This window comes from Eumetopias jubatus, unplaced genomic scaffold (assembly GCF_037043125.1).
Source record: "Eumetopias jubatus isolate StellerSeaLion01/CBP00866 unplaced genomic scaffold, mEumJub1_p1.0 scaffold_14, whole genome shotgun sequence".
NCBI classification, from domain to species: Eukaryota; Metazoa; Chordata; class Mammalia; order Carnivora; family Otariidae; genus Eumetopias; species Eumetopias jubatus.
Window position 1 is genome coordinate 56,366,071 of NW_028274820.1, and position 144,179 is coordinate 56,510,249.

Genomic DNA, 144,179 nt, shown 5'->3' on the forward strand with positions numbered 1-144,179 from the left:
TTCAGGAATTAGGATGATTTGAGGCTTCACTGAAGTCCCTGTGTATGTGTGTAGGGGGGTGAGTGTATCTTCAATTCACTTTTACTTCTCTGGTGGAGCTTTTTGGGGTCTGGAACCCAAGAATGGGAACCCAAGCTCTCTCCCATGACTTGGCAGGCACTAGTATTTAAGTTTTATCTTCCTCTCCTCCCAGAGGTAGTAAAAACACTGTTTGTCCCGTTAAGTGCTTCTTCTAGAATCAGCCAACAACTCCAGGTAAGAAGTGGCCCTAATGGGATTGCCTTTCTAGATTTTTATATTTTAAAAAGATTATTTTCAGATTATCTAGTTGCCCATGGACATTTTGATGTTAACTACATAGTTTGCCATTACTGAAAGTGGAATTCCTCCTCTACCTTATTTCTTACACTATAAAATAAGCTCCTTAAATGCAACATTTTGAGGAAAATCATGATGGTGAATAGGGTGTTTAGCATTGCATATAGAAGCACAGCATATAGGGAAGGCAAATCTAAATCCAGATTCACATTGCCCATTCTATGAGGAAAAATAGCTGCCTCTTCATGAAAAAAGAGATTTAATATCATCAACCTGATACTAACCAAGTATTTGCTCACCTTAGGGCATGACATGTAAGGGTTGGTCCCTCCTGCTTACAGACTGGGCTCTTAGCAGTGGCAGTAATCAGGGTAGCCTTGATGAAAGGAGGGCCGGATTTTTGAAGTCCATGTATAGCCCCAATCTTTCTAAGATAGCCAATTTGTTCATAAGTTGGTTGAACAAGAACTGGGATATCAGAAAAAGATCTGCCAACATCTTCAGAATCAACTTGACCATCTGATTATTTAGCATCTCCTTTACAATAGGGCCTTTGTTCGGTATTTATGTGGAAAACAATTATTCTTACAATCTAAGACAACTCTGAGAAGTCCAACTATATATTTCACTCCCAAATTTTATCATTACTCTTCCTAGCTTACTACTTCCATGTCCTTCACAAACTATGAGTCATAAGATGGTGTAGACCTAGAAATCTCACCTTCTGTGCAAAGCAGACAAGAAATACTGCTTAGATTTATTCTCACCGTAAAGAGTTCCTTTCCTTACTGCCCTCCATACCATCACTGAGTTATAGTACCACTGTCTACTTCTAGCTAGTACCAGCATAGTCGGCAGTACTGCTTGTACCACCAGCCTCAATTTTTTCCTCCTCAGTGAACTGGGAAATATAGCATTCTCTCCTATTATAAATATAGTTCATGAGTTTGCTTACTTGCTCATTTGTTTTCTCCTTTCAGACACCCTGCCTCATTAAATTCAACTTGATGGATGTAAATGGATATTTAAACAAGATTCTACACTAGAGTAAAATTGAAACAGAAGAGGAAGTGGTGACATGTTGTTTCTCAGGGTTATATTTTAGGAGATTTGGAGAAAATGTTAGTAAAAATTATAACATGGGGAGCAAGATAGAAGTAGAAGCATCTCAGCTAAATAAAGAGAGTAACAGTTTTAAGATAAATGTACTGCAAAGCCTCATTAGGCAGTAGTGGACCTGGGATACAAAAATTAAATATAATTTGTAGCTTCTATAAAAGGAAGCAAATGAAACAAGAAGTGAGGATTTATTGTGTTGAAGTTAGGTCTTTCCTACTTTATTTTCTGAAGAGTATAGATATCACTCATGTACACCATAGATACACAGAAAGGAATATGATAGAAGAAAAAAAAATTTCAAATGCTAGCCCAGAAAATCTTCATGCTATTCATTACTTTGAGTAAAACAAAACAAAACAAACCATGATGTATCATAATTTGCTTCTCAAAAAACTTTTATGCAGATACACTTTAAAGAACAAAAGTAGTCAGGTTTTACAACTTTCACCTTTATCTCTGTGTGGATGTACACTGGAGTCAAAGGAGTTTCCCTGACTTCTCTTGAATGGAAGAGGAACATCACAGATCTATTTGCCACCCATTTCCTGGATTGGATTCACATTCTTTTTAGTAAAATAAATCTTTATTTACTCTATGTAATAGGTATTATACTAAACTAACACACAGGGCAATCATCTAGTGTGGAAGAGAGTGTGGAAAGATAATCACAATATATTGTGATGTGGATTATGTTAGAGCACTTATCAAGTAGGAACCAAGTGTGATATTGGCGTCAAGAAGCTTCAGAAGAAATCTTTGAAATTTTCAGTAGAACCATAAGAAGTCACTAAGAGACATTATCAATATGCTCTATTTATAATATTGACTTACAATCTTTGAATAGGGAGAGAGAAACAGACCTGAAACCATCAGTGTCAATATGACTTAGGTAAGACTTTAGCTCACCTGTGTCAATATGATTTAGTTGTTTATTCCAGGAAATCTTTGCCTAGGAAAGATAGGATTGTAAACAAAGCAAACAAAAAAACAAACAGAAACAGTCTCTAATTTTTTTGTTTGCATAAAGAAATTCTGATAGGATGGAGACAATAATTTGCTTACCTGGGCATACAGCTCGTTTATCAAACAATAGTTTGTCAAGACTCTTCAAGGCCCTTGCTTGCTGTGTCCATGAATCCTAAACCATTTCATTAACTTAGTCAAATCTGATCAGTTTCCTCTCTTGACAGATAAGCTTTAAACCATTTGAGCATAGATCCCAAACTTCTAATATCTAATTTTCTGGATCTGAGACACAGCTAAGCACATCAAGGGAGTGCACTCTCCTACTGCAGTAAGTTTTCATAGTTAGTTTTGCTTTATTTGCTTTATTGTTTTATTAATATTAACTAAATATTAACATATTTAGTTTTGCTTTATTTATTAACTTTGCTTTATTAAAGTTTGTCCTTTCTGAAACAACCTAAGTGTCCATTGATGGATGAATGGATAAAGAAAATGTATACAGTTGACTCTTGAACAATGCAAGGGTTAGGGGTAGTGACCCGCCATGCAGTTGAAAATCCACATATCACTTTTGAATTCCCCCAAATTTAGCCTATTGTGGGCTACAGTCTTACTGATACCATAAACAGTCAATTAACACATAGTTTGTATGTTATATGTATTATGTGCTGTATTCTTACAACAAAATAAGCTAGAGAAAAGAAAATATTAAGGAAGTCATAAGGAAGAAAAATACATTTACAGTACTATATTTATGGACAAAAGTCTGCATATAGTAGACCCATTCAGTTCAAACCTGTGTTGTTCAAGGGTCAATCAACTGTGGTCAACAATGGAATATTATCCAGCCATAAAAAGAAGGACTCTTGCCATTTGCAGTAACATGGATGGACCATGAGGATATTATGCTAGGTGAAATTAAGTCAGACGATGCGGATGAGAGAGAGTGGGCAAAGTGGGTAAAGGGGGTCAGAAGTTACAAACTTCCAGTTATAAAAGAAATAAGGCCTGAGGATGTAATGCACAGCATGATGACTATACTTAATAGTACTCTACTGCATATTTGGAAGTTGCTAACAGAGTAAATCTTAAGAGTTCTTATCACAAGAGAAGAAAAATATTGTAACTATGTATGGTGATGGATGTTAACTAGACTCGTGATGACCATCTCTCAATATACACAAGTATTTAATCATTATGTTACAGACGAAACTAATATAACATATGTCAATTATACCTCAATTATTTTTTAAAAAGAAGTCTGTCTTTTCTAACTACAAACTACTACCAGACACACAAAAATAATCAACTCATTGCTATCAGCTACGAGGCCAAATATTAAGTTCATATGAGAATTAACTGAGGAACTTGTAAGAAATATAGGTTTCCATGTTTCATGCTTCACAGTGATTCTGATTTAGGGGGATTGGCACAAGGTCCAGGAATCTCTATTTTAAAAAGTACCAGTTTTTTTCCTAATGCAGGCTATATTTAGATCATGCTTAGAAAAATAATGCTTTTGGGGCGTGGCAAGGTGGCAGAGGAGTAGGAGACCTAGATTTCGTCTGGTCTCAGGAATTCAGCTGAATAGGGATCAAACCATTCTGAACACCTACGAACTCAATAGGAGATCGAAGAGGAGAGTAGCAACAACTCTCTGAACAGAGAAGCGACCACTTACTGGAAGGTAGGACGTGCGGAGAAGTGAATCCGAGGTGATATTTGGGAGGAGAGATGGCGGGGGAGGGGGCCTCCATCGGCCGCTTCTGGCAAGTGATAGAGCCGCGGAGCACAAAATCGGAACCTTTAGAAGTCGGCTCCGCTGAGGGACGTCGCTCCAGTGGCTAAGCGGGAGGTGGAACCCTCACGGGACATTGTGGTCTCAGGACCCTCGGGGTCACAGAAAGACCGGGGGTGCCTGAGTGCGGCAGAGCTCCCAGGTATCGGAGCGGGGAAGCCGGCTGCAGAGACAGAGCGGAGGCGCGGGCTCTCAGCTCGGGGTTGCCATAAACTGTGATCCGCGGTCCACTCAGGCCACTGCCCCTCCAGCAGGGACCCAAAAAGTGGCAGAGCCGGGGAGACTCCCCTTCCTCCCCCGGGAGGAGCAGCACGGGAGCGCACCGCGGGGATCTGCTGGGTTTGGAGACTCCACATGGGGTCGGGTGCCAGAGATAGAAACGCTCAGTCACAGGCCTGGTGAACACGGAGTGCGGCCGGAGACCAGGGACATGGGTGTGACTGGCTGCTTTTCTCTGGGGGCGCACTGAGGAGCAGAGCCCCGAGTTCTTGCCTCCTCTGGGGCGGAGATTGGGAGGCTGCCATTTTCACTGTCATCCTCCAAAGCTGTACGGAAAGCTTGCAGGGAACAAAAGCTCCTGAGAGCAAATCCGAGCAGCTTGCTTAGCCGGACCGACAAGGGCAGGGCAATTCCGCCTCCGGCAAAGACATTTGGGAACCACAGCAACAGGCCCCTCCCCCAGAAGATCAGCAGGAACAGCCAGCAAGCCAAGACCAAGTTTACCGATCAAGGAGAATGGGAGACCTCCAGCGCTAGGGGAATACTGCACATAGAATTCATGGCTTTTTTTTTACCATGATTCATTAGTTTTTCAAAGTTAATTTTTTTAACTGTTTTTTTAATTTCTCTTTTTCCCTTTTTCAACCAACATCTTATCAATCCTTTTAAAAAAACATTTTTTATTTTTAATTTTTAGAGTCATATTTTATCCCTTCATAGTAGTTACCCTTATTTTTGGCATATATATATAAGTTGTTCTCTCTTTAAAATTTTGAGATACAGTTTCTTCTAACAGATCAAAATATACCCTAAATCACTAGTGTATGGCTTTGTTCTAGTCTCCTGCCTGATCACATTCTCTCCCTTTTTTTTTATCTTCTTCTTTCTTTTTTCAAACAACTTCTTATTGTATCAATTCCTTTTATAAAATCTTTTATAATTTTCATCTTTACAGTCATATTCCATCCCTTCATCGTATCAACCCTTATTTTGTACATATATAAGTCTTTCTTCCTTTAAAATTCTAGGAGGAACTTTTTTCTAACAGACCAAAATACGCCCAAAATCTAGTGTGCGGCACTGATCTATGCACTAGCCTGATCATATTTGATCATATTCGGCTTTTTTTGTATTGTTCTGTTTTTGTTTTTAATCTTTTTCTTTTTGTTTTTTCTTTCCTCTTTCTTTTTTCTTTCTTTCCCTTTCTTTTCCCCTGGTTTCAGGTCTTTTCTGATTTGTATACAGTATATTTGCGGGGGACGTTGTTAACTGTTAGCATTTTGTTCTCTCATTCATCCATTCTCCTCTGGACAAAATGACAAGACGAAAAACATCACCTCAGCAAAAAGAACAAGAGATACTACCGTCAGCCAGGGACCTACTCAATACGGACATTAGTACGATGTCAGACCTAGAGTTCAGAATCATGACTTTAAAGATACTAGCTGGGCTTGAAAAAAGCGTGGAAGTTATTAGAGAAACCCTTTCTGGAGAAATAAAAGAACTAAAATCTAACCAAGTCGAAATCAAAAAGGCTATTGATGAGGTGCAATCAAAAACGGGGGCACTAACTGCTAGGATAAATGAGGCAGAAGAGAGAATCAGCGATATAGAAGACCAAATGATGGACAATAAAGAGTCTGAGAAAAAGAGAGAGAAACAACTACAGGATCACGAGGGCAGAATTCGAGAGATAAGTGATACGATAAGATGAAACAACATTAGAATAATTGGGATCCCAGAAGAAGAAGAAAGAGAGAGAGGAGCAGAAGGTATATTGGAGCAAATAATAGCAGAGAACTTCCCTAATGTGAGGAAGGAAACAGGCATCAAAATCCAGGAGGCACAGAGAACCCCTCTCAAAATCAATAAAAATAGGTCAACACCCCGACATCTAACAGTAAAACTTACGAGTCTCAGAGACAAAGAGAAAATCCTGAAAGCAGCTCGGGAGAAGAGATATGTAACCTACAATGGTAGAAATATTAGATTGGCAACAGACCTATCCACAGAGACCTGGCAGGCCAGAAAGGACTGGCATGATATCTTCAGAGCACTAAACGAGAAAAATATGCAGCCAAGAATACTATATCCAGCTAGGCTCTCATTGAAAATTGAAGGAGAGATAAAAAGCTTCCAGGACAAACAAAAAATTAAGGAATTTGCAAACATGAAACCAGCCCTCCAAGAAATATTGAAAGGGGTCCTCTAAACAAAGAGAAAGACTAAAAGCAGCACAGATCAGAAAGGAACAGAGACAATATACAGTAACAGTCACCTTACAGGCAATACAATGGCACTAAATTCATACCTTTCAATAGTTACCCTGAATGTAAATGGGCTCAATGCCCCAATCAAAAGACACAGGCTATCAGATTGGATTAAAAAACAAGACCCATCGATATGCTGTCTGCAAGAGACTCATTTTAGACCCAAAGACACCCCCAGATTGAAAGTGAGGGGGTGGAAAACCATTTACCATGCTAATGGACACCAAAAGAAAGCTGGGGTGGCAATCCTTATATCAGACAAATTAGATTTTAAAACAAAGACTGTAATAAGAGATGAGGAAGGACACTATATCCTACTTAAAGGGCCTATCCAACAAGAAGATCTAACAATTGTAAATATCTATGCCCCTAACATGGGAGCAGCCAATTATATAAGCCAATTAATAACAAAAGCGAAGATACACACTGACAGCAATACAATAATAGTGGGGGACTTTAACACCCCCCTGACTGAAATGGACAGATCATCTAAGCAAAAGATCAACAAGGAAATAAAGACTTTAAATGACACACTGGACCAAATGGACTTCACAGACATATTCAGAACATTCCACCCCAAAGCAGTGGAATACACATTCTTCTCTAGTGCCCACGGAACATTCTCCAGAATAGATCACATCCTAGGTCACAATCAGGTCTCAACCGGTACCAAAAGACTGAGATTATTCCCTGCATATTTTCAGACCACAATGCTTTGAAACTAGAACTCAATCACAAGAGGAAAGTTGGAAAGAACTCAAATACATGGAGGCTAAAGAGCATCCTACTAAGGAATGAATGGGTCAACCAGGAAATTAAAGAAGAATTTAAAAAATTCATGGAAACCAATGAAAATGAAAACACAACTGTTCAAAATCTTTGGGATTCAGCAAAGGCAGCCTGCGAGGAAAGTATATAGCAATACAAGCCTTTCTCAAGACATAAGAAAGGTCTCAAATACACAACCTAACCCTACACCTAAAGGAGCTGGAGAAAGAACAGCAAATAAAGCCTAAACCCAGCAGGAGAAGAGAAATAATAAAGATTAGGGCAGAAATCAATGAACTAGAAACCAAAAGGACAGTAGAACAGATCAACGAAAGTAGGAGCTGGTTCTTTGAAAGAATTAACAAGATTGATAAACCCCTAGCCAGACTGATCAAAAAGAAAAGAGAAATGACCCAAATCAACAAAATCATGAATGAAAGAGGAGAGATCACAACCAACACCAAAGAAATACAAACAATTATAAGAACATATTATGAGCAACTCTATGCCAGCATATTAGATAACCTGGAAGAAATGGGTGCATTCCAGGAGATGTATCAACTACCAAAATTGAACCAGGAAGAAATAGAAAACCTGAACAGACCTATAACCACTAAGGAAATTGAAGCAGTCATCAAAAATCTCCCAACAAACAAAAGCCCAGGGCCAGATGGCTTCCCAGGGGAATTCTATCAGACATTTAAAGAAGAATTAATACCTATTCTCCTGAAACTGTTCCAAAAAATAGAAATGGAAGGAAACCTTCCAAACTCATTTTATGAGGCCACCATTACCTTGATCCCAAAACCAGACAAAGACCCATCAAAAAGGAGAATTACAGACCAATATCCTTGATGAACAAGGATGCAAAAATTCTCACCAAAATACTAGCCAATAGGGTCCAACAGTACATTAAAAGGGTTATTCACCATAACCAAGTGGGATTTATCCCTGGGCTGCAAGGCTGGTTCAACATCTGCAAATCAATCAACGTGATACAATACATTAACAAAAGAAGGAACAAGAATCATATGATCCTCTCAATAGATGCAGAAAAAGCACTTGACAAAGTACAGCATCCTTTCTTGATCAAAAGTCTTCAGAGTATAGGGATAGAGGGTACCTACCTCAATATCATAAAAGCCATCTATGAAAAACCTACAGCGAATATCATTCTCAATGGGGAGAAGCTGAGAGCTTTTCCCCTAAGGTCAGGAACGCGGCAGGGATGTCCACTATCACCACTGCTATTCAACATAGTATTAGAAGTCCTAGCCACAGCAATCAGACAACAAAAAGAAATCAAAGGCATCCAAATCGGCAAGGAGGAAGTCAAACTCTCACTCTTTGCAGATGATATGATACTGTATGTGGAAAAACCAAAAGACTCCACCCCAAAACTGCTAGAACTCATACAGGAATTCAGTAAAGTAGCAGGATATAAAATCAATGCACAGAAATCAGTGGCATTCCTATACACCAACAACAAGACAGAAGAGAGAGAAATTAAGGAGTCAATCCCATTTACAATTGCACCCAAAACCATAAGATACCTAGGAATAAATCTAACCAAAGAGGCAAAGGATCTGTACTCAGAAAACTATAAAATACTCATGAAAGAAATTGAGGAAGATGCAAAGAAATGGAAAAATGTTCCATGCTCATGGACTGGAAGAACAAATATTGTGTAGATGTCAATGCTACCTAGAGCAATCTACACATTCAATGTAATCCCCATCAAAATACCATCCACTTTTTTCAAAGAAATGGAACAAATAATCCTAAAATTTGTATGGAACCAGAAGAGACCCCGAATAGCCAGAGGAATGTTGAAAAAGAAAAGAAAAGCTGGCAGCATCACAATTCCGGACTTCCAGCTCTATTATGAAGCTGTCATCATCAAGACAGTATGGTACTGGCACAAAAACAGACACATAGATCAATGGAACAGAATAGAGAGCCCAGAAACGGACCCTCAACTCTATGGTCAACTAATCTTTGACAAAGCAGGAAAGAATGTCCAATGGAAAAAAGACCGTCTCTTCAACAAATGGTGTTGGGAAAATTGGACAGCCACATGCAGAAGAATGAAACTGGACCATTTCCTTACACCACACACAAAAATAGACTCCAAATGGTTGAAAGACCTAAACGTGAGACAGGAGTCCATCAAAATCCTAAAGGAGAACACAGGTAGCAACCTCTTCAACCTCAGCCACAGCAACTTCTTCCTAGAAACATCACCAAAGGCAAGGGAAGCAAGGGCAAAAATGAACTATTGGGATTTCATCAAGATAAAAAGCTTTTGCACAGCAAAAGAAACAGTCCACAAAACCAAAAGACAACCGACAGAATGGGAGAAGATATTTGCAAATGACATATCAGATAAAGGGCTAGTATCCAAAATCTATAAAGAACTTATCAAACTCAACACCCAAAGAACAAATAATCCAGTCAAGAAATGGGCAGAAGACATGAACAGACATTTTTCCAAAGAAGACATCCAAATGGTCAACAGACACATGAAAAACTGCTCAACATCGCTCGGCATCAGGGAAATCCAAATCAAAACTTCAATGAGATACCACCTCACACCAGTCAGAATGGCTAAAATTAACAAGTCAGGAAACAACAGATGTTGGTGGGGATGTGGAGAAAGGGGAACCCTCTTACACTGTTGGTGGGAATGCAAGCTGGTGCGGCCACTCTGGAAAACACTATGGAGGTTCCTCAAACAGTTGAAAATAGAGGTACCATACGATCCAGCAATTGCACTACTGGGTATTTACCACAAAGATACAAATGTAGGGATCCGAAGGGGTACGTGCACCCCAATGTTTATAGCAGCAATGTCCACAATAGCCAAACTGCGGAAAGAGCCAAGATGTCCATCAACAGATGAATGGATAAAGAAGAAGTGGTATATATACACAATGGAATATTATGCAGCCATCAAAAGGAATGAGATCTTGCCATTTGCAACGACGTGGATGGAACTGGAGGGTGTTATGCTGAGTGAAATAAGTCAATCAGAGAAAGACATGTATTATACGACCTCACTGATATGAGGAATTCTTAATCTCAGGAAACAAACTGAGGGTTGCTGGAGTGGTGGGGGGTGGGAGGGATGGGGTGGCTGGGTGATAGACATTGGGTAGGGTACATGCTATGGTGAGTGCTGTGAATTGTGCAAGACTGTTGAATCACAGATCTGTACTTCTGAAACAAATAATGCAAGATATGTTAAGAAAAAAGAAAAAGAAGAAGATAGCAGGAGGGGAAGAATGAAGGGGAGTAAGTTGGAGGGGGAGATGAACCATGAGAGACGATGGACTCTGAAAAAGAAACTGAGGGTTCTAGAGGGGAGGAGTGTAGGGGGATGCGTTAGCCTGGTGATGGGTATTAAGGAGGGCACATTCTGCGTGGAGCACTGGGTGTTATGCACAAACAATGAATCATGGAACACTACATCAAGAACTAATGATGTAATGTATGGTGATTAACATAACAATAAGAAAATTAAAAAAAAAAGAAAAGAAGGGCCATATGCACCCCAATACTCACAGTAGCCAAACTGTGGAAAGAGCCGAGATGCCCTTAACAGATGAATGGATAAAGATGTGGTTCATATATACAATGGAATATTACTCAGCCATCAGAAAGGATGAATACCCAACTTTTACATCCACATGGATGGGACTGGAGGAGATTATGCTAAGTGAAATAAGTCAGGCAGGGAAAGTCAATTATCGAAAGGTTTCACTTATTTGTGGAACATAAGGAATAGCAGGGAGGACAGTAGGAGAAGGAAGAGAAAAATGAAGGTAAATCAGAGGGAAAGTTGAACCATGAGAGACTACGGACTCTGAGAAACAAACTGAGGGTGTTAGAGGGGAGGGCGGTGGGGGGATGGGTTAGCCCGGTGATGGGTATTAAGGAGGGCACGTACTGCATGGAGCACTGGGTGTTATACAAAAACAATGAAGTGTGGATCACTACATCAAAAACTAATGATGTATTGTATGGTGACTAACATAACATAATAAAATAAAATTAAAAAAAAAAAGAAAAATAATGCTTTCCTCCCTGCAAAGCAGCAAACATATGTTTGTGTACATGTATATATTATATATTATACATATACACACATGTATTATATACATATTATATATATGTATATATGTTATATATATATACACACTATATACACATATAGAAACATATCATGTAAAAATAATACCCATATTAAATGTTCCGCACACTTCTTATGGAAATGGGATCATACACATACATATATATATATATATATATATGACATGATTTTTTCAGGGAACATTATATTATATAATCTTTCTGAATCATCACATACAGATCTGCATTATTTTTAATAGCTACATCATATTGACGATATGCATGTACCATAATTTATCCAGGCCTCATTAATAGTCATTTAGATTGCCTTTTTTTTTTTGCTATTATAAGCAATGCTGCAATGAATACCTTCACACATTTACGCTAAAATATCTGTAGAATATAAAGAATGGAATAGACATAGAAGAGTAGGATTGCTAGGTCAGAGGGTATGTGCTCTTTAAAATTTGATAGATCTTGCTGAATTGCTCACCAACTTAGTTACACTAATTGTCCTGTCAATTATCTCGGAGACTAATGTTTTCCAACGCATATACGATACTAGTATCAATTTTTTTCATCTTTATCTATCTGGCAGGTAAAAAAATAAATAAAATCTTAATTTGCTTTTTTGTCATGTCTTTAATAGAATAACCAGCATTCAGTGTACCACTGAAACACAATTATCTAAAGTTCTACAAAACATATAATTTACTTTTGGAAAACTTTTATTTTTACACTGAAACTTAACTCTATCACCTTTAAGACAGATGGGATGGATGAATTTCAAATATATGTCCACTATGTAGTATCTAGTAGTACCTCCTTTTACCAAGTAATATAAAAGTAAAGTGAGAGTCATAAGATGTGTGTTCAAGCCCTGGCTTTGCCACCCAGCAGCTAGGTGACCTTGGGCAAGTTGCCTGCCCCCAGAGCTTCAGTTTCCTCTTTTGTAAAATGGGGATTCTACTCATTTGATAGAATTGTTTTGAAAATTAAATGAGACTATAATTTTCACTACATATATTAGCTATGTATAACCACCACCACCACAATAACAATGCACGGAAAATTAGCAAATGACTAGAATTGTTTGTAAAAGCCTTTCTTAATAATTACAAAATAATTATGTTGGTATTACCATAGTCAGATTCTATGAGGTGAGTCAACCATTTATTGGGATTACTAAAGTCACTACAAGAGTGTGTATTTCATAAGGCTAACATGCTCACAAAATCACTGTTGTGGTTCTCTATGAATACTCTTCTAATAGTAGTTCAGAAAATATTTCCCAAATTACTTATTAGCTCCTTAGATAAAATGGAATTATCCAAATACACAATCAACTACACACCAGGAATTTCTTTTCAAGTTCCTAAGAGGATCTTGTTTCTAAGCACACACAGTAAAGCAATTCAAGTTATGCCACAGAGATTTCCTAGAGTAATATATTAATATATTGGAGCTGCTATCCTTCATTCTTTCCCAAAACTAATATCAACCTTACACACTCATTCCTTAAATGTCTCAATACCCACTGTGCAAAAAGTCCTATGCTAAGAACTAGGGGTATAAAATCTCTGCACTCAAAAGATAAAGACTCATATTAAAGATAAAAGGGCAAAGCATTGTTATCTAAATTTGCCTGTGCTTCTACTATGATAAATAATGCGTCAATGGCTCATGACCCATGGAGCTCATTTTCTTTTGAATGGACACCAATGGACCTATTACACTTCCTATCCCTGGGCCAGGTAAAACAAAGCCAGAAATGAGATGTCATTGTCCTATGGCTTACTCCCAAAAGTTCTCAATGGCTCAACTCACCTAAGTCTTCTGCCTTTACTTTCTTCCTCCACATCATGACTTTTGCAAAAATTTGTGATGATTTTTTTAATGAGTAAAATGATCTGGAAAAAATATTTTTTCAGTTTTTATTTCAATAAAACAAGAGGCAACACTGTTGTATAAAGTATTGCATATGGACAACATTTACACAAAGATACAAAACTTCAAAAAACTAAACTCCAGTTTATTTCCATAGCCTTAAAAAGGTAGAGAGCACATAAAAATATGCAAAGTCATAGTTTATTCTTAGGAATGTAAACTCTAGGAATACAATTAGAAACAAGTATATTTACTATGAAAAGATTAGTATCACTACATGATTAGGAGATAAGAGGTACACAAAAAAACTCCACATAAGAGGAAGCAAAGGTATGCAAAATAAGATCTTGAGTTTACTAATAGAAACTTCATGTCAAGACACAGGTACTCTAGAAATCTACTATAAAAAACAACAAAAACATCTTCCAAAATGTTCACTGCTAGTCTCTTTAGATATGCACAAATTACAAAGTACAGAAGACAATGTATTTAAGTTCTGATAAAGAATTTAACAAATTAAACAAATGTGAATAATTCAAAGTATTAAGTATAATTTTACTAAGCAACTAATCTAAAAGTATAAATTCATGCTAATTAAAGAAATAGAGAGTTTTCATTTTTCACCCAAAGATTGGGAATACACTATTATACATTAATTTCTATCTACAATGCTAATTTATGTACCCATCAAATTATTCTTCTTTTTAATGGCTTTTTTAAAAACATTTTTTTCAGTCACATTATTTACCATAAAGATTCCTTGATGTGCTTCCCTTTAATAAAGTGTAAATTTATTGTGCCTATAAACTCAAATGTTAAACAGCCTTATTTTAAATATTTGTTTAAAATTATGTTTCAGAGTACATTTTTTTCTCTATAATTTAAATGTAAAGGTTTTAACATCTTAATTTTATTCTTCCAAAATCGGCAAAACCCCTTAGAACTCAGATCATTTTTATCTATTTTGGTTTAAAAAATATATTTCCCTTTAATTCAACTTTTTGTTTTTATGTGAATAATGTTTGCTAAGCAGTTGCTTCATAATTGAAAAGGGCAATGAAATATTGCTTATTCAAAGCAAACTGTGTCATCATTTAAGGACTGAGGATTTCTAACCTTCAAGTCTACAGACCTGCCTTAAAAAGTTCCATGGTGGTATACAAGGGGTTCCGGGGTGCTTACTTGTCCTGGGTCCTCTTGAAAGGTCTACTTTGTTTCTCTCCCCCACTTCATTCCAAAGGCAAATGCTGGGACCCAGCTTCATTAGAATACCTCAGGTAGTTGGGTATTTGAAGAGTGAGAGGTTGGGTAATTTCAAGAACCTCTAATGGCTTAAAATGTGGAATGGAACTACAATTTCTGTTCAGATGCTTTGAAGTATGGGGTACAAGGACCCATTTTGGGTGGAATCCTTCTTGTGGTAAAGGGTATTATTCTGGATATGTAGGAGATCTGTGACCAAATGGCTACATCAGGATCTTCATGAGAAAACAACCTACAAACGTGACTCCAACTCAATATGGAGAGATGAGTGGGAAGAGAGCAATAGGGATCATTGTAATTGCTACCAAAGTTAGCATTATCCAATATTTATAACTGCTATAAAAATTTTCAAATGTATAATCCTTATTTGAAACAGTATCAAAGGTACTATAAATAATTTTACTGTTAACATAACTTCACACCCCAGAAAATCAACTGGTGCAAATTATTTGAAGCATAAATTCAGATCCACTCCACTGAGTAAGTCTTCAGAGTTTTTAAAAGAATAGACACATGCAGATTTGTTGTGCATTGTATAAAAGGATGGTACCCCTTTTATACCTAAAATTGTAGGCATCCATAGCTCTGATTCTGTTTATAGTTAACAAGAAAAACACAAAATATTATATTTTTATTGTAAAAATGAAAAATCATTAAAAATTTAGAAGTAGAGGATCTAATAAGTGTTACAGACACTATTAAAAATTCATTAGCTGTTAAAAACAATGAAGATTATAATATTTATTATCTAACATATTTGATCTAGGGTTGTGAGATCACTAAGAATTCTAAATACTAGGTAAGTAATTTGTTTGTACTTTAATACTCTCTTCTCAAACTTTAATGTGCGTAAAAATCACTTGAGGATCTTGTTAAAATGCAGATTACGATTCAGTAGATCAACGGTGGCTCTGAAGTTCTACATTTTTAACAAGATGCCTAGTGATGCCAATGCAATATACTGGTCCTCAGACTATAGGAGTAGCAATGATCTAGGATAATACCAAAATGAAGATCCATTATAGCAGTTGATGATTAAAATCTGATCTCTCATTTGTGTCACCTGTTTCCTCAAACTTTTTCTACAAGTTTCCTAAGCACCTTAACTTGCTTAAAAAGCCAATCTTCTAAAGTAGTTCTTAAGACTATTAATACTGTTAGTAGCTACATGCCTAGGGGAAATTCTTTGTTAAAGAATTACAAAAAGACAATAGGAAATTCACAGTGACATTTTAAAATATTTTAAATTGTACACAGGATTCCTGTTAAATTAATACAATATCAACTTTCACTGTCTGGTTGTCTCTTTTTTTTTTTTCCTGCTACAATTTATGTCAATAGATCTTATTCCATTTCTATTACTGGAACTAAAAAACTCAAATTCACTTATATTAAAAACCATATTCTAGTCAGAGTTAATGAATGAAAACTAGTTTGTGTTTTTTGAAGAATTAGATTTAAAATGGTAGCCAAAGCAGTTTTGTAAAAATTGCATTCATAGTGTATGCTTTAGCACTCCTCAGGACATACAAATTTCTCACATTTGAGCTCTGCATAAGCAGGCACAAAAGGAAAACTAACATGTTCTGTGTGACCACAGCTAGGGACTGCAAATAAGGAAGCCACTGTGTAATAACAGTGAATGAGACAAAGAGGGAACGGCTCCCTAGGCCTTCCTTCCCAGTCAACTTACTCTTATCCTCAGTCTTGCTTTCTCTCTCTCCCTCTGAATTATTAGTTAAATATACTTGATTTACAGGGAACCTCAACCATAGCCAAATCAACTACCACTAGCAAACACCAAACTTTTACATCTATCTAGAGGCCACATAGTTCTCCATAGCTACAAACAAGTTTGTTTAGCTTCTGCCATATTGCCTTTTTCATTTTTATTTTTTTGGTTGGGGGCAACTACATTGATTATTCTATCATTACAAGAATATTTAAATTAGGCCTGTTCACAAAAAAAATGAATTTTTTTCACATTTTATAATTCTAAATTTAAGAACACAAACATAAATGACCTAAATTAGTTAATGTATAAATGTCCTTTGTCCATATTTCTCTATATTTTCTTTCATGACATTTTATAGATGAAAAATTTACCTAATATCCTTCATTTGCCGACAAACAATTCAGTATTATATGGTTGACACTGGTATCTTGAGAGCTGTGTTGCACAATTTACAATGATTTCCAGGAAGTCTTCGATGATGTGTGCTTTGAATTATGAGAAACCAAACTACCTAGGGTTTCCAAAGTCAAGCAGCAGCGTAAATGACCTTCATAGCCTATTACATTTTAGGAACTAAAGGGGATTTTCACTTGCTAAATCCAGAGCAAATACTTCAAAACAACACATCTACTAGCAATCTGATTTTTGATATAAAAATGTTCCAAAGACAACAACAGAAATTCCTCTACCCACCCCTGGAATTATAGAATAGTCTAGGTACTGAGTTAGTAGGCATTTTCCAGTGTTTTATATCAACAATTTCACTAATCTCAAGGATAATCTGATTACAAACATTTTTATCAGACACTTTTCATACACATCATTTTTGTTTTCTCACGTGGCTGTTTTTCAGACTGCCATGCTGCATGTCAGCTGGAGACTTCCCGGAGCTGCACCTCTGCCTCCTTCTTTCAGAAACAGTTCCCATACATGGAGATTCCCTTTGACTCTGAAGGCCAAACATACAACTACCAAAGTAGGAGTTATTAAAAAATAAGAACTCACAACCTCTCATGAGATGTAACCAATCTGATCAGACAACCTGACAAAATGTATTGTTACACTGACAATCTTAGGGCAACAGAAACAAATAAGAAAGAAAAAAAGACTAAAATCAAGGGAGAAAATACATCCAAGAAATAACAAAACCATATTTCAACTTACTGCAACCTACATATTATTCCCTTCATAAAGTCAAGGTAGCCTTCAGAATTTAAGACATCAGGGCTCCTGTCTGGAATAGGGATGAGACAGACCCTGGGCACTGTCATAAAGAAGCAAAGTCGTCTCTCTAGATTTGCTGGTTAGGTGAGAAAACTATTACAAATTAATCTGTGGACAGAGTAATGCTAATACTAGGAGGTCTCTGCTGACCTGATTGATGCTTCATTGGAAGTTCAGTCCTTTCAGAAACGTAAATAAGCTTTTCTTCTTGGAGACTACAAGCAGAAAACCTATTGGCATCTGTCCCAGGCCCACAGCCAACAGCAGATGATGGGTTATGTGGGACTGTGACACCACTGACTTGTTCAAAGGATTTACTAAACACAGTTGCGGCAGTCTTAGCCAAACCATGGCTACAAGGTTTAGGCAGAGATTGGCTGGTAGTTAACGTCAGTCTCTTCAAAGAGAGAAGCTCAAGATTCTCACTCTGGGCTCTTTGAGTTTGTTTTCGGGCAAAGTGATCTTTGCAAGACTCCCCTGTAGTTTCTTTTTCTTTTCCTCCAGTTTTACTTCCGGCTGACCGTCTCTGAGTCTTTCCTACACTTGTCTTGTTACTAGAATTGTTACTACTGTTTGATAAACCGGACTGGCTGGTACTAGACGCAGCCCTGGAATAAAATCCCTCGTCAACTTCAGATATCTCCATCAGTTCTTCTTGACCTGTTAATTCTGCATTTCCTAAACAAAGAAATAATAAAGACTAATTAATATGAAGTATTTTAAATAATTCTTGTTTCATGGTTAATAGCAAATCAGTGATACTTTAAACTTTAGCACAATTACATAAAGCAACAGATTATAGACCAAAATCAAAGGATAAATCAAAAGTCTATAAAATAGAAAAATAGTTCATTGTAACTAAATAAGAGTAATTTAGAGTGTATTAAACAAAAAGCATGCCATAAACCAGCCCCCCCGACCCGTGTTTTTAGAAAGAATTCTCTTACTATTCATGCAAAAGATCAGAAATAATTAGGAAAAATACCACACAGAAAAACTATGGGTAAAACTCTCCCCCAGTAGCAAAGCAGTATAAAATCAAAGATCTTACCAAGTAACTTTAAAGAAAAATGATATTAAGATATTTTAAAGATTTTTTTAAAGGTTGCATTCTACGTTCTAGATTATTTTACTTAGATTAAAAAAAAAGACTATAACACGAGCTCAAACTTGTTAAAATTCTATATACTTTATCCTTCAAATCCAAAGATGGCAAAAATACAAAGATAAAAAAATAATTTCAGATCTCAAAACATAAGCAGAAAATTATTTTGGAAGTAATTTTCTGCCTTAGTTTTCATAACAATTTACTCAGAGAAAATACAGGTATGACCATTCCAAAGAGCATTAGATCATTGAGAAATTGTGGTGCATAATTCATGCATTTTGATTATTAGATGACATGCAAAATTTTTGTGACTGTGCAACTGTTGCTTAAGACATGCAGCAGTGGCCCTTTGCCATGAGATACCTTGGAGGGCAGCTAGAAAGTGCCCTGCTAAAACTGCACTCTGCCAGGTGAGTTTATTCCATCCTCCATCATTTTTCTTACAGATTTTTGCCTCCTGATCTCTGGCAAGCCTTTGCTCTCAGTTCTAGGATCTGTGGCTGTTTCCTGCACACCCTGTATATGCTGAGCATCAATCTCTCCTAGTGTTCTGCCTTTTTCCCCATTCCCGGTTCTCTCTCCGGCCACATTTGTGACACTAATCTCAGGAATGACAAGGATGCCCAATTCAGTAGTATCATTACTGTTGTCAGGTTGCTCTAGAATTGAAGATGATAAGACAAAATGATGGCTGAAAACAAAACAAAACAAAAATGCAAAACAAGAAAAACAAAAGATCCAAAACAAAAACTGGATGACTGAATGTTATGAATTAAGCCAAATATCTGCACTGTAGTAATTTCCATAATTTACATCACTCTGACAGCACTGGAGACAGTAGGGTGGTATTCTTTAATTTTAAATGACAATGAAAAAACTCACAGAGCATCAATTCATGTTCTGCATTTTTTCACACACATATTTGACACGGACCATGAAACAGAAATTTTTTTTACCAATCAAAATAGAATTTCTATTGTTTTTTAAGATAACACTGTGACCATTTGAACTTAGGTCAAGCCTTGGGCAAATGTTCCAGGATGTACAGCCAAAACTCTAGCTTTTGTCAACATTAGGAACCAAGACACTTAAGAATTCCCCTTGCACACTTAAAATTCTATTTTTTTATTAGATTACACTGAGGTTGACTTAATGAAGTATGATATTGGGGAAATGATTATTCACTCATAATATCACGGTTAGTACTGCTGCAAGTACAGTTTTTGTCTCACACACCAATCACTGTGTGTATTAGTAAATATTAATGCAGCTGTGACACAATTAAATAGTCTATTCCTTCAGATTCAAACTCATACCATAAATTTAGGCCAGCTTATAACAACAGTTCATTACTAAACTGGAGAAAAATAAAAATGGACCTGGAAAAACAACTTGGCTGTTGGTCCTTTATTCTGAAAGCAGCTATTATAATCAAAATAAAGGAATGAAACTCCTAACTAGTTAATACTTGTAGCTATTTTATTCTGTATCTTAAATCACAAAGCATGGTTTTATTTAAAATTGACAAGGAAATATCTGTAATAATGGGAAAAAAAACATGAATATATCTACCATGGGTCAATAATGAAAATTAAAGTTCAAAACAACATAAGACTATGTAAAACAGTATATATCTTAAAAAATGTAGAACACAAATCTGCTTGCGAGATATTACCTACTACTTTCAAATGTTTCTCATGATAGGATTATCAAGCTCTCACTCATGGTGCTAAGCATGTGAATAGGTAGTAAAAGAAAGAGGCCAGAGCCACATACTCCTAAGGGCTTCCCAAGCTTCGCTACACATTGGTATCACCTGGGAATCTTTAAGAACTACTGATAACCTGGCTCTCACCCTAGACATTCTGATTTAATTAGTATGAGGTATGACCTAGACATCGGGACTTTTAAAAGCTCCCAGTGACTAATGTGTTGCAAAGTTTGGGAGCCACTGCTCTATTCGAATTCTTTCAAATTTTGGAAAACTTTAATTAAAGCAAAAATCATGAATGCCCTGGGTACTCCATACCCAGCAGCAAAATGCACTTCAGGAGGCCCCCAAAGCTTCATGTTGCCCTGGGCTGGTGGGTCAATGTGTTGGCCTAATAATTTCCCATTTACTTAGTGTTTCATAAACCTTTGGCTGAAGGTTCTTTATATGAAACGTTTACTTCCTAAACAGGCCAAAGGATGTTGGTGAGGTAGTATCACCTCTAATAGAGGTTTAATGAGATTAAAAAGTTCCAAAAAGCCTATGTCCCCTTGCTAATAGCTATCTTCAAAGTGAGGGCAAGTAAATATCTAACGGAGATGAATGCCAGAGGCCACTGGAACTAAGAGTAAAATCACCACAGCATTGTTGGGTGACAAGCAAGACTTGTCCGTTTACCTCACAGAAGCAGTTTCACAAAAGATCTACTAAAGGGACCATCTAGTGCAAAAAAAATTATAAGCTGTGTAATTTATCCAGACATAACAAAGCCAATGAACATAAAAGATAAGCATAGGTGGCCTAATAGAATAGAAAACAACACTACTTACACTGAATGGTACTAAACAGTTTTTTTAAAGCGTTCGTATATATTCTTCAATTATATTCTCTGAAGTAGGCAATTTGACTCCCATTTACAGACAAGGAAACTGAAGTTCAGAAAGAGCTACCAACTATTCAGTGGGTGGGCTAAACAGCAAAATCTTTTTACTTCAAATGTCCATTCTAACGTATTACAAAGTCTAACTCTTCAATTCATTAAAGTCCTTTGAGTTAAATATACTCTGACATCCTTCAATTAGGTTTAACTTATTTGCTTAGATTCCTGGTCTTTTCATAGAAAGCAAATTTATTTTGGCTGAATAGAGAGCAAGAGCAGATAAAAGTCTCCAAGAAAACCTAAATAGGTCAATAACTCTCAAGGTTAGTTTTTTTACTTTTTTAAATTGGGTTTAGTTTTAAACAGACACTAGTGAAAATTACTAATTTAAAATGGTGCTGCAATGATGAAAATTTTGCAAGAAAAACTAGAAAATGACAAGAGGAATAATATATAAAGCAGCACTAGACAATGGGATTTGCCAGTCACATGTACTGGGATACTAGTCAAGATCTGCAGCCCCCAAAACAATGATACTAAATATTTTTTAAATTATAAAAATAAATGGCAAGTAGAAAAATGAGATTATGTGTTTTTCCACAAGCACAATTATTTTTTAAGATTTTTTATTTATTTATTTGACAGAGAGAGAGAGAGAGCGAGAGAGGGAACACAAGCAGGGGGAGTGGGAGAGGGAGAAGCAGGCTTCCTGCTGAGCAGGGAGCCCGATGTGGGGCTCGATCCCAGGACCCTGGGATCATGACCTGAGCTGAAGGCAGACGCTTAACGACTGAGCCACCCAGGCGCCCCCCAACAAGCACAAATTTTTGACTAATTTATGTATGTTATCACTCTCAAAAATGGTAAAAATGGCAAATTTTTAAGCTATTAAGGTAAATTTATAAAAAGAAAAGCATGTGATTCTGTATAGAGCTAGAAAGAACAAATATAATTCGCAGGAAAATTACAGAATAAAGGTAACTATATAACTCAAACATCTGTTACATGATCTTGGTCGCTATTATTTCTCCAACTTCTTCCCTGATATGTGACCCAATCTTCCCACACACACCTTCTACTGGTCTTACTATTCCCTAGGCCTGGAATACTCTTCCCGACATAGCTACCTACATGGCTCACATCCTTACTTCTTTCAGGTTTTTTTTCTCAAAAATTTCCTTCTCAGTGAAACCCTCTCTGGTCATCCCATCAAGTTTCAATATCCTCCATATTTCATAAACTCTTTTCCCTACCTTGTTTCTTCTTAGCACTTAATCACTCTCTAAACTACAGTTATTTCTCTATCTTGTCCACTAGATGTAAGTTCCACAAGGGCAGGGATTTTCTGGTCATTCTTGCATACCTAATATCTGAAAAAGTAGTTTGTATATAGTAGGTGCCCAATAAAAAATTTGTCTGATAAATTAAATGAATTTCCTGTTACATGGTAAAATTATTAAAATAAGTGAAGATGAGAAAACATGGAGAAGACATGAGAAAGGTAATCTGGGAATGTGTTACTTGACTAGGTAAAAAGGAAAAAATAATATACAGCTTATGCTAATAATAATTTTTAGATGGCAGAGAAAATAAAGTGTCTTTGTTTTAGAAAAGCAAAGTAGCCACCTCTAAATGCAGGTTTAGTAAAATGCTTAATAATGCCCTATATATATATATATATATATATACATATATATATGTATATATATATATATATATTTAAATCTACAGTTCTTTTATTATGCTATCCTCTGGATAACATAGCTAAGGAGAAAAAGTTCATCTTTCTTTAAGAAAATTATAGAGGAGATGTTGTAAGGGAATATAAATGTATAAGAAAATAGAATCTGTTCAAAAGCCTTGAACTTAAATCTATGCAAAAGGTGTCATGGTTGTTCTACACCTATAAAAACAATACTTACATTTGACTTCAAATAATTCGAAAAGTTCAAAAAAGATCCAAAGAGAAACGTCTCAGAGAATATTTTATTTGTATGACCTCTATAAACAGGTAACCTCTCCACACAGAGAAATTAGGAGAGTTAAAGAATACTTTTTTAATAGACATTTCCAAATTGTTTCTCAAAGGCACTCAAATCATTTCTCCCTATAAAATTTCTTCTGGCTTTGAGAAAAAGAAAAAAAGGTAAAACAAATTGCAAATATCATTAAAACTGATCATGAAAAGTTGTGATTTCCCTCATATGTAATTTTATAATCCCAAATATCTACTCCGTTACATCACTTATGAAACTCCTTATTCTAGCTATAGCTTTTTTTTTCCTTTTATGGCAACCTTATTTACTAAAAGTGAAACTTAATAAAGGAATAATTTATTTATTCATAGAATTTACACAGCTCTGAAAGACTACGTGGTAAATCGTTATGATATAAGGCACTTACAAATTCCTTTGTGAAATTAATAAAATAAGACAAAGCTTTAAAAAAATTAATCTAATCCTTAAATGTCTGCATCATACAATTTTGACATTATGAAAAGTATTTTAGAGTAAACTCTAAAAGAAAAGAAAGTGAAACACATTCTTTTACAATTTATAAGATATAAATATTTAAAATGTCATAATATATCTGAACAACTTAATACCTTTTAATCCAGTTTATGTTTATAATTTATCCTATTCAGTGGAATAAAAATGCTATATATATTCATTAAGCTATTCATTGCAGTGTTATCTATAATAGCAAAAAGTTAGAAACAAATTATTTGGCATATTAAGGAAATGGTTAAGTAAACAATGGAATATCAACTCAATGTGGTACTATGTAGCCTTTAAAACAACTGGTCTTACTAGGAGAACTTAGGAAAATGTTTGACAACATTAACTGAACAAAAATAAAACATCAAAAAATTTTAAATAGAGCACAACTATGAAAAATACATACACATATGGGAAAAACCTGTAAAATGATAATTCTTTAAGTACTGTGATTATAAGTGAATATCCCTCTACCCAGTTTACTATTATGTTGTTACACTGTTTTTCAAAAAAAGCAGGAATGAGTTGCTCAGTCTAGATTATAAATTTCTTTATCATTCACTCACTCACTCATGCATTCAACTCCTATTTATTGAGCCCCTATTATATGCCAGACAGTGTTTTAGGTGCTGGGGATACAATGGCCAACCAGACAGACAAAGACCCTGCCCTCACAGAGTTTACACTGCAGTATGGGAATTAAGGAAACAACAGAAGTTTAGATAGTGGAAAATGCAACGAAGGAAATAAGTATAATGGGAAAGAGTAAGAAGCGTGGTAAGGGAGAAAGTCTACTTTAGATGGGTGGTCTGGGGAGACCTCTTTGAGGAAGGGACATTTGAGCTGCGATCTGAATGACGATAACACACAATGATGTGGAAGAAGACAGTTCAAGCTGTCACCTTCTCATCATTCAAATTTCAGCTCAATTATCTCAAATTGCTAGGACAAAGCCCCTAAAATGGAAATGGCTCAGTGTGTTGAAGGGTTAGAAGGAAAGGTGAGAGAGGTCTTCAAGTGGGGTCAAAGTGATAGGCAAGATATCATATCATTAGGGCACTTATGCCGAAGTACAGAGCTTGGCTTTTGTTCTGATTGCAAGGGACAGCCAATGACAGGTACACAGATAAACTGTGTGTATTTTATTAGCATTTCTTATTAACAGAAATCCTATTTGTGTAACACAAAATACTGAGCATGAAGTGTGTCCTAAGTCAGAAAAAAAAAAACAGCAGCACTGTAACAATCTACAGCCTGGGCCAGTAATTTGCAAGGTAGATCAGAGGAAATCAAAGCTGGATTAGAAACCCAAAGAAAGGACCCCCAAGTTAAAGGGCTGCACTCTGAGCAAGGACTTTAACAAACCCTTAGTAAGACTTAGAAATACAAGTCCTGAAGCCAGAAGTAGACTTTCCAGGTAAGAAAACAGCAGCTTGGGGCACAAAGAAAAACACAATACAGACTAGAGTGTTTTATTTATAAAACATACTGGTTAGGAGCTATTCCCAGTTTCCTTAAGTCAAGATCAGTCACCTTTAGCTTTTGTTGTGTATGTAAAAAAATGATACAGTTCTTATTGAGGTGGATTCAGTCACTCTCAACAACTTCTTTTGTCACCTTTATTAAAGTCTCAAGTTAAAAAAAAAATCCCTTTGAGATTTGCAACATATGGATACTGCTGGACCTGGTGAATCCTTCATGATGATTAAAGATCCTCACAGTCAGACCAAAAACAGCTTATTACAAAACTATCTACAAAAGCTTATTTCTTCTGTGTGCAACATGTAACAAATGCTCCTACAAAGGTGGTGGTTGGGGAGCAGGGGGAAGGGTAGTGCTCAATGATAGGTAACAATAAATAATAAATAATAAATTCCTTAACCATAGCAAAAAACTCTTCTTTAATGTAAGATCTCTTTTATAAAAAAATGTATAACACAATAATTTATAAATGTTTTTGCCTCATAAGATCAATAATCTGAAATATTTTGCTTCTCTATGTAGAAAAGTATTTTACTTTATTTTACCTAGAAATAAACTAAGTTTGTTTTGTTTTGTTTTCTTCTAAAGTTGGCTAAGCCAAGATTCTAAGACTTTCCTCTTTAATTTAATGTTTATATGTATCAGTTGGACAATGTGATATTTTAGTGCTGGTTAATATGTCCTTTTTCTTTGAGTCATCTAATATTTCCTATTTTATTTTGTCTTCCATGAGTATAAAGTTCCATATCAAGAGTGCTAGGTAAAACTCATGCAATGCTAACTTTGGTCAGAAGGAAATGCTTATTTTTGGTCCAAATGTTTTACCATCTATATTGGGAAAGGAAAATTTGTTCCTCAAATAGCATTTTAAAATCTTAAAATAATGGAGCTTCTCAAAATGATACTAAAAACATTTAAACCTTTTTATAAAACTGCCAGATATTTTTTCTAAATTTCCTTAACAAGTAAGACAACTTTTAAAATAAAAACATAAGTATTATGCATTTCTATTTGCAGATGTGAAATTCTAACAGCCAATTCTTAAAAGTTTGCCACACTTGAGTTTAAAATTATGATTTCTGTGTTTTTCAAAATGCTTTTACAACTATTAGCAATTTTGTTTCTCAACTAACACTTTTCTCATAAAGTCATAAAATCAGATTCACAAAATAAATGTTCCATCTCAAGACTTATGACATTCATCTGCAGAATCTAGGAAAAGACTACCTTATGTGTTTTGAAATATTTACATATAATTATTTTCTAAAATATTAACTGAAATACACCTCATAATCAGATTTGTTCAAAAGAAAGTTAGTAATATTGTTTCATCAATATGTTATTATGTAATATAAATTTATTAACATTTTCTAAATCAATAACCAAATCAATAATCAATGATTTCTAAATCAATAAATTATTTTCCAACATGAACTGCATCTTTTACTGTTGATTTTCTTTTCTTATCTAATAAGTTAGTATTAAACCACTTAAGCAAATTAAAATAAATCATATTTTTCATCGTTTTTAAAATAACATAATCACAGGTCTCTTTGAACTTTGTTGTAATCATTTAAATTTATTTAAATATCACGGCATCCTTTAAATAGAAACTTAATGCTGAAAATGCAATAAAATTGCTATAACAACATGAAACTTCACTTTCTTTAGTTTATGTAAACTATTTTATTTGATTTTTCCCTTAAACATTTCATGTAATTAATTGAATACTCTAAAATTCTCAGGGTACTTATTTTGTATTGAGTTGAAGACTTAAAAATGTGTAGCTCTTAATTTTAGTTTTTTTTTTACTACTTAAAACATTGTACTCTTGGATCCCCTAAGTCAAAGTATTGAAATATAATGTTATAAAAATAAACCATTTAACAATGCCAGGACCAAAAGTAGGGCAAAATTCAAAGGATCTAGTTTATAAATGTTGTTCTTATTATTGATACCTACTCGTTGCAAACAGTTGTAACAATAATAAGTGAGAAATACAAATTCAATCTATTCTATTTTCATGTTAATTTGGGATTGAGAGGTATTAAACAGGTATTAAAACAACCTTCTAAAAAATCCTGATTGTAATGGTAATATAAATGTCAGATTAGGGTACTACACTTCAGGGCTACAAAAATTACCAAAAAATTACTAATTGATTGTTACTATTATAGAACACATTCATATTTTTGTGTCTGATACTAACTTAAACTAAATGTTTATCTCAAATTGAGAAAATCCAAACTATACATTTCAAAAACAGTGTTTTATGAAAAAGCTCAATCACAGAATCATTCAAATAGCAAGCTAGCTAATGAAAGCTTATCAAGAATACAATTACGGTGTAGCTAATAAAACAAATTAAATAGTTCTTTTTTTTTGAAGATTTTATTTATTTTTCATGAAAGAGAGAGAGAGAGAGAGGCAGAGAGAGAAGCAGACTCCCAAGGAGCAGGGAGCCTGACGCGGGACTCGATCCCAGGACTCTGGGATCATGACCTGAGCCGAAGGCAGACGCTTAACCATCTGAGCCACCCAGGCGCCCAGACAAATTAAATAGTTCTTAATGAGTTAACAATCAGCCTTTATGTAATAAATACTTTAAAGCATACCAAATGCTTTCACTTACTTGCCTCATTATCTCACAAATAAATGCGCAGGTAGAAAGAATGGTAGGCAGTAATAAAGAATTGGGATTTCACTAGATAAGCATTTTATTAGATAACGAGTTGGCAAAAATTATAAGCCTTCATTATTTGCAACCATAACTTAATTAGGGGATTTTACAGAACAAAGGAGTGGTATTTCAAGTATTTTAAAAGAAAGGAGAAAAGTTGGTTACCTTGTTCCAAGTATAGGTAATTTTTTTTTAAAAGTAGAGGAAGAATGAGTCATAATAGTGGTAGTGGTGGGGAGACAAAAAAAAAATAGCAATTAAATTTGCTCTGGAAGAGGAGAGGGAATGGAAAAAGTACAAGGAGATAAATAAGTATAGACTGCATAACAGAACCTTGAAGTGGTAGACAATCGTTCAAGGATTTAAGAAAAAGGGCTATAGCTGAAATGGTAGATGATTAAGATAGCTTTTAGAAGTAACATTTAAGAATGACTATAGAACTGAGGCATAATTGTAGAGAAATATTTTGTTTTCCTTTTAGCTATTTCTGTTTATTTTTAATAGAATTGCATTTTTGTTATTAATTTTAAAAATTAACAAATTATCTCATTATTTTATCTTCTTTTCCTTATTGGAATTTTCATTTTGATTCTTGCTATGGTCATAATCTACTCATTCCTCCCTTACCGTAATGGTTTTTAAACGTTTATTCTATTATTATCCTTTCCTAGTTGCATTTTACCTTCAAATTATGACTTCTAAATACCCCTCAATCTCTAGGTGGTCTGAAAATCTAGGTTTAAAAAATATGCAATAAGTGAAACACGGTATGCTTAAACGAATTAGCAACATATAAATAAAACTACTAATTCTGAAATTATGACCCTTAAAAGTCAAAAGCAGCAGTTCTACATTGTAATTTCATTTTCCATTTGTATTGGCATGGAATCATAAAGTCATTAAACTTTTCTCAGAAATTTATACACAAAGTTTAAAAAGTTTGAAAACACACCATTAAGTTAAGCCATGTCAGTACAATATTAAGATAATCAAGTGAGAAGTGGGGAAAATTGGGCAAAAATACTAATTGTCAAACATGTCTCTAAATTAGTATCTCAGTAGAAACCAACTTTTCTTTAAAAGCCACCCTCTTTAGTTGATATGAGGATACATTGTCTGGTCAAAATTAAAATTACAGGGCCTTACAAATGTAACTCTCTGGTGCAGAGTGCTGATAGTGGAGGAAGATATATGTGTGTATTGGGGGGAGAGGGCAGAGGGTATATGGGTATTGTACTTTCCATTCAGTTTTGCTGTGAGCCTAAAACTGCTCTAAAAAATAAAGTCTACTATTATTATCATATAATAAATACAGGGCCAAGCAATTAAACTGGTCAAAATATAATCCTAGAAGTTTGGGTTGTTATTCAATAGTAATAAGACCATGGCAAGGACTATATGTTCTGACATGAGTGGAAGTGTTAAAGCTATTAGTTTTTTACCTTCCAAAAGAATACTTTCTATTAAAATATAAACTTTGGATAATCCTTGACTTAAAAGAATGGCAGATCTGTGATACATTCTAGAGGAGCTCGGAAAAAAATTTTAATGTAAGAAATAAAAAGTGTTCCAAATTAGTTTTAAAATCACTAAAATATCAACTGGCTTTTGCTGTAAAGATAAGTTTTTTCTGCTACAAATAAAAGAATATATGTGATTAATTGTTCCAATTCAATGTATTTGTTAGCATGGGTAATTTTGGGTGATTCCGATATGCAAACATACTAATATGTTCATATGGTTTAATTATCTATATTCTTTAATAATAAAAAGAAATAGAAAGAAAATAAACAAAAAAAGTTGTGCTTGGCTGCTTCCATGGGAGAGCCTCTTTTACTCCTCTCCCTCTTCTCCCCAGATAGGCTAGAAAAAGGAGAAAAAAGGAGACAGGCAATAAATAGACATAAATATGGAAGCAACCTAAATGTCTATCATGGATGGATGAAGAAAATGTGCCATTTATACAATGAAATATTATGCTGCCATAAAAAAGAAGGAAATCCTGTCATTTGCAGTAACATGGATGACCTTGAGTGCATTATGCTACGAGAAATGAATCAGAGTAAGACAAATACCATATGATTTCACTTATATGTAGAACACAAACAAACAAACCAAGCTCATAGATACAGACAACAGGGGCAGGGGTTGGGGGCAGGGTGTGGTGAGCAAAATGGGTGAAGATAGTCAACAGGTATAAACCTCCAGTTATAAAATAAGTAAGTCCTGGGGATGTTAGGATATAAGGTGATTATAGTTAATAATACTATGCTGTATATTTGAAAGTTGCTAAGAGAGTAGATCTTAAAAGTTCTCATCACAAAAAAAATGTATAACTATGTGTGGCAATGGATGTTAACTAGACTTGGTAGACTCTAGAGTAGTAATCATTTTGCAGTATATACATATATTAAAACATTATGTTGTACACCCAAAACTAATATAATGTATGTCAATTATATCTCAATTTTTAAAAAAGACATAAATACAAGAAAAAGAAAAGAAAAAGGAGAGAGACCCAAGGAAAGAAAAAAGGACCAATAGCTTTCTTCTTTCCTGGCAACTGGCAATAACAAAGAAAGAGACAAGGGGAAAAAAGGAATATTCCTTAAAGCTCATGTTTCCTGTCCCTTTCCTTCCCCAGCTCTCATTATCACTGTCTTAAAGTTGCATATTCCGATGGGTTAGCCCGGTGATGGGTATTAAAGAGGGCACGTTCTGCGTGGAGCACTGGATTTTATGCACAATGAATCATGGAACACTACATCAAAAACTAATGATGTAATGTATGGTGATTAACATAACAATAAAAAAATTGCATATTCCACGTTCCTACTGTGTGATACAGTTCAGCATCTGGGAAGAAATCCTTCCTCCTGGGAGGGTTGGTGTACTAAGGGAGTGGTAAGGATATAGGTGGAACAGGAAACAATGTAGAGGTTCATCAAATCAAGAAACAGTTTTCACACAGTCATAAACTAAACCTACATCCTATGCTTCAGAAACATTATGGAATGAAAGGCTTTTGTGGGTCACCCTGGAATCTACAAACCCTTTAACATGGTTTCTGCAAAAATTAATGTATAAATAAATTAAATTTTGTTAAAATTTATATAATATATAAATGGAATAAATATCATTTATATATAAACAAATTTAAAAATCCATTATAACCTGAGAATTGTCTATATATTTAACAGCTATCACGAAGTTACCTATCTTCCCCACAAGAAGCCAGTGTTGGTTAGAGAGCTCAGAATAAATAAGGTGTTCAAAGTAGGAATCAGCATCACAAAGATGGAAAATTCCATCTTAATTCAAATTACCTTAATTCAACAGGACAGGTAACAGTGAAAAATACTGCTCTGGTTAGGAAAACCAAGACTACCGTAAAAAGGGAGAATGTAACCTACCTGTGGAGATAAATAAGTATCTTAGAGTAGGAGTATTTTGGTCATTGGGTAAAGGGAATTCACACTGTGGAAGAGTAGTAAACAAGATAAGCCACATTCTGTGTCTGTTCCCTGAACCTGACTTGCTTTTTTATAGTTCATTCTCTTCTAAATCCTCATCTGTGATTTTTTTTGTCACCATAGAGTTGCCCAAGTGTTAGAGTTTTGAAGGGTGGAATGAGTGTAAGGGGATAGGTGAGGAAGACTACTTTAATGAGGCTACAGCCTTAAGACACAGGAGCAATCCCTCAAGTGGTAGCCAAAATGGAATCTGGAAGATATGTAAGAATCTAATAGATACAACATATTCAAGTAGTCTTCACTCTTATTTTGGTAATTTACTCCTATAAAATATTCTTAGAAAATTGCTTCTATTTTACTGCAGGGTAAACATCTTGTTCTGTTAAATGCATGCATGGACACATACACACACCTCTTTCTCACACACACATGCCCAAATACAATCAAATTTCAATATTTCACATTTTTAACTGCAGAACCTCTATATTTTTTTCTAATTCCCCATACATTCACCTAAGGAGCAAGAAGGGAATGTGGAAAAGGAATTCATTCTTGCATTTTCTGTATGAGTTTGGGAGCAATTACGGCCACAGTGACCTATATGATCTGGTTCACTGCCTTTGTGCCTCTTTTCACCTCTTAATGCCAAAACAGAAAACTGATCTCTAGGATGCCACCATACTAATTAAATGACTTTTGACCTATAATCTAGTCCCATTCAGTAGCATAATTTTCACTGAAGAAACTAAAGTATGTTTAGACTCTGTATGTTTTAAATCATTGCATCATTTGCCTTGCCAATGGCAAACATTACTACCTCTTTTATGCCTTCCTAAAGAAATTTCAAGAATTGTCACACTTCATTAAAAAATAAAATGACTGAAAATGATCATTGGTTAAGTTGGAATTTCCTATCATCATTCCATTGTGACATACTATTTCTTAGAATTCCCAAGTAGGAACAATGTTCTCATCATCAACTTTCTCTTTCACCATGAATATTCTCACTTTTGCACTTTCTCTGCAGAGACCACAGAGACAACTGAAACCAAATATACCAAAAGGAGCTACATTTTCAACACAGTTTACAGGAAAAAGAGAGTAATATATGTGTTTGCTTGGGGCAAAGAAGTGGTTTTTTGCTTCTTGTCCTATAAGTGATTACCTTCTGAGGGAGGTGATAATAATCTTACACTGACTCTTGCCACTACAATAACACTTGCAGGTAGGAGGGGAGTTATAAAAAGAATAAGAAATTAAATTAAAATAATAAATTATAAGAAAGGGAGAGAAGTAGGAAAGCATTGAGAAGGCCATGATAAATAAAATTAATTTCCTGTGGAATTTTTCAGTAATAAAATGAAGCAGTCAAGGAAGAATATTAAAACAAACAGTCCTGGAAGAAAATTAACATCCAGGAAATAGGCCTAGCTAGAGTTGCCATCAATTCAATACAATGGCATTCTTGACCAGGAAGTACAAAAGAAAATGTCAAAGTCCCTATTAGTTGTTCTACTTCAGTATGCAAGTTTACTTGCCAAATAGTTAGCTGAGAAATAAGAAACACTAAAGAATATTTGCAAATAGTTTTGAATAGAAACCCATGTATGAATAATTTTAACATGCATTTTCCTACTCTCCTATTCTATTGAAATAAAATTTAAAAACCAATACAATGTTTAAATAAATTTTCATTCATATATGTAACATAAGGGGCTATATTTGCCTTACTGCTTATCACTTGTGGATAATAATTTAGGAATTAAAGGTGATTCAACAGCTCTTTCTTCCATGCTACCGCAATGTTATTTACTAAATTAGAAGGTATAGCACTGTAGGTAAAGACAAAATATGATAGAATCAATAATCCTCTAATTTGAAGACTTTTTTATTTCTTACCATGTCTTTTCCACCTATGACCTCTTATTGACATGCTGGTTACTGCATTTCTTGATATTCTAGAGGAAGTTGGTGTGATTTCAACTTGAATACACCTTGTACCCTCCTTACTAGATTTCATGGCACCATGAGGCAATGAAGCCTTTATGGCATTAGCAACCTAAGGAAAAAAAATATGGTTTAAGATGGGTATTAACAGATGTGTTACACCCTTACATAAAAGAAAATGCCAAATTTTAACAGGTTTTTAAGAAGAATACTTTTCCAAGGTATTTCATAGGATGATATATAAATCTTCTAGAATAAGGAGTAAGAGCTCAAAAGGAAACTATAGTTAACATGTAAATGATGAAATTTAAAATTCCAAAATATTGAACTTATGTTTCCAAATGCCTAATGTTAATTAATAAATGCAGCTCTAGCATGTTAAGAAGAACATTCTTATAAGTTTAAAAGACTATTAACTGGTACCTAAGAAGTTAACTTAATGAAATTCTCAAATTATCTACACCTTTTCAAGCATAAAATTTTTCTAGTATAACAGAAGCATGAATCACTGAGTTTAATGACACTAATGCACTATGAATGACTACTTCTCAATTTATAGTTTTAAATTGAGAAATTTTATTACATAAACAAGTGAGGCACCTACCAGCAATGGCTCTGGATATAATTCTAGCTGAGCTCTGTATATAATGTCATCCAAAGCTTTTTGAGCTAGATCCCATTCTCCATTATAACTGTAAAATTAAATAAAGTATAATTATTTTCAATTAATTCTATATATTTGAACAAAATACAATGAGAAACTGTTTACTGAGTATAGATCACATTAGCATTTCACCCTCCTTAAAAACATATTTTTATATCTTTGAATTCCTTTCAATTGTGTCTGAAAGCCTATTAACAGCAAAGAAAATTCTATAGATATATATTTCTTCTCTAAAGAACATGTCTATTTATAGACCAGATATCAAAAAAGTGAGGCAATTTCAAAGCATTTTACACTTTCAAAGCAAGTCAGAGCATAATAAATTATATACCTTAGAATAATGTTCAGAACACTTTATGGTCAAATTATTCTGTAACTCCCACAGTTTTTAATGAGAATTAACAACTACTGTGGCTTACAGTATCTTAAGTAGTTACATCTTTGCATTCTGACAGTCATTTAGAAGTGTACATGATATATGTTGCAAATATCCGAGACATATTGGGGGGAAAGGTGTGTATGCATATTAATTTTCAAAGATAAGGCCAAACTCTAAAAACGAGGTAAATGATAAAAATGCACAGAGAAATAAAGTCTTGGTCATCTGCCAACAAAAATAAAGAATAGAATTATATCGAGAGTGCAAATGAGTCCTAAGAAATGGAAAGAGCATTGCTCCCACCCTAAAAACAAAGTCAGATAATCTATAAAATCATAGCTTTCCATTAATCCAGCAAAGAACTAAAATCACAAGGCAGCCAAGTAGCTTGAAACCTAAGGGCAGACAGATGTCTCTCTAAAGAGAGACAGACCACAATGCAAGCAGGTAAGAAGACTTCAGTTAAGCTTTTAAACTGCTAAAAGCCCAGTATGGACCAGCATGAGTGTATAGAATCTCTAGGAGCAGATACAAAGGGGAGCTCACACCCACTTACAAGCTCTTTTCCACAAACCTCCTCTAGGCACTCATAAGAAAAACTGGGGGCAAGGCGAGGGACCAGAGAAAGCTCCTCTTGGTAGTTCGGGCCTGAAGGAGAAGAGCAGCCACCTGAGCAAGAAAGGCCTGATGATCCAGCCAGACCTTTTTCTCATGTGAAGTTTTAAAGCCTTTGGGGAAAGAGCAGCAAACCCTCTCACCCCAAGGGCAGAGGTGAAGACTGACTGTGGCTGTGAGGGAAAGAAAAAGAAAAAAAAACACCTCTACCAGTGGGAAAGGATCAGGAAACTCCTATGTTGAGACCACTAGAGGTCTCTTACCACAGGAGGAAAGACAGGACCACTAAAAAGCTACCCTCTTCCCCCAACCCCAGATACAGGGACATAGGTCCTGCTTATAACTGATGCTGGACCAGGACAACAGAGAACACCACTCCCCGCCAAGCCCCTACACAGGCCAATACACATTCAGAAATAAGCAACAGCACTCTATTGCTGAAGGAGGGGAAAAGAACATGTAGAAAGACTGTTTCTTTGGTGCAGGCACACAGGGAAAGCTAAAAGCAGAGAAGGGAACAAGAATATTGAGAAAAACCCTCCAGCAATCCAGCTCACACCCTAACTGCCAGGTATCATGAGAGGAATCTGAAGTAGGTGGTACCATGAAGGTAACCATAGCAACCACAAAATCCAACCTCAGCTCACTCCTGCCTATAATAACTCCACTAGAAGCCTAGAAGAAAAGAGGAGTGCCATTTCCAGGCATAAATAATATTTACTTCAGCCACTACTGTTCTATCCATGAACAAAATGATAATCACTCAAATTTTACAAGGCACACAAAACAAGAAGAAAACAACCCACTGTCAAGAGACAAAGAACAATAGAACCAAATTCAGAAATGATTCAGATTTTATAGTTATCAGGGAAATTAAACTAATTATGATTAAAATATTAAAAGCTCTAGTGGAAAAGATGGAAAACATGTATGAACAGATGGTGATTTCAGCAGAGAGATGGGAACCATAAGAAAGAGTCAAATGAACAGACTAGAAATAAAACACAGTAACAGAAATGAAGAACCCTGTCAGTGGGCTCATTAATAGACTCAACATCATTAAGAAAAGAATGAATGAATGTGAAGATAGGTCAACAGAAATTACTAAACCTGAAACACAAAGCAATCAAGACAGAAAATAGAACAGATCAGAGCATCCAAGAGCTGCGGGACAATATTAATGGTCTAACATGAGGGTCAACAAATTTTTTTCTTTAAGGGCTAGGTAATAAATATTTTAGGCTTGTGGGCCATACAATCTCTATTGCAACTACTCATCTCTGTCACTGTAGCACAAAATCAGCCATAGGCAATATGTAAACAGGTGTAAGTGTATATTAATAAAACTTTTAAGAAAATAGGCAGCAAAAAAAAAAAAGAAAAGAAAATAGGCAGCAGACCATATTTAGTCCAAAGATTATAAATTCTACCTTCAGTCAAGACGCTTATAATCTACTAAGAAAAATTAAGGTATCAAATGAATATAATGCAAAGTATAATAAGATATGTGTAGTAGAAGATAGGGTTCAAAGAAAAATACTAGTATCTAAGGCATTAAATAAGACTGAGCATTAATATTAGAAATTAATAATTAATAATAAGCTACTTGTGAGCAAAAAGGCTCTAAGATGTTTTTCAAGAGTTAAAATTTCTGGAAATGGAAAAAGTTCTTCACCGGGGGAAAAAAACTATTTGGAAATTACAGCAAAAAAAAAAAAAGAGTAATGAAGAAAGAAACTGTGAGTATATGTGGGTGTTGCTAATTTTCATTCTGTCCTTGAGTTAAAGAAAGATAAAATGTTTTAGTTGATTACAAATTCTTCAGAACATTAAGAGATATATTTTAAGTAATAAAACTATTAGCAAGATCTAGATTCATATTCAGGGGGCCTGGGTGGCTGAGTCAGTTAAATGTCTGACTCTGGCTTAGGTCATGATCTCAGGGTCCCGGAATCAAGCCCTGTGTCAGGCTCCCTGCTCAACAAGGAGTCTGCTTGTCCCTCTCCCGCTACCCCTCCCCCTGCTTACACTCTCTGTCACTCTTTCAAATGAATAAATAAAATATTTTTAAAAAAATCTTGATTCATATTCTTTCACAAAAATATGCTGATTGTCTATCCAACAAGTTTATAATATAATAACAATAAAACAACAGATTATGATATTTCAAAGAGATCGAAGATTTACTTTGTATATTAAATAAACTTACAAGGCAAAATAAATCCCTGTTAACATTTGCACCATGAATCCTGAAGAAACTGGTATCCTGCTACTTATACCTTTGTATTTTCTTACATGTTGTCGGGGATAGCCACAAACACAGAGTCTAGAAAAAACAAAATAAATATATTTGTAAAATTGGTAAAAATTTAGGTAATTTAGTTTTTACATTTATAAGCCAATAATGTACTAGGTATGCTCTCATACAAACCTAACAGCTATGAAACACAGAATCTTTCCGAACAGAACATTTGCCTGTAACATTTTCCTGAGTAAGTGAAACTGGGGGAAAAATGTATAAAGCTAGAGGTATACTATTATATGGTAAGTGAACCAGATTCTCAGAGTTGCTTCACTAATTTCAGTCAATTCAATAATAATTTTTAGTTACCATAAAACCCATTATATGAAACTTGGTATTATTTATCATAAATAGATCTATGATATGATCTTCTATTGCTGACAAAGTTCTTGACACAAATTGCAGGCTCCAAGAAAATACTCTAAAATTAGACTCAAGTCCCATATAATACATCATAATAAATTTCAGATAGATTGAAATTTTTAATGTTAAAAAGAAATAAAACATAAGCAAATCATTACATATTCTTTGCAAGTTTAAACATGACATCAAAAGTAGAATCCTAAAGAAAGACCAATAGATCTTACTAATTTTTTTAAAAGAAACTACCATGAACACAACTGAAATTCAAAGTATTTATTACAGTGAAGGATACTTAAGGAGTACTAACGTTAAGGTGTATTTACTATAGTAAATAGGAAGCCACCTAAAAGTCCAACAAAGAGGACGAATTATATAAATAATTCAGGGAATACTATGAAACAATTAAACATGATGTTTAAATGGCAGGGAGAGAAAAACTGTACAGAATAAAGCATGAAACCCACTCCCATTTTGTAATAAACAAATAGGTGAATGTTGTTCGTCACAACAAAAAGATCATATACAAAGTCATAAAGTGAGATTATAGACTTATTTTCTTCCTTATATATATTTTCTAAATTTTCTATGATCAACATGCACTGCTTTTAAAAAAATAAGTTTCTAATTTTAGTAAAACTGGGAAAAAGTTGTTTTCTCATAATGTGTTGTGGTTGACAGAATAAACTTTCACTTAATATAGTACTAGTCAATAGACTGAGTCTAAGCCTTCATTTAAACATACAAGTATACCACAGACCATTTCAAAAAAAGACCCTTGAGAATATCATTAATTCAAAGTAACTTTAAAGCAAAAATAAAAATTCATTTCATATTGAGAAGATCTTAGAACTCTTTAGAACCAAGAGTAAAAGGGAGCAGGGATATTTATGGACTGAATATTTGTGTTTCCCCCCAAGTTCATATGCTGAAGCCGTAATACGATGATATTTGGTGGTGGGACCCTCGGTTTAAATAAGGTCACAAGGATGGGATCCTCCATGGTGGGTTTAGTGCCCTTATTCAAAGAGGAAGAGAGACCAGAACTCACTCTCTGCCATGTGAAGGACGTAGGAGGAAGGCAGTTTCCTGCAAGCCAGGAGGAGGGCCTTCACCAGGAATCGAATCTGCTGGTTACCTGACCTTAGATTGCTCAGCCAGAAGTGTGAGAAATAAACATCTATTGTTTAAGCTACCTAGCCTATGGTATTTTATTACAGCAGCCTGAGATGACTAAAATAAACACTGAAAAAAAAATTAACTGTATATGAAATAAAACCAACTTGAATTTTGTTTGATATTACAAATACTTATATCCAAAATAGACTAGAAACTCCTCTTATTATCTAAAAAAGGAAACTCAGAAAAATTTTTATTTTCTTACACCATATATACATTTATGATAGAGATGGTAGTAAATAACAGAGAACCAATATATAAAAGATAGGATTTTTTCAATTAATTCATTTATTCATTCAGTAAATATTTTTAAAGATTTATAATGTATCAGACACTAGGAATATAGATGAAAGATGTAGTTCCCTCAGGGATGCACAATCTAATCATGGAGACTACAGTAAACAAGTATCTGCAATGAATAAGTTACAGAGGTAGCAAAGGGAGAGAGTGGTAAACTCTAGTGGAAGAAGTAGATGGTCAGAGAAGGCTTCCTGGTGAAAATATAGGAATGGGAAAAACCAGAGAAGGATAAAACAGCATGACACCAAGGAGACTGGGACAATAATCGTAGGATAGAACGCTCGGACACTAGAAAATAACAGAGAAGCTAACTAGGGGTCAGATTATGGAGTATCTTATAACTTGCAAGGTTTTATAATGCAGGCAATGGAAAGCAACTGAATGTTTTTGTTTTGTTGTTTTAACAAGGGAGTGACATGATCAGATTGGTCTTTTGATAATATCACTCGGGCTACATCGGAACAGTGTACTGAAACTGGAGGGGAGGGAGATGAAGTAATTGTGGGGAGAACTAAAGAAGTAGCTGTGGGGAGGAGGAAGTCCTACCTGGGAAGTATAATCATGGGGTGAGACTGAAGAAACAAGAGGAGTGTATAATTATTACCACATTTAGTTTGGATAGCTGGCTGGATGGTAGTGGTATTAAATGAACTTGGACAAATAAGACACACTGTTTTGGAAGACACTAAGTTTCTGATATGTTGATTTGTTTGCCATGACCTCTCCCCTGGCCACCAATGTCTTCTATTAATAGTACCTCCACCCCTCTTACCTTTAGGAAATAGTCTTCTCCTATGTCGTCAAGTATAATCATGTGATTGTGCTATAAATAAAATAACAAAATTACCTGTGACAAGAGGTCAATACCCTAACATCTACTTTTCCCTTCTTCCATTTAATAACATATATAAGGTACCTCTTCTCCACTCTCCCCAACCAATTTTAACTAGAACAATGGCTACCTACTAGAGATCACATTTCCTGGCCTTCCTTGCATCTAAGGGTGACCATGTAACTAGTTCTGGACACCAGTCTGCTAGCTGTAACTGCTGGCTTAAAAGCCGTTGCATGCCTTCCACTCTCTCTTTCCCCCTGCTTGTAGGATATGGAAAGCAGATTAAAAATAGTGATCCAGGGGCACGTGGGTGGCTCAGATGGTTAAGCATCTGCCTTCGGCCCAGGTCATGATCCCAGGGTCCTGGGATTAAGCCCCACATTGGGCTCCTGGCTCAGTGGGGAGCCTGTTTCTCCCTCTCCCTCCGCCTCTCTCCCTGCTCATGCTCTCTCTCTCTCTCTGTATCTCTTTGTCTCAAATGAATAAATAAAATCTTTTTAAAAAAAATAGTGATCCATCACCATACAGACAAGGGTACCATCCTAGGGAATGGGAGAATCTCAACAAAGAAGGAGCCTGAACACCTTAGAAACAGAGCCAATCTACCCCCAGACCATCTACCAGCTTGGATTTTTATGTGAAAGAAAAAGAAATGTCATTTAAATTACCATTATTTATCTTTAAGAGCCAAACCAATATTTAAACCAATATTTAAGTACTCTTCCAATAACACTAACAAACATGACCCCAGAGGGGTTTGTAGAAGCCTCAGCCTGGCAACATCAAAGTGTCTTTGCTGCCTGGTTTTTCACAGTAAAACTGGGAAAGGGGTTCTTTCTTCTGAGTTCATTAAAGGTAGATAATGTAAGTTTTAGGCCGCTTGTCGTCACTGTTCTTATCACACGGCGGAAACCTACCTACAGAAAAAAGTACAATGCCAACAGATGAAGAAGATGAGATGAGAGTTGGGAAAGAACATCCAGATAACAATTGAGCTTTTGGATCTAGTTGTTACTGGGGCCAGTGCCATCCCTGCTCTTCCCAGGTAAAAAGAGCCAAAAAAATTTCCCTTTGGTATAATCTGGTTTTATGTAGATATCAGTTAGTTGCAGCAGAAAGAGTTCTAACTTTTACAAGGTGTCTGTGGGACATCTTGATAGAGATGGCTACTGGATCAGATATATGGGTTTAGAAATCAGGAAATAAGTATAGGATTCAGGATAGAGGATATGGACAGAAAAATAAGTTATTGCTGTTAGTACACAATTTTTTTTAAATCCAACTTTGCCATAGATCTAAAATTGTCAATCAACTTTTAAATTTACTTTAGGTAAGAACTAGAGAGACAATTCTCTCAAACACCAGCACACTTGCCAGATTCACAAGGGAAATAAGGTTCCAGGTTCCCTGATTTTCTCTACTAGCTACCCATAAGGAAATAAACAGTCATCTGTTAGAGGCTGTACTAAAACCTTTATTCAGAAATGCAAAGGATTAGTCTTAGTCCTTCAGACTGCTATAACAAAATACAACAAACGGGGTGGCCCCCTCTTTAGGGTTATAGACTTTCCGTTGTATCCCCAGTGGCAGAAGGAACAAGGGAAATTTGTGGCATCTCTTGGCTATGAGAGCACCTCCTAATACCATCCCAATACCATAATATTAGGCATTAAGATTTCAACATATGGGGCGCCTGGGTGGTTCAGTTGGTTAAGCAACTGCCTTTGGCTCAGGTCATGATCCTGGAGTCCTGGGATCGAGTCCCACATCAGGCTCCCTACTCGGCGGGGAGTCTGCTTCTACCTCTGACCCTCCCCCCTCTCATGCTCTCTCTCTCTTTCTCATTCTCTCTCAAATAAATAAATAAAATCTAAAAAAAAAAGATTTCAACATATGAATTTTGGGGGGACACAAACATTCAGATCATAGCAGTTAGTTTTTGTAACTACTAAAACTTTATATACTTGTGGCAATTGACTGCAGGAATTTTGCATTTATCAATGTAAGACTTTTAAAAAAGCAAAAACTGAATTATTTCCTTTAATCTTAGTTGTACTTAATGGATCATAAATCTGAAGTGGAAGAGATCATCTATTTTTCATTCATTCAACAAATAGTTACTAGGTTTCTACCATATGCCAGGCACTTCTCCAAACTCTGAGGACAGTGCAGTGAACAAAACATCAAAGTTCCAGAACTCGTGAAGTTCCAGCAGTTGACAGACTATATACCCAAATGAACAAACTAGGTAATTATAGTGTTATAAATGCTAAAAGAAAATAAACTGGGGTAAGAAGGTACTACTTTAGAAAGATGGTCATGGAAGGCCTCTCCAAGGAAGTGACATCTGAGCTGAGACCCAAAATAATCTAGTCCTATCCAGCTGCATCATTAACTGATAATAGTACCTCTTGACCCTCTTTTCTCCATTCCTTACAATAACCAAGACTTCTCTGATTTACTCTTCAGTTTTCTGATCTCTCTATTTAAAGACATTCTTTTCTCAGAGATCCTTTATTGAGTTTAAATAAAATGCAGAACAAAATAAGAATATCAATGCCCCATAAATGCCTGACTCCTCTGTTCATCAGAGGAGTATCCTTGAAGTTCTCTATTTTGCTTTACAAATTCAAACATAGGAACTCAACCCTACAAAAGAGCAGTTGAGTGGTTTAAGTCCTATGTCTGTATTAAATTTACCTTTGGTCACATATAGATGTTTCCCAAATTCATAAGCCACATTAAAATAAAAATCCTTTTGGAATGTATATTTTGTAAATACATTTCTGGGAGAAGTTCTAAGTATCAGTTTTTAAGTGAGATAAACTCTCGCCATGATTCTCATTCTCTGTCAAAAGACTGTCTCATTCCCAGCCTAAAAGTAAACTTTTGAGATTTTTGTCAAAATATTTTGAGTTACAAATCACAAAATAATTGGAGGGCACAATTCCAGTGAGGCTAACTGGGGAGAGTATTTATTCACGAATATACCAGAATGTAAACTAGAAAAGAAAATAGGTTAACTATTACCAGATCAACAGACCAGGAAGTAAAAACTAGCTGGAAAAAAGGGGAAAAAATGCTTTTCTAATTTTTAACTTGAGAAATATTTAAAATTTGGTCCAGTTCTACTTCCTATCTATCTAGGTAACAGATATAGATACGAAATAAAACAGAACAATTTCATATCTTCTTCCTTTTCTGCTCTGCTTTTTAAGCAGTGAGGAGAGGGAAGGTAAGGAGAAGTTTAGGTGATCAGAAAATAGGGAAGTAGGAAGAAAAAAGAAAACTGAATAATTGCCTATACAGTAATGGGCACTTTTCTGTTCTCTTGCTTTTGCTTTTTGAAATTAGGAGCTTAATAAAGTCTGAATCTTCTATCACTTTCCTCAAGAGAATACCACACACAGAAATTGTGCTCAAGTTGGAAGATAAGAGATTATTTTAATTGGGTTGTAAAGGATGGAGAAGATTTAGCTAGGCAAAAAAAAAAATTACAAACAAAATAAGAAGAAATGAGAAGTCAACTATAGGTTCTTTCAACAAGGAATGATCTAGTTTGAGATATGCTCTAGAACTGTTGGTAGCAGTAGAAAACAGGCAAGAAAAAAAAAGATGTTATGCATCCATAGTGAACATGTGTGTTCATTATTAGTATATAATATATAATAGCTGTCATTTATTGGATGATGACAAGGTGGCATACACTGTGTTAAGTGTATATATATATATACATATATAATATATTGATATATATTATATGTAATATATAATATAAATATATAGTTTTATCAGTCAGGAGAATTAATCCACAGAATGGCTTAATTGCACAAAGGGTACCTGAATAGACAGATTAGAAGAAATCTGTTTAGGTGGTCAGGAAGGCTGATTTAGTAGTGAGGAAAGGGGCAGGGTTTCACTATAGGTACACAAGAACAAATACACTGATCAAGAATCCATAGTAGTACATATCCATGTCAGTCAACTGGATGACTCACCAGGTAAATAAAATCAAGAAACTCCCTTAGACAATGGGAAAGAATTTAACTTACTAGCTTAGTACAGTTTCATCTTTAAAATTTATATTCCACAACAAAAGGCAAGATAAGCCATCTATTAAATAGCCTTGTATTAAAAGAGAAGTTAACAGTAAAAAAAGAAAATTATTTCCCACAGTTTAGAGAACTTCAGTATACACTAGCAAAGCTTATTTGCAGTATTGGTGGTTATATTTCTTTTAGGAGGGCCATATATAATGTTTACTACTAGCAAAAAAAAAACTTATTGGGCGCCTGGGTGGCTCAGTTGGTTAAGCGACTGCCTTCAGCTCAAGTCATGGTCCTGGAGTCCCGGGATCGAGTCCCGCATCGGGCTCCCTGCTCAGCGGGGAGTCTGCTTCTCTCTCTGACCCTCTTCCCTCTCGTGCTCTCTATCTCTCATTCTCTCTCTCTCAAATAAGTAAATAAAATCTTTAAAAAATAAATAAGAAAATAAAAACTTATTGACTAAAATTCATTCAGTCTAGTTCTTGCTTCTTTTTAGGTCTCTTCTTCAAATAGTCTGTATACACCATATGGGAGGAAAACAGCTATCAAGCTGGCCGTAAGTCTGAATCAGGGAAGCAAAGCTTAAAGCAACCAAACAGATTTTTGCTGAGTAGAATGGATGTGTATGTATGGGTGGAGGGTGGGAAGTGTCCAAGATTGTTTTAACTACTTCCACGATTCATTACAATTGGAAAGTTAAAGAATGAAATACATTTGTCACCCAGTCTAACTCAAATATTCCATGAAATTTTTCTGGTTGTAATTATGTATCCTTTCTCCTAGATGACCTGGTCAATCATTTTGTCATAGTCATCAACAACCAAATCGAGCAGCAAACTAACACAACTGCCATGTGGCCAAAAGGCTGGTTGTTTTAGCCATAAAACAGTGTGATGATTGATTCTACAAGAAAACCTGCACTAGGACTAGTATCATCAGGAAGCTCTTGTTCTTTAACTATCATAACCATTTATAACTTACTTGTCATCACAGTTCTGTAATCAGTTTTCTTTCCATAGATACAGACTAGGCTTTGCTTGATTAGATACAAGTGTTTTCTAATTCTTTTCTATTAGTTTTAAAAATGTACAAAATATCTTAATTAGAATATTTGATAAATGCTTAAGGAAATCAGGAATTAAGAGAAATGAATAACTAGATTTTAAGCCATTGAGAACACAGTAATAGAGAATCAAAAAAAAAAAAAGCAAACTAAAAAAGACATGAATGGGGCGCCTGGGTGGCTCAGTTGTTAAGGGTCTGCCTTCAGCTCAGGTCATGATCCCAGGGTCCTGGGATTGTGCCCCACATCGGGCTCCCTGCTCGGCGGGAAGCCTGCTTCTCCCTCTCCCACTCCCCCTGCTTGTGTTCCCTCTCTCGCTGTCTCTCTCTGTTGAAAAATAAATAAAATCTTTAAAAAAAAAGACATGAATGACAAATTTGAAGGATTTCCTCTTCTATCACCTTCTGTGGCTTAAGAGTTAGCATTACTTAAACAGCTTAAGTCTTTTGAATTACTTAGATCTCTTTCCTCCCTCGTTTTCTTACAGCTGGTGAACATTAAAATTTCTTTTTTTCAATTTTTCCTTGCATAGAATTAATCTAATGTCTCTACTAAAAATCTTCCTTGGCCAAAATCCTATAGCTAGTTTTCAATCTGTATTTCTCTTTGTTTTTAAAACCAGATATTACTTGTGTTTTTGAAGGATAACCCAGTTCCCCTGGTTAGTTAAAACTGGTATATTAGCAACTTTCTATCAAGAATGTGAAAGTAATTATATTAGAGGGCAGTTCATAGGAGTCACACAGGACAGAAACCAGTGACACATGTTCTTTCCTAACTTTTCCATCAGTAGTTTCGTGAAAACATCAACAGTCATTCTTATTTAGGAGGTTGTATTAGAACATCTATCTATATTAAAACATTAGAACTTCAAACGTATTAGAACATTATTCCTGGGTCCTACCATGTAAGACACTGCTTTAGAGTAAAACCTGGGCTTTGTAGTGTGTTTTAAGTTCTACAGGTAAAAGTTGCTGCATCAAGTTACTCCTTAAATAAATGTTTATGAAGGGCTGGTCCTCACACTCATTTTAGTCCATAACAAAGTTTTCACTGGACCATAGTGAAATAAGAAACAAGAAAAGCTGAACATCCCATTTTTAACTTATAAATTGTTGTCCCTCACTTCTACTCCCCCACCACACACCTCTTTTGGTGTTAAAATAGTCTCCCTTTTGTTAAATAATGTTCACGGTATTTTATAATATGATAACTTGACAAATAAAAAGTTGGCAATGTTATGTAGATACCCCACCCACTCTAAATTTTTTGAAATTTTACAGATTTGTGAAATTCAACACTCTGGACACCTCTGCCTTTAAAGGATTTAAAATAAGAAACATGTCAGAAAGATTCAGTAAATGGGAGGGATGGCACATTGGTGTCATCTTCCAAGGTCTAGGAAATATAACTACATTCTAATTCAGGAATCATCTGAAAGATTCTCCACTTCTCTATTTCTCTAACAAGCCTCCTGCCTTGTTACTTCCTTTCTCTCTCTGGTCCTGCATGGTTTTCTATTCTATTAATATCAATTTCTGCTTTTCCCTTTGTTTTGTTTTGATTTAATTTCTAAGTATTGCTCTAGATACCCTCCCTCTTACTAACTTTCCAAAGTTCCATCTTCTAAATAAGTTCCCCAATTCTAAATTATTCTAAAAGCCTCTTAATTCCACTTTCCCCTTATTTACTTGTATTACCAACAGGATTTTCTCTGTCTTCTGTTTTGTTTTCTTTTTTTCAAAGGTAATATGTTCATCATAGAAAATTTAAAGAATGACAAAAGAAATCACACAGGAAAAAAGTGAAAATGAACCATAATTCCACCAATTAGACATAAGTATTATTAATATTCTGGTCATACTCAGTCAATGCTGGAATCATACTATATATACTATCATTAAATACCTGTTTAAATCACAATTTTTAAATGTTTTTATAGTATACCTAGGAGACTATCGTAATTTATTTAAAAACCTCTTGGCTCAATTTTTTTTAACAAGGAGAGTTTAAAAACAGTATCTCTTACTCGTTTCTTGGTACCAAATTAGAGCACAATATAAATAAATAAAAACAAAGTAACAAACAAAATGGAAACCAACCACATGCCAAAAATCAAAAGGTCATAACAATTCCAACCTTTTAATTATACAGTATGATCCTTTTCTGATTAAATATTCCATTGAAATGTTATTCAGCTTTACCCTCTTCATTATGTTTTTTAGAACTGTCATTTATTGGGAGCTTTCTATATGCTGGCTAGGCTGAGCTTCGTATTAACTTCTTGAATGTTTTAAACAAATGATTAAACAAAACAAAAGTAACTTAGATGTGTAACAAACTAGCAATCCTAGATTCATATACTTCAACATTAAAAACATTTGAATTTTTATTTACCTTGAACAAATTTGACACAATGATTGAAGAGAAACACTGGGCATGTAGGTTAAGGCAGCATTGTAACACAACAAAAGGAATGTTAATACTTCAAACCTAAAGACAAACCAAAAGAATATTTACAAATCTTTAGAATTCTAAGAAGTCAACCATAATTAGGCAGGCATTATGGAAAGATATTATGTTATAGAATAGACCCATATAATATAACCATATCAATAACAATACCAAAACTAAAAAGAAAAAAAAAAGACTTCTCAAATCACAGTCATCTGAAAATTATCTTAAAAATTCAATGTTCCAGATAACATCTGAATCGAAGTATAAAGTAACAAATCGTGAAAATGTGTTTTTCTCTTGTATAAAATGACCAAATATTTTTTAAAGCGTTACATACAGCTCATTAAACATTATTTATAAATCTACCAAAATAATTTTTTAAAAAATCAGCATGGTAGGATAATAGGTTATGTCTCCACAGTATACCTATTCTGTGCTGTCAGCATCTCCCTTTGGGGGTGAGGTCCACTGTACACAACTTTTGACAAACCATGCTGGGATAGTGCACTCTCAGTCAGAGCCATGGACCCAATGCTGGAAGGCTAGAGACATTTGAATAAAGAAGAAAAAGCCATTCTATTGAAAATGTGATATTAAGAATATATAAACCACTAAGAACGATTGCCATGAACATCATATATCTTAAAAATATTGTGCCTGTGTACTAAATTTTCTGCTCAAAGATTTAACAATTAATTAAAAACCAAACCACAAGTAGAAATAAAATTAGTTCAACTTCAAAAATTCTACACCAATACTGGATGATGTATGGAATTGTTGAATCACTATATTGTACATACATAACACTGTATGTAAACTATACTGGAATTAAAATAAGAACTTAAAAAAGTTCTACCCCAGAAATACATAATTGCCACATACAAAAATATTAGACTAGTTTTATCCATCAGAAGGAGAGAAAAATATTTCAAAATGAGTATTTTCAATAGAGTTCTTAAACAATCAGATTTTAAAGTTTTATGATTCTGATTTCTCATTTCACTTTGGGAATAGTAAATACCTTGTCTGGTGTTTTATACTTTTTCAGGTCCTAATAAATTCATAAACTTTGGGGGGCCTCAATAACCAGACCCTAATTTATAGCAACTTCAAATCTTAGAACCAAAAAATTTACCTTGATAAAATGTCACTTACTTCATGATATACAGATGGTTTGGATAAAGATGGAATCGTAAAACTCAATACTTTGCTATGTCCCTGTTTGTCAACTATTTCCTATAAAAGCGAAAAAAAATCTTAAAATATTTATTTTTTACACATAAGTTTAAAAGCTAACTATAAACTGTTAGTCTAAAAAAATGACCTGAAAGGAAAGAAATTTTAAAGTCAACTAAAATCATAAACTATGATAATCAATTATCAATTATTTATAAATACCAGGAGTTAACCTTCCTCTTAAAAATATAAGTAACATAGGATAGCTGAAATAGAGATGTGTAGTATCTTAATAATCACTGGTTTTCCTTATGTAAAGAGTTACATTTTCTAAATCAATTAACATAGTTACAAAATATGTCAAGAAAAGGCCCTTAAATTTTTCCTTTTTAAAAAGTATAAACCTTAAATATCTAGAATACCATACTAATCAATACACAAAGAGTAATCAAAACTATCTGTTAAATCAATGGTATGAATTCTGGAGACAGTCCAGATTTTATGAAATTATTAGTGGTACATATCAGACTAGATCTTTTCTCCCAAGCTTTTTGTGAAGATCACTAAAAGACAATTTATAGACAATAGATTTTAAATCTAAAAAATTTAAAATTCAACACTGATATTTTTAGATACCTCTATAAAAGAACAAAAATGGTCTGATTTTCAGTTTTCAACCAATCCAAAAAGGTATATTTACATAATTATATGTATGCCTGTATGGCCTTCAACCTCCATAAAGTTATTTTTTAGGAGAATGTGCTATGTACCATTTGATGTATGAAAAACAAATATTAGCTTTACTAAAATGAAAAGTAGTTGATATTATGTATTCACTTTTGCTGAAAAGGTTATATATTTGCTCTTGGCAAACACCTGTTAACTGCATTAAATACAAACCAAATTGTAAACCCCCAGAAGAAGAGCTTCAATACATCCACTGCTATGCACATTTCTGCTGGCTGAGACTGCAAGGTAGCACCAAATCAATTCTGGAAGAAACTGCAGTGTAAATCGAAGCAACTGCTCTTCTCCACTGCGGTAGAATTCAAAGAGCTGGTGACAGACAGGTTCTAGCAACTGGAAAAAAGACGATGTGTTAATTCAAGGATTAGACTGTATTTGAATGACACTGACATACGAAATAAAAATGGTTTTCCCTGATTGGTAATTACTAAAATATATAAATGTTTTTATTTTTTTGGAAGCAAAACTATTCACTGCTAAGCTATTTAGCAAACCTTTGAAAGTTTACTTCTACTGGAAGGCCAAACAGTTCAAAATAAATGTATTTGGAAGCAACTGTAAACTTTAAAATAATCTATAACTCTAAAGTGGTACTGTTACTTATATCCTATCTTTTTAACTTAGTTAAATAGCTATCTTCCTGATAAAACATGCCAATATATACATGATTACCTACAGGGTTGGAGAAATTGAAATGGGAATCCTAGGTAGTTATCATCACATCACCCTCCTGAGCTTATAATTAGGCAGCATCCAACAGCAATGTGTGTGAAATAGCTGAATAATTACAGCACCCCTAGATCTAGATCCCTATTGTAACCATGATACATTGCCCTTGGATAATCTAAACATTGCTGTCATTTTATTTGAAACAAAATCTGGAGTTATCTGTAACCTTTTCCGCTCCCACCACAGGCCAGTATTACCCAGTTAATAGAGATAACTGTATCTATACCATAGACATTTTTTTTAAATCAGAAAGTTGACATAAGAGACTCTTACATGTAAGTATTATCTTTAAGCATATACAATGATCACACACAAGTCATAAATATGTGAAGAAATTCACAGGGTACTGATTTTTCAAGACATCAGGCTGTTATATTTTCAATGAACTAGAGTTCATTTACTTCACTAACTTAGGCAATAGATTTAAGTCAACTTACTAAACAAATTTTCTACTTCCAGTAATTGTAATGCACAGAAACTAACATACGGTGGATGTTCTGATTTCAAACATGCTAAATATGTAAAGTATACTGGTTATAATTAAAGTCAGTATTATTTACACAAGGTGTAGTGAAAGTTACACTTCAATAAACATTAAGCCAAACTAGGCTTTCCTATTGAAAAGTTATCTAACTTCTGGACGCCTGGGTGACTCAGTTGTTAAGCGTCTGTCTTTGGCTCAGGTCATGATCCTGGGGTCCTAGGATCGAGCCCCGCGTCAGGCTCCCTGCTCTGTGGGAGGCCCGCTTCTTCCTCCCCCACTCCCCCTGCTTGTGTCCCCTCTTCTCGCTGTGTCTCTCTCTGTCAAATAAATAAATAAAATCTTAAAAAAAAAGAAAAAAGAAAAATTATCTAACTTCTGACAGTTAAGGAATATTTTTTTCACTCCCATAATGGTTGTCAGAGAGCAACAGATGTCTACTGTGGCATGGCAAGGGTAACAGGAAAGTGGATGGCTAGAGGCAAAGTAACCCCATTCATAGATAACAAGAGATGTTTTTAAAGTAGGAATTTGGAATAACTGGATTGGGGGTGGTAGGAAAAAAGAAAAACTGGCAGGGAAATGGGTCGGCTTTCAGAGTAGAGTCTTAAAAATTTCTTTGTGGACCAATGTCAGCAATCTTGTATTGTTGTATAACAACCCTAATCTTTAAATACCCGGAAAAACTTTGGTTAAATCAATTGATATAACCTAACAAGTATTTGTGAAATTATGAAATCTTATGTTGAAAATTTATTCAATAGTCTTCATGAAACATAATCAATTTTAATCAAAACACCCTCAACAGGTCTTATAATGAATTTAAAATTCAAAATTAAAAAAAATTAAAAGAGTTTTTGCTTTATGAAAGCCGAACCAAATGAAGACAGCTTCAAAGGGGCGGAGAAATCATTATGTTATGATGAGGTTAGATGAAATTATGCATGTCAAACCAAGAGAGAAATACCAGTATCTGTGCGGTGTTTTACAACTTGCCAAGTACTTTCAAAGTACGTGAACTGTTCAATTCCCACACCATTGTAGGGTAGAATATCATTATCCATACTTCTTACATTAGGAAATTGAGACAAAGAGGCTATCTACTATGGCCAAAATTATGCAGCTCACAGAGGTCAGAACTGGAGCTAACATGTTTTGACTCCTTTACAAACATACCTGAAAAATATCAGAAAAGCAATGAAAAATATATCACGTAGGAAATACAGGCAGTATTTGACTTATCTAACTTGAATATATTTGAGACAAACAATGGAGCATTAGAACATGTTGTGTTACTAGTGTTTGATTTGAATTTTTGTATGTATATTCTCATTGACATAATTTTATTTAGTGGGTAGATTCTACAGTAGTGTTAAGACAGAACTGCTTCTTAAATATATTTTCAGGTATTAAATGGGCTTTTTATGGGTCTAATGAGAACCTAATCATCATGTACCTTCTTTCCATTCTAAAATACATTCTGGATTCTAAAACAAGTAAGTTACAAATAAACTTTTACAAAAATCCATTTGTACATAAGAAGTTTTTATCCTAAGAGAGAAATGTGACATAAAATTGCCTTTGAATGACTAAAGCAGGGATAGAAGTTGGGGAAGAGTTAAGTTTGCATAAATTTACAAGAAAATCTTGCAAGTTAATTTTTTTACATTGAACTTTACTGAGGAACATAGATAGGAAAAAGATACAGAAAAGTTGGAAGGACACCACTATTCAGGTGCCCGTACCCACTGAATGATCTCTCCATACTCTGCGCTCCCTATGCCTAGAACACCAAAGAGACTTTATGTGGCTCTTTCACAAAACAGCTGGTTTCATAACACACTTGAGCTCTGTTAGCCTCTAATCATATGCCTGTCTTAAAGTTACAGTCAATTAAAAGGACAAGTCAAGCAAACTGCATTGTAACCATAAACTGCCTCTACAATTTCTCGATCATACCACACATTTTCTATTTCAGGGTCTTGGCATTTACTATTCCCTCTCCTGGAAAACTCTTGCCCTTAGTTTTATTTTTCCCCCTAATTCATTCAGAGATGATTCAACCAATACCTTCTGAATCTCAATACATACTCCCCCTACTCTACTTTATTTTTGTTCATAGTTTTATCACCAACCAACACTGTATTACACATTTAGGTATTTGCTTAATGTCTATCTCACCTACCACAATACAAGTTCTAATCCAGAAGATCAATAATTTAGTCTATTTTGTTCACTGCTACATTTCTAAGTGATTTCTGGCACCTTGTATGGGTTCAATAAATGCTTATTAAATGAAATAAACTGAATAATGAAAAAGTACTATTAATAAAATCCAAATAACAAATTTGCCGAACTTCAAGTAACACCCAAACCATGTCCCAAATTTCAAAAATGCCAAAAGACAATGGATAATAGCAACATTTTAGGAATATCACCAAATTAAGATACAAAATATTCTAAAGAGAAAAAGGAGGGTTATGATATTAAAGTATTTACACAGTTATATTTTAGAAGCACTTCTAAATATATCTTTTAAGATTGAGTTGTGCTTTTTTTTTTAAGATTTTTATTTATTTATTTGGCAGAGAGAAAGACAGCGAGAGGGGGAACACAAGCAGGGGGAGTGGGAGAGGGAGAAGCAGGCTTCCTGGCTGAGCAGGGACCCCAATGCGGGGCTCGATCCCAGAATCCTGGGATCATGACCTGAGCCGAAGGCAGACACTTAACGACTGAGCCACCCAGGCGCCCCAAGATTGAGTTGTGTTTTAAGAATACAGAATACACAGTGTCTTTAACACATGAATCAAGCTAAAAACATAAAACAAACTTACATGCAAAACTTCCTAAACTAGTGCTTCTAAAAGTGTGGTCCATGGACCAAAGACTATCCACAAATGTTACCAGTGCCCAACAATGTAAATACAGAAATTGGAAACATTTAGAAACATTTACAGCAACTTGATATTGCTGCAACATCCAAGTGGGTAATCAGCAGACTTACTTAACAGGATATAGTACAGATCAGTTAAGGGTTATCAAATTCATGTGGTACTTCACATATGATGTGATTTGCACGTTCATCATGTGCATTAAGTACACATATTGGTCTGTGACACACTGAAATTTTTTAAAAAACTGGTCCTTCACCACAAATACTTTGAGAAATACTGTTCTGAACCATGAGAGCTGTATTCACTTTGAATAAAAGAAATGCTATAAACCAAACTAGTCTATCAGAAATTTACCTTACAAACTATATCCAAAGTAGGCTGGTTAAAACACCCTTCATCACAGGATAATTTTTAAGACTTGCAAAATACTAAATACTAAACAGTAAATGAGAAACAAGATTTAATTTGTTTAAAAAAATAAAGCATATACCTATACTTATTCTATTTGGTGAAATAATTCTCAAACATGGAAAACTTTAAAATACCTTCCACCCAAATACTTTAAAAACTAACACCCTTCAAGAAAACAAGCTTCCTACACATACTATACAAATTAAAAAGTTTTGGAGTGTAGGAAGGGAGAAGCAAAATATGATTGTTTTATTCAGTTATTCCAGGTAAAGTTTTGGGCTTATCAATTTCATCCCTAGTCTTTTCTTCAGCCTGTAAAAATCATGATGCACTTTATAGCATAATCAGTAGAAGCTGGGTTTTTCTGGAACCCCTTCCCAAAGAGGTTAAATACTCAAATAACAATAGACTATAGGTTTGAGAGCTTCATCCAAAAGGCACAAAGATCTACATAGGACCGGACTCAGGGTATAAGTTATTTTACCACCAAATAATAACATTAGTGGTGTTAGAGCTGCCATGTGATCTACCAAACTCAGATACCAAAAAAACTACACACCTCATATCGCGCTCCGCTCTACTCCACCCACCTCTTTCCATTCTCAACAGCTCCCTCCTAGGCTATTGTCCTAGCATCTGTTGCTTTCAATTTTTCCATTCTCCAATCTATTCTCCACATAGCCAACTTCCTGAAACAATAATCTGATCAAGTTATGCCTTCAGTGCAAAAAAGAGTCTAACCTGCTTATGATGGAATTCAAGGCTCACCATGGTTACAGCCTAAACCAATGTTTGCAGCTTCATTTCAGTACCAGTCTTATTCTCTTGTTAACTATTGCATTAGCCTATTTGCTTTTTTCCAAATGCCATGCCTTTTATTTTCCACACTATTTCCAATCCTTTTCTATTTCTACTATGAATGGTGGGGTTTGTAAACACCAGAATCTGGAGTATAGATTATGTTATCACCTTCAAACTAAATTTTCTTCCTAAAAAAAAAAAAAAAGGAGATGGGGGCAAGAGAAAAGAAGTAAGGAAAGAGAAACACCAGCTGGACCAAACTACTTGCCATTCCTTAAATGTTTTGCATTTTCTCAGGCCTCCACATACTAACCCAACTATTTGCAATGTCTTTTCACCTTGCATACCTGGAATTGTGCATATCCATCTAGGCATTAGCTTGAATGCATGTATTTACTTATTTTCTCTCCCTTTCTCCTTGCAGGATAAAGACCATGTGTTACTTATCTTTGAATTTCTATTGCCTAGCATTGAAGCTGGCTCATAATGAGCAAACAAATATTTGTTGAATCAATCAATACATATAATGGTCCTGACTTTGTAGGTTACCTCTAACAAGATAGATAGATAAACAGACAGACAAACAGATAGAATTAAGAGGAGGACCATGTTCAGAGATGGCTTTTAGAATATGGTAATAATTCTATTTCTTGGCCTAGGAGATGGTATAATGAAGTTCATTTTATTATAGTTCTTTTTTTCACTCTACCATTTTTTGAACATACAGTATTCTACTCTTACCCCCCACCCATTTCTCAAATGTAATCAGATAAACAATCCATAATATATATTAAAGTTCTTTAAACATATAGTTTTTCTTAGTCTTTTATATATATATTATATTTCACAATAAAAAATTAAAAATCAATCAACTGAATGCTACTAGCATAATAAACTGTAAGAGTACTTACCTCACTTTGTGGCTCCTGGATAACTTTATACAGAGATGAGACTAAAGAACTCTTGTCTTTCAAATTTGTGGCATAATTTGATAAAGATGTTTCTGGTAGTGTCTAAACAAATTTTAAAAAAAAGATTTTACTTTTATAAAATGTCCTGAGTAAGCAAACCCATAAATAGAGAGTAGATCAGTTGTTGCCAGAGATTAGGGGGAGGGGGAATTGTGAGTGACTAATAGGTATGGAGTTTCTTTCTGGTGTGATGGAATTAGGTGCTGGTATTAGTTGCACAACATTGTGGCTATACCAAAACCCACTATATTTTCCCTCTAAAACAATGAATTTTATGTCATGTGAATTATATCTCAACAAAAAATATATTTAATTTTCTTATCATCAACAGGGATATAAATTAACATTAACATTTCATCTTTCAGGTTAGAAATAGGATACAAAACATGTGTAAAGCCAGATATATATTTTTTGTAGCATTATATGTTACAAATCTCATTAATGGTATTGATCCTATTTCTTAATAAACATGTTGTATAAGGATCAAATAACATTTCAAACCTTAAAGCCACAGTCATCTATCAAAGTAACTCCTGAGTTACATATAGTGACTATTAAGTTAGGAATTGGGGGCAAATTTTAGACTTCTCAGAAGTGGAGAAAAAGAGAGCCACACTACCAACAAACTAGTTTTCCTAATGCCACTTAAAATATGGACAACTAATTACAGCTTGCCAGCACCATCCATTCAGAAAAGACACAATGACCAGAGAGGAATGGGAAGAGATAAAACTCCAGTCAGACAGTTTTGGGTAAAAGTAGTAGGGAAATCTGAAAAAAAAAAAAACCAAAAACAAAACACTTCATTATAACAAATGATAAAAACATACCCTTCTAGAGTATATCCCTTCCTTAGTATCTGTCTCCAAGTCATTATTTTTTCTCATGCAAATTACTTCAATCAATCAACAAATATTAACCCTGCAGTATATATAATGTCTCAAGATATTGCTAACAGTCATTCCAAGAGATACACTATTTCTTACATGTCACATCTCCTAGGATTTTATAATTTAAAACAGTTATGGTTAATGTACATAGGTGTACATGTGCATAAACAGACACAGAAAATTAAACAACATAAATGTTTATACTAAGGATATATTATTTATTTTTACTTTACCATGAGCTCCTTAAGGGCAAGAACTATCTTATCATCTCTCCATCCATGGCACTCAGCATAAGGCCTCATACTCAAACCTTTGCTGAAGGGATTTATTAGAGATGGACAGAATAAGAAATAAACACTGCCACTGTTTATACTTCAGTAGATTCTTTAAAAATAGGTCACATTTCATCCTAAGATATATAATTGAATAGATTCTTTTTTTAAGTCAATAAGATAGTTTCATTTACCAGAATGGTAAGTAAATGTGAACTATCTGGAAAACTTCTACCATTCTCCAGAGTAAAAAAAAGTTTCACTGCAACTGCTTACTAAAGAGGAGATTAGGGCATTTTTCAATATTTCAAAAGCATGTAACAAAAGATCTCCAGGCAACATTTCATTTCCGTTATTTGATCAAGAATAACCTAAGACTAGGGGAATTTATATAAAAGGGAATAATGGTCAAATAAACAACAGATTTTTAACTCCCTGAATGGAAATGAACCTGACTTATATATAAAATACACTATTACGTGTGTGTGTGTGTCTAACAATAAAATTTAAAACTAAGTGAATTGAAATATAAATCTTAAAAAAATGATTAGTGAATAGAAAGATTATTATAATATTACATATACCATCTACGCTAAAACCGTAACATTCATTAAAAATATGAATTACAGGGGCGCCTGGGTGGCTCAGTCGGTTAAGCGTCTGCCTTCAGCTCAGGTCATGATCCCAGGGGCCTGGGATGGAGACCCGCGATGGGCTCCCTGCTCAGCGGGAAGCCTGCTTCTCCCTTTCCTCCCCGCTCGTGCTCTCTCTTACTATCTCTGTTTCTCTCTCTCTCACATAAATAAATAAAATCTTTTTTAAAATGTGAATTACAATTTTCAGTTTATGTACCAATTAACCTTCATGAGGTGAAATATATTCTGTGAAACAGCCTGAAGGCAAAAAAATAGCTCTTCTCTGAAAATACCCTGGGCCTAGGACACTATGCTGCTAAATTTGAGGACGGGTCTTCTAAAAATTAGTGCAGAATTCTGTCATTATTTCATTTTGTAAATGTGGGAAAAGCCACTTTTGTCTGTAGAAGGGGAGAAAATATAATTGCTGTGTTTATGAACAGTGCTTTGAAAAACTTAAGATCTGGGCACCTGGGTGGCTCAGTTGGTTAAGCGACTGCCTCCAGCTCAGGTCATGATCCTGGAGTCCTGGGATCGAGTCCCGCATCGGGCTCCCTGCTCAGCAGGGAGTCTGCTTCTCCCTCTGACCCTCCGCCCCTCCGCCCCTCATGCTCTCTCTCTCTATCTCATTCTCTCTCTCAAATAAATAAATAAAATCTTTAAAAAAATGAAAAACTTAAGATCTAACAGAGCCTCATGGATTTAAATACTATTATCAGCAAACCTTTACATTTTCTTGCGCTGTACTAGTTCAAAGGCACTGGCCTTCTTAAATACCAGCTAAGCTTTCTAACTTCAGAAGGCAGAACTGGAGGGGCGCCTGGGTGGCTCCGTTGGTTTAGCGACTGCCTTCGGCTCAGGTCATGATCCTGGAGTCCCAGGATCGAGTCCCACATCGGGCTCCCTGCTTGGCAGGGAGTCTGCTTCTCCCTCTGGCCCTCCCCCCTCTCATGCTCTCTCTCTCTCTCTCTCATTCTCTCTCTCTAATAAATAAATAAAATCTTAAAAAAAAAAGAAGGCAGAACTGGAGACAATAATAATAATAATAATAATACTAGGAAATTAGTCTTGGCAAAATTTGAAGAAGGCAGATGCTTCATACTAAAGTATCATTTGGCAGATGGTTTTTTAAAAATGTAAGGAGGTGATATGGATTGGGTAGAAGAGAATTAATGAAGACAGACGGATGGAGAACCGATAAATAAAACAACTCTATTCAATATTATACACAGATTAGATTTTAAGATTCAGTGATTACCAGAAAATTGAAAAAATTAGGAGTCTAGAAATCTGCTAGATAAATCTACACAAAACATTAAGAAAAAACACAATACAATCTGAAAGATAATACTTTACAAATACATCTTTGAAAAGATAGAAACTGAGGGGTGCCTGGGTGTCTCAGTTGGGGTTGAACAGCCAGCTCTTGGTTTCAGCTCATGTCATGATCTCAGGGTCCTGGAATTGAGCCCCTTGTCCAGCTCTGCACACCCGCAGAGTCTGCTTAAGAAATTCTCTCTCTCCCTCTCCCCTTCCCTCCCCTCTGCCCCTCCCCCACTCATGCACATGGGTGCGCTCTCTCTCTCTCTCAAATGAATAAATAAATAAAATCTAGGCGCACCTGGGTGGCTCAGTTGGTTGAGCATCTGACTCTTGGTTTCGGCTCAGGTCATGATCTCAGGGTCCTGGGGTCTAGCCCCCATTGGGCTCCCTGCTCAGGGAGGAGTCTGTTTCTCCTTCTCTCCCCCTACCCCTCCCCCCACTCATGCTCACTTTCTAACATAAATAAATAAATCTTGAAAAAGATCTTGAAAAAAAAGATAGAAACCAAACTATTAATGAAATCTTAAAATAATGAAGTCTCAAGTCTAATCACTTTGTTGGTATATGAGGGCCCACAGCTAGAGTAGATATGAATAGTTCTTCCAAAGGCAAAAAAAAAAAAAATTTGTACACAACAAATTGTGTTGTCTTTGTGCATTTGTGAGCATGGTGAATGAAGTTATAGGGTTGGGAGTTCAGACAGCAACCACGGAACAATGTAGAACTAAAATCATCTTCACAGACCACCCACTTCACTCTTTCTGATGAGGATATTGAAACCTAAAAAAGTTAATGTGATTTTTCCAGCATCATAAAACCACCTAGCAGAATAATTATGATTATATCAAAGGGTTTCTGAGTCCCTATGTGCTTGAACTACTTTGTCAATCTGATGATCTTATAGCCTTAATAGCACCATGGTTATCAAATTAAACAACCAAACAGAGGCTTCCCCCACCCTCTTCTCTCCCTCAATCTCTCTCTCTATATATATTGTGTATATCCAAACTTCCTTTCTTAATTATTTTAGCCAAAACATATAACATCACAAATCATTTCAAAAGACAAGATACTCTAATTTTAAAAATAAAATTTTAATTTTTATTCCATGTTTTTAAAATTAAAATTAAAATTTTAAAAGTACTTAAAAGATATGTTCTCAAGCACTTTTCTACTTTCTATTACCTTTAATATGCTGCTGATTTTGCCTGATAAGCTTAATCTCTTTATCAAACATAAACAGAGCTGAATTGAATTCAACACATATTAACACAATTCTGAATAACACTCAAAATAATTTTCAGGAACATTTACCAAATTAAACAAGGAATAGAAAATATCTTCTCTTTGCTATAATGTAGACTTAACAATAATTTAAAACATTCATTATATTAAATTGATTAAAAATTGGGCAAATTTAGGGGGTGATGGATGGCCTGGTCAATTAAGCATCTGCCTTTGGCTCAGGTCATGATCCGAGGGTCCTGGGATCAAGCCTCAGGATGGGCTTCCTGCTCTCAGGAAGCCTGCTTTTTCCTCTCCCTTTGCTCTTCCCCCCAGCACATGCTCTCTCTCAAATAAATAAAATCTTAAAAAAAAAAAAGGAAGAAAATTGGGTAAATTTAATCTTGGGGGGCTAGAACAAAATTAAATTATTTTTTAATTCATGTGGCCCAGGATTTCACTCCCCTTCTCCCAATGGAAAAGTTTCCTTATCCTTGATTTAATCTTATAAAAATTTTGATAAAATAGTGCTACCCACATAATATATGTTATATTGCTAAAATATTATTTAGATAATACTTTATTCACATCCTAGTTTCTTTTAGTGGAAGATGGCATTTAGAAAACAAGATCTGGGTGCATGGTGTACTCATTACTACCAGGGTGTCATTGTTCCTCAGCCCTCCCAGTGAATAAAGCTGGGAAATATATGGATGCATTTATGTATGGTTTTACATGTATAACTTAATCAGATACATATTTAAATCCATGAGTTCATACTGATTCTTTCAATTCTAATGAACACCTTAGCATTCTTTCTTGCTTTCCTCATTCCATGTTTCTAATTCCTTTCTCAGACAGAGAGAAACCTAACTCCCATTATCATCCTCCATGTATTTACTTATTTACTCAAAGTAGCCAACCTACCAATGTAACCACTCTAGTTGAGTCTTCTGCATGTCACCTCTGCAACCCTCTGCCCAACTACCCACTTCCTCAAACACTAGGGCATATTTTTGCCCATACTACTTACTGCACTGACCCCTTACCCTTCACTGCTACACTTGCTAGGGTGCTACATATCCAAGCCAGGAGAGAAAGGGAATAAACAGGAAGGTAAGGGAATCAGTCATGATTTTCAATTATTTGCCTTAATAGTTGACCCTTCCCCCATCCATTAACATGCCCCCTTTCCACAACTCCCATACTAAAAAATGGCTAACTGGCTGGCTATATTTGTTTTTGTAAATTTTATTTCACTATTAAACATAACAATGCCCTAGAAGTAGTACTCAACTCTTAAACTAGACAATTTCCATCAACCTGTCAAAAAAATCATGATGGGGCACCTGAGTGGCTCAAATGGTTAAGTGTCTGCCTTCGGCTCAGGTCATGATCCCAGGGTCCTGGGATCGAGTCCCATGTCCGGCTCCTTGCTCAGAGGGGAGTCTACTTCTCCCTCTGCTCCTCTCCCCTTTTGTGCTCTCTCTCTCTCAAATAAATAAATATTTTTTTTTTAAAAATCATGGTAGAATGAACCATGTTAAACATTCCTGAAGCAAAAAAAAAGCTTAAAAACACCTTGAACACTTACAAAAACAACATATGCAGAATGTTTAATCAAATTATTAAAATATGTAGAAGGCACTATATACAGTATACTTTTATAAAATTCTATATCACTTTATGATGCCTTAGAGGATCTGGAGAAGGATACTCAACTCATGACTATAATAACTGACAAAGTGAAAATCTGCCCAGCCATTTGTCAGGATGAGATAATAATGACTGATAAGGCCAGCTGCAAAATTAACAGGAAACACTGCTTCTCTCAAGGACACACTGCAGCTGAAGTTTCATAACAACCTTCCTTTTTGAGTGACTAACTGTATTCTTACTCACTGAGAAGTCTTGTTATCTAAAATCATAGATATCAAAAACTTGGCTGTATAAACATATAACAGTAAGAATGAAACATCCCACTCTTGCCTGGAGGATCTAAGTCACCTTGAAACAGAGAAGCAGGCTTGATTTCCAACCAAGGTGCAGAGCCAGAGCTTCAGATAAGGGGTTTCTGAGCACAACATTCCACATAGATGTTAACTTTGTAGTTTCCAAGACAACATGACCCTGGGTCCACTTTGAAGTCCACACCAGATTTTGACTCCATTACACATAGCTCTGCTTTGTTTTGAGCCCCATAAAAATACTGCTTCATTTAAATTTCATCTAAACTTCACCTTTCCTCCAAATCTTATAATTTTATCTTTTCCTTTGTTTGGTGCCTGTTGTGTAGTCTCCCTCTTTGAAACAAGCCAATAAGTCTGACTTTGTCAGACTATACATTTGTCCCTGAAAGTTGTGGGCTGATTAGGCTGGACAAAAAAGTGACAGTTGCAGCCCAAACCCTTCACTCCTATGGCTCATGATCATGAAGTTCACATAATGATGTGTAACAAGACCTAGAGGATAAGGAGAAGGTAATTAACTGGTTAAAGAATACAATTTTAGGGGTCCCTGGCTGGCTCAGTTGGTTAAGGGTTCAACTCTTGATATTAGCTCAGTCATGATCTCAGGGTTGTAAAATAGAACTCCCTGTCAGGCTCTGCACTGGGCATGGAGCCTGCTTAAAGTTCTCTCTCTCTTTCCCTTTCCCTCTGCAACCTCCTGCAAAAAAAGAAGATGATTTTAGCCATTATAGAGAAAAGTTCACAAGAAAAGAAAGCCAGTTAAAGAAGGATCCATTGGTAGAAAGGTGGGCAAATATCTTCCCATCTTCTCCCATTGTTGATCATACCCATTCCCATTGCCCTCCAAATTGGGAGAAACATTTCAACACAATCTTTGATGGCTGGAGAGGGTAACATTAACATTCAGAAAATTTAACCATTCTTTGTGGGGTTGCTATGAAAAGGAGAAAACAAACTCTTTTAACCACTTGGGAGAAAAAAGGAATTTATTTCCTGGAAAGAATTACTATGTGTAAATAATTCCTTATTAAGATTTATTGGAATATATTTCTGCTTCCATAGATACTTAGCCTTTCAGTCATAAAAAAACAAAAATTATAAAATTATAGTAAAATAAAATTTTAAAAAGAGCCACTGGGATTTAAACCCCAAGCAAAACTTCTTTGGAATATAATTATTATAGTAAAACAGTAAATATTACCTTAAACTCTGACAACCATTCCTCCACAGCCCCTTTCTCTGAAGTGAACATCATTCCACATCTGTTCTAGACCTTCAACCTGAAAGTTAACATAGGAAAATGTTAAAATTTTGAATACATTTTATAGTCAGATTACTATGAATAGAACTAATCCTATAAAATTTAGTTACTTCTTATTTGTGAAATTAAAGCAGTTTCAAACATGAATTACTAGGCTTATTTCAAAACATTGTGCACAAACAAACACTCAAAAGCAAGAATTTTAATAAAAGTATAAATATCATAACATAGTGAAATTGGCTCTGCAATTTTCATTCAGCTTTTAGGACTGCCAGCTGCAAAACCTACTGAACACTTTCCCCTAGTTTCAATGAAATAATTCCAAAATATCATGCATCACAAGAAAATCGCAGAAAACATTTTAAAACTGTAAAAATATAAAAAGACATGCTACAAAATTGACTTTTAGAAAGCATTTAAGAATTCAATTTGCTTACATTTTGATTCTTTACAATCTATTTAGACAAGGCACTTGGTTCTCTGAAAGCTTAATACTTATAAAGAGTGAAAATGATAATATTCAAGATAATGATAATATTCAACAATAGTTATTCAGAAGACTGGGATTTAGTTAAGTAAAAATAAGAAAAGAAAGGAAGCTAAAGAAAATGCAAAACAAATTTATCTCAAGCAAAATTTTTTGTGAACGTACAATGTAGTTTTCTTCACTCATCTGTATGAGAGGAGACCTAAAAACTGTTTCTTGAAGGAAAACCTTAGCTCTATCTGAATTTACTAACCTCTAACTCAGGCACAAATCCTGCATTAGGCATCAGTATTATAGTGTAGTAGAAAGAGAGGCATAATTGCCAGAAACAGAATCCTGATTCTATTACTTATTTGTAATATAACCTTGGGCAACTTATTTACCTTACCTTTTTCATCTGTGAAATACAGATAGTCACCACACCTACTTTCAGGGGGTTATTGTGAGGATTAAATTAAAAAATGCAAATAAAAGCACTTATTACAGTAAGTTTTAATACTATGCATTATTATTGAAGAATATCAACTCATATAGCCTCTGCTCAGCTGACTATCAAAGCGTACAGATATGCCTTAATGAACAACACAGGTTCTTGCCAAAGAATATACTCTAAAGTTTCTATTGTCTAATTCCCATTAAAAACATGGTTAAAAAAATGAAGAAAAAAATAAAACAATGGTTAAGAAAAATATGTGTATACACACACATAGTCATTCATTCATTAAGAATTGAGAGATATGGTGTTATTTTTTTAGAATAGAAAATAGCCCATTTATTTTTTAATCCAAATTTTATCCTTGAGTCAATTCAAACCATCAAAAACCACATATGTGTACCATACTACTGATTTTATAGAACTGTCCATTCAAATAAACTGGGCTTTGGAACTGTGTCCCAAACGTTACTGAAAATCCTGCTAGATCACGTTACCACCTTTAGAATCCAAAAGAAGAGAAAATTCCCATCTTCAGTTTTCACCACCAGGAAAAACCTCTCCTTTAGAGTAACTGGTTTTCTTTTACATGTGGATACTGTGACTCTCGTAACTGATTCTCTTTGCTTTGATTCTAATAAAATGGGAGTCACAGTTTCTGCCCTAACTCTATACACAAAAAAGCAGGTCTGAATTAATCCTTTTTCTTGTTTCATATTATACTTATTCTTATTTTCTTTCTGCCTGGATCTACTTTAAAAAATTTTTATTTTATTTATTTATTTATTTATTTATTTATTTGAGAGAGAGAGAGCATGAGTTGGCAGGGAAGGGGGTGGTAAAGGCAGAGGAAGGGGGAGAGGGACAAACAGACTCCTAGGCCGAGTGGAGCCTGATGCGAGGCTCGATCCCAGGACCCTGAGATCATGACCTGAGCCAAAGTCAGGCACTTAACCAACTGAGCCACCCAGGTGCCCCTGGATCTACTTATGTTTATCTTGTTGTATTATACTTATTTGTGAGGCAAAATGAAGCAAAGTAAATATAAATGCAAATAAGAGTTTCTTTTTTTAACGTATCCATTTTTTATCTAGTAGGACAAAAAATTATCACAAATAAAACCATGCTACATCAAATTACAGAGAATTGGGAGAGGTAACATTTTTTACAAAAATTCAAAATAATTCCCTAGTAAAATTAAGACTAATTTTTAAAAGGTTAAAAGGAATCAAGAGGGATTTGCAAAGGATCAAGAATAGTCAAAGCAATCAAGAACAGCAGAGCTACAGGACTTGAACTTCTAAATATCAAGATTTACTACAAAACTTACCAAACATCATAGTAGTTAAGCCAGTGTGGTATTAATCATAAGGGCCAAAAAAAAAAAAAACAATGAAACGGAGTAGCCAGAAACAGACTTACAGATATATTAGTCACCTGATTTATGATAAAAGTAACACTGTAATTCAATAGGGAAAGAACAGTCTTTTTTTTAAATAATTTTTATTGTTATGTTAATCACCATACATTACATCATTAGTTTTTGATGTAGTGTTCCATGATTCATTGTTTGTGCATAACACCCAGTGCTCCACGCAGAATGTGCCCTCTTTAATACCCATCACCAGGCTAACCCATCCCCCCACCCCCTCCCCTCTAGAACCCTCAGTTTGTTTTTCAGAGTCTTTCGTCTCTAATGGTTCGTCTCCCCCTCCGACTTACTCCCCTTCATTCTTCCCCTATCTTCTGGGAAAGAACAGTCTTTAAATTAAATGAGGCTAAGTCAATGGACAGAGACTGGGGTGGAAGGTGGGGAAAGAACCATGACCTACTAGTTCACACCATGTGCAAAAATCAGTTCCATGGATCCATATATTTAAGTGAAAAAGGTAAAACATAAAGCATTTGGAAGAAAACCTAAGAGAATACCTTCATAACCTTGGAGTATGCAAAGGTTTCTAAAACAAGAGGCACAAAAGCACTAATCATAAGACAGTTAAAAAAATAAATTGGACTTCATTAAAAGTAAGAACTTCTATCTGCCAACAGATGAATGGATAAAGAAAATGTAGCACACAACAGATTGCCCCTCCGGACTTGCCGGCTGCGGGAGCAGAAAGCCTGGGCGGGCATTGCCAAGGGTCCCAAATAAGCCCCGGTGCTCACACACCGACCCCGAACCTGCCGGGAGAGATCTAAGTTGCACTAAGGTGAATGCAGTGAACAGACTGAGCAACTGTCTGGACGCGAGCTTCCGACTGTCAAGCGAAGAGGCAGCTCCCTCCTGCAACAGCCAAGCGGACCCCACCCTGGGAGCCGGGGCCCAGGTCCATCTGCTGACCGGGCTCTGGCAGAAGTGGCTGGCAGGTCGACTGGGTCAAAACAAATAGACACAGCTCTCCAGGCTGGTAAGTGTTTTAAGCAAGTGAGCCCACTCAGCTGAAGAGAGAAGCAACCAGCTACCTTCAGTGTCAGCAGTATTTCTGCAGGAAAACAGAGAAAATCATGAAGTACCTCTGAATTTGCTGTAACACCGTCATAATGCTCATCACGAAATGATCAGAATATGTGGCCATTTTAAGTACTGCCAATCCCGAAGGTCGCGTCTGGCTGAATTATACTTGATTTTGATGCAGACAGGCGGAAGGCACTGTTCCTAACCAGACACATCATTTCCAAAGGCCGGCAGACCCTACATAGCACTTTGAAGACCAAGGGACTGTGGTGGATTACCAATCCCTCCTTCGGAATGACTGCAGCTCTCTTCCCAGAGACCTCCCAAACCAGTTCAACCTCTCCCACCTCCTCAAACGAGATTACTGACACTTCGTTGCCGAACTGCCTTTGCTTTTGGACAACATTGTTCAGAGGTGGCCACCATTTCCTTACCCCTTCCTCAAAATCATCGAGTACAAAGCCACTTTCAACGAAATGTCCGTCTTGACTCTCCCTTGTGGAGAGACTTCTCAGGTTCCACAGGATATTTCCCTGGCTTCAGCAAGCTGAATAAGCAGGGTTTTGGCTCCAGGGGCATTCGTGCTAGTTTCTGGCTGCTATGAACTGACAGTTTGAAGGAGTGAACACGGAGGGCTGGAGTGAGCAAGACTCACGTGCAGGTGTTTGCTTGGTTGGTGCAGGTGTGTGTCAGTGCTTTTCTTTGGCTACTGACTATGTTTCCCCCCAAGATATTTTATCCATGTAGCAAATATTGAGTATCTACTCTGTGCCAGGTGCTGGGGATATCACCATAACAGTATATTTCTGGTCACTGCCATCAAAACATTGAGTGGGCCAGGTAGACAATGAAATAACAGTGGGGTCCGAGTTACGCGAGAGGAAGTACTGGTTACTGTGGGAACGAGTAACAACTGCTTCTGGGATTTAGATATTTAGAAACAGTTAGCACATCAGGGCCACTAGAGATTATCTAGTTTAAGTCAGATCAGAGAGGAAGTTTCACTTACTCCCTTCAAACGAGAGATCTGGGCGAACTGCCCCAGATCCTTAAGTGTCGCCGTCACAGGTGGGCTACGCCCCCGGCCCGCTGCGCGGCTCTCCCGAGCTCAACATGTCAGCGCAGGAGGATCGCTCTGGTTACAGCTCCTCGGAGAGAAGAACAGTGAATGTCCTTCATCTATAATATAAAGCTAGTTTGTGTCACTTACATGATTTTATATAGAAATTCTCCATGGCTCTGACTGAAACAGGAAAAAAATCCTTCAATTTTTCCAGTTAGTCTGGAAAGACAAATTGAGAAGTATTCCTATCCTTAGGCACTTGAAGGCAGCAGTATTCTCTAACACGAATGGACACCAACAAGCAGCTCTCAGGCAGGATCAGTGTTAGTGAGGGGCGCCTGGGTGGCTCAGTCATTAAGCATCTGCCTTCCGCTCAGGTCATGATCCCAGGGTCCTGGGATCCAGCCCCGAATCGGGCTCCCTGCTCAGCGGGAAGCCTGCTTCTCCCTCTCCCTCTCCCCCTGCTTGTGTTCCCTCTCTCGCTGTGTCTCTCTCTGTCAAATAAATAAATAAAATCTTTAAAAAAAAAAAAAAAGAAAATGTAGCACACAACAGAATATTATTCAGCCTTAAAAAGAAGGCAATTCTGCCATTTGTGACAACATGGATGAACCTAGAGGATATTATGCTAAGTGAGACAAGCCAGACACAGAAAGACAAATACTGCAAGATCTCACTTATATGTAGAATCTAAAAGAGTCAAACTCATAGTTAACAGAGGATAAAGGGATGGTTTCCAGGGGCTGGGAGGTAGGGGCAATGGGGAGATGTTAGTCAAAAGGCATAAACTTTCAGTCATAAGATGAATAAGTTCTGGAGATCTAATGTAAATACAGCATGGTAACTACAGTTGAAAACATATACTTGAAATTTGCTGAGAGAGTAGATCTTAAGTGTTCTCACCACACTCACACACAAAGATAACTATGTAAGGTGATGAATATATTAATGAGCTTGATTGTGGCATATCAAACCATCATTTATACCTTAAATATATACAACTTATATTTGTCAATCATACCTCAATAAAGCTGGGGGGAGGGGGAGGAAGAACTTTCGTTCATCAAAAGTTACCATTAAAAGAATGAAAAGGCAAAGCCACAGAGTCAGAAAAGATATTTGCATTTCATATATCTGACAAGAGCTTCATATCCAAAACGTATACAGAACTCATAAATGAGTAAGAAAAAGGCAGACAATCCCAATAGGAAAAACAAGCATATCACTTACCCAAATGGAAACCTAACATATGAAAGGCGTTCAACATTGTTAGTCAATTAAAACCCACAATTAAATACCACACACACACACACACACACACACACTTGCAAGTGTGGCTAGAATGAATGGCAAATAATACCAAGCATTGAAAAAGGTACGGAGCAAACGGAATATTCATACATGCTGGTGTGGATATAAACTGGTACAATATCTTGGAAAATGCTTTGGCAATATCTTCTAAACTGGAACACATTCATGTGCCATAGACCCAGCAATTCCACCCATAAAAAATATACCATACAGAAAAGTGGATATATGCTTTCTGAAAGATGTGCTTAAGAATTTCCATGGTAGCAGGTTTTGTAAATAGTTAAAAAGTAGAAACAAAGCAAATGTTCATCAAGAGTAGAATGGATAAATTATGGTACACTGTACATGGAGTTCTATACAACAATGACAATAAACTATAATTATATCAATATCACAATGTTGGGGAAAAGGAGGCAGAAAAAGAGTACATACTCTATAATTATATTTGCATACACTTCAATAACAGGCAAAATTAATAAATTGTGTTGAAAGTTAGGATAATGGTTGCCCTTGAGGGAGTTACTTTTTGGGTTCTAGTATTATTCTGCTTCTTGATGTAGGGGCCGGTTACACAGGTGTGTTCATTTGGTGAAAATTCACCAAACTCCACACTGATTTGTAAATTTTTCTGTGCGTATATTATACAATAGTAACACCAGACAGCCCCAGGGCTCTTATCTTCGACTTTACAGAGATCATATGGGAGCCCTCAATTGCATAGCTGAGTTAATCTGAATACTCACTTGTTTAGCATGCGTTCAAGCTCAAGTAAAATTGTCCCTGCCCATACCTCTTTGCCTTCTTCTGCAGAGCTCAAAAGAAAGGCTTAAAAATACCTCCCTACCCTTGAAACTTTCACAGCCTCACCACCACTATCTGCTTCAGGTCTACCAAGACCAAAGTCATCATTCCCTTCATCTCTGATCCTTGTTTATTTCGGGCACCACAAGAAACTACAGCTCCAGGCTACACTTAGCCCTCACACACTAATCTTCATAACTCTTACACACTCTCTGTTTTACCCTCATCTCCTATCCCATCCAAATTCTGGAAGGAGGTTTTTTCACTGTGCCTTCTGAAACTGACAATCTGTTAGCAGCAAAATCCTCTATGTCCTCAACAATTCTTTGAATGTCTTTTTCCTCTCGTTCTAATATGAAACCCAGTTCTTCTCTGAAGACAGTTTTCCCTGTGATCTTCTCACAGTGACTGCTTTTCCTCACATAGCCCCGGAAGAAACCACTGAGCCTGGAGGTAAAGTGTCCTCCTTCCTCCTTATTATCATTTCAAATCATTCTTCCTCTCTCTTTTCAAACCATCCACCCAACGTTGCTTTGAAACTCATGTAGCTGTCATCTATCAATCAAATCCCCCACCACTTCCTCTTCATTTCTAAATGAGTTTAGCTCTGGCTCACTGTCCCTCTTTCAAACTACTCCTATTTAAATTCCTGGTGATTGGGGTACCTGGGTGGCACAGTTGTTTAAGCATCCAACTCCTGGTTTGGCTGGGGTCATGATCTCAGGGGCGTGAAATTGAGCCCCGAGTCAGGCTCTGCGCTCAGCGAGGAGTCTGCTTGAGTTTCTCATTCCTTCTCCCTCTGCCTCTCCTGCTTGTGCTCTCTTTCTTTCTCTCATAAATAAATAAATGAATAAATAAATAAACAGTAATTTAAATTCTTGGTGGTTATTTTCTCACACCCTGAATTCTTAATTCCTAAAAATCTCTTCCAACCACATTGTCTTCTTCCCTGCTTCAGTTAGTCAATCCTATGATCATGACCTAGACCAGCACTTGGTCAGGGCCATTTTACACTTTAAGATATTAAACCAACCTGAAAGAACATGCAATGGCCAAAGCCGAAACAACTTGAGCAACATAACAAATAATGTAGTACTGAATTATTACCCAAAATATAAAATAAACATACATGAGTCCACATTGAAATAAATAAACAAATAAACAAACAAAATTTAGAGAGCAAGAGACAAGTCTTCCTCTCAGAAGAATTCCAAATGATATATCCAGGAGGAGTTTAGTCTCTGCCTCCCTATTGAGAATGGGTTGGACCTAGTGATTTGTTTCCAAAGAACAGAGTATGGAAAGGGGAAAATAGTAACTTTATAGTGGAGAAATCTGGCAAACACTGACTTGATCAAGATTCACCTCACCTGTGATGTCATGTGAATATCATGTACCCCTGATATGATATGATGAGAAGGGCACTTTACCCCTGTGGTATTCTTTCCAAAAACCTATAAACCCAGTATAATAATGAGAAAACATTAGAGAAACATTTGAGGGATGTTCTACAAAATATCTGATCTGTACTCCTCAAGAATAACAAGGTCATAAAAAAACAGAAAAAGACTGTGAGACTCTTATAGATCAGAGAGACTAAGGTGACATGACAACTGAATACAATATGGTATCCTGGATCAGATCCTAGAAGTAAAAGGACAGCAATGAAAAAACTAGTGAGATCCTAATAAAGTCTGAAATTTAGTTAATAGCAATGTAATTAGTAATGACAAACGCACAATCCTAAAATGACATTAAGAGAAACTGAACCTGGATGTGGGATATATGGGGATACTCTTGTACTATGTTTGCAATTTTTCTATAAATCTAAAATTGTTCATAAAATTATTTTCAAAAATTATTGAGGCTCTGAAACAGCTTTTTATTTATGCAGGTTAATATCTATTGATATTTACTATATTCAAAAATAAAACAGAAATTTTTAAAACATAAGAACTTATAAGCATATATCCCATTAGTCATCATGTAGCCTCTGGAAAGCACCACTGTATACTCATTAATGGGAGTGAAAAAGACAAATTAAAGTCCTAATATTATTATGAAAATAGTTTTAAACTTGTAGACTACATGAAAGGATCTTAGGGACCCCCAAAGGTCCCCATATGATACTTTGAGGAACCACTGCTCTAGCCCTTGTCATTACTCCTGCTGACTCTGACCTCTTCTATCTTTTCAACACATCTTTTTAGGCACTCAGACCCCAAAACCTTTTGACCATACCAGGACCAATGTCACTTCCCAATATTCTCCTTTCTCTCCTTGCCCATTTCAAATTCCTTAGTCAATTCTAATCACCATTTTGAATATACTCCCTCAACTACTTTCCCCTTGTTTTATTCCTTTGGCAAAAATACAACCCTGGTAAAATCCAACTCTTCACCTGGTGCATGTCAGCAACCATGCAGCTGAACAAAGTGGAAAAAACAACTAAAACAACACTTAAAAGTTATGACCAAGAACCTTAAGTAGACCCTTAATGTTGCCTGGCAATCATGCAGTTCCCCTACAGGCTATTCACTTTCCCAGTCTCCTACTTAATTGTTTCATACACTCTACCTAATACTTAAAATTCTAAAACCTTCTTCCCATTCTTACTCTCAGCTGACAATCTCAATTCCTACCTCACTGAACAATCAGAAGACAACTTCCACAAATTCCCAAATTTCTACCTACCTAAAAGCATCTGTACCTTTACACTCCATCTTCCCTTCTGTTAACTACAAATGAATTGTCCATGATCCTATCAGAGGCCAATCCTTTGAATAAGGCATTACAACCATCCTCTCTTGCCTACCTAACAAAATCACTTTAACAAGCCTCCTCTCCCTAAATTTCTCCCTCTCTACCTCATTTCCTCTTCAGCTATTTTCACATCTCTGTTCTTGTCTTACATTAAAACTCCTCAAAAGAGTTGTATGCTTGTTTCTAATTCCTACCTGCCCTTACAATTTTTTTTAGCTTTTAAAACAATCAACTTTGAGGTATAATTTATATACAATAAAATGTATACATTTTAAGTGTTCAGTTCTATGTAGCCATCCTTTCCAGTTAACCCTCCAACCCCTTATTCCAGGCAACTACTGGTTTGATTTCTATCACTATAGATTACTTCGGTGTGCACAAGAGCTTCAAACAAATGGAATAATATACTATGAACATGTGTTTCTGGCTTCATCTTCTCAGCACGTTTTTGAGATTTATTCATGCTGTTGAGTGTATCAATAGCTTGTTCTTTCTTATTGCTAACTTGTATGAACATACCACAAAATTTTACCTATTTACTTATTGATGGACATACGGATTACTTCCAGTTTGGGGTTATTATGAATCAAGCTGCTATAAACATTCATGTGGCAGACTGTATTCTCTGAAGATAACCACAACATAATCTCCTTACAAGAAAACTTGGACACACCTTTCATCAAGAAGTGGAATCAATGTAACCTCCCTTTGAATGTAAGTAAGCTTGGTACTATGGCTAGGTCATACCAGGTGATACAATTTGCACCTGATTCTCTGGGGACCATTTCTTGAAACCTATCCACTGTATTATGAAAATGCCCAAGGACTAACATGAAAAGCCACATGTAGGTGTTCTCCACTGACAATCTTACTGAGTCCCAGCTAACAGTCAGCATCAACCAGCAGACTTAAGAGTGAGCAAGTCTTCAGATAATTCCAGCCCCCAGTCATCCCTAGCCTTTGGGCCCTCTCACTTAAGGCCACAGACATTGAGGAAAAGAGACAAGTCATCTTCATCTGTCTTTTCTCAAATTCTTAACTATAGAATCCATGAGCATGATAAAATGGCGTTATTTATGTTACTAAATTTGCAATAGTTATACAGCAATAGTAACCGGAACAATTTGTGTACAAATCTTGTGGGCACATTTTTATTTATGGTAAAACACCTATGAGTAGAACTGCTAGGTCATATAATAACAATGTTTTATCTTTATATACGTATACACAACAACACCAACAGCCAACTGTACCAAACTAAAAATTGGCTCTACCATTTTATACTTTCAGCAACAATCTATAAGATTTTCAATACCTCTAACCTTCCTCAATATTTGGTTTTATTTATTTTTTTTTAAGATTTTATTTATTTATTTGAGAGAGAATGAGAGAGAGCACGAGAGGGAAGAGGGTCAGAGGGAGAAACAGACTCCCTGCTGAGCAGGGAGCCCGATGCGGGACTCGATCCCAGGACTCCAGGATCATGACCTGAGCCGAAGGCAGGCGCTTAACCAACTGAGCCACCCAGGCGCCCTCAATATTTGGTTTTAAAATTTTAACCGTTCTAGTGAGTATGCAGTAGTATTTCATGGTTTCAGTATACAGTTCTAGGATGACTAATGTTGAATATCTTTTCATGTACCTATTGGCCATTCATTTATCTTCTTTTGTGAAGTGTTTTTACAGGTTGTTGGCCCTTTGTTAATCGGGTTATAATGTCTTATTGAGTTTTAAGTGTTCTTAATAGATAATGAATTCATATTTATTTTGCAAATATTTTCTCCTGGTTTGTGACTTGCCTTTTAATTTTCTTTTTTTAAAAAGATTTTATTTATTTGACAGCGAGAGAGACAGTGAGAGAGGGAACACAAGCAGGGGGAGTGGGAGAGGGAGAAGCAGGCCTCCCACTGAGCATGGAGCCTGATTCAGGGCTCGATCCCAGGACCCGGGGATCATGACCTGAGTCAAAGGCAGACGCTTAACAACTGAGCCACTCAGGCGCTGCTAATTTTCTGAATGGTATTTTTTAAATAGCAGAAGGTTTTAATTATAACAAAGTCCAATTTGTCATTTTTTTCTTTCATGGTTAGTATTTTCTGTGTCCTATCTAAAACATCATTCCTACTCAAAGAATTCAATTTCTTTAATAGATGTAGAGCTATTTAAAATTTTCTATTTCTTTTTGTGTAAGTTTTGGTGAGTTGGGGACAAACACTTTGTATGTGTTGCTAGAATTCAGTGCAGGAGAAAAATGTGTATCATCCTATGCGACCACCAGGACGGAGGACTTTGAAAAGCTTATGCCTGGTTTCCTTCTGACTCTAATATCTAGCTGATACATCTTTTCCCCTTTACTGACAGCTTTATATACTTTCACTGTAATAGAGCACAGCAGGTATAACTGCTTCTGAGTCCTGTGAGTTCCAGTGAATCATCTAACATGTGGGTGCCATGGAACATCTGAAATAGGTTCCTATCAACATTTCTTTATTTTTGGTTTTCAGCAGTTTAGCTATGATAAGACTATGTGTGTTTTTCTTTTTTTTTAAGATTTTATTTATTTATATGTGAGAGAGATAGCAAGAGTGAGAGAGAGCACAAGCAGAGGGAGAGGCAGAGGGAGCAGACTCCCCATTGAGCCCAACTGGGGACTTGATCCCAGGACCCTGGGATCATGACCTGAGCTGCAGGTGGACACTTAACTGACTGAGCCACCCAGACGCCCCCTTATGTGTGTTTTTCTTTAAATTTATCCTGCTTGGGGCTAGCTGAGTTCCTTAGATCAGTAAATTGATGTTTTTGATCAAATTTGAGAAAATCCCATCTATTATATCTTCAAATATGCTTCCTATCATTGTCACTCTCCTCTTCTTGGGCTCCAATTACACATATGTAAGACTGATATTTGTCCACTGATCCTAGAGGCTCTGTTCATTTTCCTTCAATGTTTTTTTTCTGTGTTTCTTAGATTGGATAATTTCTACCGATGTATACTCTTTATTCTGCTATCTCCAATCCGCTGTTAAGTTCATACAGGAAATTTTTTCTTTTCCTTTTTTCTTTTCCTTTCTTCTTTCTTTTCTTTCTTTCTTTCTTTCTTTCTTTCTTTCTTTCTTTCTTTCTTTCTTTCTTTCCTTTCTTTCTTTCTTTCTTTCTTTTTCTCTTTTTTAAAGAAAGGCAGACTGCCACATGCAGCACCTCATTTGGATGTGTCTGGAGTCTTGGAAACTTGACTACCCTATGTTCTCCTACAAATGGACCTTGAGAGCTTATTTGGAGGTTCTAGCAGGGGAGCTTAGCTACTCGTATACCCTTGACAGAATGGTCTTCCACTATCGGCGAAGGTCGTCCTCTTCGACAGAGCACATGGCTTTGTGAGGGATGCACATGGAGCAGTGAGGGAGAAAGAGGACACTGCCTAGCCCGCCAGATCAGCCAAATCAAGCCTAGTAATCAATAGGGTGACAGATGTCACAACCAGAGCACCCTCACATTCATACAAGGAATTTTTCATGTATTTATCTACCCCTCAGACCTAGATTTCCATTTTGTTTTCTTTTTCACTTTCCATTTTTTTCTGACCTTCCCTATCTATTAATTCATTAAGGTCTTATTTTCCTTTAACTCTTTAAACATTATTTTAATTTTTGAGCATATTTATAATAGCTGCTTTAAAACCTTTCTCTGCTAAGTCCAATTTATGAACCATCTTGGAGTTGATATCTATTGACTGTTCATTTTTCCCGAGTTTCATTTTCCTTCTCCTTTGCATGACTATGAACTTTGATTATAAACTGGACATTATGGATGATACATTATAGAGATTCTGGTTTCTGTTATAATCCTCTAAAGAGTGTTGCCTTTTGTTCTAGTAATCAATTCAATTACTGGCTGATCACTCAGAATTAGTGTACGCTGACATAGACATGGGGGTCAGTAAAAGTTTCCCTAAGTAACTGACAACTTCAGCTGAGATTTAACTAAGTATGAGTTAACTAGGATGAGAAGGTGTGGTGTGGTGTGTAGTGTGCTAGGCAAACTGAATCTTGTAGGGAAAGGCCCTAGAGAATGAATCACTGGGCTTGTTCAAAAAAAAGAAAGAAATACATGTGGCTAGAGTACAGAGAGTGAGGGGACACCCAAATGTCCCAGATAAGGGCTACTTCCTTATTCTGGAATGAGAGACATGTAGACAAAGCAACAACTAATCAATAATCACCTACAGGTAACATAGGCAAGAAATAAACCGTTGCTGGAGAGATTTAATGGGCAGTCTCTTTTTGCTACATAGGGGAATAACAGACCAAGCAGAGATTGTACTGTTTTTGTTTTGTTTTGTTTTTTTAAAGATTTATTTGAGAGAGAGAGAGAACAAGCACAAGCAGGGGTTGCCTCAGAAGGAGAGGGAAAAGCAGGCTCCCCCTGAAGAGGGAACCCAATGTGGGGCTGGATCCCAGGACCCTGGGATCATGACCTGAGCCAAAGGCACATGCTTAACCGACTGAGCCAACCAGGTGCCCCTGTACTGTGTTTTAAGAGCAGGAATTAAATCTGGTTTTGCCCACATTCTATTCTCAGCACCTAATCCAGTACCTATCAGATAGGAGATATTCCAGAAAGATCTCTTAAGTTAATAAATGGCCCCTATTTACATACACTGCAAACTCTTTTTAAAAACAAATCTATCGTATTTTATACATATTTTATAGCTAATGTCAATATAATAAAGCTGACACATATTAGTTAAGCAAGTTTAACAAGTTTTCAAAATTGCTCAGATTTCTTGACTCCAACCTGAACCAAAAATTTGAAAGCTTATTCCAAAATGCATAATTATAGATTTTTACTTTATTCTCTACAAAGAAGTGGCAAGTGTTAAAGAAGAGAATCAGTAATTTTAAAAAAAAGTCAATAACCACTAATGAAAAGTAATTAAGCTGGGTTCTTTTTATTTATTTTTATTTATTTTTAAAGATTTTATTTATTTGAGAGAGAGAGAGAGCAAGCACAAGCAGGGGGAGGGGCAGAGGGAGAGGGAGAAGCAGGCTCCTCCCTGAGCAGGGAGCCTGATGCTGGACTTGATACCAGGACCCTGGGATCATGACCTGAGCCAAAGGCAGACACTTAACCGACTGAGCCACCCAGATGCCCAGCTGAGTTTTTTTTAAAGATTTATTTATTTATTTATTTGAGAGAGAGAGCACATCTGGGGCCGGGGGAAGGGGCAAAGAGAGAGACAGAGTTAAGCAGATTGCGCTGAGTGCAGAGCCCCTCATGGGGCTCAATCTCATGACCCTGAGACCACGACTTGAGCCAAAACTAAGAGTCCCCCACTCAACTGACTGTGCCACCCAGGCGCCCCAAGCTAGGTTCAATTAAATCCTAATCGTATCTGCCTTACCTGCTATTCTTATCTATTTACCCTCCTTTCAATATAGAAGATATTGATAAAATATCCTTCAAATTCCACTCTACCATATCATACCTACCTCTTCAACATCCACAAAAGGGTATCATCCAGGTGATATCTGAATTAATACAAAGAAAACTGACATTGATCTCACCAAAATGAGAGGTGAATACAATAAAAACTAGGGACTCAAGAAAGGATTACACTAAAACTTAGAGATCTTCAAATTAGGGTAATAATCTCTACCTCTTTCTTTTTTTTAAAGATTTTATTTTTATTTATTTGTCAGAGAGAGAGGGAGCACAAGAGGTGAGCAAGGAGCCTGATGCAGGACTCGATCCCAGGACTGTGGGATCATGACCTGAGCTGAAGGCAGACGCTTAACCGACTGAGCCACCCAGGCATCCCAATAATTTCTACCTCTTTCTTTCAATTCCTCTGTTGCTGTCATATTCTAAACCAAATTATTTAGAAGAAAATACTTTCTATAGCTAATACCTGCACACAACCACGAAGACTATTTTTCTATGAGCTTATCATGGCTTGTTCCCTTAGAAGGTCAGGGAATTAGGATAATTTTTAAAACTTCTTATTTTGAAATACTCATAGATTTATAGGAAATTGCAAAATAGTACAGAAATAATGTCACCAAAAATGGAGGAGTAGAGAATTTCAGAGCTCTATCTCTTCATAAAAACAACTAATACACTGCCAAAAACTGTCAAATCAACTCTTGTAGAACTCTCTAATCTAGTCAAAAACCTGTAAGACTGGGGAAAGATTGGTGAAGAAGGAAGCTGCTGCACTGTGGTAAGCAAGCACTGGGACATTTTAAATTGCTCATCTTCAATCCCAAACTTCTCAGATCAGCAGTGGCAATGAAGACAGAGAAGCCTGAATTCTTGGTACAGGTTGCTAGTGACACAGAAAGCAATAGAGATCTTACTCTCAAAGAACTATAACAGCTTCAACCTGTCTGGTGGCTCCTTAAAAGACTGGTGCAAAGGGTTGCCTTTGTTTTGCCCAATATATGGTGATATGTCCTGGGCTAGGGCAGCTTCCTAGGTGGCATATGATGGAAGCATTTAAAGGCAAAAGCGTTGGGCCACAGCAGCCTGGAACTAGGGATAACAGTCAGGACAAGCAACAGCCAGACTGAAAAGCCTGGGAAGGGGGGGCACCTGATAGTGTGTGCTCTCTCTCTGTCTCTCTCTCAAATAAATAAATAAAATCTTAAAAAAAAAAAAGCCTGGGAAGGAAGCTGTTGGGAATGGAGATATGTATATATAAAAGTATATTTATATAAAAGTATATATATAAGTGTATTTATTTATAAAAATAAATATAAAAGCTAAAACTATAAAGTTCTTGGAAGAAAACATTGGGGTTAATTTTCATTATCTTGTTTTTTGGCAATAATTTATATATGACATTAAAAGTAAGAGCAACCAAAGAAAAGAATAGACTTCATCAAGATTTAAAATTTCTGTGCATCAAAGGGCATTAACAAAAAGTGAAAAGACAACCCCAAGAATGGGAGAAAATATTTGCAAATCATGTATCAGATAAAGATCTAGTGTCCAGGATATATAGAGAACTCTTACAATTCAACAACAACAATAAGAAAAAAAGGCAGACAACCAAATTTAAAAATGGAAAGAAAGCTGAATAGACATTTCTCTAAATAGAATATACAAATGGCCAACAAGCATAAGAAAAGATGCTCACTATCTTTAGTCTTTGGGGAAATGCAAACCAAAACCACAATGAGACACCACTTCCTACCCATGAGGACAAAAAATAACAATTTTTTGAGGTATAACTGACATATAACATTATATTCGTTTCAGGTATACAACATAATCACTCAATATTTGTATATATTGTGAAATGATCACCGCAATAAATCTAGTTAACAACCATCACCATTAGTAGATACGAAAAAAAATTTTGTATCATGAGAACTTTTAAGATCTACTCTCTTAGCAACTTTCAAATATGCCGTAACAACTTTTCTTTCAAAAAGTAAAATAACAAGTGTTGGCAAGCATGTAGAGAAATTATAACCCTTGCACACTGCCAGAGGGACAGTAAAAAGGTTTAGCCACTATGGAAAACAGTTTAGCAATTCTTAAAAATTTAAACATAGAATTACCATATGATCTAGCAATTCCACTCCCAGGAATATACCCCCAAAGAATTGAAAGTAGATGTTCAGGGGTGTCTGGGTGGCTCAGTCAGTTGAGCAGCCAACTCTTGGTTTCAGCTCAGATCGTGATCTTTGGGTCCTGGGACAGGGCTGTCAGGCTCCACAATGAGCAGAGAATCTGCTTGGGGATTTCTCACCCTCTCCCTCTGCCCCTTCCCCCACTCACTGTCTCTCTCTAAATCAATCAATCAGTCAATCAACCAATCTTCAAAGAAAAGAAAGTAGATATTCAAACATTAACTTGCACACAAATGTTCATAGCAGCACCATTCACAATAAACAAAAGGTGTTAACCCACATAACCATCAACTGATAAATTGATAAACAAAATGTGTAGTATCTATACAATGGAATATTATTCAGTCATAAAAAGAAATGAAAGACTGATACATGAGCAACATGAATATATCTCAAAAAACTATGCTAAATAGAAGAATTCAAACCCAAAAATCACATATTATATGATTCCATTCATATGAAAAATTCAGAATAAGTAAATCCATAAAGATAGAAAGCAGATTAGTAGTTGTCAGGGTCTATGGTGAAGGGGGTGGGGGTGCAGAGAGGCTTAATGGGCATGGGATTTCCTTTTGGGATGATAAAAATGTTTTGATATTAGATAGAGGAAATGGTTGCACAACACTGTAAATATACTAAATGTCTCTGAATTGTACAATGTAAAATGGTTAATTTTATGTGAATTTTACCCCATTAAAAAAATAGTACAGAGAGGTCCATGTACTCTTTATTCAGTTTCCTCAATGGTTACATTTTAGGTAAGTATGATACAATATCAAAACAAGGAAATTGACACTGGTACAAAGAGAATGTTTCATTCTATACCATTTTATCACGTGTAGATTGTTGTAACCTCTGGCACAATCAAGATACACAACTACTCCATCACCACAAAGATCTACCTAGTGCTACCCCCTTATAGTCACACTTACCTTCTTCACCTCCAGCATCCCTGATTTCTGGCAAACCCTAATCTGTTCTCCATCTCTACAATTTTGTCTTTCTGAGACTGTTATATAAATACAATCATATACTATATGAACTTTTGAGATGGTCTTGTTTCAATCAGCATAGTGTCCTCAAGTTCCATCCAAGTTTTAGACGTATCAATACTTCGTTCCTTTTTATTGCAAACTAGTATTCTATGGTATGAATATACCACAGTTTATTTAACCATTTACCTACTGAAGGAAATTTGGGTTGTTTCCAGTTCTTTTTTACTATTACTGCTGCCATGAATATTATTATACAGGTTTTTGTGCAAATAAAAGTTTTCATTTCTCTGACATAAATGTCCAGGAGTGCAATATTGGTTCATGTGATAGTTGCATATTTAGTTTTTTGAGATACTGCCAACTATTTTCCAGATATACTCTCTTCCAGACTATACCATTTTGCATTCTCACCAATGATGTACAAATAATTCAGTTTCTCCACATCTTTGCCAGCATGTGGTAGCCACTACTTTTCATTTTACCTGTTCGAATGGGTATGTGGTTGTACCTCACTACAGTCCTAATTTGCACTTTTCTAATGACTAGTTGATGTTCAATTTCTGCATAATGTTTTAACTGCAAGATCATACTTAAGACCTTCATTTCCAAATCTGTAGAAAGATATTAGGCATTGTGTAGGGCAGATCAAAAATGAAAATTAGTACATACATTTCTAATTTTTAAAGTTAAATTTATGTTATCAAATATAGAATAATGTAGCCTATTATCTGCCATAAGTGTAATTTGAAATCCCCTTCCAAAAATGGGATTAAGATCACTTCAAAGATATTCATGTCTTCTGATAACATTCTACATCATTCTCATTTAAAAATATATATAAGAACACATAAAGCTTCGATTTCAATACTTTCAAATATTTGATTACACAAGGGTTTCTCAGGAGGGTACATTATTGCCAAAAGGGCACATTATTGCCAAAGGAGCACATTATTTTCCATTATTCCTTACTCTCTGCATCAAACTAAGGTGACAAAGAAACAAATTTATAAAAGAGATATACTAGTTCTTCTCCACTTGTTGCTGTAATTTAAAAAAGGAAAATCATTATAGTACTGATTTACAAACATGAATGAAAATTCTAATCATGTTGACTTGTCATTAGTTGGCTTTTTCTTTAAGAACAGCAACGTACTTAAGCATTTTAGTTGTCTTTATGGCGAGTCAAAAATTTTCAGCACAATGTACAAATATTTTAATTAAATTTATAATTTCTTAGAAATATTAAACTATGCCATAAAATTCTAATAAGTGAAACACTCAAATAGCATTCATATAGTTTTAGATTACCAAGTCAAGGTAGTTCAAAGCAAATCTAAATATGGTAAAACTTAACAAAAATCCTTTCAAATGACAAGTTTTTAAAATTTTATAAAGGGAAAAATATCTTAAGAAAAATATAAAAGGAATAAATATTAAAAATGTGACTTGAAACACCCAAAAAATAATCCAGTTAAGAAATGGGCAGAAGACATTCCTCCAAAGGAGACATACAAATGGCTGACAGACACATGAAAAAATGTTCAATGTCACTCATCATCAGGGAAATACAAATCAAAACCACAATGAGATACCACCTCACACCAGTCAGAATGGCTAAAAATTACAACTCAGGAAACACAGATGTTAGTGAGGATACAGAGAAAGGGGAACCCTCTTACACTACTGGTGGGAATGTAAATTGGTACAGTCACTCTGAAAAACAGTATGGAGTTTCCTTAAAAAGTTAAAAATAGAGCTACCCTACAACCCAGCAATTGTATTGTTAGGTATTTTTCCAAAGGATACAAAAATATTGATTCGAAGGGGCACATGCACCCCAATGTTTATATCAGTGTCATCAACAATAGCCAAATTATGGAAAGAGCCCAAATGTCCATCCACTGATGAAAGGATAAAGAAGATGTGGGTGTGTGTGTGTGTGTGTGTGTGTGTGTGTATAAAATGTAATATTACTCAGCCATAAAAAAGAATGAAATCTTGCCATTTGCAACAATAGGGATGGAACTAGAATATATTATGCTAAGTGAAGTCAGTCAGGGAAAGACAAATACTGTATGATTTCACTCATACGTGGAATTTAAGAAATAAAACAGATGAACATAGGGGAAGGGAAGAAAAAATAAAATAGGACAAAAACAGAGAGGGAGGCAAACCATAAGACTCTTTTTTTAAATATTTTATTTATTTATTTGAGAGAGATAGTGAGAGAGAGCACGACGGGGAAATAGGGGAGAAGCAGACTCCCCGCTGAGCAGGGAGCCTGATGCGGGGCTTGATCCCAGGATGCTGGGATCATGACCTGAGCTGAAGGCAGACGCTTAACCAACTGAGCCTCCCAGGAGCCCCCCTAAGAGACTCTTAACTATAGAGAACAAACTGAAGGGGGGACCTGGGTGGCACAGTCCGTTAAGCATCTGACTGTTGGTTTTGGCTCAGGTCCTGATCTCAGGGTCATGAGATGGAGCCCTGCATCAGGCTCCATGCTCAGCACAGAGTCTGCTTGAGATTCTCTCTCCCTCTCCTTCTGCCCCTCCCACTTGTGTGTGTGCTCTCTTGCTCTCGCTCTCTCTCTCTCAAAGAAATAAAAAAATATTTAAAAAAAAAGAGAGAGAACAAACAGGGTTGCTGAGGAAGGTAGGTGGGGGGATGGGCTAAATGGGTGATGGGCATTACGGAGGGCACTTGTGATGAGCACTGGGTGTTACATGTAAGTGATGAATCACTAAATTCTACTCCTGAAACCAGTACTATCCTATATGTTAACTAACTTGAATTGAAATAAAATCTTGGAAGAAAAAACAAAAATTAAAAAAGAAAAAAATTTTAAATGTGACTGGAAATATCAATGCATTAAATGGGAAACAGAACAATGAAATTTTATAAAGTATAGGATAAGCATTTAAAGAGATAGAAGGTGAAAAACTGTTTTCCAGTTGATAGAAGCTTTTCTTTGTCCTTACCATACATTGTAATGTTATTTAAAAAAATGTTCTCTCTGTTAGCCCTGGACTCCAAGATGAGTAACAATTATGACTAAAGGTACCACTAAAGACTAGGTAGGGCAAGAAGCAAAGTGATCAGGGCGCCTGGGTGGCTCAGTCGTTGGGCATCTGCCTTCGGCTCAGGTCATGATCCCAGGGTCCTGGGATCAAGCTCTGCATCGGGCTCCCTGCTCGGCGGGAAGCCTGCTTCTCCCTCTCCCATTCCCCCTGCTTGTATTCCCTCTCTCGCTGTGTCTCTGTCAAATAAATAAATAAAATCTTAAAAAAAAAAAGCAAAGTGATCACAAAATAGAAACTATGATTTAAAAAACTGTTTCGCTCTACCAATACTCAGCAAGAGGCTCTCTGTAGTTGCTAACCCACCCCCACATTTCATATCTAATATGTAACCTATTAACCTTTATGGCAGTCTTGATTATGTAACTTTGCAGCTTTATAAACCTAATTAGGTGTCTCGAGTAATATTCAAAATATACTCTCATATTTAAAACATCTTTATTCTTCTCAAAGGCAAAAGGAACAAAACTAACATAGGTGTTTTCTGCTGTGTAACTAACTTCCTATCTTTCTCAAATACATCTTGGAACAGAATACTGAAAATTATATTAGAAAGCTTGCTAGGATTCTATGTAGTATTTCACAAGCAGACAGTCTGTGTGAAATTAATTTTTTATATTTTCAGTATCTAATAAGACCTTTCTAAATCTAGTGTCTTATTCTTCAGTCCCCCCATTATATTCTTATTTTAACCCGAGCAACAATTCCCAAATTCCTCAAGAAGTTTTCCAGAAAGCATACACAAAAGTGTTATCATCAGAGACATACAACTTATTATAATTGCTTCATTATTATCCAATTAGGGAAGAACATAAAAACAAAAAAATGTACAAAAAGACAACAAATAACAAGTGTCGGCAGAAAGTGGAGAAAAGGGAGCACTGGTGCACTGTTAGTAGGATTATAAATTGGTGCAGCCACTATGGAAAACAGTATGGAAATTCCTCAAAAACCTAAAGATAGAAATAACATACAACCCAATAATTCTACTTCTGGGCATTTATCCAAACAAAATGAAAACACTAATTTGAAAAGATATATGCACCACTATGTTTATTGCAGCATTATTTACAATAGCCAAAATATGGAAGCAACACAAGCATCCATCAAGAGATGAATGGATAAAGATGTGGTGTACATAAATACAATGGAATATAACTCAGGAATGAAAAGAATGAAATCTTGCTATTTGTGATAACATAGATGGACCTAAAGGGTATTATGCTAAGTGAAATCAATCAGACAGAGAAAGACAAATATCATATAATTTCATTTATATGTGGAATCTAAAAAACAAAACAAACAAAACAAAACTTAAAAAGAAACAGACAGATAAATAAGAGAACAAATTAGTGGTTGCCAGAGGGGAGCGGGTGGAGGGGAGCAGGTGAAATAGGTGAGGGGATTAAGAGATATAAACTTCCAGTTATAAAATAAAGAAGTCATGGGGATGAAAAGTATAGCACAGGGAATACAGTCAATAATATTGTAATAACTTGGGGCGCCTGGGTGGCTCAGTCGTTAGGCGTCTGCCTTCGGCTCAGGTCATGATCCTGGGTCCTGGGATCGAGCCCCGCATCGGGCTCCCTGCTCAGCGGGAAGCCTGCTTCTCCCTCTCCCACCCCTGCTTGTGTTCCCTCTCTCGCTGTGTCTCTGTCAAATAAATAAATAAAAATCTTTAAAAAAATATTGTAATAACTTTGTAGGATGACAAAGGATAATTATACTTATGGTGAGCATTGTGTAATGTATATAATTGTTGAATCACTATGACGTTGCATATCTAAAACTAATAATCATTATATGTTAACTATACTCTAATTAAAAAAGAAAAAGAAAAAGAAAAAATATATTTACAATGTTCACTGTAAAACTCTAAAAATTTCCTTACTATTATTTTACATCATCCCCTTCATCATGAAGTGTTAACTATAAATTACTACCAAATCATCTATAACCATTTCTTTTTTATATCATTATGAAAATCAAGTTTCTATAAATCTGTAGAACAACCAAATTTCTATCAATGGATTGTGGCATATCATGAAGTTTTAAACTTTTGTCTTATGAAATGGAGTCACAGCAGTAAATTAAGTAGTATCAGGATACTTAGCTGTATTTCAGGAAAACAGAGCAGAAGGAAAAGCTTAGATTATGTTACAGAATAAAATTAATTTAATTTTGGGGATTTTACTGCTTAGAAACTGACCAGTCAACTGGAATATCCTATGAAACAATAGGGTATCTGTGCTGTTGCTTAAAAAGAAGTGTTGCTCATTGCCTCACTACCTCAAGTGAATAAAGCTTCCCCTCAAGGCACAGGGAGAAGAAATCTAATTTATAGGACCAGGTGTGGGAAGTCGTTCCAAAGACCTATAACTTAGGCTTATGTTCCCCATAAATCACAAAACAGGCGTCTGGTTACCAAAAATAGAGCAGAGATTTTTACTATGGGAAATGTTTTTTGACTAAAGCATCTTTTGTCTACTCCAAAAACAAATAAAATCGTATTGGGATCTCAATGTGCTATGGGAACCAGGCCATGGTGTTTCTGTTGGAAAAACTATGACAATTAGAAGAAATATAGCAAGCCCTCTTCTCATTTCCTATTTCCATCTTCCTATTCTCAAATCCTCCAGGACTTCAAGAGAATATTTTATCTAGGGAAAGGATATTTGATTGAATTGAAATAATAGAAGTTAGAAAAAAACTATTTGTCAACCAATTTGGTATCTGGACTGACCCTGTGAGTTGCTTTGACTAAAAGAATGCAATGAACAAAATACTGTAAAACTTTGAGGATAGGCCTTAAGAAACATGCCACTTCCACTTTCATGTAGTTGGAATCAGGCCACCACACTGTAAGAAGCCCAAACTACCATGAAAGTCTACTTGGAAAAGAACAGAGGCCACTGCTAAGCCACCAGCTGAGAGTTTGCACAAAGTACCAGCCATGTGACTGGCCATTTTGCACATTCCAGCCAAGTCAAGTCTCCAGATGACTGCAGCTTTAGCTGACAACATAGAGCAGAAAACCTGCCAAGCTAAATTTAGTCAACCTCAGATTTGTGAAATATAAAAAATATTTGCTGCTTGAACACACTAAGTTTGAGGATGGTTTGTTAGGCAGCAATGAATAACCAAAACACTGTCTTAATCAAACATTTAGGGTATGCCTTTTTAGTGCAAGGCACTGTGCTAACTCCTATCAGAGAATATTAAGTTGATCAAAACACGGTTCCTGCCATCAAGGAATTAGATTTTTCTCTGAAATTACATTTTTACGGTAGTAAAATCTATTGTAAGTAGGACATAACCTATGAATGTTCAATAAATTTGATTATATTCCACATATGTATACTTTTTTGCCTGATCCTATTGTTAACAATGGCAGATACTGCGAACTGGTTGGCTAGAATTCAGAGTTTGGAGAAACAAAACTCACTAATAATCACCCTAACATAAATGCTATGCTTAATCAATGAAACCAATATATCATAATAACTATCACAGTTGCCACTATACTAGTAAGTTACTTTTATTCATTAGGTATAAACAATCTTATTTTGCACATATCCTGATGCAAGCACCTCAAAATTTTCCTGAGATGTCAATGATTCCATTGAAACTTTCAGTTAAGAAAAATGAGGTTTCACCTGATTTTCTGCTTTATAGTGTAAGATATTTGCAAATTTTGAGACAATTAATATAATATAAATTCTTAAAGTCAAATGACACACTAAAGTATATTCAGATTGGCAGAATAATTAATAACTCTTATTATTGAGAACTTCAATATAAAATAGGCTCCTGAGAGAAAACATAAAATTTCCAAAATTCTTTAAGATAGTGATAGATCTTTCATCTGTCTAGAAATTTTTAAGTAAAACTTTCATGAAAATTAGGGGATAGGGGTGCCTGGGTGGCTCAATCGGTTAAGTGTCTGCCTTCGGCTCAGGTCATAATCTCGGGGTCCTGGGATCCAACCCCGCAACAGGCTCTGTGCTCACCGGGGTGTCTGCTTCACCCTCTCCCTCTGACCCACCCCCCTGCTCAGGTTCTCACTCCTACTCTCTCTCAAATGAGTAAATTAAAAAATCTTTAAAAGAAAATTACGGGATAATCTAAAAGATTCTTAAAGTCCCTGCTCATCCCACATCCATATATAAATTATTCAAAAGAAAGTTTAGTAAAATGTTTTTATATTGTTAGACATTTTCAGATAATGTACTATCTTAATATTAGATAGGGATATATGTAGAAGACCACAAAACCCGTATGTCCAATACCCATATCTCAAAGCATAGGATTAATATAGGTTGGTTTCATAGTGTTGTTATTTTCCAAAGGGATAATTTTCATTAATTTGATGGCAAAATTCAGAGCACAATTCTATGTAAAATGCCTTTAAACTGAATAATCCTAAATACTGGGAGCTTATAAACTCTACCATTCTATAAAAGGTGGGCAGAAAGATAAAGACTACAGAAATGTATAATAAACTGTATAATAAATGTATAATAAAATGTATAATAAAACTACCAAGAAACACATTTTCACTCTGTCAGGAAGCCACAGGTTTAAAACCCATCATAAACCACAGCATAAAACAGAACACTTAAAAATAATGTTGAACCACTGAGGCAAGTGTTATGTTAATGTCAAAAAGAAGTGCTCATATCTCAGTGATGGGGTTCCCAGAGATCTCACCATCTTGCCTGCTCTTACCTAAAAGAAATCTAATTTTTCAATAAATTGCACGTTATTTTAGTCAAAGCTATTTGGATGCTAGTTTAAAAAAAGGGAATCCTGCAGAAATCCAAAGGTAAGAACTGTAGCACAAAAGGAGCTTAAGGAAATTGAACCTAAAACTAGAAATTATAATGTAAATCCTTATCTTCTAAAGGCAGTCAGTCTATTTTCATTTCTCTGATTTTCTCAGTGCCATTCTTTATTTGCTGAATGGCTTCCTAACTTACTCATCCTGCCTATGGTCCATTATGGCTATTCTAGTCCTACCTATCATGATCTTTCTGCTCCAGGCTCACACTCTCCTTTGCACCCAAACCTGTATATTTCTCAATTTCCAAAATCTAAATTCTTTAGATAAATCCTCTGATTGCGCCAGATGCTTACTTTGATCCTGACTACAACTCACTAGCCAGCCTAGGGATTGGCCATCTATGGAACAGATACCTCCCCTGGGTCCAACGGGTTGAGATCAATGATATAGACTTATGTAGATACAAATTTATTTAGAAGGGCCTGTGCATGGGTAGAAACACTAAACATATCTAGTATCTCCTATAAATATAATATCCCAGGAGAAATCTAACAAACTGAATATAAGGCACAACATTTTAATCAGGAAAGCCTCAAATTTTTTAACTTTCCTTAACAATCAAGTCTCACAGAAAGAGCTCATTTTATGCTTAGAGTTAGCTAAACCCCAAGACCTTTTTCATACTGACCCAATCAATTCTTAAAAATCTAAGTTACAATTGGCCTTTTTAAATTGGCTCTCACATAACAGGTTCATAAACATTTGCCCACTGGATGAATAAATGAACAAACTTTTGAATCCTTACTAGTTTGGGCCCTGAATTCTACTCTGAGTTTTTAATATAATATTTACCTTATTAATTAGCCCTCGATGGTAGTTGACATTATGGTATGCAATAAGTCATCCTGAATGCAAGGAATTTTGTACTAAAGAAAAAGTAAGGAATCAGGGCTAGAGATCGTTGTAAAGCTACCCATGTATGAAGTAATCATGAGTACAATAACAATAAATGACTTTTCCCAAAGTGGACATAGGCTAAGTATAGGAGGCCCCAAACTAAGTAAATATTCATGGCGAAAAGCCTTTTTTAATATTTAGTATAGAGAAGGAATAGGGGTCTAGGCTGAGAAAGGTTCCAAATGGGCCAATGAAATAGAAATCTCTGAAATAGAAAACAGGAGAAATATCAAAGAGGAAAGCAATAAAAGTGTATAAGAATTACAACAAAGAATATGATGAATGTTCAGGAAGACAAAACAGAAAACAATTTAATTCCAAAGGACTGGAATCACTGAAAGCCCAGGCTTTCATTGGGAGCTAATGGAAAGAAAAATAAAAGCAGTGATGTAGGCAGTATATTTAAAGTTACAAAGGTAATTCGACAAAAGTATTTTTGCTTGTTGTAAATGGAGACAATACCAGTAAGTTTAAATTTTCAAGTCTGACTTTCCCATCAGCCAACTAAGAAGTAAATTATTTATAACATGATGATTTACCTCCATTGCCTCACAGTGCCCTTATATTTATATTCCAACACGCAAACTATTATGTATTATCTATATTACTTAAAGAAAATCCTTTATATTATAAGGATAATTAATTTGGCTCTTTGAGTGGATACATATATACTTCATGGTATTGGCTTTACCAGAGAAAATGACCTTGAACTTAAAGAACTTTCCAGCTTTTTTTAAAACTAACAACCTACTTTAAGTATTACTTGATGTGGAAATCAGACCCACAAGATACTAAAAGTATGGCACAAAGTGATGCTGGCATTACAAGACTGTAAAGAAAGGACTTTTGTATGCACTAGGACATTCTTAATCATTTACAAATATTAATGTAAGATTTTTCAAAAAATAAAGCGCTCTCAGTGTGCCTGGGTGGCTCAGTCGGTTAAGCAACTGACTTTGGCTCAGGTCATGATCTTGGGGTCCTGGGATCAAGTCCCACATCAGGCTCTGGCTCAGTGGGGAGTCCCTTCCCCTCTCTCTCCCTCTGCCCCTCCGCCTGCTTGTGCTTGCTCTCTCTCTCTCTCTCTTTCTCAAATAAGTAAACAAAAAATCTTTTCAAATTTTTTTTTAAAAAAAAAAGCACTCTCATTAAGAAAGGTCCATTTCCTTGCCAGATGATATATTAAGTAGCTGCCTTCCAATGTGTTTAATCAAACAAAGTACAAATTATTTTGGAAGATTAGGAAAAAAATGTTTGCTATTTATTTTAAAAAGGTCTATAAAGGTAATTATTTTTAAAATTACAAATCACAAGGGGCACCTGTTAAGCATCCGACTCTTGATGTCAGCTCAGGTCTCAATCTCAGGGTCATGAGTTCAAGCCCTGCACTGGGCTCCACGCTGGGCATGGAGCCTACTTAAAAATAAAAAAAATTAAAAATTTTTTTAAATTACAAATCACCAGAAAAGAGAAATGTTAAGAACTTCACCACCAATGTACATAATTTAGTATATATACATATAGTAAATATAGTAAAATATAGTAAAATGTGGTGTTGAGGTGCCTGGGGGGCTTAGTCGGTTAAACGTCTGCTTTCAACTCAGGTCATGATCCCAGGGTCCTGGGATGGAGCCCCACATCAGGCTCCTTGCTCGTCAGGGAGTCTGCTTTTCCCTCTCCCTCTCTGATCTCTCTCACTCTCACTCTCTCTCAAATAAATAAATAAATAAATAAATAAATAAATAAATAAATAAATAAAATGTGGTGTAGTTATCAGCAAAGTTCAATCCAGATATCAGAAGTATAAGTATATACATAAGTATTTAATAAATATTTGTTGAATAAAGGAATACACTTCGTCCTTCATATGTCTGTCAAATTTAACATCTGCTCTTCATCTCTACAGCAACACCCTCAGTCAGAAGCTGTATTGCCTCAGTATACTCAGTTCACACAGCCTTCCTGATTCTGTGTCTTCTCCAGTGTACAATGCACATTACCGCCAGACTAATCTTCCTAAAACACTGCTTTTCTCCAGAAACATACTATGACACTTTTCCACATCATTTCTATCAGATCTTTCACCTCAAGCTCCCCTTATAATACAGCCATAATTTACTTATCTAAATTTTACTTATTGCTATTCTCCAAAATACATCATGCCATTCCAACCTTCATGTCCTTGCCTGTTCTTTTCCTCTCTCCCATATCTTCCTTTTACTTCTCTACTTTTTAAAACCTACCCAGGAAAAACTCAGGGCCCATGTTGATGAAGTGTAGGGGCTGGAAAAGCAAACTGTCAGAAGTGGACTATGCACTGTACCTGTGAGCCACAACAGCATCATCTGATTGATTGCTTTAGCGATTAACTGATTGATCTGGGCTCAGAAAATCTCTTACTAGAATTTTATAAGAATTCTGATAGTCCACTAATACAAGTTATGCATTTCATTAAAAATAAAAGTATCACAAATTAAATGATTTTACATTTAGTATTGGCTAGAAATCTATAAGAGCAATTGTTGGCTAAAGTAAGATTTTCCAAAATGTTCGTAGCATGTTTAACAAAATATATAGTACATACTAAATGATTCAAGTTATTACCTCAGTAAATCAAAGTCCATGAAACTCTGATAACTAAGACGCAACTTATAAAATTGTGTTGACAGATTTTAAGAGATAAGTATAAACATTTCAAACTATAAAACTTAATACCATTCATTAAGCATTCAATATCAATATTCATGATATTGTATAAGCAGTAAGTAGTACGGTGCTTAGTAATGCTTTTTTATGTATTTAGTAAAGCAGGACCTCAAGTTGGCAAATTTATTATTCATCCCCTGTCTACTGTCTAGCTCATACAATTTATCCAGACTACAGGCCAGGCAGGGCCAGAGAGGGAACAAAGAAAGAGAACAAGACTAGGCAAAAACAGACATAGGATGGGAGGTCATGTGGATAATTTATTCAATATTTTTATTTATGCAAAAAGTAAATATTACTATGTATTAAAATTGCAACATTAATAATTCAATAAGCCCTGAGTGCCTACTGAGTAGAATGCAAACTGTGTCTATTACTTTGTACTAGTAGCAAAGAACAGGAAGATATGGTCTGTGTCTGTAATCCAGATGGTAAAGGAAGTGAGGAAGATAGATGAGGGGGAAATTGAATCAAGGTAGCACCCTATATTTTCCAGGGGAATAATTACAAGTGCTAGAATCATGATAAAAGCATCCGAAATGTACAAAATCAGCAATGTAGAGGGTAAAACAAGGGTTCTGCTTATTATGCAACTAAAAGAATTATAAAATTTCTATTAAATAAGAAAACAAAACAAAAAACTATAAACACTCTGGTGGACTATTAATCTCCCATCTCCACTAATATTTTTCTATATCGGAGATTTTAAAAATTGCCACACTTAACATCTTTTCCACATAATTAAAAGAAATGTCATCTTTCTCACTGCTGCTATCCCACTCTTCATAAGAAAGCACTGTTGTACTATTGTGTGTTATTTCAAATTCTTTTTCATGCACATACTATATAAGCAACAGTTATGAAAATTCTTTACTCTTAAAAATTACTGAGAATCCCAAACAGCTTTTGTCTGTGGTGGTTATATTTACTGATACTTATCATATTTGAAATTTTTAATGACAAAACTTTAAACACTTGTTACAATAAACCCAGTACATGTCAACATAGTAACATATTTTTATTAAAAATAACACTTTCATGAATAAATCATGGGAATAAAGAGCATGGCATAAGGAATACAGTCAATGATACTGTAACAGCAATGTAAGGGATAGATGGTAGCTACACTTGCAGCGAACACAGCATAGTGCATAAACCTGTCAAATCACTAAGTTATACACCTGAAACTAATGTTACATTGTGTGTCAACTATACTCAAATAAAAAATAATCACAAATAAATATAACAATTTTCCTACAAAGTTATTGAGAAGAGTGGTTTTGTTTCACATTTGTATAAATTTCTTTAATGTCTTATTTTTAATAGGACACAGCTAGATCCTCATAACTCCACCTACATTCAATTTGATATGATAGCCAATTTGTGTTTTGATTTTTTCACCCCCCCCAAAAAAAGGAATCACTTTCTACCAAGACTTTATCTTTTTACCTTTATTTTTTCCATGTGTGGTTGACTATCACCACTATATTTATGGCCTTCAACAAACAACCCCTTCTACTATTTACACTTTCATGTAGTCCTCGCCCACATTGATACTGGGCTTGGCAATGTGACCTGTTTTGGCCAAAGGACTTAACAAGCATGATTCCAACAGAGGTTTAATAAGTTCTTGCACCTGGGGCATGTCCTCTAGAAATACTTTCCCTTAGAAGGTAGCCACCATGCTATAAAAGCTCAGGGATAGACATGTGGCTAAGAAGCCACATGGAGAAAAATCGTGGAAGATGAGAGGCCATCTTGGGGATTTCAGCCTCAGTAAGCTCCCAGAGGAATACAGATGTACAAGTGATTTCAGCTAAACTGATTTCAGCTCTACAGAGGCAGAACTGCCCAGCTGAACCCAGAAGCCACAAAATCACAAGAATAATAAATCTGTGTTATTTTTAAGCTACCAAGTTTTGGGGTAATTTGTCACACAGCAACAGATAACTAATATACCATAGAACATATATAGAGAAATTGGTCTCTTTTGGGGAAAAAAAAACACAAAACTTCTGAATATTACAATTTTAGCTAAATCTACTAAGTTAGGGGTTATTACCCATTTCGAAATTTTTTTCCAGTCCTTTAAAATGGTTGTTTCTAATTTTCACTATAAACAATGCTGTGATAAACTTTCTTGTATCTCTGCAAGTACTTCTATAGGATAGACTCAGGATGCTGGATCAAAGGTTACTTGCGATTGAAATTTAATTGCCCTCCATAAAGGTTATATCATGTTATACTTCCACTAAGAATAGATGAAAGTGCTCATTTCCCTACACCCTAACCGATTGTAGATATTATTAATCTTCTTAATTATTGCCAATTTTATGGGCCAAAAAAGCTATAGTGCAGACTTCCACTTGCATTTCTTTGAAAATTTTTTCAAATGTTTATTTCTATTTCCTCTTCTGTGAATTGCCTACTTGTACTTTGCCTATTTTTTTCCTTTAAATTTATATGTAGGTGAGGAGTTAACATGGTGGAGGAGTAGGGGACACTCATTTCATCTGGTCCCTGGAATTCAGCTAGTTATCAAATCATTCTGAACACCCGTGAAATCAATTGGTGCTCTGAGAAAAGAATCACTGCAATTTTACAAATAGAAAAGCAACCACTTTTTACAAGGTAGGAGGTACAGAGACATGAATCCAGGGCAATATATTAGAATATAAACCCGGGGTTGGGGAGAGAGCTTGCATAAGGAGGCTACTGGAAAGTATGGCAAGGAGTGGAGTGCAAAATCAGAACTTTTAGAAGTCTGCTACAGTTGGAGACACCCCTGGCCTAAAGGTGCTCGGGTGGCTAAGCAGTGCAGAATCCCAGGTGGGACAGTGTGGTCTCAGGATCCCCAGGGTCACAAAAAGAACGGGGGTGCCTGATTGAGGCAGAGTTCCCAAGCATCAGAGCGGGAAAGCTGACCGAAAACTGCAAGTCTAGGCGCTGGCTTTCTGCTCAGTGTTGCCATAAACCACAAACCCTGGCATGGTAGGACGACCACTGTCAGAGCAGGGGCCCAGCAAAAAGCAGAAGCCTGGCAAGACCCCTCTCCATACCCCCACCTCACCCAATGAATCTACATATTCAATGCAATCTCTATCAAAATATCATCAACATTTTTCACAGAGCTGGAACAAACAGTCCTAAAATTGGTATGGAACCAGAAAAGACCCAGAATAGCTAAAGAAATGTTGAAAAAGAAAACTAAACCTGGTGTCATCACAATTCCAGACTTTAATCTCTAATACAGAGCTGTATCATCAAGAGAGTATGGTACTGGCACAAAAAAACAGACACATAGATCAATGGAACAGAACAGAGAACCCAGAAATGGACCCTCAACTCTATGGTCACCTCATCTTTGACAAAGCAGGAAAGAATATCAACGGAAAAAAAGACAGTCTCTTCAACAAATGGTGTTGGGAAAATTGGACCATTTTCTTACACCATACACAAAAATAAACTCAAAATGGATGAGAAACCTAAATGTGAGGAGGAATCCATCAAAATCCTAGAGAACACAGGCAGCAATTTCTGTGACCTCAACAGCAGCAACTTCTTGCTAGACACATCTTCAAAGGCAAGGGAAACAAAGGCAAAAATAAACTATTGGAACTTCATCAAGATAAAAAGCTTTTGCCCAGCAAAGGAAACAGTTGACAAAACCAAAAGACAATGGACAGAATGGGAGAAGATATTTGCAAATGTCTCATCAGATAAAGGGCTAGTATCCAGAATCTATAAAGAACTTATCAAACTCAACACCCAAAGAACAAATAATCCAATCAAGAAATGGGCAAAAGACATGAACAGACATTTCTCCAAGGAAGAAATAAAACAGACATCACTGGCATCAGGGAGATACAAATCAAAACTACAATGAGGTATCACCTCATACCTGTCACACTGGCTAAAATTAACAATACAAGAAACAACAGGTGTTGGTGAGGATGTGGAGAAAGGAGAACCCTCTTGCACTGTTGGTGGGAATGCGAACTGGTACAACCACTCTGGAAAACAGTATGGAGGTTCCTCAAAAGTTAAAAACAGAGCTATCCTACGGCCCAGCAATTGCACTACTAGATATTTATCCAAAGGATACGAGCATGGTGATTCGAAGAGGCACATGCACCCCAATGTTTATAGCAGCAATGTCCACAATAGCCAAACTATGGAAAGAGCCCAGATGTCCATCAATTGATGAATGGATAAAGATGATGTGGTATTTATAGATGATAGAATATTACTCAGCCATCAAAGAGAATAAAATCTTGTCATTTGCAATGATGTGGATGGAACTAGAGGGTATTATGCTAAGTGAAATAAGTCAGTCAGAGAAAGAAAAATACCATATGATTTCACTCATATGTGGAATTTAAGAAACAAAACAGATGAACATAGGGGAAGGGAAGGAAAAATAAAATAAGATGAAATCAGAGAGGGAGAAAAACCATAAGAGACTCTTAACTATGGGAAACAAACTGAGGGTCGCTGGAGGGGAGTTGGGTCGGGGGGCATTGGGTAACTGGGTGATGGCCATTAAGAAGGGCACTTGATGTAATGAACACTGGTGGTTATATGCAACTGATGAATCACTAAACTCTACCTCTGAAACTAATAATACGCTATATGTTAACTAAATTGATTTTAAATAAATAAAAACAAATAAACGTATTTATAGAGCTTATCACAGACTACCTTTTTTAAATGTTACAAATATTTTCCCAGTTTTGTCATTTGTCTTTTAGTTTTGTTTTTGGTATTTTCACTGTATAGAAAGTTTTACATTTTTACATAATCAAGTCTGATAATCATTTCCTTTATTAATACTGAATTTTGCTTCATAAAAATTTTCTCCAATGTTTTCCTCTAGAGTTATTACAGTTTTATTTTTTATATGATAAATCATTAATACTTCTGGATTTTTTTACATATATACACACACAGTGTGAATCTAACCTATTCTCGCCAAATGAATAACCAGTTATGTCAACACCATTTATTCAATCATTTCCCAAAGGTAAGAATTGGTACATTTAATATATATTAAATTGTCATATACATGGGTCTGTTTCTGGACTCTTTATTTCAATGATCTTTTTGATTATTCCTGCATCTCTACCACACTATTTTAACTACTATAATTTAAGTGACTTTATTGGTTAGAAACTAATTAAGTGCATATTATAGTAAAATCCAAGTAACAATGACTTAAACAAGATAAATTCTATTTCCTTCTCATTAAAAATGAGTGGGAAGAGACTGGCAACCAGGGCTGGTATGGTGGCACAGCTGTCAGTTTTGCTCTACTATCCTAGCAAAATTGCTTCCATCCTCAAGGCTACTTCACATTTCAAGATGGCAACTATAGCTATCCTGCTCACATTCCAGGAAAAAGGTTAAGGAGGGAAAAGGATGTCCTCCTCCTTTCTTTTAAGGAGACTTCCTTCCCTGAGCCCCTTTTAACTTACACATATAGCAATGCTTGCTTTGGCAGCACATATACACATATAGCTCATGGCCAGAATTTAGTACTGATGGACACACACAGCATTATGGGATGCTAAGCAAAATCACCTTTAGCAGGGTGACACACAGTTCACTAGTTAATTTAGTTTTCCCTATCCTCAGAACTCTGGTAACTGCTTCCAAATGATGAAAGAGCAAGTGTTCTACTTTTGTATATGTTCAAAATTTTTCTCTTTCAGCAAAGTATCTCAAAACACTATAAAGGAGTTGACTAAACACAGCACTATTTAATATATAGTCCAATTTTTAAAAAAGGCAAAAAATGCATATCTATCTAGCTTATGGCTAAAGCATGTGGTGAAAAAGGCTGAAAATAACTGAGGCAACTCATTATGATTGGTTGATGATCAGAGGGTATGGCAACTATCAAAGCAATAGGCATGAGCCAAAGGATACACTGCTCTGACCCTGTTGATTATAACACAGGCAAAGTAATGTTGCTAAGATTATGTACAAGCAATTAGTTCAAATCAACATTGTATTAAAAAGTATTTTATTCAGTCTTCTTCTTCCAGTTTCTACTTTGAAAAAGCAACCAGGTCTATTGGGAGAGGCTCTTGAACACTTAAGAACACAAATACCCCATAAACACTTTCTCCTTGCCAAACCAAGCAAACTCAACTGAACTAAAGAATCAGCCAGCTGCTTGCCATTGCCTGTACTGTGGGGGGCAATGAAAAGAGACGAATAGTTATTACTTTCTCCACTGAGCCATCCAAATTTCTATAATTTGGGTATAATTCTATAATTAAATTTCTATAATTTCCCCCACGTCTTGCCTGGGGGAAGTGTGTAAAAGTTTTAAGGTTTTGGCACTGAGCACTGCAAACTGTTCCTTGGGGATATGTACATTAAGGCCATTTGGGATTTTGCTACATCCAAGCAGAAAAGTCACCCATATTAGTTTGCTAGGGTTGCTGTAACAACGTACCAGACTGTGGCCTAAACAACAGAAATTTATTTTCTCACATTTTCCGGAGGCTAGAAGTCCAAGCTCAAGGTGTCAGCAGGGTTGGTTCCTACTGAGAGTCATAAGGAAAGGATCTGTTCCAGGCCTTCCTCCCTGGCTTGTAGTCCTAGTCTCCCGGTGTTTTCACATCATCTTCAGTCTGTGCAAGTCCTGTCCCAATTTCCTCTTATAAGGACACCAGTAATATGGGATTGGGGCCCACCCTGATTACCTCATTTTAACTTAATTCCCTCTATAAAGACCCCATCTCCAATTATGGTTACATTCTGAGGTCCTGCGTATTAGGGCTTCAACGTATAAAAGGGGGCAGGAGACATGATTCAGCCCATGATGCAGTTTATTCAGCTGCTATAAACTAGGGTTGTAGCAAGTAATCTCACTCTCTTTTCTTGTACTAGAGGTGTTTAAAAACCATCCATTTATCCATAAACTATTGAATGTCTACTATGTCCTAGATGCTAGGTTTACAAAACTGAATATGACATAGTCCCAGACTTGAGGGATTCATGGTCCACTAGGAGAGACAAGTTAAACCTAAAACATAGCAAGAGTGAGTGTCCTTTAATCCCTTTTGAAATAAAGCAAGGCAAATCAGGGTATAAGCAAATAAAATAAAAACAAATGTTATGAGGAAATGGGGAGGAATGTAAAAGAAAGCCCAATGTAAATTTTATCTTGCAATCATTTTGCTATCATTTGCCCCTTTTTCCTCTCTCTTTCCCCAAAATTATAGCATACAGAAATACACTTTCCAAAGCATAGCTCTACTTTAATTTCTTCAAAGCTTTTTGCATTCTAAATGGCAGTTTTCCCTGCTCTAATGCTGGGAACAAAGGAAGAGAGAAATGTTAAGAGAACCAAATTCCAGCTGACTTGTGGGTTGAGTTGATGTCTTAGAGTGAGTCACTGCCCTTTCGTAAACTGGAATGAAACTCTCAACCATTAATAAAGTCTGCCAATAGGGGCTCAGATGTTCAATTCGAAAATGATGGGGGCAAAGGGAGGGTGCAAAGAGAAAATGCAAGTAAGCACAGTTAATGAAGGTAATGTGTACTGGCACAGCTGTAATAGTAAAATCAACAGATCTGGACTGTACTACAAAATTCTGCTTGGTTCTTCTCAGTCAGAAACTCAGTAGATCTTTTTAAAATAGTTGTTTATCTTGGTTTAAAAATTATAGGAAGCAAAGCCGCAATAAATAGTTCAGTACGATCATGCTGATTCGTATTAACTGGGTTAACAGTCACTTTGTTTTGGTAGAGGCTGAATTATACATTTTTAAAAAATAAAGTTTTCAATAATATTAAGTTTTATATGAGTATAACAAAATATAACTTAGATGTTGCTTTGCCATTGAATATGAAACTAAAAGTAGGACAACAAAAATTTCTATCTTGGTTCCTCCCCAAATACTTGAAAGTCCTGTAAGAATGTTTAGAATCCCTAAAGTAGTTTAAGCATTTCTTTTACAATTATGCATTGTTTCTGAAGAAAGGATTTATAACAGAAAACTAAACACCTATTTGGACCTTTTCACCAATAACCAATTCCTGACTGATGGACTCCAAGTGCCATAAATCACATTATATAACTATGAACTCTGGAGCTCTATAATCTGTTGACATGAAAAGTATCTGCCCTGATTACTTCAGGGACCAGCTCAACACCGTTTCCATGAAGAGGCTGGCCTTCCTGAGGTACTACCTAAAACACACCTATGAAGCATATTTGAAGTTCTGATAGTGAAAAGAGTAAGTTTTACCCTTAACTTTCTTGGCCTGTTCTTCCTTTCCCCTCAACCTATCATTATTATGGATTTTAAAAAAAGTCCTTCATCTTCCCAAAAAAAGGAACTTGTTAAAAATTAAATGTTACACATATGGTAGAGAAGCTTATTGAAAGGAATCCTTTTGGGGCGCCTGAGTGGCTCAGTTGGTTAAGTGTCTCCCTTTGGCTCAGATCATAATCCTAGGGTCTTGGGTTGGAGCCCCATGTCTGGCTCCCTGCTGAGCAGGGAGCCTGCTTCTCCCTTTGCCTTTGCCCCCTCCCCTACTTGTGCTCTCACATGCTCTCTCTCTCAAATAAATAAATAAAATCTTTAAAAAAAAAAGGGGGGGGTAATGCCTGGGTGGCTCAGTTGGTTAAGTGTCTGCCTTCAGCTCAGGTCACGATCCCAGGGTCCTGGGATCGAGCCCTGCATGGGGCTCCTTGCTCAGCAGGGAGGCTGCGTCTTCCTCTCCCTCTGCCACTCTCCCCTGCTTGTGCTCTCTCTCTCTCTCTCTCTCTCTCTGTCTCTCTGTCAAATAAATAAATAAATTTTTTTAAAAAAAGGAATCCTTTTATAAAACATTTTAAATACAAAATGCTGTTAACACAAATTACAGCGAGCATAGCTAAAATTTCTCTTCCACTCCTTTCTATTCGAAGAGTAATCATACCTTATGGTCCTTTTGCACCCTTCCTCTCTAATGTTTTAACACAGCTCAATAAATAGAAAAAACAACAGGGCACAACAAATAGTCCAAAAAACTCGTGCTTACTTTCCAGCAAAATACTTAAACCTTCCAATCTCAATGTCACCATTGTGAAAAGTACTGATAACGTCTACATCACAGGAAAGTTTTAGGGATAAAAATAATACAAATAAAGCACTGGTACACCATAGATGCTCAATAATAATAGCTCTAATTATTACTAACAAAATATTTATCAATTGGACAATTGAGAATGCATTTCAGAAGCTTATGGTTCCTAAAAGGGGAGATTGAAGGGCTGGACAGGAGGGAGACTTCATTAGATTCTAATGCTCTCCAGCTACTTCCATCCTTATTTATTCTTCACCGATTAACTTTCTGATTTAGTAGCCTAATCTATTGCCATTGCCTCCAATTATTTCACCACCAATTTATTCCTTAACCCCCTTTACAGTATGTATTTGGTTCTCATCATATACTTTCCATCACCTTAGAAATGACAAATCTATTGTTTTTTTTTCTCAATATTCTTTCTTTTTAACCTTGCCACAAGCATCTTCCTTTCCAAAACTCTAAGACTTCACTGTCCTCAATATTCTGGTTCTATCACCCACATAACCATTCTGACTTTCTGTACTTCTTGAACAGTCCATTTGATATGCACATTTCTACCTTCCCTAATTAGACACTTCTCTCTCCAACCCAGTTCTAAATACTTCTACCTTCCCTTCCATTCCCTTATCGGGACCCACTTGAAGATTCATAATTTCCCAAAATAGTCTCTCCCTCTTCTACACTACTAAGTACTGCTTGGGGGGCTATGTTGCCACTCCATCCACCACAGTAATATCTATGGATTAACGAATCAGCAGGAACGTTGAACTTTTAGTTCAAAAGGGAATATATACCTGGAAAGTTTAAAGAGGTCAGACTGGCAACTTTTTATACCCCCATAGGCAGAGGTGGGGAGTATAGGATGTGTACGTTGATTAGAATCAATACCCTAACTAAATTAATTCTTTACATTTGAAACAGAAAAAAACCCAGGCAAGCTCAAAAAGATTAAAATAGAGTTCATAAGGGGCACCTGGGTGGCTCAGTCAGTTAAGCGTCTGCCTTCGGCTCAGGTCATGATCCCAGGGTCCTGGGATCAAGCCCCATGTCCGGCTCCCTGCTCAGCAGAGATTCTGCTTGTCCCTCTCCCTCTGCCCTTCCCCATGGTTCATGCTCTTGCTCTCTCTCTCGCTCTCAAAATTTAAAAAAAAATCTTTTTAAAAAAATACAGTTCACCCTGAATTGTGCAAGACTGTTGAATCACAGATCTGTACTTCTGAAACAAATAACGCAACATATTTTAAGAAAAAAGAAAAAGAAGATAGCAGGAGAGGAAGAATGAAGGGGAATAAGTCAGAGGGGGAGACGAACCATGAGAGATGATGGACTCTGAAAAACAAACTGAGGGTTCTAGAGGGGAGGAGGGTAGGGGGATGGGTTAGCCTGGTGATGGGTATTAAAGAGGGCACATTCTGCATGGAGCACTGGGTGTTATGAACAAACAAAGAATCATGGAACACTACATCAAAAACAAATGATGTAATATATGGTGATTAACATAACAATAAAAAATTTTTTAAAAAATACAGTTCATAATTGCTTGCCCAATTTAAGCACTTTTAAGGCTTACATTATTCTCTCAAATTTCCAAGCCTAAACATCATTCTATAAAAGAGTAAATGTAAATTTTCCAATACCTGAAGCCTCAAATAATTTTCATAGTACAGTTTAAGAACTCATATACAATGTTTTCATTAAGTCAAGTACAAATAACTGAACGAATCTTTATGCATTTATAGGAGAAAGCAACTAATGTTCATCACAGTTAATCAAAAGACCTTTTGTTCAGGAAAACAAACACCAAACAAATACCACTTAACATTTACTACTAAAAGGCTATCCTGATGCAAGCCTCAATAATGACAAATATTTAAACTAAAATGGAAAAGTACTATTTCCACAACTTCTGGAAATTTTATCTGTGTTGCACTTAACATTCTTTACAAGGTACAAACAGGATTCAGGAATGCAACTTGATCTTGAATCCCCAATAAATTAAAATGTAAATTATATATAGTACATTATACATTTATCATCCCGTTCCCATTCCGGGAACTTCTACCATAACCATACTTGGATGTATTTGTTAAAATATGATGTCATACAGAACAGACAAGTAGTAATTATGATACGGTTACAAAAAGCTGAAATTAATTGGGCAAAAAGGAAAACAATAAGACACTCAAATAAAATAGTTAAATTTATTTCTCAGTAACTGAGAATAAGGAAAGAGTATTATTAAGGAAAAATTAGGGTCCTGATTAAAAACATGAGCTATGGCATCAGAGAGGAATTCAGCTTGAACTCTCTACTACTAACTAGTTGCTGATTTTGAACAAGTTTTTTAACCTCTTTGAGTCTCAGTTTCTTTATCTGTAGAATAAGGATAATAATACTTATATCTCATAAAGTTGTACACAGATTAAATAAAATTAACTATGCAAAGTACTTAGAAAGTAGCATATAGGAAAATCTCAATAAATTGTATTCAATCCAAAAGGCCTAGCCATTTTTATAGCTAAACTATTTCAGGCCTTAAGGAAGAGATTAATTGTCAGAGCATATAAAAAGATGGAAAGCTTCTCTATCTCTCTCTCTCTTTTTAAGGATTTATTTATTTATTTGAGAGAGAGAGCATGCATGGGGGGAAGGGGGAGAGGGAGAGAATCTCCAGCAGACTCCCCACTGAGTGGGGAGCTGGATGTGGGGCTCAATCTCACCACCCTGAGATCATGACCTGAGCTGAAATCAAGAATCAGAAGCTTAACTGATTGAGCCACACAGGTGCCCCTCTCCCTTTTTTTATTTTGCAAAGCTAGTACATTCAGAAACTTAAAACCTGAAAAAGATAATATAAGAGGAATACTAAAGACAATCTGACATAGCAATCAAATCTAGCACTACTTTAAAGACATATGCCATTATCAAGTTGCCTTTACTCCAAAGACAGCAATTGTTTGGTTAAATCTACTAGGAAGTCCTCTACCATAATTCATCAACCAATAGGTAAAAGAAGAAAAACCATATGATCCACCTCAACGTACATCACAAGGGTATGTGATCAAATTCAGGATCTTCTTCCAATTAAATCTCAATTCCAAAAAGGAATTAAGGAAGACTATTTTTTTAACACGCTAAAAAATAAAGTTGTCAGAAAGAATACATAACTGTGAAACACTAAAGGCATTCTCACTCAAATGAGAAACAAGCCAAAGATGCTCACTATTCACTAATATAATTTAACATTACTCTAGCAATTTAATGTAAAACACAAAATAAGGATTAAATATTGGCAAAACAAAATTATTATCATTTACAAATGCTGTAATTGCTGTATTACAAAGTCCAATAAAAACCTAAGAATTAAGGGGCACCTGGGTGACTCAGTCAGTTGAGCATCCAACTCTTGACTTTGGCTCAGGTCATGATCTCAAGGTCCTGGGATGGAGCCCCACATCTGGCTCCCTGCTCAGCAGGGAGTCTGCCTGAGATTCTCTCTCTCTTTCCTTCTGATCCTCATCCCCACGCTGATGTGCACTCTCTCTCTCTCAAATAAATAAATTTAAACAATCTTAAAAAAAACTATAGAATTAAGAATTTCATGACCAGTTAGAAAACAGTATACCTAAGTCACCCACTTTTCTGTGTTCCATTGGGAAGATGCCATACTCTTTAAAATACAATGAAAAAAGATTCCACTGGAATAGCAATTTTTAAAATATCAAAAACTTACTTTAAAAATAGGCAGAACCACATGAAGAAAACTATAAAACACTAAGTCATTTTAAACTGACTTGGGGGCACCTGGCTCCTCAGTCAGTAGTGTGTGACTCTTGGTCTCAGAACTGTGAGTTCAAGCCCAATGTTGGGGTAGAGTTTATTTAATAAAAAAATAAGAAAATAATTTTATTAAAATGACTTGAGATGATGAAAATATTGTAAAGATATCACACTTATCTCAAAAAAATTAATTTGAAATTCCACTGGGGATTTTTTGAGATCTTAATAAATTGAATTAAAGGTAATCTGAAAAAAGAAATATATGAGAAATGCTAAAAATGTTTTGAGAACAAGAAGAGGAATTCACACAACCCTATAGTAAGATAATTAAAAAGCTGCAATAAACTAAGACTGTTTAAAATTACTGGAGCAAAAAATAAACAGCCCCATGAAGCAGAATAGAAAGCCTAGGAAAAAACTCATATATATATATCTCTATATATATCACTAATCCTAGGAAAAAAATCACATATATATGTGTATATATATGTCACTAATAATCAATGAAATTTAAAAATATAGAAGATACAACTTTTCATGTCAAAATGGCAGTTTTTTAATTCATAGTGCTGGAAATGGAGAAATTGCCAGCATTCTCAAGCATAACCAAAAAAATGAATATTAAGCCTTTCTGGAAAGCAATCTATTATTATTTATTAAAAATAATTAAAATATGCATATCTTTTGATGTCAGAATTTATCCTAAGGAAATAAAGATATGGGCAATGATTAATCTATCAGGCTAACTGCTATACTATTCATTCAGAATTACTGGAAAGAGCTTAAATTTTCAACAACATAAATAAATGATAGTAAATCCATATTCTAGAATATTAACCATAGATTTAAAATGATGTTTTGCCGTAAAATAATATTTTATTGACTCAGATAAGCATTCATTCAATTAAGTGAAAATAATCTAGTAACAAAACAGCATGTACAAAAAAAAAACATAGTACATACAGTATGGTTTCTTTTTGTTAAAAAAAAAGTAAATACCCATTAAAAAGAACTTATAAAGATATTCACTAATGTGTTAATAATTATCTCTGGGTAGAGGCATCATAAATGTTATTTATCATTTATGCATTCCTAAATTTTCCAAATTTCCTACAGTTATTATATCTTAATTAATAATTAGGAAAATACAGGATGTTTACAAAATTGCTGTCACTATAGTAACAATAGTATCTAAAATCATGCTAACATTGATTTTAGGCTGCACCAAAATTAGGGATGCCTACTGTCTAAGTCAGATCATACTTTGATACTCTAATCACAATGAAAGAAATTTTCAGAACTTTAGAAATCAGACAAAAGTTTTCGCTCCACATTTATTTATGATCAAGTATAATGTCCAATAACATTTAGAATTAACCATTTTGCTTTCGGCCCCCTGTTAAAGGTAAGAATCAAAAGTTAGGAATAAGCCCTGGACATCAGAACTGGTAGAGCTCAACTTTTAAATACATCCAAATACTGAGGGGGGGGGGGAAGAAAGAGAGAAAGAAAGAAAGACGAAAGAAAAGAAAAGAAAAGAAAAGAAAAGGAAGGAAGGAAGGAAGGAAGGAAGGAAGACGAAAGAAAGAAAGACGAAAGAAAGAAAGAAAAGGAAGGAAGGAAGGAAGAAAAGAAAAAAAGAAGGGAGGGAGGGGAGGAAGGAAGGAAGGAGGGAAGGGAGGGAGGGAGGGGAATATAAATATTACCTTTCTCAGGATAGAAAGTGTGGACCTTTGACAACTTCTAATCACAACTCTTCTCAGTCTCATATGGGAGACAGAGCAATGATTTTATCCTCCAATGTATTTAAAAAGCATATATCCAAAGGGCAAGCAAACAGGATTTCTTCTGAGCATAAAGATGATTTTCAAACGTTAAATATTCTCTTTCCTCAGTGCAGACATGCAGCCTAACTTCAAAAGGACCAGAAAGACTCTGGCAGTACTTGGCTCTCAGTAACAAGCAATAGTCAAACTGCTAATTCCATCTGCTCCCCTCCAAAAAATGACAAATCATTACATGGTGATGCCAGGGGTCCCAGGCTCCATTTAAGGAGTTTTCCAGAGTGACATCCATTTCCACAATATTAAGATGCTAATTTTTTTTGTGAGTACTTCAAATTTAATACTACATGATGACAACATGGATGCTGATAACAAAGAAATGTGCTATCTTTAACATCATATTCTTTGTTGTTTCCAAATTGTCTTCCTTTGTTATTTGTCAAAGCTGTGAATGTCATCCATTTCCATCTCCTCAGGGACTCAGTTCCAGTAAATATCTCATCTTTCCTAAATCTCTTACTTCTCACTTTCTTTATGCATGTAAAGAAACAAACATAATATTTCTTCAACCTGTATCCCTCTTCAGTGGTTTTCAACCTTGCCTGCACGTTGGAATTACCCAGGGAACTTTAATATATATACCTGTGAAACTAATCTGTAGTAACAAAAAGTAATCAGTGGTTTCCTGAGGATGAGAGGGAGAAATTACAAAGGGACATAAGGAAACTTTTGGAGGTGATGGGTATGTTCGTTATTTTGATTGCAGTGATAGTTTTACAAATGAAAACCTACGTCAAACATTAAATTGCACACTTTAAATACATGTAGTTTATTACATGCCAATTATATTACAACAAAGCTGTTGAAATAAATATAATGCCCAGGTTCCACCTCAACCCCAAATTGGGATGGGCTTTCCCCTGGAAATCAAGATTCTTAAAAGCTCCCCAGATAACTGTAAATGTGCAGCTAGGAATGAGAACCACTGCTCTATAGCTATCATTCTCTTCCTTCTTCAGTTTTCTTGAAATGCCTCACTCAAGTATATCTACTTTATCATCACCCATTCTTTTCAGTCTTCCAACAACTGTCCTCTGAACTCTACACAGTTAAAACTGTACTTGTTAAAGTCACCTATGGAATCCTGACCAATTCCCTTGTCCCTGGAGTACCCCTCTTACCTGACACCTCTTACAGCATCAAAGTTGTTGAACCATTCCACCTCTATTTGAAATTCTCTCCTTCCTTAGCATCTTTCTCAATGTTCCTCCTACCTTTCTAACTACTACTCTTCTATCTCTTTCACACTATTTTTCTACCCATTTCTGCTTTTTATCACTCTGTTCTCCAGCTTTGATCATACTAAAAGCCTTCCCTGAATCATTTCAATATAACCAAATCAGTATAACCAATTGTATTGTATTCAATATAACCAAATCAATACAGCTTCAGTTCAACCCCCAATCTGCCCTGTAATCCTGATTTCCTTTACAAGTTCCATGCCCATGGATCCAAACATCTAATTGACATCTTCACCTGAATGCTCCACAGCTTCCTCAAATTCAAAAAACCCCAAAGAGAACTTATCATCTTCCCTCCATCTTCCCTCACTTCCAATTATTAGAACCAAGTAAAATCCTCAGGGTCCTGATTCCTCCTCCTTTCTTCCCAAACGTGACAAGACCTATCAGATTCTACCTCACTCTGCCAGGGTGAGAGTCTCAAACAAAAATTCATTAAATGGCTTCTTACTCATCACCTTCAATCCAATCCCTGTAGCCAAGGAAACCATGCCCTGGTCTGGAGCTCTACCACCCTCACTATTCTCATCTTCCACCATTTCCTTATCTAACCCCTGCATTCAAGCCATGTTAATGTCAATGTTATTACTGACTTTGTCATTGACAATGACTTCTCTAAACTGTCATAGTTTCTCATGCTTCCTTGCCTTCTCACTTATTCTCCTCTTGGAAAGTTACTAACCTCCTGCACTTGGCTAAATTATATTTCAAAACTGTACTGTGTGCTCCTGACTCTACCTACATCCAAACTGATTTAGCCATCTCCTACCCTGCTGCTCCCTTACTACACTAGGCATATCTCTATTCACATTTATCACATGGTATTATAACACTTACTTGATCTGTCTTGTACATCAGAGAGTAAATTTCTTGATGACAAGAACTATGACATTCATTTCTGCCTTAGAACCTATTCAGCCTGGGACAGTGCAAAGTAAATATATGTTTGACAAAATTTCAATTATTTACAAAATGTAAACTTGATACCCCCAAATGGTACTGATACTAACATTTTTCAAAGATTTTAAATATTCATTATAAAATAAGTATCACACAACAGGATCCTGAATAAAACAGAGGTGACTATATGTTTAAACTCTGTCAAAACAACACCACTCTAAGAAATGCAACCAAGATCAGATTTCATAAAATAGAAACACAACAAAGAAAGCATAGCAGGAATAACATACTGAGCTAACCAACACCTTATCTGGGTGTCTATATCCAAGTACTGCTCATGTTGATAATTAAGAGGTTTTATAATCCCTCTATGATAATAATAGTAAATCTAAAAAGAATAAAATAAGCCAAATCCAGAATTTTTTAATCTAAATATATGATGGTTCTCCCTTTAGCCACTTTATGTAAATGAATTATTTGAATAAATGACTTTAAAGCTACTATTGGCCAAGCAGATCCTAAATTTTTTCTTTCTTTCTTGCCTTTCCCTGCACTTCAAAAAAAAAAAAATGGGACCAATATTCATCCTGTAAACCTTAAAATGTATTAATCCAAGGAAAAGATGCTTATAAATTGGAGGGAGGGCCAGCCAGTCTGTGGGTGTTAGGAAAATGTTCTTATGGAAAACAACCCTCCTGGGTCTATCACATTGACTCAAGGTTACACCGATCCTCATGGCTCTACGCAGATAGGATTTTAAAAGCTGGAAATCTCAAAATGTCAAGTGTTACATGAACCAAAGAGGTGGCATATCGGCTCCCCAAACTACTGTGTGGCCCAAAGGACAAATAATTTGCAAAAGGACAGCTTGGTCCTACTGCCTATCGTACGGTCTCTGAAATTAGTAGCTAGCTGCCTGTGGAACAAACTCCCCCTACCTGAAGAGCGCAGACGCTGCCGGGCGTGTGATAGTGTATTTATCAGAGACCCGATCCTGTGCAGTATGAAACCACTAGGGCAAAATTAAAATCTTTCAGGAATGCCTAAACTTAGGGGTACAGAGCACAATTGTGCACGCTGACGGGCGGATACGCAGTTTTGCTGAAGCGTGCAAACTTGGGGTCTTTTAATGCAACCATTTCCAGACAAAACCCCGACGATTCCCGAGTACGTTAAAAATCAGCCTCGGGGGCGCCTGGGTGGCTCAGTTGGTTAAGCGACTGCCTTCGGCTCAGGTCATGATCCCGGAGTCCCAGGATCGAGTCCCACATCAGGCTCCCGGCTCAGCGGGGAGCCTGCTCCTCCCTCTGACCTTCTCCCCTCTCATACTGTTTCTCTCTCTCTCTCTCTCTCTCAAATAAATAAATAAAATCTTAAAAAAAAAATCAGCCTCGGAAGAGGAATAACTCATAGAAGGGAGCAAGTGCTGAAGAGGGGATCTCCAGTGCAATAACCAAGGAAGGAATCGTAGCCGCTTTCTGAATCTCACCGCCCTACGAGACACCAAAGACCCAGGCGAATGCTGCTTTTAAAGATGGGGGGGGGGTTTGACGGTGACCATTTTGGTCACTAGACGGATAGCGGTAACCTCCCTGGAGGGGGAGAGGCCAGGCCAGAGCACAAGCTGCGGCGGGATGGGGGTGGGGGGCCGCCGCAGAGGGGCGGCGTGTCCGGCCGAGGCGGCTGTACCCTGGGCACGCCCGGAGTCTGGACTGCTCCTTGCTGGGAAAGAGAAAGACCCGAGTCCAGGCGCACAAAGCTGCCGCCGCCCAGGCAGCAAACGGGCTGCGCCCAACTTCGGGGCGAGCAGCCGCCGGCCGCAGCCCACTCACCAACCCGGCTGCTCCGGCCCCTCGGACGCCCCTAGCGCCCAGCGCCTTCTCGCGCCCACCCGCGGCGCCTCGCGAGGGAGCCGTTACCCCCAACGAAGGCGCCGCCCCGGGGACAAAGTCCTGGTCCCCTCCCCGCCGCCCTCGCCCCGGCTCCTCCCTGACAAAAAAGTTATCGGTCGCCGGCCGCCCTGGGGGCCCGGCGTGGGTCGCTCGGTCGGACTCACCAGAGCGGCTCCCCGACCTCCACCTCCAGAACCTCGAGTTGTCTGACTCGCAGCGACAGCGACAGCGGCTGCTGTGCTTTCTCCCGAGTAGCAGCACCACCTGCCCCCCTTCTTCCTAACAGAACGGGTCCCGGCGAGCCATCTTCCCCCTCTGCTCACTGACTGACAACCCAGCCGGGAGAGCCGCCACTGCCGCCAGCCACTCTGACAGGCACGGCTAGGGACCCGTCCCCAGGCAGCCAACCACCACCGCCCCACTCCGGTTCGGCCTATCGCCATGCCCTGGGGCGGGACCAGAACAACTTCTTTACCAATAAGAATCTTCCTCTGCTAGGCCTGGGGCGGAGCCAAGAGATGGGCGGGAGGGCGACTTGGATGGGCGTGGTCTGAGCCCTGGGCGTGGTCGGGGCGCCAAAGAGAAAATGATTGACCGTAGTATTTGCTGCAGGGCTAGTGAAGAGTGATCTGTTAGCGTTTCTCAGACCCGGAGCCAATAGGATTTACAGCCCTCTCAGAAGAAAATAAGCCTTTCGGAGTGATATTGACCATAATCACGGAAAATAAACTAACATATTTTAATTTCTTGGTCAGGAGGATTTACTTCCCAGTAATTCGAGTCACAAGAATTTATTAAAATCTTAATAAATACCAGGAGGGAAAAAATGTACACTTTTGCAAAATGGTCATAAAAACTCTTCCTACCTTATTATACATTGCTTTTGGCCTTGGCCTGGAAAAAGTCAAGCACAACTCCCCAACTTTCGTTCCATGGGCTATTTTTATTTTCTCTATATTCCCTCCCTACTCTTCTCCCAAACACATACTAAATATTTTGTGTCGCTACCGGAACCTAAGCACATCTGAACCAGCTCCTATATATATGGTCCCTCTGTTTTTGACCTTGTCACCTCCTCCTATCACATCCGTCTCAAGTGCAGACAGAATTAATTAGAAGAGAAATGGACTTCATCCTGGAAGACAGGAAGTCATTCTGGGTTTACACCAGAAAGGGGAAGGACTTTAAAGCAGGCACAAAATGATCTTTTTAAACATGCCAAATACATGAATAACAAGCACATACATAAGAAAATACTTGATATCAAACAGGCTTCAAGCAAACAATTTCAGGTAACCATTAGGGCAGTCAGCATCTCCTTTCCAAGAGCATAGCCAAATTTATAAGCAAATAATAACAAAATACAGTGATAGGGCAATAGAGCTAGGCTCAATGAGCAAGGGAAACACAAAGGAAGAAATTATTGTGTTTAGGAAGGTCAAGGAATTTCACAAGGAAGGTAATGTTTGAGTTGGATCTTAAAAGGTAAATAGGAGTTTGCCAGAAAACAAAGTCAAAGGGCATTTCAGTAAAAAGGAACAGCATGTTCAAAGGCATCAAGTTATAAAAGGGCACTGAGGGGTTGGAGAACATTGAGAAAGTGGGTGGGACTGAAGGTAAGTAGCAGCCAAAAATTAAGATAGAGCACAAGGTTGAGATGAGATTGTAAAAGGCCGCATGAGCTACACTAAGGGATTTAGAAGAACACTGTTCAACAGAGCTTTCTGCAATGATGGAAAAGTCCAGTATTTGTGTTGCCCGATATGATAGCCACTAGCCACTTACAACATGACATAGCTGAGGAAAAATTTTTTTTTTTAAAGAAAGGCAGACTGCCACCTGCAGGGCCTCATTTGGATGTGTCTGGAGTCATAGACGCTTGACTACCCTACCTTCTCTTATAAATGGACCTTGAGAGCTTGTTTATAGGTTCTAGCAGGGGATCGCAGCTACTGGAAGAATGATCTTCCTCTATCAGGGCAAGCTGTCCTCTTACACCTATGTTCTGCTTCAGGAGGGGAACACATGGAACCCTGAGGGAGGAAGGGGACACCCACCCAGCCAGACAGATCAGCCAAACCAACCCTGGCAATCAATGGGATGACAGATGTCACAGCCAGATTGTTCTGACATCAGAAACTCACTTTTTTATCTGGATATGAATCACTGCCATATTGGACATCTCAGGTTTAGACACTGTTCTGCAGGCAATGAGGGACCAACAGAAGCTTTTAATCTGTGGACAACTCAATCAGCTCTCTTCCAAAGGGTGAGAATCCTAAAGACAGCATATACAGTGTCTGTTCTCTTTGAGGGGAATCTTGACAGATCAGACCAGGGTGCTGGCAGAATAAGTTAGGTCAGCTGGGCCAGAGCCTGGCCAGGGGAAGTGTTTGCCCAAAGGAATTAGGGACAGAAAGATCCAGAAAGTATATTATACTCTGACATTTTAGAGAACACAAGAGGTCAAAACCTGAGAAACTGAATTTTGCCATCAAGTCCTGGCAGAATAGGGAGTAGAAGAGTGAGGGGACAGAGGGCAAAAGGAAGCCAGCGGGTCATCTAGAGTAAAAAATAGGAAGAGAGCAAGAGTGAGCAGAGTACAAGCATGCAATTAGTTTTACTGGCCCTTGGCCATGTGAGCCACTGGTGCGATGGCCCGATTTAAAGAGCCAAAGAGTCTGCTGTCAGAAAGGCACAGTAGGACCAGGGCAAGACTCCAGGAGAAACGAAGGCCTGAACCACACCTGTGGAAGTGAGGATGGGAGGGGAGAATATCAACTGACTTCCTCCACTGTGCAAGACGTTCGGCTTGTCAAAGATACCAAGTAACGCTAGAAGCGTAAGCTAGAAGAGTAAGTAGCTGGATAACAAACATAAAAAGTGAGAGTCATCTACTTAACAAAGTAGAAGAGAAGGCGTATGGTGATTTTCTAGACAATAACTGCTTTGTGAGTTCAGAAGAGGGAGCAAGACCTCTCATCAAAGGCAGTCAGGGAAGGCTTCATGGAAAAGGTAAAAACTGAGCTGAATCTTGAAAAATGGGCAGGAATTTGAATCAGAAAAGACTGTGTGAGGAAGAAACTCTTGGAATGCCTGAAAAAGGGATAGAAGAGGGGAAGCACAAGTAACGTTCATAGGGCATGGGAGGCTAGTTGAGCTGGCCAGCGCTTAACAAGCTTGGGGGGGGTGCAGTAATAGAAAATATGCCTTAAAGGCAAATGCAAATGTTCAGATTCTGTCTTCTTGCCTAGTGGCTTCCTGTCTGCTCCTTAGAATTACTTAGGATGCCTTTCAAAAATATCAATGCACAAACCACACCCACACCAAATAAATCAGAAAACTGGAGGGTGGGGCCTGGAAATAGGTTTATTTTAAAAGCCTTCCAAGTGTTCTAACATACAGCCAGAGTTGAGACTAGGGGAATGACATCATAATATTTTACTAATGCTAAATCAGGACTGTGCATACGATGGGCTGAGTAGAGAGAGAGATTGAAAGCTGCCTATGTATATTTACATATTTGTTTCCTTTCTGCAAGAAGACCAAGCAGTTTTTCACCTGACTTCACTTCCCTTTTTCCAGTGGTGAGATGATATAGAAGACAATTTAAGTTAAGTCTGCCTTCTAAGTCAGAATAAAACCAAAACACAAATTTATGTTTGCAATCCACTCTCCTTTCCATCACAATTTATGCATATAAAAATAATTTCCAACAATAACAGTCTGCAGTTAACCATTACACATAACCATTTATATTTTAACAGCAGAGTGCCAGGAAAATGGCTGAGAACATTCCGTTTCAAAAGGGAAATGTTTTTAACTTTCTTTATGAAAGTCAGCATATTCCAGACCCTCCCCACTCATCTTTGCTAATCTCTGATATCTGTAGGCACAATTCTATATTAACTATTAAAACGCATTTACCTTCTCACAAATAAGCTTATTAAAATGCCAGTTGAACATTATAAAGCATGAACGTTTTCCCCATAATATTAAATTTAAGGAAATTTAAGAAAGATTTAGCTCATCTATATTTCTGTTAGAGTCAGCTGGAAAACAGCTAGGTAACATGATGATTTTTTTCCAGTTTTATTGATATATAATTGACATATAAGATTGTGTAAGTTCAAGATGTACTACGTGATGATTTAATATACATATATTGTGAAATGGTTGCCACAATAAGGTTAGTTAACACATCCTTCACCTCACATGGTTACCTTTTTTGTGTGTGTGTGTGGCGAGAACATCTGAGATCTACTCTCTGAGCAACTTTCAAGACCGTAGTCTTGATACAGTATTGTTATTGTATTGATACAGTATTGTTAACTATAATCACCCTGCTGTACATGACAGGCCCAGAACTTACTCATCTTACAACTTGAAGTTTGTACGCTTCGACCAACATCTCCCCGTTTTCCCCAGCCTCTAGCCTTTGACAACCACCAATCTACTCTTTGTTTCTATGTAACATGACTATTTAAAATGGAAGAGTCAGGAGAATTTTGTCTTAGGGGAAAAAAAAACGTGAAAAATATATTACTTTAGTGGTATATTTTTTAAAAAAAAAATTTTAACTCAAAACAAGAAGAATGTGCCTAAGAGGTCATTCTGTCCTGCTGTGCCAGATTACCCTTTTAAGAGAGCTACTCCAGCCAGCATCCCTAGCTGAGGCAGCAGGCTGAGGCATGACCTGTGCATTTCAACCCCCTTTATAGAACCATATAACCTGAGGCAGCCAGGCCTAAAAGGTGACCCGATAAGAATATTCCACGCAAACATGGGTGGTGGTGGCCACCTGTGCCCATTCTCTTTCAAGAATCTGAACTGGAAATGTGAAGAGAAAATCAATCACATGGTGGGAGCTGAAGTTAAAAAGTCAGGTAGTAGAAAGACCCTGAGAAGCCTTAAGAAGGGCAAGTTATGAACAAACTGAAGCCATTAGGCAGAGAAGAGACATAGAGAATGAAGTAATCGGTAACAAAGGGACAGTAGAAGTAGAGACAGAGTAGAATGAGTCACTGTATAAATAGGGATCAATGAAGTCCTGCTGTCAAGGGGACAATGACACAACCCATTCCTACAGCTGCACTGAATCACACCAGTTCCCATCTGTGTTCCACAACTGTGAGGTCCCAGCTGTTCCCAGAGTCTTTAAGATTCCCATCTGCATCACAAGATATTCTAAGTAAATTGTTGTACCTTTCACTCTTGTATAAGCCAATAAGTAGATGCCCAGAACTGTGGACCAAGTTAAAGAAGCCAGATTTTTTGCATTGTGCAAAGAGAACTTTATCCTTCAAAGTTGGTTACAAGTTTCTCTAGAAATAGCATCCCAGAAAGAAGAAAACATTCTCCAAATCTTAAAAAAAAGATTGTAAATTAAAATTGAAATTTCAATATCTTTATAACAGATATTTTGAGGGGAAAATGTCTCCTTTCTCTTATCTCTTGCTAGTGGAGCCAATCTGGCTCATATTTATGAGAAAGCCATAGAGGTAGGTAGGGATAGAAAACCTAATGACTCGCTGCTACACTCCAGTGATTGGAAATGAAAAACGTCCACATATATCTCCTAAGACATTTTATTAACCAATGTCTTCTAGAAGAATTATGGTTGGGAGAGTCTTGTTATGCAGCTTTTATCAATTATCTTTTTGAAAATATATTTTATGATGTGGGAAGAAGATGGAAAAGATGGTTACAAAACAGCATATATGACATGATCACAATTTTCAAATGTTCATGTCAGGAGGCTATATCAGCAACACGTAAGCATGGAGAAATCATGGGTGAATTTTATTTTCTTCTTCATACGTGTTTTTAATTTACCAAATCTTCTACAATAAAACAGGTTGAGTTTTATGACCAAAAAAAAAAAAAAGTGCCCATTATCTTTTAAGATGAACAGGCAGCACTGACTGTACACTGACTATTGTTAATTCTGCCTAAGTAAACCTCAGTCAAACATTCTTCCCTTTACTTGTAGCCAATGCATTATTCAAAACTCCTTAAAGTGCTGTCATAAATTCCACAGAGAAGCTCTTATTACTGCTGACAAGCAAAAGACCTCACCAGTATTTAGTATAAAAGCACAAACTTGTATGTAGATTCTTCTCTTCCAGAGACCCAGAGAACAGAAAACACAGGAAAAAATCTATAGAAAACTGTGAAAAACAGTGAGAGATCCCCCTTCCTCCCCACCACCACCACCCTCCCCCAGAGGAAGTGGAAGTGTGTTTTGCCATCTTTGGGTTTTCCGCAATAGTAAAATTGCTTGGCCCATAGAGGAACTTCAGAAACACAGGTTAAAGGCAAACATGAAAAGCTGGCAGTTTTCTTCCCCGGTCTCAGTTTGGTTTATGAATCATTTTTGGGTTCCATAGGCCAAAGAGAAACATGATTTCTCCCCTTTCTGACCCCTCACTGTATTCATCAGATGCAAATTATTTCAGTCATATTCCATGTAACATTTCATTGCGTATCAACTTGCATATTTCCAAAATTGTTTCCCATGTGTTAACCTCTCACCCAGAGAGCAGAGACAGCAATTTGGCCACGTACTTCATTGGTTTCCTTGCCAAGTGATACCCTTGAAGCCATTCAAAAAGCACAAGAACTGGTTGAAGGGTAAATGAGCCTGGGAACTTGAAGCCCAGCTGCAAGGAGAGGGTTGAAAAGAAATGGCAGGAAGAGGCACATTCCCAAAGAGTTTTGCCAGCCCATTCACTCTGGTCTGTAACTCCTGGGTTTAGAGAGTCTGATGTATGAGTAATACTTCCATTTTTCAATTTTGTCCTCATCTACTTAGTCATCATCACCACACCCTGATATTTATGCCAAAAAAACAAAACAAAAAAATTCCAGTGAGCAAATTCAACATCATCACTGATGTTCAGCAAGGACAAGCCCAGCACCTGTTTCCTCCACCACCATGTTGAAGTGACCCAGCCTGCCATCAAGCTGGTCTTTCTTGATACCTGTTATGCTGGCAGAACCAAGGAACACCTTGTCTGGACTTTGCTCACCTGAGGCAAGTCCTCAGCACAGACTTGGGATACATGTCCAGGCCCAATTACCTTGTGTTATTTAAAGAGTGTTGTATCCCAGAAAAACCTCTACTTTTATGGGTTGAATCATGGTACTAATCCGTAAAATCACTCTTAAGGATTTTTTTTTCAAATTTGAATTTTACCAGGAAGAGAAGTCGTATCAGTCATCAGGAAATTAGAAAAAATTAATTGATCATGTCCCCAAGAAAAGAGCAGGGCTGTAGGAAAGAAAATGGAGAGGGCAGAGGGAAGGATGTAGATATCTGAGCCTGGGACAGTGCCTAGGAAGGTCTCTCACTTTGGAGACCATGAGCAGTAAGACAGTATCAGGAGCGGAAAACAATCAGAGGGACTACTGAAGGAAATAAGAGACGCTAAAAGGGTCAAGGAGGGACAGGCTGTGTTAACATGGATCGGTCCTCCTGCTCTGCAATCGTATTTTTTTTAATTGAAGCATAGCATACATATAGAAGAATAGATAAAACAAAAATATGATTTTGTCAGCAGATTGTCACAGGTGAACCCTGCAACCACCAAACCAGGTCAAGACAAAGAATGCTGACAACAGGGGTACCTGGGTGGCTCAGTTGGTTCAGCGTCTGCCTTCAGCTCAGGTCATGATCCCAGGGTCCTGAGATCGAGCCCCATGTCAGGTTCCTTGCTCAGTGGGGAGTCTGTTTCTCCTTCTCCCAATGACTCTCACCCCTGCTCCTGCCCTCACTCATGTTCTCTCTCTCTCTCTTAAATGAATAAATAAAAAATCTTTTTTAAAAAGAATGTTGACAACAATCCAGTTCTTTACATTGCGCCTGCTACCAATTACCACTCCATCTCTCCTTTCCAAAGATAACCTCAGTTTTGCCTCCTATTGCTTTAATGTATCTATGCCTATTACATTTCATATAAATGGAATAATACAGAATATATACTTTGAGTCTTTTTTCCTCTCCATATGATGTTTGTGGAGTCCATCCATATTTCTTGTTGTAATTATATTCTTTTCCATTGTTGTGTGGTATTCTCCTATATGAATATGCTATAATGTATCTGACAATTCTACAGCTGATGACATTTGGGTTGTTTTCAGTGGAGGGCCATTAATTACAAATAATGCTTCTGGGCACAGTCTGGTACATGACTCTCAGTATACATGTATGTGCACTTTTGTGGTATATATTCAAGAGTGCAATTATTGGGTCTAGGGTCAGCATATGCTATTCTTTACATACTATCTAACCATTTTCCAAAGTAATTGTATCATTTACACACCCATCAATGAAATACAAGAGTTCCAGTTGCTCCACATGCTTGTCAATATCTATATTACCAGGCTTTTAAGTTCTAGCTTTTCCAGGGGCATCTGGGTGACTCAGCCAGTAAAGCGTCTGCCTTCAGCTCAGGTCATGATCCCAGGGTCCTGGGAACGAGTCCCGCATCAGGCTCCTTGCTCAGCGGGGAGCCTGCTTCTCCCTTTCCCACTCCCCCTGCTTGTGTTCCCTCTCTCTGTCAAATAAATAAATAAAAATCTTTTTAAAAATATTTAGCCGTTCTGGTGTATATGTAGTATTCTCACTGTGGTTTTAGTTTGCTTTTCCCTGATGACTAATGCAGAATTTTCCATGCCCCACAATTTTCAGGCATCCCTGCATTTCTGTTTCATTACAAACCACTGCTCAATCACATTTTGATTCAGAATCAGCAATCTTCTTTTAATTGGAATATATTTGACATATAATATCATATAAATTATGGTGTATACCATGTTGACTTGATATATTTATATATTGTAATATGATGACCATTGTAGCTACAATTAGTACCTCCATCATGTCACATACTTACCATTTCTTTTTTGTGGTTAGGATAATTACAATCTAGACTCCTAGCAAGTCTGATGATTATAATACAATATTATTGTCTCTATTCACTGTACTGTACATCAGATCTCCAGGACCTACTTGTCTACTAGTTGCAAGATCAACAATCAGTTATTAAGTAAACCAAAGACTATATGTGTTAATTACCTACGTGTACATGGCCTGAAAGTAGCAGTGAGAGATTCTGGACTAGGTGATTTCTGGTCAGTCCCGCTGTTTAGCTCCCATATATTGTCACTAACATGACTGAGATAACACTTCTGGGAGAAGAATGTACTAACAGAGGCTGGGGCCGAAGGGTGGGAAAGAGGTTAAGTACGAGTGAAAAACAGATGGGTTTTCAAATTTTATAACTTGAAAATAGTTGATGGCAGTTTCTCCAACTAAATAACTTAAGCTATGAGCCATAAAATACGATGATGATTAATAGTGGTACAGATAATACTAGTTCTTATAAGCAAGGGAAAAGTGAACTTTGACAGGTGTTTGGTCACTGTGAAATAAAAATCTCCCAGAAAGATCTTTCTTTGAATGACTCACAGAACAGTTTCTCTGAAAATGTGAACGAACCTCTAGTAACATGTTGAGGACCAAAGAAATGTTTACTTGACCTCAAATTTTACAAGGCAGAGGTTGGTTTGTTTGTTTGTTTGTTTGTTTTTTCCTGTTTTCCCATTGGCAATATGAGCCGATGAGAAGCTCTTTTCTGTTTTATAAAGGGGCTGAGAGGGGCGCCTAGGTGGCTCAGTCAGTTAAGTGTCAGATTCTTGATATTGGCTCAGGTCTTGATCTCAGGGTCATGAGTTCAAGCCCCACGTTGGACTCCATGCTGGGTGTGGAGCCTACTTTAGAAAGGGGAAGGTGCTGTGAATTACCATCCTCTGCATCTCAACCAAGAGGTGGTAGCTAGAAGATCTTCCCCCTACTGCCTCTGTCACAGGTTGACTGGAGTCTATGAATATCCAATACCCTCTCATGGGACCTATCTAAATGTGGAAAATCTCTAAATGTGGAAGCCATGGCCAGGAATGAGAATATGGGGAGAGTATTTGAGAAGGGTAACATATTAACACACTAAGTAACAACTCTGGACAGTTAGACACAGCTTTGTTGGGCAGATCTCCTTTTGAAATCTCACTGAAAGGGAAACCATAAAGGAGAGATGGGCTTTGACTGAGCAAAGGGCCAAGGGCAGTCTGAAATGCTGGGCCACATTCAAGGAAGTCACACTCAAGGTGCGGGTGGGAGGGGTGGGGGGAAGACCAGCTCCTGGCTAATCTGAAACTAGCTCCTGACCACAGGAAGAAAGGAACCTTGGATGAAGGAGTAGGCACCAAGTGACTTTAAGGCAAAGATCAACCATTTCCCAATTTTCCCCAAGGCTGATCCTAAAGTATTGAAACCTAAAGTGCCCTGCATTCCCTGGGAGGCTAAAGCCACCACTGAACCTAGTAATAGATGCAGCATTTCAACCACATTAATTACCCATTCGGACTGTGGTACATTTGGAAGAATCAAGTTGACCTCTCCCAGTGAGCCAGTTTTTTTTCTTATCCATCCAGCTGGCCCAAAGAGATGTAGCTGGGCATGAATATAATCACATTTTCATTTCTGTGCATTTTTCACCTTATTCAGATGAATAGCCCATCATTGGTAGCATATGTCTACCTGGAGAAAAAAATCTTCATCTCTAGTTCTCCTTCTCTAAAAGACACAGGAGACATGAGAAACTGAATTTTGAGACAGAAGTAAAATAATGAGTAGACACAGAGGGTCTGAAATATGCAGAGTGGGAGAGTGGAAAACAGGCATTACAAAGCTAGAAGTCACAATCAGGCTGAAACCTTACATTGATCTTGTAAGATGTGTGACTTTGAATAAGCTTTGTGGTTCTCGGTTTCCTCATCTATGAAATGAGGGGATGGGACTGATCCCACAGTAAAATTTCCTCCTTCTTGACATATTGGGGTCTTGCTCAAAGTTTTTACCCAGAGGTTAGAAGTGTGGCAAAAGAGGCCTGGTTATTCTACATTTCCTCCCCAGAGCCTTGCTTGCTCTAGTGCCCAAGTGGTCTCACTACTCACACTACATCTCCCAGCCTCCTTTGTTCTCTGGTTCTAGTTCGGTCTGGGTTTGGCCAGTGGAAGATACTTGCAGGAGAACTGAGAGCTGAAAGAGAGAGAGAGAGAGAGAGAGGTATTTCTTTTCCTGCCTCCTTTCTGTTTTGGTGTCCTGTATTTACAAGTCCAGGTTCTATGGGGTGGCCCTACCTCCAGCTAACACCTTTGCTTTCCTTGCCCTCTCAGACCTACTAATGGTAATAACTTGTCACTGTTGCTACTCCCTGGGTACCTCAACATCTTTGCTGGCTCCCTTAACCATGCCCTCATCTCTGTAAATACTCCCTTTACTAAAATCTCTTCCAATGAACAATGTTGGATGGGGAATTCAGTTTCCTACCAGGTTCCTGGCTCATGCAAAAACTTTCTATTCAAAAAGGAAGTTATGAATTACAGAACTTCACAAGACCCCCTCTCCCCGACTTGATGCTATTACTCTTTTTCTCATTTCCAGAGAATGATGGGGTCTGATGCGCGTATTTACTTAGAGGAGGGAAACGTATCCAGAGTTAAGAGGTTTCCTTTTTTATTTACTTACCCTACTGTTTCCCAAATGGACTTCATGAGTGCAACAACTCACAACAATATTCAGCTACACGCTTCACACAAAAGAAACCCAGGTTTCGAAATGGTTATTTAGCCAACAGAAATGCCAGATTACATGATCCAAGTTCCAAAGACCATTTCCTCCCTCTCCACACCTCCTCCTCCAAGAATTATTGGACTTGACTTTGAAACATGACAAGATTAAGCAGGCAGTTTCCAAGTTTTCCCATTCATTTTGCATCCAGGATAAACACGATTCATGACTTTAGTTTTTATACATTTTGGTTTCAGTCAGGAGTTGGCAGTTTCTCAGAAGGGCCATGCCAAGTTTCACTTACTCACTGAAATGTACATTTTTTTCCCTTCCTGGTTAGAACCTTCCTCCCTCTATCTTCCTTCTTCTTCCCCTAGTCGTTGTGGATCAAGGCCACTATATCATCCAGGAAGGAAAGCATTTGAGAAGTGAGTTTTCTATTATACTTATATTATATTTATATATATTTATAATAATATATAATTATATAAATATATAAATAATATATTATTTATATCATATATAATATAAATATTAATACTAATATATATTATATTTATATTATACTTAATTATATTTATATTATCTCAAATTTAACTTGAAATGACTGTAAGGTCTGAAAACTAGATGTGTTCAAGATGCAGAAGATTGGCGGGGCATGGGGAGTTTGCAATTGTGGAGCTTTTGAGAACTAGAGAGCTTTGATGTGGAGGGAGGAATGGAAAAAAAAAAACTTTTAAAAGCAAAAATAGCTTGGATCAGTCTTTCCTGAAATGTGTGCCATGGAACACTGACACTGTGCCTCCTCTGGGGGGTGGAAGTGGGAGGGGGTTATGGTCAAATAAGTTTGGGACATAATGCTAAAAATGTGGCACCTGCTTGGAAAGCCCCAAAGCATATTAAAGGGATAGAGGATTTCTGTAGTCAAGAATTGTGTTTCATGGTTGAATTCCCATGTTTCTCCTCCAAATTTTTAGTCATGGAAACTTTTAAAATAATACCTATTTATCATTCTCTTGTGGAAATATCAAAGAACAAACTTTTAAGAAACATGGGATATTGCAGTGGGAGCAAAAACTCAGGGAATAAAAAGGAAAAAAGATGATTTTTTAAAAGATTTATTTATTTATTTTAGAAAGAGAGAGAGAGCATGATCAAGGGAAAGGGCAGAGGGAGAGAGGGAAGAAGCAGACTCCCTGCTGATCATCAGGACACTGAGATCATGACCTGAGCTGAAGCCAGGAGTCGGACACTTAACTGACTGAGCCACCCAGGTGCCCCTGAGAGAATATGATTTCTATCTTCTCTATCTTCTACCTCCTGAGCAATGTGGCTCTTGCCCTGGGATCCAAAATCAGAATGCTGCTCTTTTCCATCCTGATGAACATTCTAGCTGAAAATGGTCTGTAGCACCAGACTGGCAAATGTTAGGTGTTCTACAAATGTTTGCTGAATGAATTAATGATTGAATGAATAAGAAATCCCTGTAAAGCCTTTAGCATAATGTCTAACACAGAGTAAGTAGCAGCCTAACACAGAGTAAGTAGCAACAAATGCTATTATTACTATTCATCACAATCTTTGGTTTATAGGAAACAGAAAAACTCGAAACTTGTTATTAGCCCTCTTCAAAATAACTTCAAGACTTAGATAGGCTCTGTCTCCAGGTAACATACATTTTCTGAAAGGGAATCAACTGATTATGCCACAACGGAATAACCTTCCACACAGGGAGGACTTACATGGAGATGTATCAGAATCACAGAAAAAAAATATTATTTGCTTACAGTCACAAACAATAAATGGCACGTTTGTACAAGGAAGAAATGAGCTGGATAAAGAAAAAATTCAGGGGCTCCTGGGAGGCTCAGTAGTTAAGCGTCTGCCTTTGGCTCAGGTCATGATCCTGTGGTCCTGGGATCGAGCCCCGCATCAGGCTCCCTGCTCCACAGGAAGCCTGCTTCTCCCTCTCCCACTCCCCCTGTTTGTGTTCCCTCTCTCGCTGTGTCTCTCTCTGTCAAATAAATAAATAAAACTCTTTAAAAAAAAAAAAAAGGAAAAATTCAGTTCCGTGATGCTAAAAGGAAGGGCTGGTATGTTATTTGAGAGTTTTGCTTTTTGGGGTGCCTGGGTGGCTCAGTCGTTAAGGGTCGGGCTCCCTGCTCTGTGGGAGGCCTGCTTCTCCCTCTCCCACTCCCCCTGCTTGTGTTCCTTCTCTCGCTTTGTCTCTCTGTGTCAAATAAATAAATAAAATCTTTAAAAAAGAAGAGAGAGAGAGTTTTGCTTTTTAATTTATAACATCCTTATCACGGTTGCAGTTATTTACAGTAAAAATGTAAAACATGGAGAGGTGAAGTAATTCATTTCACTTCTGTTCCTTTCTGGACTTACAGAACGAAATGGAAACTAACAGACTGCACATAGTAAGATTCTGTGGATCAACCTCCTTAGAAGGAATTTATCTTGTCTAAGAATTGCAAGTGTTTCCTTATTTAGAAATGTACTAAAGTATGTTTCTTACAACTACTAACTAATCACTTCAAGTCTTTTGAAAGAAAGTTGGTTTTCCTGTCGATAGTATATCACAAAATCCTTAAGACTAGGGCTGTGCTTTTATTTTGTTTATTTATTTATTTACAAATAAAATATTATTTTTATTTATTTTCTATGATTTAAAGTGCAGTAATAGATTTTATTTATATATTTCTTATCTCATTAGTGAAAGATAAAGTGGTCAGTTATTTGGAAAAGGAAATGTTGGCATTAAATAAAAACGTTACTTATTTCATTTTAGGAATGCATCTGACATTAAGTAGTTAAGGGTGGTCAAAATAACAGAAGCTCTGATCTGGTGCAGCTTCAACAAGGCAAATTTACACAACCTCACATACCAGGGTGTAAGGAGGAAGATAAAGCCCCTGGTTTGGCTGATTCAGAAGCTCAAAGTTATGAAAGGCTTGGGCTCTATCCCTCTCTCTGCTCTGCCCTCTACAGCACTGCCTTTTTACTCATGGTTCTGTCCTCATGGTAATAAAATGGCTGCCAGCAACCAATGACTATTCATTATTCACCTGCAACAGAAGAAAGTAAATCCTCCAACCAAGGACTATGAATCATTGCCTTTAGTCGGATTGGACCAACTCACTACACCTGCCCATCCCCAGAACAGAGGAACAACATTGATTGGTCTTGACCAGTGACTCCCAAACTACAGTTCCCATATCTGCAGTTGAAGGTTCCGAGAACCAGGAACTCTGTTAGAAATGCAAATTCTTGTGCTTTACTCCTTTACTCAGCTTTATTGAATCAGAAATGCTGGAGTTGGAGTCCAGCAATCTGAGTTTTAGCAAACCTTCCATGTATTATAAAATACATTTTCCATGTATTCTATGTCTACTGCCTTAAACTATGTAGAATCTACTCCAAGAGATGGGAAAGGGGTGGACACCTGGACTAAATTGGGATTATGTTAGAAAGGAAGAAGAGGAAGATAACCTTTTGAGATGCTAACAGTATCCATATCGGAGGTTTTTTTTTTAAGAAAATACTTCAAATGTTTTCTTATATTTCCAATATTCTGTTCCATGGGGTTTGCATTAAAATAACTCAGACACTTTCTTGAAATCCTCTTGTGAATATACTATGTCTTGGAAAGACAGCAAGACTATATCAGGATCCCAAAGAGCAGAGTTCCAATTCTAGTTTTGCCTCTGATGAATTTTATGTCCTTGAGAAATTCACTTAGACTCTTGGAATCCAGCTTTTACTTCTTTAAAGATATTGGAACAGAGTCTTTAAATGCCTGAAAATGAAAACAATTGTAGCTAGAATTTATTGAGCACTTATGTGCCATGCACTGCCAATGATTTTATTTAGCACACTTATCATTTAATACTAAGAATAGCCCCTATGAAGTATGTAACTTGCCCAAATTCAGTGGCCTGCTGAGTAAAGAATCTGGGATTTAGGTCTATCTGCTCCCACAGTCTATTTGCTAAACCACTACTCTCCCCGGGCCCACTCAAACTAAATCTATAATGCTGTAATTCATTTGGTTTCATATGGTTTAATTCATTATGCTTTTTAGGAAAGATGCAGTTTAGTATAATGAAAAGAATGTGGACTTTGAATTTAGGCTATCATTTGAATGTTGGCTTCACTACTCTCCTGATCTATGACTTTGGGAAAGTTACTTAGCGTCTCGGAAACTTTAATTTTCAATCTGTAAAATAACATTTTGCATGACATTTGTAAGGATTAAAGGAGATAATACATATAATAGTGCTTGGCACTGTGCCCGGATAACAATAGGTATTTAATAAACGTTCATTTTCTCCCCCTGCCTATTGCTTGTTGGGAACTGTTATTTGCTGAACAAGGGGGAACATTTTGGAACATTTACTTACTTACTTACTTACTTACTTACTTACTTACTTACTTACTTACTTACTTATTTATTTCACCAAATATTTTCATTCAAAAGTGACCTTATTAAGCAACACCGGGAATGGAAAAATTCTGTCTGTGACTTCTTGATTAAAACTTTTCTAAATGTAAGAACCCAGATAAAAGGAACTTGTCGAGGACAAGATCAACCCTAGACCTTCTGTCAGCACCCCCATATTCATGCTCTCCTCACAATCTCTCCCAGAGTTTTTTCAAGTGGGCTATGCAAGTCCACATTAGAATTCAGAAGAACATTTTGAATTTCAGAACTATTTTTCTTAACCTGTGTTAATCTCAAAACAGAACAGTCTCTATGGAGTAAGGAGTCCACTCTCTCCTTTCACAGCCACTCCCCACCCTTCCCTGCGATGGAGGGGTAACAGCACCCACAGAGAGAGTTTGGGGGAAGTTATTTGGCTCATGACAACAAAGGCCATTCCCAAGGAAAGAATGCTCCCTTTAAAGCAACTACATTAAGGAGAGAAGAATTTTACTCTCTGAGCTCAGAAGGGTATGTGTTGTAAATATTTCATGATTCACTCCCATGAGGTTTAAAGGATTCTTCAGGATAAATTGTTCTATGGTTCTATCATCACATTATTTTTAATGGTGAAAAGTAATAGATTTAGGAAACAGCTCTTTCAAATACTTGAAAAGTAGGAAGAACCTGTGTTTGCTTCATATTCTAGTGCTATAGTTCATTGTGGGCTGTTTAATTTTGTCATCTTGAAAATAACAGAGTTTTGAAATAAATCTATGATAAATGGCTTCTGAATTTATTTAATGCTTGTATTTTCCTGCAACATTATTCAAGCAGAGTGGACGTTTATGGCCTTGTGTTTTCCAAGACCATGACCAATACCCCTTATAGCCATATTTTGAAGCAAATGTTTGACATCAGATAATTCACCCAGAGAATAACTCTCTAAAATGCCTTTATTGTAACCAGGAAGCTGGAATAGATCATGAAGACAAATATATGTTATTATCCCTCTGGTTGATAAAAAAAAAACAAAAATGATAAAAGTTTGTTTTATGGCCTCTCTTTATCTAACACAATGCCAGGAAAGCCTATGGCTATTTATCTTGTGTTTCTGTGAGCAGAGGAGAATATAAAGTTGAGAAAATATCCAAAAATGTCATTACCACTGTCATTCTTAATAATTCAACTCTATAATTGTGTCAAATTTCCCTATAAAACTTTTATATATAACATGCATGTATTTTTATATATGCATATTACTATATATACATATATCTGTATATAATTGCTCAAATGTTGCAATATGGATATATGTTTTTAATTACTAGACACCAGAGGTGAGTTAATACCAAGCGTTATGAGACTCTGTGGGGTGTAACCCAGGCACGGGTTTGTTTTTTTTTAAAGCCCCTCAGGTGATTACAATGTACAAGCAGAATTGAGAACGACTCAAAATGCTCTACCAACCATACATGAACATGAACACGTATATTTTCTTAACTTCTTTGGGAACACCAAATACTAGTAATATAATCTTATAGTAAGACAAGTTCAAGGCTTTGCTGCTTCTTCCTTGCCTGCTCCCTCTCCCCATTATCCTTCTTTAACTTCCCCTTGAACACAATATCCAAGACTGGTTTGCCAGTGTGTGTGTGTATCTGTGTGTGTGTGTGTGTGTGTGTGTGTGTGTGTGTGTGTTTAGTAGCAACCTCTGTCCTTTTCCCAAATATTTCCTTTAGACTGAATAAATAAACTGAACAAAGCAGAACTTACAGAACAGAAATGGAGTGTTTGCAGCCTCCTCTGCTCTCCTACCCTCTTCTCCATCATTGTTGGAACTCCAGGGCTCCCCAGAGCACCATTTTAAAACTGCCTGCAAGGGCGCCTGGGTGGCTCAGTTGGTTAAGCGACTGCCTTCAGCTCAGGTCATGATCCTGGAGTCCCGGGATCGAGTCCCGCATCAGGCTCCCTGCTCAGCAGGGAGTCTGCTTCTACCTCTGACCCTCTTCCCTCTCGTGCTCTCTATCTCTCATTCTCTCTCTCTCAAATAAATAAATAAAATCTTTAAAAAAAATAAAATAAAATAAAACTGCCTGCAAGATGTTAGAGAACTTGGTTGTCTCGCTTAGTGGCTGCCAGAAGAAGGCTTATTTCAAAGGTTATAGGAAGGGCCCCAGAACAATATGCTGAATCGTATAATAGGCAACTCCACTCAGGCAGTCCCTGATTGACCTCTGCTTGCCCATGGCCATGCTGTGAAATACCAGTTAACTGCGGATATTTAAAAGGCTGTTTTCCTCCAGTTCCTGATATGAATAGTTCTAAGCAGGGCCTTTTCTAATGGGGGGTGAAATGAAGCAAATCATACTGTGTGCTCCGCTCCCTACTGTCCTCCTGCCTCTAAATCAGGTCTCAGGGAACTTCTCAAGGGATCTGAAAAGGGATTACAAATCATGAAAGGGCAACATACAGTCCGAAAGGGGTGTGTGGAGCAAGGGAGGGCAGTTTGGCCTACTTTGCTTTGGTGATTTGAGGAAGTAGTTGTGGGTAGGTGGCATATGAGTCTTGGTCTTTTTAAAAAACAAAACAAGGGACGCCTGGGTGGCTCAGATGGTTTAAGCATCTGCCTTCGGCTCAGGTCATGATCCCAGGGTCCTGGGATCAAGCCCCACATCAGGCTCCCTGCTCGGCGGGGAGCCTACTTCTCCCTCTCCCTCTACCTCTCCCCCTGCTCATGCTCTCTCTCTCTGTATCTCTGTGTCTCAAATGAATAAATAAAATCTTTAAAAATAAAATGAAAAGTAAAAAACAAAACAAGGGGCGCCTGGGTGGCTCAGTCAGTTAAGTGACCAATTCTTGGTTTCAGCTCAGGTCATGATCTCTTGCTGGTGAGATTGAGTCCCACATTGGGCTCCATGGTCAGTGTGGAGTCTGCTTCAGATTTTCTCTCCCTCTGACCCCCCCCAAATAAATAAATAAAATATTAAAAAAAATAAAAGTAAAAAACAAAACAAAATGAAGAAAGACTAGTTGATAGCATGTCCTTTCTCTGACCACCTCTGAGTCTCTACCATTAGTCTGTGTATCCATTGAGCCACTCATCCAGGGCTTGAGACCTGGACCAATCTTTTTGATTCATCATACAAAAAAGAGTTTGTTGAAGGTGCTACCTGAAAGTTATAGGGTGGATAAATATTCTATGTCTGCCAACAACCCAATGGTTAATCTCAAAACCTATGTTTAGAAGGTTAACCAGCTTGGCCAAGGTCACAGAGTCGTGGAGATGGGATTCCACTTCATTCCTGTCTGACTCCAAAGCCTACAGGCCTTCCATGACATTTGCTTGTCCTTGGGGAAAGGGCTTTTGACTGGAGGATGAGGTAAAAGATGGGCAATTTAGAGAATGGGTGAATTTGGAATCAGATCAAGCCTAACTGTTTTTAGTAGGGGTCTCTGGGAAGACATAGGGAACCATGACCCCAGCGAACAGGGACTCGGGGAAGAAAGACAAGGACAAGAAGGGCACTAGAGACAAATATTATCTACTCCAAAATCTGACCACCATGAAACAGATTCTAATACCTGGGCATCACCAGATGTGGTGTAGAAACTCAATATGTACAGCTCTTACATTTTTTATTGTGTGACATTTTAATCTGATAGAAGATCTACATTAAAATTCCACACTTATTCAATTCTTCATCTTGTTTCTGAGGCAGTTAGCAAAGGAAATGAAAATAATCTGATTTGACATAGGTGGTCAAACACGGTGAAACTTTGCATGTTGGTTAAGGTGTCAAAGTAATGATTCATTTCACACATATCACAGATGGGATGGACTTCCAGCCTTATCTGTTGTGGTCTATATCAAAAATAGATTAAGGGCGTCAAAAGGTTCAAACTTCCAGTTATAAGATAAATAAGCCCTGGGGATATAATGCACAGCATCTTGACTATGGTTAAAAATACTGTATTGTATATTTGCAAGTTACTAAGAGAGTAGACCTTAAAAGTTTTCATCACAAGGAAAAAAAATATAGCTCTGTGGTGATAAATGTTAACTAGACTTACTGCGGTGAGCATTTCACAATATATACAAATACCAAGTCATTATGTTGTGCACCTGAAACTAATATAATGTCAATTATATCTCAATAAAAAAAAGAAATAGAGACCCACAAATCACTCACTGATTCAGTAGTTCATTTATAATTTGTCACTGAGTTCCCCTTAGCTCCTATGCATGTGGATGCAATGATAGATGGACCAAATGAGCTGGTGTTTTAACTAAATTAAACTATGTACCTCAAGTAAAAATTAGCTCCAATGATCCTAATTCAAACAACCAACCATTGAAAAGAATGTATAAGACAATGAGGGAAATAGGGACACTGACCGCAGATTTCACGATGTTAAGGAATCTATTGCCTACTTCTTTTGATGTAATAACAGTATTGTGGTTGGTTTTCTTAAGAATATTTATCTGTTAAATCTCCATACAAAAAATATCTAGATGAAATGATATGATGTCTGAGATTTGGTACAAAATAATTCAGTGGTAGAAGGAGGGAGTGGAGAAAAAATAGATGGGTAAAGATCAAACAAGATTGGCTATGAGTTAATATTTAGAGAAGCTGGGGGAAGAGTACAAGGAGGTTCATTATACTATTCCCTATTCTTTTGTTTAAACTTTTCCATTAAAATGTTTTATTTTTCTATATATAGATCTAATCAGTGTGACATAATGGAAATTTGAAGTCAGGTAGATCAATGTGCAAATAGTGGTTCATTTCACTAACCATTTAGGGAATCTGGGGCAAGATTCTGAAACTTACAGAGCTTCCTCTTCATCTTTTAAAAAACTAACGTGTATCTCATAGTGCTACTGAGAATTAAAAGAAATAATACCTCGGGGCGCCTGGGTGGCTCAGTCGGTTAAACGTCTAACTTGATTTTGGCTCAGGTCATGATCTCAGCATCATGAAATCGAGCCTTGCATCAGGCTCTGCCCTGGGTTTGGAACCTGTTTGAGATTTTCTCTCTCCCTCTCCCTCTGACCCCCCAAGCCCACCCACCTCCTGATCATGTACATGCTCTCTCACGCTCTCTCTGGAAAAAAAAATTTTTTTAAATTAAAAGAAATAATACCTCTAAAGCACCTAGCACGGTGCCTGACACATACTAGACACTCAGTAGCTATTACTATAATTATAGAAAATATTGAAGGCATTTCAAAGAAACTTGGAACAACATGTTGTGAGATTTCAAAAGGAATCTCAAAGCAGAAGGAAGTGAACCAACAAAGAAAAAGGTTAGTACCCTTTCACAGAGAGCCTGAGGTTAGAACTTATCTTCCTAGGCAACAAGACAATTATTTGGAACACAAAAGGAAACAACTTTCTATTTATCTCATTTCTAAGGTAACCATTGTGTCACTAGTGAAACAGTTCAGGAGTAAATTGCACATGGTTTGCAAGGTCTCAGGTTCCATTTTGTTTCAGTATGTATTTGAATGAGAAGGAGCAAAGAAATATGTCCTTAACTGGCAAAGAAGAGGGCAGGATCCAGAGTATTTTTTTTACAACTTTCTGTAATTTAAATCTATACTGTTTTTACTCTTTTAAAAAAGATTTTATTTATTTGTCAGATAGAGAGAGAGCACAAGCAGGGGGAGCAGCAGGCTCCCTGCTGAGCAAGGAGCCCGATGCGGGATTCAATCCCAAGACTTTGGGATTATGACCTGAGCTGAAGGCAGACGCTTAACCGAGCCACCCAGGCATCCCAAATTTATACTGTTTTTAGATTTCCAATGTGAAAAATGGATTATTAGACAACTGTGTTTAGAATTTGCTCTTTCTTCTATAATAATTTAACCCAGTTAATGGCTTCACAATCCCACTACTCAAACCAGAGCTCTGGTAGATACACTGAGTTCCATTTTCTCCCTCCACTCCCCCAGACACTTGAAATTGATTCACAGTCCATCAGCTTCTTCTCTCAGATATCTTTTGAAAGTGCCCCTTAATCTATACTTTCATAGGCCAGGTCTCCAGCATCCCACAATTACATTTTTGCAGCAATTGTAAAACCAGTTTCTCTATTTCTGGTTTCTTCTTTTTTCAAATCACATTCCAGAAAGCTGGCAAAAAAAAAAAAAAAAAAAAAAATGGCATTGTAACACCCAAATCTGATCATGTCATTACTCTGAGTAAAATATTTCAGTAGCTCCCAACTGTCTATAGAAGTCAAAGTTCCTTAGCACGTCGGACCGTTGTCCACTTTTCTAGCCACACCTCTTTGTCTATGCATTCAAATGCACCTTGTCCTTTGCTCTCTAACCATACTAAACAACTCTTCATTTTCTCCCAGTGCCACGTTCTGTTCTGCTGCTATGTTTTTGCATGTGCTATTCCTTCCACCTTGCAGGTCTATTTGACAAATCTTGCTCATACTTTTAAGATTCAACTTGAGTATCCTTTATTTACTCTTTCACTACTGGCTGCTCACCACCACCCTATTCAGTTAGACTCTCTAGTCTCTGAGCAACCTGAATACGCATGCGCATAATACCCTTATTTCAAAGGTTTAGAACAGCTGTCTGTGTGCACACGTGTGCCTGTTTGTGAGTGTGTGTACTATTGCCCATGAGCTTCTGGAAAACAGAAACTATTAATTATTTATCTTTATCTCCTTAAGCCTTACCTACTACCTGACACAAAGTAGGTGCTCAGGAATGTGTGAAATAAATGAAGGGAAGAAATTAAGCAAGAGAAAAGTTGATAAATGTGAAATACAATGAATAAGTGTGCTTTAAACTTTCAAAAATACTTCTCTTTCCTAGAAGGTACTTTACTCTATCAAGTCTTAGTATCTTAGGTTGCCCTTCTGTCTAGAATGTTTGTCTCTTCAATCTTATTCTTGTCTCATCCTTCAAGAAGCTACTCAGAAGTTAACGTCATTATCTCTGTTAGGCTTGCCTGAGACTCTACCTAGAGTTAACTACCTACTCCCTTGAATGCCCGTAGATCTCTTATGTGAAAAATAGATTCTTATTGGGCACTTGCACTTTATGGTACATGCCATAGACCATTAATATTCCCAAGGTATACCCCCTGAGACCTCACAGATCCAAAATGTTTGAATATGCAAACTTTTATGTGGGCTTCTGGATTTCTTCTAAGTCAAATTACTAGCTTGAATGCTGAGTTTCCTCCTAGCACAAGTTAGCCAGCTTTACAACTTTGACTCAAAATCTTTTTCTTACTTGATAGCTTTTTTTTTTAAGATTTTATTTATTTATTTGAAAGAGAGAGACAGTGAGGGTGAGCAAGAGCATGAGTGGCGGGGGGCAGGCAGAGGGAGAGGGAGAAGCGGACCCCACTGAGCAAGGAGCCTGACTCAGGACTCAATCCTAGGACTCCCAAGATCATGACCTGAGCTGAAGGCAGATGCTTAACCAACTGAACCACCCGGGTGCCCCTTGACAGCTATTTTTAAGTCAGGTTTATTGGGATATAATTTACACAGAGTAAAATCAACTTTTTCAGATGTATAATTTTATGATTTCTGACAAATACATTCAGCCATATAACCACCGCTACAATTAAGTTATAAAACATTTCTACCACCCCAAAAGGTTCCCAGGTGCCCCTTTGTGGTCAATCCCCAGCCTATGGCTGTCCCTATGATTTTAAATTTTCCAGAGTGCCATATAAATTGAAACAGATAGCATGTGGTCTTATAAGGCTGGCTTCTTTTTTTTTTTTTTTGGTTAGGATAATGCAATTAAGGTTTGTCCTTTTGTTGCTGAATAGCATTGCATTGTATGGAATTCATGGTATGGAATGCATCACGGTACGTGTGCGCACAGCATGGGGATACCATAGTTTATGTATCCCTTCACAGGCTGATGACCATTTGGGTTGTTTACAGTTTTGGGTGGTTATAAATAAAGCTACTATAAATATTCACGTACTAGTCTTTGTGTGGACCTATGTGTTTTTATTTCTTTTGGGTAAAGACCTAGAAGATAAGACCTAAGAAGATAAGTTGTGTAGTAAGTACATGTTTAATTTTATAAGAAACCATCACATGGTTTTTTCAAAGTGGCTGCACCATTTTGTATTCCGCCCACAATGTATAAGAGATCCAGTGGCACAGGATCCTTGGCAGCACTAAGAAGATTGTAGTAATATCTCACTGTGATTTTAATTTACATTTCCCTAATGACTAAAGATGCTTTCAGTGTTTATTTGCCATCTGTATCTCTTGTTTTGTGAAATGTCTGTTCAAATCCGCTGTTGATTTTTTTAAAAGTGATTTTCTGTTTTCTTATTATTGAGTTGTCAGGGTTCTTTGCATATTAAAGCAATCAGTCTTTTATTAGATAGTGTTTATAAATGTTTTTTCCAGTGGCTTCTTTTTTACTTTCTTAGCAGTGTCTTTTGAAGAATAAGTGTTTTAAATTTTGATCACGTCTAGTGTATCAACTTTTTCTTTTCTGGTCTCCACTTTTAGATGCTATTTTAGAACTGCCTAACTCAAGTTCACAAAGATTTTCACATGTTTTCTTCTAGAGATTATACAGTCTAAGTTTTACACTTAAATCTATGATCTATTTTGAGTTATGCTTTTAAAAGGCTGTGGGATATGGGTCAAGGTTCCCATTTTTATACGTATATGTCCAGCATATATTGTCCCAGTGGCAGGTATTTAAAGTCTATCCTTTCTCTATTGAATTACCTCAGCAATTTGTCAAACATCAATTGACCATATATGAGTCATTTGATATCTGGATTCTATTTTAGGAGTTAGACAACTTTTCCTCTAAAGGGAGAGATAAGAAATATTTTAGGCTTTGCAGGTCTTACAGTCTCTGCTATAACTTCTCAACTCTATCATTACAGCCCAACAGCAGCCATAGACAACATGTAGACAAAGGATCCTGGCTATATTTCAATAAAACTTTATTTACAAAATAGGCAACAAGCTATATTAGGCCTTCAGGCTCTAGTTTGACAACACTTGCTGTAGTCTATTTCATTAATCAGTGTCTATCCCTTTATCAATACCACACTATCTTGATTATTGTGGCCTATAAGGTTTTTAGGGTATTTTTTCTTTTTTCTTTTTTTCTTCCAAGTTTTTATTTCAATCCCAGTTATTTAACATACAGTGTAATACTAGTTTCAGGTGTAGGATTTGGTGATTCATCACTTACACACAACACCCAGTGCTCATCACAACAAGTGCCCTCCTTAATCCCCATCACCCATTTAACCCATCCCCCCACCCACCTCCCCTTCAGCAACCCTCAGTTTGTTCTGTATAGTTAACAGTCTGTTTTATGGTCTGCCTCTCTCTTTTTTTCCTCCTATGTTCATCTGTTTTGTTTCTTAAATTCTACATATGAGTGAAATTATATAGTCTGTCTTTCTCTGATTTATTCTGCTTAGCCTAATACTCTCTAGCTCTATCCACATCATTGCAAATGGCAAAATTTCATTCTTTTTGATGGCTGAATAATATCCCATTGTGTATATATACCACAACTTCTTTATCCATTCATCAGTCAATGGACACTTGGGCTCTTTCCATAATTTGGCTATTGTTGATAATGCTGCTATAAATATCAGGGTGCATATATCCTTTTGAATCATTATTTTTGTATCCTTTGGGTAAATACCTAGTAGTGCAATTGCTGGGTCATAGGGTAGTCCTATTTTTAACTTTTTGAGGAACCTCCATACTGTTCTCCAGAGGGGCTGCCTCAGTTTGCATTCCCACCAACAGTACAAGAGGGTTTCCTTTTCTTCACATCCTCACCAGCACCTGCTGCTTCTTGTGTTGTTGATTTTAGCCCTTCTGACAGGTGTGAGGTGGTAGCTCATTGTAGTTTTGATTTGTGTTTCCCTGATGATGAGTGATGTTGAGCATCTTTTCATGTGTCTGTTAGCCATCTAGATGTCTTCTTTGGAAAAATGTCCATTCATGTCTTCTGCCCATTTTTTAACTGGATTATTGTAAGTTTTGAAATCAGGTAGGAGTATGATTCCTCCAAATTTTTTCTTTTTTCAGAATTGTTTTGACCATTCCTTTGCTTTAGCCATTCCTTTGCAGAATTGTTTTGGCTATCCCTTGCTTTTCCACTTACATTTAGGATTTACTTGCCACTTTGATAAAAGAAAAAGTCTGCTGGGGGCTCCTGGGTGGCTCAGTCAGTTAAGCATCCGACTCTTGATTTTGGCTCAGGTCGTGATCTTAGGGTTGTGAGATCGAGCCCTGCATTGGGCTCTGCGCTTGGCATGGAGCCTGCTTAAGATTCTCTCTCTCCTTCTCCCTCTGCTCTTCCCCCACTTCCTCTCTAAAAAAAAAAAAAAAAAGGTCTGCTGGAATTTTTATTAGGATTGTGCTGAATCAATAATCAATTTGGGAAGAATTAGCATCTTGACAATCTTGAGACTTCTAACCCATGAACACAGATACTTCTTTCTTTAGAGATTTTTATTCTATTATCAATGTTTTAAAATTTTCAGCATACAAATCTTACCCATATTTTGTTAGATTTATACATAAGTATTTAATGATTTTAGTCCTATTGTTAAGTGATTTTTTAATTTTAACTTCAGTTGTTCATTGTTAATATATAGAAATATAATTGATTTTTGTGTGTTGAGCATGTATCCTGCAAGCTTGTTAAATTCACTTATTAGTTCCAGTAGCTATTTTGTATATTCTTTGGGATTTCTTATCTAGGCAATCATATCATCTGTATATAGAGATACTTTTATTTCTTCCTTTTCAATATCTTTGCATTTTTTTCCCTTCCTTATTGCACTGGCTATGACCTCCAATAAAGTGTTAAATACCAGTGGTGAGATTATACCGTTCTCCTTTGTCCCTGACCTTAAGGGAAAGTATTCAGTCTTTCACCATTACATATGATGTCAGTAAGTTTTTCATAGATGTCATTTATTAAATTGAGGAAGTTCCTTTCTATTTCTACTCAGAATTTTTACCATGAATAAATACTGAATTTTGTTGAACGCTCTTTTGGCGTCTATTGAAATGATCAAAGAGTTTTCCTTCTTTAGTCTATTGATAAGGTGAATTGCAGTGATTTAGTTTCAATATTGAGCCACCTTGCCTTCCCTTGCTCAGGATGCATTACCTTTTTTATATATTGCTAGATTTGATTGGCTAATACTTTGTTGGTGATTTTTGGGTCTATGTTTATGCAGGATAATTGTTGTTAGTTTTTATTTTCTTGTATTGGTTTTGTCTGGTTTCAGTATCATGATAATGTTGACCTCACAAAATGATTTTCTTATGTCAACCCTCCCACTAGAAAATAGACAGCTTTTCAATTTTCACCCACTTACTTGATGAACATTTTAAAACATAGCAGCCTCTTTAAGGTGACTCCCTGTATGAAAAAGAGTGTGCATTGGCAAGACCTCTTTAGGATATGGATGCCAAGCAGTAAGCTAGACATACTCACTGGTTCAGTAACTGGCTCCAGAACCCTAACAACTTGGTATTAAAGAAAAATTCTAAGCCTCAGCACAACTGTATGTTAGTGTACCTACCTCATTGATTTCTTACTGGCTTACTAGCTAAAACACACGTTAAATCAGATTGAGTCTGGAGCTATATGATTGCTAATCTAATTTTTGTTTCCAAAGACAAAAACAAAATTCACTCTCACTAGAATAAAATCTCCTTATGGGCGAGGTATATAATTTAGTCACCATTGTATTTGCAATGTTCATAAAAGGCTTGGAAAATCTTGGACATTAGCATAATTTATTTAATAAATGAATGAGCACTCTAAAAATGAAAACAAGGCTTTTGATTTTTAGTTCAGCTTTTTCTTGTACAAAATTCTTCTTATTTCACAATAGAATACTGTCTGAAACAACATACATGTCATAAACACTAAAATTTAAATCTTTCACTGCTACTAGAAGCATTCAATTTATCTTTGGGTTTTATGGGAGAAAAGCCAAATGTTATTAAATGTAAGTAATTGTTATTATTGGGTTTCCTTTACATGAAGGTTGTAATAAACCTCAAGATAATGCTGAAAGCTTAACAGGCTCAGCTTGCCAACTACACTATATATTAGAAGTTATATTGTTGTTTGGTTTGCAAAAATATTTTTTATTTAGGATTCAAAATCTCCTTTAACTTTCAAAATAACCACAATTTTATACTCATGACAGCTCTGTCTGTGTCAGTAAGAGAAAAAAATCCATATGATCACTTTTTAATATGTGTGTATATCATGCATCAAGACAAAAAAAGACATTTCTGAATTCCACATCTCCATGCTAGCTGATCAGTTAGTTGGCCTGCACTACAATGACATCTACTGGCACAACCAGACTAAGCACCCAGGGTTAATCTTCAAAATGACAGAGCAGTTTTGAGTCTTCCTCTATGATTACTGATAACCCAAATTACACTAGCCTGAATTTCTTAAGAACAGAGATCATGCATTTTTTGAGCTATCTCTAGCACCTAATATTTGTGTTTGTCACATTAAAGATGTTCTAAAATGTGTTGGATGATCATGAACATAATTGCTCATAATCTACACTTGATCTTAGCCAAAAGGCCAAGAAGCGATATAATTGCTCATAATCTAATCTTTTAAAAAGCCTGGAATCTGAGCAATACCGTAAGAGTTAATTAGATTAAAAAATAATAATAGTAAAATGCTCTAAAATGGAGTCTCTTTGTCTTTGTTGTTTAAAACCTCCCTTAAATTCTAACAATAAAAATAAGTCTCGGGGCACCTGGGTGTCTCAGTCGGTTAAGCGCCTGCCTTTGGCTCAGGTCATGATCCCAGGGTCCTGGGATCAAGTCCAGCATCAGGCTCCCTGCTCAGCGAGGAGCCTGCTTCTCCCTCTCCCTGCTGCTCCCCCTGCTTGTGCTCTCTCTCTTTCTGTCAAATAAATAAATAAAATCTTTAAAAAAAGTAAGTCTCATGTTCCAAAAAAATCACACACAATTTTACATACAATCACACAAAGATCTAAATCTGATCTGTCAATTCTAGGTTAAGAACCCCAGATCAGAAGGTGCAAATATGTTTTAAGACACTTCAAAATGCATGTAAACAAATTAAAACAAAGTGAGATGTCACTATGTACCTACTGGAATGGCTGAAATCCAAAACATTAACACCACCAAATGACGGCAAGTATGTAGAGCAACAGGAACTCTCATTCATTGTTGGTGGAATGTGAAGTGCTACAGTCACTTTAGAAGACAGTTAGTTGACAGTCCTTATAAAACTAAACACATCTTATGAGTGACCAAGCACTCATACTCCTTGGTGTTTACTCAAATGATCTGAAAATTTATGTCCACCCAAAAATCCATGTGCAAATGTTGACAGAAGCTTTATTCCTATTTGCCAAAACTTGAAAGCAACCAAGATGTCTTTTAGTAGGTGAATGAATAAACTACTATACATCCACACTATAAAATATTATTCAGCAATAAAAATAAACAAGGCGCCTGGCTGGCTTAGTCAGTAAAGCATGTGGCTCTTGATCTCGGGGTTGTGAGTTTGAGCCCCACACTGGGTGTAGAGGTTACTTAAAATAAAATAAATAAATAAACTGTCAAGTCACAAAAAGATGGATGAACCTTAAATGCAATAGCTAAGTGCAAGAAGCCAGTCTGAAAAAAGCTCCATACTTTATAATTTCAACTATATGACATTCTGGAAAAGACAAAACTATGGAGACAGAAAGTTTAGAGGTTGCCAGGGGTTAAGGGGGAGGGAGGAAAGAATAGATGGAGAATGGGGATCTTTAGGACAGTGAAACTATTCTGTGTGATACTGTAATGGTGGTTACATTTCATTATACATGTGTTCAGTCCATAGAATGTACAAAACAAAGAGTGAACCCTAATGTCAATTATGGACTTTAACAATAACAGATCAATATTGGCTCATTAATTGTAATAAATGTGCCACACTAATGCAAGATGTTCATAATAGGAGAAACTGTGAGGAGGGGGAGCTGGTAAGGAGGAAGGGAAGTAGGTAAGAACTCTCTACTTTCTGCTCAATTTTTCTGTCAACAAAACTGCTCTAAAAATAGCCTATTAATTTTAAAAAAATAAGATGAAATAAACTTTCATCATATTGAGACATATTATAGGATCTCTTTGTTACAGAAAAAAAAAATGTATGTGGTCCCATAAGGAATGAATTGAACAGGTTTACGTTCCCATGTTTTCCTCTGCTACAATTTTAACTGACATGTAATCTACGCCAGAAGTTTATTGTATAAGTGTTGGTGTAAGCAAATCTCTCTAACAGAAGCTTATTTTGCTATTATAAACCCTAAAGAGAAAAAGACTTTTTACTTAATCCTTGGGTTGATTAAATTAAACATTTCATTTGGTGTGCTTTTCATTTTAATGTCCCTTAGGACTGAGAATTGCCTTTCTCAGAAAGTACTATAAATCAACCATGAATAGCTGGGGTGACAAAGGGAAAAAGGATGATTCCATTATAGCTTCTGCCAAGAGCTCTCAGGCACATCTAGCAAGGCCCTGCCAACAAATGTTTAACAGTATTGTAGGGAGTTCTACTTCCTGAATCCTTCTGAAAAAAATGAAAATTGCTTTTGGCCTGTGAGTTCCATTGTAAAAAGTCTTAGGCTTTAAAATTGATTACCATTTTATCCCAGAAAGCAGAATGGCATTCCAGCAAACCATGATTTCTATATGCCCTCATCTGAACCCCTGATACTTACCAAAGGGGAAATATTTTTCATTCATCTCCATAAAACTCAAAGGGAAGTAGACATTTGCACAATTGCTTGAGCAAAGAACTTCTTGAGCAAATAATTCAAGAAAGAACTTTGTCTTTTGGCCTGAGTTTTTTGGAGTCTGGGTCTGATAATAAAAATTTCACGAAAAAAAATCACAAAATAACAACTTTCTGCCTTCAGGACTGAGCAGGCCTAACCTGAGCAAACAGAAAAAATAATTGTAAGATAAGATCATAGCTGTAACAGTTCCTATCATTCAGGTTAAAAGATATTATTTTGGTCTCATGTTATTAAATGTGCTTGGTTTGTGTCTAAGGAAAAACACCTGTCCCAAATGAAGTCATAAAACCGAAGAAAGTAAGTATCTGTACCCCCACTAGAGTCCTACCTTGCACTTAGCTTGCTCTGGCATAACCTAGTGCATATACAAAACCTAGTCTACTGGGGCTTCTGGGAGAGAAGCAGACCATGTGAGATGTGGGGAGCCTTAGAAAGTCTCCTGATAGCCTAAACTCTGATTAGAAATCCATTTCTTTATCTTATTTTGTAAATTGCAGTTCTTTCTGGTTGTTCACTCTATATTGCAACTATAGGGGTCACTAATGCTCTTAGGTGAATTCATTTGTCAGATTTCCCTCTTCTGTAGCATCTGGCTAGGAATGGAGCCCTAAAGAAATACATACTCTTTTCTTCTTTTACCGAAGTATAATTAACATATAATGTTGTATTAGTTTCAGGTATACAACATATGGTTCAACAATTTGATACATTAGCCAATGTTTACCATGAAAAGTGTAGTCACCATACAACATATCACAATGTTATTGACTATATTTCCTTCGGTTTACTTTTCATCTCTGTGACTTATATCTATTTTATAAGTGAAAGTTTATACTTCTTAATCCCCTTTATTTATTTATTTTGTTCATCCCCCACCCCTCTGACAACCACCAGTTTGTTCTCTGTATTTAAGAGTCTGTGTTTGTTTGTTCATTTGTTTTGTTTTTTAGATTCGACATATAAGTGAAATCATGGCATTTTTCTTTCTCTGACTTATCTCACCTAACATAATACCCTCTAGGTCCATCCATGTTGTTGCAAATGGCAAGATCTCATTCTTTTTTATGGTGTGGTTATGTCCCATTGTATATATATACCACATGTTCTTTATCCATTCATCTATTCGTGGACACTTGAGTTACTCCCATATCTTGGCTATTGTAAATGATGATGCATTAAACTAGGGATGCATATAACTTTTTGGATTAGTGTTTTCCTTTTCTTTGGGTAATCATCTCATATATCTTTTGAAGAAAGAGGAGGAGTAATTTTGGAAGAAGAAAGAATTGGGATTTTCAGAGGATTGCCCAAGGCACCATAGCCACGGCCATTCTGCTTCAAGATGTTTATTACAAGCAGCAACAGCAAGTAGCCATGAATCTTTGCCTCTTATTTAATATCCAGATTCCTCTGCTGAGAAATTCAGAAGATAAAATACCTAGTGGATAGCTGCTATCGCCTTTCCTAACATCTCCCTCTTCTTTGAGTTCTTAAAACCACGTTTTACTTGGGGCATTCTTTTGGCCAGACATTAATTTCAGATACTACACTCAGGTCTAGTTATCTTCAGGGCAGAGAAG

At 36.6% G+C, this 144,179-nt stretch overlaps 1 protein-coding gene across 1 annotated transcript; it reads right to left on the bottom strand.

The window, feature by feature from the left end:
- Positions 1-13,550: 13,550 nt before the first annotated feature.
- HYCC1 (hyccin PI4KA lipid kinase complex subunit 1) lies at positions 13,551-112,034 on the bottom strand. Its single transcript, XM_028119350.2, has 11 exons — positions 111,845-112,034; positions 63,403-63,481; positions 55,828-55,929; positions 49,754-49,933; positions 48,833-48,913; positions 48,104-48,219; positions 47,618-47,713; positions 37,345-37,461; positions 34,082-34,169; positions 33,430-33,589; positions 13,551-18,376 (listed from the first exon to the last, which is right to left on the bottom strand). Exons 2-11 carry the CDS (start codon positions 63,454-63,456, stop codon positions 17,802-17,804), a joined length of 1,569 nt encoding a protein of 522 aa, XP_027975151.1. The 5' UTR covers positions 63,457-63,481; positions 111,845-112,034; the 3' UTR covers positions 13,551-17,801.
- Positions 112,035-144,179: the final 32,145 nt, after the last annotated feature.

Bases quoted from the DNA above. Each gene is read 5' to 3' on its own strand.
- HYCC1 (XM_028119350.2), bottom strand. From the start codon at position 63,456: ATGATGTTCACTTCAGAGAAAGGGGCTGTGGAGGAATGGTTGTCAGAG. The intron at 48,220-48,832 runs GTAAGTGACATT...AAATGTCTCTAG, and splicing joins AACCATCTGTATATCATGAA to CCTTCCAGCATTGGGTCCAT. The intron at 47,714-48,103 runs GTATACTGTGGA...GTTTGTCTTTAG, and splicing joins ATGCTGACAGCACAGAATAG to GTTTGAAGTATTAACATTCC.